This window comes from Coregonus lavaretus (assembly GCF_964263955.1).
Source record: "Coregonus lavaretus genome assembly, chromosome: 19".
Lineage (NCBI taxonomy): Eukaryota > Metazoa > Chordata > Actinopteri > Salmoniformes > Salmonidae > Coregonus > Coregonus lavaretus.
The window spans coordinates 37547594-37691772 of NC_140006.1; the positions used below are offsets into that span (position 1 = coordinate 37547594).

Below are 144179 nucleotides of genomic sequence, written 5' to 3' on the forward strand. Positions count from 1 at the left end.
CACCAATTTTTTACATATGTGTTTTTTTAAATCAGAAATTATTGCTTATGAATACCTTCAAGTGTGTGTAAAATATTACTGTTCTCAGATTTTTAATTCATAGATTTTAGATGTGAATTAAAATGTTGATTTTTTTTTGCTAAATGCTATATATTGTTTAGCTGGAATGGAATGTTCATATCCTGAGTCTGATGTGTGGTAGTCTCACCTAGCTACAGTGGGGGGAAAAAGTATTTAGTCAGCCACCAATTGTGCAAGTTCTCCCACTTAAAAAGATGAGAGATGCCTGTAATTTTCATCATAGGTACACGTCAACTATGACAGACAAATTGAGGAAAAGAAATCCAGAAAATCACATTGTAGGATTTTTAATGAATTTATTTGCAAATTATGGTGGAAAATAAGTATTTGGTCACCTACAAACAAGCAAGATTTCTGGCTCTCACAGACCTGTAACTTCTTCTTTAAGAGGCTCCTCTGTCCTCCACTCGTTACCTGTATTAATGGCACCTGTTTGAACTTGTTATCAGTATAAAAGACACCTGTCCACAACCTCAAACAGTCACACTCCAAACTCCACTATGGCCAAGACCAAAGAGCTGTCAAAGGACACCAGAAACAAAATTGTAGACCTGCACCAGGCTGGGAAGACTGAATCTGCAATAGGTAAGCAGCTTGGTTTGAAGAAATCAACTGTGGGAGCAATTATTAGGAAATGGAAGACATACAAGACCACTGATAATCTCCCTCGATCTGGGGCTCCACGCAAGATCTCACCCCATGGGGTCAAAATGATCACAAGAACGGTGAGCAAAAATCCCAGAACCACACGGGGGGACCTAGTGAATGACCTGCAGAGAGCTGGGACCAAAGTAACAAAGCCTACCATCAGTAACACACTACGCCGCCAGGGACTCAAATCCTGCAGTGCCAGACGTGTCCCCCTGCTTAAGCCAGTACATGTCCAGGCCCATCTGAAGTTTGCTAGAGTGCATTTGGATGATCCAGAAGAGGATTGGGAGAATGTCATATGGTCAGATGAAACCAAAATAGAACTTTTTGGTAAAAACTCAACTCGTCGTGTTTGGAGGACAAAGAATGCTGAGTTGCATCCAAAGAACACCATACCTACTGTGAAGCATGGGGGTGGAAACATCATGCTTTGGGGCTGTTTTTCTGCAAAGGGACCAGGACGACTGATCCGTGTAAAGGAAAGAATGAATGGGGCCATGTATCGTGAGATTTTGAGTGAAAACCTCCTTCCATCAGCAAGGGCATTGAAGATGAAACGTGGCTGGGTCTTTCAGCATGACAATGATCCCAAACACACCGCCCGGGTAACGAAGGAGTGGCTTCGTAAGAAGCATTTCAAGGTCCTGGAGTGGCCTAGCCAGTCTCCAGATCTCAACCCCATAGAAAATCTTTGGAGGGAGTTGAAAGTCTGTGTTGCCCAGCGACAGCCCCAAAACATCACTGCTCTAGAGGAGATCTGCATGGAGGAATGGGCCAAAATACCAGCAACAGTGTGTGAAAACCTTGTGAAGACTTACAGAAAACGTTTGACCTGTGTCATTGCCAACAAAGGGTATATAACAAAGTATTGAGAAACGTTTGTTATTGACCAAATACTTATTTTCCACCATAATTTGCAAATAAATTCATTAAAAATCCTACAATGTGATTTTCTGGAATTTTCTTTCTAATTTTGTCTGTCATAGTTGACGTGTACCTATGTTGAAAATTACAGGCCTCTCTCATCTTTTTAAGTGGGAGAACTTGCACAATTTGTGGCTGACTAAATACTTTTTTTCCCCACTGTATCTTAAGATGAATGCACTAACTGTAAGTCGCTCTGGATAATAATCATCTGCTAAATGACTAAAATGTCAAATGTAAATGTTTTACATACAGATCTTATTCTGTATTCAATTATTTAAAAATATATATATATTGATGTCACAAATGTATGATTTGTACAGTTCTTTATAAAGTTAGTTATTTGTTGCATTTGACTGTGTAAAACCTAGCAGTACTACTTATTTATCTGAGTGTGAGGCCGATATATAGCGTTTTGCAAAAAAACATGATTATTGGTCGCTCTGAAATGTGATAAACAAATACATGTCTGTCATTGAACAATCCCATGCCATGATTAAATAGTGAAAAAACATACCAATCTCTTTCATAAGTTCTTTAAACAATGAATGCTCATTTATCAACATTTCTTAAAATGGATATAGTGTTTTGGAAGTAAACTCTTAAATTGTATGTGTTCCATGATTACACTGTGGGTCTCCTAGCCTGAAGCTGTCCTGTAGCGCATATGCCCTTATAACCCTTTTAGGATGGTTGGTCATCCCACACACTTTACCTCTTCATCTGCCCTGCAGCTCAGTAAAGCTGGTAACTCCTCTGACTGCCTAACACCGGTTCAACTTTTATTAAGATAAGGTAAGAAAAACTTTATTGTCCATTGACATTTGTATAAAAAGGGACATGAATTGACATAGCTAGTAGTCGTCATAGCAGTGGTAGTAGTGACATAGTAGTCTGATAATACTGTGGTATTAGAGTAGGAAGGAAGATGAATGTGAACATTTCCTCTGGCGATGACTCACTTGCTGCAGCCATATGCACAGTCTATGACATCATCGTCTGCAGCTTACTGTTTTACACATCCTGTCTATATGACATTTTAAGGTTAGATTAAATGATGAAAATGTCACTCAGAGAGGGTAAAATGTCTATGTTATATTGCTGTGTATTGTGTACAGATGGATCAGAGGAAAAATGACTCGATATGTCGCCTATTTTCAGTGGAGTAAAGTGGTATTTAGAAGATTATAAACTGGGTGGTTTGAGCCCAGGAATGCTGATGGTCTGAGACTGTGTAGCACGGGTACGCCGAAACATTTATTTTTACTGTTCTAGTTACATTTGTACCAGTTTATAATAGCAATAAGGCACCTCGTGTTCAGTCGTGCCTAAGAACAGCCCTTAGCCGAGGTATATTGGCCATATACCACACCCCCTCAGGTCTTATTACTATAATAACACACGGTAGATGATGAGAGTGAAGGAAAATGTTTATCATAAAGAGCAATATATCAATATTACAAGCAATTAAATATATATATCTATTTTTGAAGGATGCGTTTCGATTTGTTATTCTTCTGAGATGAATGTAATGACACTACTCCTGCTTCAAAATCCCCCTAATGATCTCCCTACAGAACACTTCAACAGATGTGTGTGTACAAGTGCTCTGGTAACCGTGCAGGGACTAATGCATCCATTTTGGTCCTTTTCTCATGTGGAGAGGCTGAGTCAATGTCCTCCAGTGATTGAAAACAGATATTCACTCTAATGGTCCCTTCACAGGATGTGTGTCTCCTCACACTCACTCTGCCAGGTGGCTGGTGCCATATTGAACATTTTCATCATGCTGCACTTGGCCTGAGAAACCAATTAACACACACATGTCTAACACAAACTCATACACACACAGGTTGAACAGATTTACACAAATATGCACATACTGTCTCATGGCGCCACTCACACGACAGGCGAACACACACACACACACACAACAGGCGTGCACACACACACACACAGTCTTGTTTAACTAAATCATCTTTGGTTCCTGCCCGTGCCTAGTAAAGATATGAGGGTGGGGGGGGGGGGGGGGGGGGGGACGTCATGACCTCATGACACCCAGAATATGTTCTTTAAGTTAAGATAGGAGACAGTGCCAAACACATGCCTGAACCAACCCTATGAACTATGCCTATGTAATGTGTCTGTAACGAGTATACAAGGGAACTAACGGGACTGCCCCGTTAGAGCTCCTGATCGACATGTGTACTTGGTGCATTGAGTTGGTTGGAACCTCTCCAGCGCGCTGATAATAAAGAACGATTCATTTAAGATTGACTTTGAGTGTCCCTGTGTAAGAATTTCCACAACACTACCATGAAATAACATTTTACTTTGTGGGGACTAACAGAATGTCCCCAGTTGGTCCATTTTTTGTTTGTTTACTATTCTTGTGGGGAATTCTGGTCCTAGCTAAACACGCACACGCAAACACGCACACAAACACACACACACCACAAACAGATGAACCCAGCAATGCTTCTGAATAAAACATGTCTAGAAGTTTCTCTTCACAGGTTTGGACTAATCACTCTCTAAATGGTTGGTCTGGAGTTTCAGTGTAATGTTTGGAGACTTGTTTGAAAGATGGTGCTGTCAGAAAACGGCGACAGTGAAATGCGGTAGGCGAAGTCATACGCAGGACACGGAGCTACTGGAAACCGTACTTTAAATAAAAGTCACCAGTGAAATACACAGTCTCCAAACAATGGAGAAAATGAACGACCTGTACACTGTCGATGACACAAACAATAACACACAACACACAATGCACGACAGAGGGTTAAATAGGGAATACAATACAACATAATGGGGAACAGGTGTACACAATCAGACACAACAAGTCAAACACCGACACATAGATCGGTGGCAGCTAGTACTCCGGGGACGACGAACGCCGAAGCCTGCCCGAGCAGGGAGGAGGAGCAGCCTCGGCTGAATCCGTGACAGGTGCATGTTATCTGTGGAAGATAATGAGGACTGTTCTATGAAGAGAGCTCCGAAAAAAAGTCAACTCTCTCACCTCACCACATTGGAAAGGTTAGGTGTGTGTGTGTTTGTGTGTGTGTGTGTGTGTGTGTGTGTGTGTGTGTGTGTGTGTGTGTGTGTGTGTGTGTGTGTGTGTGTGTGTGTGTGTGTGTGTGTGTGTGTGTGTGTGTGTGTGTGGCATAGTAGTCTTCAAGTACTCAGCACTCAAACATAAAGTTGTTGACATTAATTGACAAGAAGAACAAGATGTGGGAATGTAAAGGATAATTTTTGTGCCCAATTCAATCTCTACCAAGCATCTTGTGGTATCTTCCAACTATATTATAGCTCCCAAGTCTGCCTGTCTGTATGCATGGACACAGTCAATGTTAATTGAATCAAGGTGTCTGAAAACACATATAATCTTAATGACACTTGGCTCTGTCTGCCACTGTTGAGAACAAATAAAGGAAGCAATCAAATTCTACCGTTCTGTAGGTGTCCATATCATTGAAAAAATAAAGATCATCTTTCTATATTTTGGATGTAAATAAGATTGGCATGTGATTACATCTGCATTATGAAACTAATATTGTGATTATCTGTACATGTCACTGTCAGGTTATTATTACTACTATTAACACCTCCACCACCTCCACACCAGTCTAACCAGAGAGAGAGAGAGAGAGAGAGAGAGAGGGAGAGGGAGAGAGAGAGAGGGAGGGGGGAGAGAGAGCGAGAGCGAGAGAGAGGGTTTGAGTTTTATAAAACCTTTATTTTATACTTAATTATTAAAAAGATAGCCCTATTTGGTAAAAGACCAAGTCCATATTATGGCAAGAACAGCTCAAATAAGAGAGAAACAACAGTCCATCATTACTTTAAGACATGAAGGTCAGTCAATACGGAACATTTCAAGAACTTTGAAAGTTTCTTCAAGTGCAGTCGCAAAAACCATCAAGCGCTATGATGAAACTGGCTCTCATGAGGACCGCCACAGGAATGGAAGACCCAGAGTTACCTCTGCTGCAGAGGATAAGTTCATTAGAGTTACCAGCCTCAGAAATTGCTGCCCAAATAAATGCTTAATTGAGTTCAAGTCACAGACATATCTCAACATCAACTGTTCAGAGGGGACTGTGTGAATCAGGCCTTCATGGTCGAATTGCTGCAAAGAAACCACTACTAAAGGACACCAATAAGAAGAAGAGACCTGCTTGGGCCAAGAAACACGAGCAATGGACGTTAGACCAGTGGAAATGTGTCCTTTGGTCTGGAGTCCAAATTTTAGATTTTTGGTTCCGACTGCTGTGTCTTTGTGAGACGCGGTGTGGGTGAACGGATGATCTCCGCATGTGTAGTTCCCACCGTAAAGCATTGAGGAGGAGGTGTTATGGTGTGGGGGTGCTTTGCTGGTGACACTGTCTGTGATTTATTTAGAATTCAAGGCACACTTAACCAGCATGGCTACCACAGCATTCTGCAGCGATACGCCATCCCATCTAGTTTGGGCTTAGTGGGACTATCATTTGTTTTTCAACAGGACAATGACCCAACACACCTCCAGGCTATGTAAGGGCTATTTTACCAAGAAGGAGAGTGATGGAGTACTGCATCAGATGACCTGGCCTCCACAATCCCCCGACCTCAATCCAATTGAGATGGTTTGGGATGAGTAGGACCGCAGATTGAAGGAAAAGCAGCCAACGAGTGCTCAGCATATGTGGGAACTCCTTCAAGACTGTTGGAAAAGCATTCCAGGTGAAGCTGGTTGAGAGAATGCCAAGTTGTGCAAAGCTGTCATCAAGGCAAAGGGTGGCTATTTGAAGAATCTCAAATATAAAATATATTTTGATTTGTTTAACACTTTTTTGGTTACTACATGATTCCATATGTGTTATTTCATAGTTTTGATGTCTTCACTATTATTCCACAATGTAAAAAATAGTACAAATAAAGAAAAACCCTTGAATGAGTAGGTGTGTCCAAACTTTTGACTGGTACTGTAAATATACACACACTGAAAACACTGAAACCCAATAGAGTGAATCAACGTCAGTCACTCCCACAATCGCTCCTGCTTCCCGACTCACTCCCAGCATGCACTCAGACAAGAGAGAGAGAGAGCAAGGGAGAGAGAGAGAGATCAGATTACACAGACCCACAAAGAATTTGAAAACAAACCCAATTTTGATAAACTCCCATATCTATTGGGTGAAATAGCACAGTGTTCCATCACAGCAGCAAGAGGGCAACCAGTGAAGAACAAACACCATTGTAAATACAACCCATATTTATGTTTATTTAATTTCCCCTTTGTACTTTAACTATTTGCACATAATATGACATTTGAAATGTCTTTATTCTTTTGGAACTTTTGTGAGTGTAATGTTTACTGTTTTTTTTTTTATTGTTGATTTTACTTTTGTTTATTATCTATTTCACTTGCTTTGGCAATGTAAACATATGAGAGAGAGAGAGAGAGAGAGAGAGAGAGAGAGAGAGAGAGAGAGAGAGAGAGAGAGAGAGAGAGAGAGAGAGAGAGAGAGAGAGAGAGAGAGAGAGAGAGAGAGTTATAAAATGACTAATCACTCTCTAAATGGTAGGTCTGGAGTTTCAGTGTAATGTTTGGAGACTTGTTTGAAAGATGGTGCATGTTATCTGTGGAAGATAATGAGGACTGTTCTATGAAGAGAGCTCTGAAAAAAGTGACCTCTCACCTCACCACATTGGAAAAGTTAGGTGTGTGTGTGTGTGTGTGGAGGACAAAGAGCGAGAGCGTGAAATCTGTGGTACCTGAGGCGAGAGCAAGTGTGTATGTGCGCATACGTTCCTGCGTGTGTGTGAGTGAGCGTGAGTGTGTGTGTGTGAGTGAGCGTGAGTGTGTGTGTGTGAGTGAGCGTGAGTGTGTGTGAGTGAGCGTGAGTGTGTGTGTGTGAGTGAGCGTGAGTGTGTGTGTGTGACAGACTGGCCAATACCTTGTCATCTAAAAGGCTTAAAAGAGGAACAGAAATAAATAGTTATAAAAGCACTTCATTTATTTGAAAAACTACAAAGTAAACTTGGCTGGTGTCAAAAACAACTGGCTTTCCTTCACAATATCCTCCCCCTTCTTCAGTCCCACAATGTCCTCCCCCTTCTTCAGTCCCACAATGTCCTCCCCCTTCTCCAGTCCCACAATGTCCTCCCCCTTCTCCAGTCCCACAATGCCCTCCCCCTTCTCCAGTCCCACCATTGCCCTCCCCCTTCTCCAGTCTCACCAATGCCCTCCCCCTTCTCCAGTACCACAATGCCCTCCCCGTTCTCCAGTCTCACCAATGTCCTCCCCCTTCTCCAGTCCCACCAATGCCCTCCCCCTTCTCCAGTCTCACCAATGTCCTCTCCCTCCATCTCACAATGCCCTCCACCTTCTCCAGTCCCACCAAAGCCCTCCCACTTCTCCAGTCCCACAAAGCTTGAGTCAATGAGAAAAATGAGGAGACAGTCCCCCTGTGTAGTTGCCATCGAGCTCACTTGAATTGAATTACTGTTCCACCTTCACCATGCCATGGTCCATTCTGAATGAAAAGTCCCACATGACCACTTCCCCTCCAGATTCTGGAATACTGGCACTGTGGTTAGTGGACCTCTGCTGCTGTCTGCGTCCCCAGGAACGGATCGATCACTGGCTGTTGATTCAGTCCATCCTGGAACCTCAGTCTTGACAAAGGATAGGGGTCATTCCACTTCTGACACCAATTGTAACAGGCTGGCCGATACCTTGTAATCTAAAAGGCTTAAAAGAGGAACTGAGAAATAAATATCTAGAAAAGTACTTATAAAACACACATGGCTGGTGGCTAAAACAAATGTCTCTCCTTCACAGCGTATGTGGTATAGTAGTCTTCAAGTACTCAGAACTCAAACATAAAGTTGTTGACATGAATTGACAAGATGTCACTTTCGTTGTATAAAGGATTGGACCAAGGTGCAGCGTGGTATGCGTACATGTTTAATTTATTAAATAAACACTTGACAAAATAACAAAAGCAACTGAACGTGAAGTTCTAAACGCTAACAGCAACAAGCCTAAACTGAAACAGAAACAAGATCCCACAACATACAGTGGGGAGAACAAGTATTTGATACACTGCCGATTTTGCAGGTTTTCCTACTTACAAAGCATGTAGAGGTCTGTAATATTTATCATACATGCACTTCAACTGTGAGAGACGGAATCTAAAATAAAAATCTAGAAAATCACAATGTATGATTTTTAAGTAATTAATTTGCATTTTATTGCATGACATAAGTATTTGATACATCAGAAAAGCAGAACTTAATATTTGGTACAGAAACCTTTGTTTCCTGTAGGTCTTGACCAGGTTTGCACACACTGCAGCAGGGATTTTGGCCCACTCCTCCATACAGACCTTCTCCAGATCCTTCAGGTTTCTGGGCTGTCGCTGGGCAATACGGACTTTCAGCTCCCTCCAAAGATTTTCTATTGGGTTCAGGTCTGGAGACTGGCTAGGCCACTCCAGGACCTTGAGATGCTTCTTACGGAGCCACTCCTTAGTTGCCCTGGCTGTGTGTTTCGGGTCGTTGTCATGCTGGAAGACCCAGCCACGACCCATCTTCAATGCTCTTACTGAGGGAAGGAGGTTGTTGGCCAAGATCTCGCGATACATGGCCCCATCCATCCTCCCCTCAGTACGGTGCAGTCGTCCTGTCCCCTTTGCAGAAAAGCATCCCCAGAGAATGATGTTTCCACCTCCATGCTTCACGGTTGGGATGGTGTTCTTGGGGTTGTACTCATCCTTCTTCTTCCTCCAAACACGGCGAGTGGAGTTTAGACCAAAAAGCTCTATTTTTGTCTAATTAGACCACATGACCTTCTCCCATTCCTCCTCTGGATCATCCAGATGGTCATTGGCAAACTTCAGACGGACCTGGACATGCGCTGGCTTGAGCAGGGGGACCTTGCGTGCGCTGCAGGATTTTAATCCATGACGGCGTAGTGTGTTACTAATGGTTTTCTTTGAGATTGTGGTCCCAGCTCTCTTCAGGTCATTGACCAGGTCCTGCCGTGTAGTTCTCGGCTGATCCCTCACCTTCCTCATGATCATTGATGCCCCACGAGGTGAGATCTTGCATGGAGCCCCAGACCGAGGGTGATTGACCATCATCTTGAACTTCTTCCGTTTTCTAATAATTGCACCAACAGTTGTTGCCTTCTCACCAAGCTGCTTGCCTATTGTCCTGTAGCCCATCCCAGCCTTGTGCAGGTCTACAATTTTATCCCTGATGTCCTTACACAGCTCTCTGGTCTTGGCCATTGTGGAGAGGTTGGAGTCTGTTTGATTGAGTGTGTGGACAGGTGTCTTTTATACAGGTAACGAGTTCAAACAGGTGCAGTTAATACAGGTAATGAGTGAAGAACAGGAGGGCTTCTTAAAGAAAAACGAACAGGTCTGTGAGAGCCGGAATTCTTACTGGTTGGTAGGTGATCAAATACTTATGTCATGCAATAAAATGAAAATTAATTACTTTAAAATGATACAATGTGATTTTCTGGATTTTTGTTTTAGATTCCGTCTCTCACAGTTGAAGTGTACCTATGATACAAATTACAGACCTCTACATGCTTTGTAAGTAGGAAAACCTGCAAAATCAGCAGTGTATCAAATACTTGTTCTCCCCACTGTAGGTAGGCAAAAAGGCTACCTAAGTATGATCCCCAATCAGAGACAACGATCGACAGCTGCCTCTGATTGGGAACCACACCCGGCCAACATAGAAATAGATAAACTAGAACAACTAGCATTCACACCCTGACCAACGTAACTAGAGACATAACAGGGCTCTCAAGGTCAGGGCGTGACAGTACCCCCCCCCCCCCCAAAGGTGCAGACTCCGGCCGCAAAAACCTGACTCAATAGGGGAGGGTCCGGGTGGGCATCTAGCCTCGGTGGCGGCTCCGGCTTCGGACACAGTACACTCCTCTCCCATCCTGCCTCCCCTTTGCACGCCCGGTCCGGTCTGGACCCCGGTGCGATGCTTCCCCTCTCAGTCCTCCCACGATGCACCAAGTCCTGTCTGGACCCTGGTGTGGGAGCCTTCGACCCTGGAGAGGCGTTGACGTCTTGTTCCGGCTCGGCAGTCCTCCCGCGATGCACCAAGTCCTGTCTGGACCCTGGTGTGGGAGGCCCTGATCCTGGAGAGGGGTTGACGTCTGGTTCCGGCTCGGACCCCGGTGGAGCAGATGGTTCCGGCATGGAGGAAGAGTAGACGACCGGACCCGGATTGGGCACCGATGAAGTGGACTGCCCCAGCTCTGGTAGGGAGCAGACAACCGGAGCTGGACTAGGCACCGGTGGAGCGAACTGCTCTGGCACCGGAGTGGAGCAGAGTACCCTCGCTGGAGGTCTGATGTGTGGCGCTGGAACAGGCCGTACCGGACTGGAGACACGCACCACTGGTCTGGTGCGAGGAGCAGGCACTGGCCGTACCGGACTGGATACACGCACCACTGGTTAAGTGCGAGGAGCAGGCACGGGCCGTACCAGGATGGGGACACGCTCCACTAGTTTGGTGCGAGGAGCAGGCAAGGGCCGTACCAGGCTAGGGACACGCACCACTGGTTAAGTGCGAGGAGCAGGCACGGGCCGTACCAGGATGGGGACACGCTCCACTAGTTTGGTGCGAGGAGCAGGCACGGGCCGTACTAGGCTAGGGACACGCACCACTGGTTTGGTGCGAGGAGCAGGCACAACCCGTCCTGGCTGAACGCTCACTTTAGCCCAGCAAGTGCGGGGCGCGGGCACCAAGCGCACCGGGCTGTGAATGCGCACTGGAGACACAGTGCGTATCACAGCAAAACAGGGTGCCTGTATGGTCCCACGCTCCTTAACACAAGTGTGGGGAGTTGGCTCTACTCTGAAACCTGACTCCGCCAGCCTCTGCTCTAAGGACTGTGTTCTCTTTTGCTGTAGGGTTAACTCTCTCAGCTCCTCCTGTTGCCTAGCCAGCTCCTCTCTCAGTACATCCACTGACTCCTTCTCCCTGTGGGCCTCCTGCAGCGCCTCCCTCTGAAGGGAGCTCTCCTGCTCTCTCTTAGCTAACAGCCCCCTTAAGGTAGTTATCTCCTCTTCAGAGTGCTGAGCTGCAGGTCTTGGAGGGCCTCTATAATAGCGGCCTCCTCTTCCTCTACAGTCAGCCCTTCTACTCCTTCTGCTCCGTGTGTCCCCCCAAAAACATTTATTGGGGCTGCCTCTCGTGCTTCCTTCGCGGTCGGCACCGTCAGCGTCGCCGTTGATCCTCTCCTGCCTGGGCTTCTTCCTTCGCCCAGGGTCCTTTACCGGCTAATATCTCCTCCCATGTCCAGAATGTCTTCCCTACCTGTGTCCAGGGTGTCTGCTCCTCCTGGCCACGCTGCTTGGTCCGTTGGTGGTGGGATCTTCTGTCGCGTAAAGGATTGGACCAAAGTGCAGCGTTTAATTGTTTAAATAAACACTTGACAAAATAACAAAAGCAACTGAACGTGAAGTTCTAAACGCTAACAGCAACTGAACTAAACTGAAACAGAAACAAGATCCCACAACATAGGTAGGCAAAATGGCTACCTAAGTATGATCCCCAATCAGAGACAACGATCGACAGCTGCCTCTGATTGGGAACCACACCCGGCCAACATAGAAGTAGCTAAACTAGAACAACTAGCATTCACACCCTGACCAACCTAACTAGAGACATAACAGGGCTCTCAAGGTCAGGGCGTGACACAAGAAGAACAAGATGCGGGAATGTAAAGGCTCATTAGTGCCCAATTCACTCTACCAAGCCTCTTGTGGTATCTTCCAACTACATTATAGCTCCCAAGTCTGTCTGTCTGTCTGTCTGTCTGTCTGTCTGTCTGTCTGTCTGTCTGTCTGTCTGTCTGCATAGACACAGTTAATGTTAATTGAATCAAGGTGTCTGAAAACATATCATATCATTTTAATGACATTTGGTTCTGTCTGCCACTGGTGAGAACATATAAAGGAGCAATCGATTTAGTCCAAGATTATTGACAAGCTGAGTATTACTGCACCGCTTGATACAAATATATTTATGACAGTGACATGGAGGGCACCGAGCTAAGATTTGATATCACTCCGTAGGTGTTCAAATCAAAAAGTACAGACAGACAGATCATCTTTCTATATTTTGGATGTAAATGAGATTGGCAAGTGATTACATCTGCGTTATGAAAAGAATATTGTGATTAGCTGTACATGTCACCAGTGGCGGCTCCTGAAAAAATTCTCAGGAGGGGCAATTTTTCTGATGATTTAGGTGACCTACACACATTTAAAAAAAGATATGTCCAGCAACAACATGAAGACAGGGGCAGCATATAAGTCAATACCAGAAGCATTTATTGACTGATCTCAAAAGTGTTGGCTTACCAGGGTTGGTGGAGCCCTCAGTTTCATCTTTGCCTCGCAAAGCTAACTCAAACACTCCGCAAAACTTCACACACTGGATTAGCCGGCTGAGGATGTGGCGGTTCTTGCTAATGTCGTAGTAAATATATTTGTTATAGTGAATATGGAATATGATATGTTGAGTAAAATGTTGTGCTAAGATCTATTTAGGTCAGGAGCTGGTTATAAGTTCTGTTCCTATCCAATAACAATGGACAAAAGGGTCCTATCTTGTCAGCCTTGTCAGCAGGTGGCCAAGGACAACACCCACGCCATAGGCCTCTCAGTTCTTCCAACTCACGAGTTCTTGCTCTGAGGACACACACACACACAAACACACACACACACACATCATCACTGTTAAACACACACACACACACACATCATCACTGTTAAACACACACACACACACACACACACAAAAATCCCCTCTCTTAGGCTGAACATTTGAAGACAGAGAACCCGACTCAGAGCCAATGCAACAGTGACAGTAGCCTGGAGGTGACCTCGCCCAACTCATCAGGACCAATCAGAAGATCAGAACTACTAGATTGAACCTACTTCATTTATTGCATAAAATGTCTGCACACAATGTTTCGGGGCTCTCTTCAGATAATAATAATAATAATAATAATAATATGCCATTTAGCAGACGCTTTTATCCAAAGCGACTTACAGTCATGCGTGCATACATTTTTGTGTATGGGTGGTCCCGGGGATCGAACCCACTACCTTGGCGTTACAAGCACCATGCTCTACCAGCTGAGCTACAGAAAGTGGATACTCATGGATGCGCATTGCAATTGTAAAATGTCAACACAATTGGAGACACCACGTCATTTTTGGAGACATGTTATTGACAGTAAACTATTGTAGATGCGACTGCTAACTAAATAAAACATTTTAGCTGGCTAGCTAATCATCTTAGCTAAATGTGGGGCAAACAATTCAGTTATTTACCGTTAATTTGAGGGATTGGGGTGAAAGAAATCGAGTTACATAGTGATACTTTACGATATACTGTATTGACAATATCGCAATATTTTAGCGCTAGTTGGCTGTACCTGCACCAAAACACCATTATTGTTCCTTCATAGCTTGTTCTCAATCTTTTCACATTGGGAGCCAATTTGTTTTCAGCACTTTTATTTCCATGACTGATCAAAACTCGTTCTCATGGCTTTCTGATCCCTCTGCAACAGACATATGGTGCGCAATAAAATCACAGTATCGAATCGCAATACGTATAGAATCATGAGACTCGCAATGCTGATGCATATATCTTATCGTGAGGTTCCTGGCAATTCCCAGCCCAAGTTCATTTGCCACAACAAATCTCTTCTCTAGCAAACGCGATGTCTTCTCCAAAACGGCAATGTGTCTCCAGCAATGTTTACTTTTTTGACGTTCTATGGCATCTCCACTTTCCAAGCATATATGACCACATGTAATATTTTGGTAAGTGATGCAAATAGTGAACTATGTAGGGCCAGGATGTAAAATATATGTAGCTGCAGCAATTTCTCTTATCTGATATGGTAAGTAATGGGGCTTAATTTATAGCTCCCTAAGAGTTTGACGAACGGGTCCGTGAACGCGATTCCAGATATATTTACCTCTGAATAAACTGCCTTTATTACACCATATCCACCCTGTCCAAAGTCTCTACTTGGTCTCAGTTGGTTCTCCAGTAAACTTGTGATTATCAACACTAACCTCATCGTTGTGGCGGCGGACAGCTAGCCTGTATCCCTCGTCATCCAGTTGAGTGAGTGGCAATGTCTTTTTTCGTTCGTACCAATTTTTGGAAAATCCTCGGGTGTAGGACTTTCTGCCTTTAGTAGAAACATGTTGAATTATTAAATTTGGTCTGGGAGGTCCTAATTGTTTCGTTGCCAATTTATCTTCATTTGTTCGCCGACAAAAAGGAACTTCTTTCAAACAATCCACTCTTTTCTCAGTTACGTTCATGGTTATGTAACGTATGACGAAAGCGCGTAAGTGCAAGCCCACAGACACCCATTGAGATTGTATTGAAGGCTCTGAAATTTGAAAAAAATAGATTTTACATGGGAGTCTATGACAGACTTCTGGGCGATTTTCAACCTGACTGAAATCGCCCCAAAAACGGGCGGGGCCATTTGAAGCACGACTTTAGCCTGATTTGACATTTAGTGGCAGTCAGATCAGATTACGACACTGATAACTACTGTTGCCGTGATATAATTGATTAGAAAAAAAATCCCTTCCTTTTCCCGTTTGGCAGTGCGTCGCCCATATCGCCCTATTGAACAGGCCGTCCCTGCATGTCACTGTCAGGTTATTACAGTTTTTCTCGATTGCTAAGACACATTTCTTGAAAGTTGCTCTCCTTTTCTCTTAACTGTGAACACAAAACCCAATTTTCAAGCTACATTCACAAAACCTCAGACTCTTCTTGCAAAACCAAACTTTCACCTCAAAACAGTTCAATCTGTGCTCAAAACTGAACTATGTTGTCAAATCGTGCCCTGAGTCAATCAAAATAAAAAACACTACTGAACAGTCACTAAACACTACGTAGAAAAATAGAAAACACAATGCTCAGGACATGAAGCTGGATAAATAAATGTTTATTGTTCACTGTAGGCTAAATGCATGTTGCAAAACAAAAAAAAACTGTGCATTTAGCACTTGTACAAAAAGACAAAACAGAAATCTTGTGCATTTACATGTAGCACTTGTAAAAACAAACAGAAATCTTATGCGTTTGCCACTTGTGTACAGTAAGCCCATGTAAAAATAAAGTACAAAAATATACAAATAAGTACATTACTCAGCCACAGCATCATGTCTCCATACTGGGTCAGGCCACAGGACTTCATCCACATCACAGGCCACATTTTGTCTGGCCAGGCAACGGGGGAAAAAACCCCTGGCATGCCGTATCCAGGCTTGGCATGCCTCCACACCTATGTCACCACAGGCAAGTCCCATGGCTTGCAGGAGATTTACCCTGGTGTAAGGTTGGCGTTCATATACCTTCCACCGCCATGAGGAGAAGAATTCCTCAATGGGGTTTAGGAAAGGGGAGTACGGTGGAAGGCAAAGATTGATAAAACCTTGGTTCATATTGTACCACTCTCTAACCTGGAGGGCTCTGTGAAAACTCACATTGTCCCAAACAACAACATAGATGGGATGCTCATCCTGCTGCCCTAACAAAGCATCTCGCATGTGATTGAGGAAAATGAGGAGCTGGTGAGTGTTGTAGGGCCCCAGGTTGGCATGATGGTGGACAACCCCATGATTGCTGATGGCAGCACATAATGTGACATTGCCACCACGCTGCCCAGGAACACCAACAATGGCCCGATGGCCAATCACATTACGGCCTCTCCTTCTCCTTTTGGTGAGATTAAACCCAGCTTCATCCATGTAGATGTATTGATGGGGTCTTTCCATTGCATCCAGTTGAAAAACCCTCTGTAGAAATAGATATAGTTTTGTAAGTGATACGGAAAAAGTGATTTAGGCCACTACAGTAAATCACTACTTAGAGTAATCAACATTGAATGTGTCTGGATATATGCCAACCTGTACATACTGGAATCTTTGCTCTTTGACTCTGTCTGAGTTGCGATCAAAGGGCACTCTGTATAGCTGTTTCATGCGCAGTCTGTTGCGCTTGAGGACACGATCAACAGTAGAGAGGCTGACACTGTTGATACCCTCAAAATTTAAATGGTCCTCAATGATCTTCTGCTGAATTTCGCTCAGTTTAATGGCATTGTTCTCACGGACCATATCAACAATTAGGGTCTCTTGGTGTGGGGAGAACATACCTGTCCTCCCACCCCCATGTGGCAGTCTTTCAATTCTACAAAAAGAGAACATGGAGTTACAAAAAATATACATGGAATACTAGGCCTACAAACAGTTAGACCAACCCTCCATTACAATACTACAGTACATTGGTACAGTGATGTACTGAAACATATATTTACTTACAGTATACTGTGGTACAGTATATAGTATGTCATACAGTAATTGCTGTCAACATTTACATACTGTACTATAATGTCAAAAAAAGGTAATTACCTGTTCTCTTCTCTAAATCTTCGGATTATGGTGGACACAGTGAATCTACTGATGTTTGGTTGTACCCTTTGTCCAGCCTCCCTCATGCTCATACCATGGACAAGAACATGGTCAATCACAGTAGCTCTGATTTCATCAGATATTACTGTTCTTTGTCTTCGCTGACCACCTCGACCACCTCGACCTCCTCTCACACAAACTCTTCCTCTCAGATTTCTATCCATTGTAGGGCCTCACAAACCAGTGCTCTCTGAACTGGCTTACTGTATATGTTCCCTCACATCATTAGCCACAAGTGTGATCAATTTTGAGTTGTTGTGTTCAAGTGGTGACACCTGTGCTCTAATTGTGTTTGACTTTTGTCACCTGTGCTCACCATTATGCAGCACGGGTGCATCACAATGAAAATGTGTTGGCAAGTTATGTCTAAACAGGTGAAAAGTGCTTATGGTTTTGCCAAAAGAGTGATTGATTCAATCAGTGGGTTCAGGCAACTGAGCATTTGGTTCAGACAATAGGGTTTAGTGTTTTAGCAATTGAGAAAAACTGTATTACTACTATTAACACCTCCACCACCTCCACACCAGTCTAACCAGAGAGAGAGAGAGAGAGAGAGAGAGAGAGAGAGAGAGAGAGAGAGAGAGAGAGAGAGAGAGAGAGAGAGAGAGAGAGAGAGAGAGAGAGAGAGAGAGAGAGAGAGAGAGAGAGAGAGAGAGAGAGAGAGAGAGAGAGAGAGAGAGAGAGAGAGAGAGAGAGAGAGAGAGAGAGAGAGAGAGAGAGAGAGGAGAGAGAGAGAGAGAAAGAAAGAAAGAAAGAAAGAAAGAAAGAAAGAAAGAAAGAAAGAAAGAAAGAAAGAAAGAAAGAAAGAAAGAAAGAAAGAAAGAAAGAGAGAGAGAGAGAGAGGGGGAGGAAATACGTTAGAAGGGAGATGAGTTCTGCTGTGAAGGAGGAGTGCAATAAAGGGAAGGAGATGAGAGGAAGGCAACCTGCTTTAATCATAGGTAAATATGCTAATCAAACTTTTACCAAATGCTCTCATGGAGTGATTAACAATAATGATAACATCAAACCAAAACAGCACCTGTTACACATCTACAGCAATTGTCTGATTTTACACCATCTCCTATTCCAATTGTCTTAAATGCCAACCGTACTGCCTATTTACAAATCAAATCAAATGCCCATGGCACATCAAATGATTTTTTTCTCCTCCACATGCACAGTGTCAAATTGCTGAATTTTCGCAAGAAGGCTCAAAGCCAATGTATAATGCATACCCTATAGCAAACCAACCAACCACACCAACTAACCAACCAACCAACCACACCAACTAACCAACCAACCAACCAACCACACCAACCAACCACACCAACCAATCAACAAACCACACCAACCAACCAACCACACCAACCACCCAACCAACCAACCAATCAATCAACCAACCAACCAACCAACCAACCACACCACCAACCAACCACACAAGCACACCAACCACACCAACCAACCAAATCAACCAACCACACCAACCAACCAACCAACCAACCACAACAACCACACCAACCAACCAACCAATCAACCAACCACACCAACCACACAAGTACACCAACCACACCAACCACACCAACCAACCAAATCAACCAACCACACCAACCAACCAATCAACCAACCAACCAACCAACCAACCAACCAACCTACCAACCACACCAACCAACCAACCAACCAACCACACCAACCAACCAACAACACCAACCACACCAACCAACCAATCAACCAACCACACCAACCAACCACACCAATCAACCAATCAACAAACCACACCAACCAACCAATCAACCAACCAACCAACCAACCAACCAATCAACCAATCAACAAACCACACCAACCAACCACACCAACCAACCAACCAACCACACCAACCACACCAACCACACCAACCACACCAACCAACCACACCAACCAACCAATCAATCAACCAACCAACCAACCAACCAACCAACCAACCACACCAACCAACCAATCAACCAATCAACCTACCAACCAACCACACCAACCAACCAACCAACAACACCAACCACACCAACCAACCAATCAACCAACCACACCAACCACACCAACCACACCAACCACACCAACCACACCAACCAACCACACCAACCAACCAATCAACCAACCAACCAACCAACCACACCAACCAACCAATCAACCAATCAACCTACCAACCAACCACACCAACCAACCAACCAACAACACCAACCACACCAACCAACCAATCAACCAACCACACCAACCAACCACACCAACCAACCAATCAACCAATCAACAAACCACACCAACCAACCAACCAACCAACCAACCAATCAACCACACCAACCAACCAACCAACCAACCAACCAACCAATCAACCAATCAACCAACCACACCAACCAACCAACCAACCAACCACACCAACCACACCAACCAACCAATCAACCAACCACACCAACCAACCAACCAACCACACCAACCAAACAATCAACCAATCAACCAACCAATCAACCAACCAACCACACCAACCAACCAATCAACCAACCACACCAACCAACCAACCACACCAACCACAGAGAGACCAAATCACAAGAAGGGAAATTACACAGTAGCTCTTGATGACATCTGTTGAGCAGAGAGACACAGTTCAGTCATTACCCAGAGAGAGAGTGAGAGAGATCATTTTATTTGTACTCTCACTGGCAAATTTTCTCACTTGACTCAAATGACTCATTTGATACAGAAAAGGACTGCAGTATGCCAAAAGCTACTGCTCCAAAAGCTCCTGCTAAAGCCAGACATTTGACATCACTGCATGTATAGTTCTTTTTTTAAAGAAACGAAGCATCATCCCTGAACAGGAGAAAGGGGAGATGAGTTGTGCTGTAAAGAAGGAGTGAAATGAAGGGAGAGAGAGAGAGAGAGAGAGAGAGGAAAGCAGATTGCTTGCTTTGTTAATAAGTAAACCCAGCCATTTGAGAAAATGATATTGGCTATGGTAGCAACAATGCTTCTTTCTTCTCAACACTTTATGTACCAGGGACTGCCACCAAGGGTTTTCCTATGAGGATAACCTAAGTCATGAATGGCTCTTGAAATTGCATTAAAGCGATGCCAGCTCAACTGTATTAAAGAGATGCCAGCTCAATTGTATTAAAGAGATGCCAGCTCACTAGTATTAAAGAGATGCCAGCTCACTAGTATTAAAGAGATGCCAGCTCACTAGTACTAAAGAGATGCCAGCACACTAGTATTAAAGAGATGCCAGCTCAATTGTATTAAAGAGATGCCAGCTCAATTGTATTAAAGAGATGCCAGCTCAATTGTATTAAAGAGATGCCAGCTCAATTGTATTAAAGAGATGCCAGCTCAATTGTATTAAAGAGATGCCAGCTCACTAGTATTAAAGAGATGCCAGGTCACTAGTATTAAAGAGATGCTAGCTCACTAGTATTAAAGAAATGCTAGCTCAATTGTATTAAAGAGATGCCAGCTCAATTGTATTAAAGAGATGCCAGCTCAATTGTATTAAAGAGATGCCAGCTCACTAGTATTAAAGAGATGCCAGGTAACTAGTATTAAAGAGATGCTAGCTCACTAGTATTAAAGAGATGCCAGGTAACTAGTATTAAAGATATGCTAGCTCAATTGTATTAAAGAGATGCCAGCTCACTAGTATTAAAGAGATGCCAGCTTACCCGCTGATAAACTGGCTGGCTAGCAGCATCCAACATACTGGGGGTTGAGAAACACTGGTGCATAAATGAATTGATTTATTGTGTCCCTTTTGGGTAATTGTTCTAGAATCTTATGTGAAACAGCACAGCATCACAAACAATATTACAACCCCCAACATCACATGTGGATAAACTATCATTTCAGTTCATGGGATGGTGTATCAATATTTTGCCACAAGTATAACACTTTGTATTAAGGACAAAAAGTGAATTCCTTTGCCATTTTTTTTTTGCAGTATTACTTTAGTGCCTTTTTGCAATATCCTTCTTTTCACTCTGTCATTTAGGTTAGTATTTTGGAGTAACTACAGTGTTGTTGATCCATCCTCAGTTTTCTCCCATCATATAATCACCATTGGCCTCATGGTGAAATCTCTGAGCAGTTTCCTTCCTCTCCGGCAAATGAGTTAGGAAGGATGCCTGTATCTTTGTATTGACTGGGTGTATTGATACACCATCCAAAGTTTATTAATAACTTCACCATGCTCAAAGGAATTGTGTCTGTAGTACTGTGTCTGCTTTTTTTATTTTGGCCCTTCTTTGTGAGGCATTGGGAAACATCCTTGGTCTTTGTTGTTGAATCTGTGCTTGAAATTCACTACTCAACTGAGGGACCTTACAAATAATTGTATGTGTGGGGTACAGAGATAGGGTAGTCATTCAAAATAATTGTAACCACTATTATTGCAGTGGGTCCATGCAACTTATTATGCAACTTATTATGTGATTTGTTAAGCAAATTTCTACTCCTGAACTTATTTAGGCTTGCCCTAACAAAGGGTTGCATACTCAAGACATTTCATTTTTCATTAAATTGTAAAGATTTCTAAAAACAAAAGTCCACTTTGACTTTTCAAACCTCAATTTAATACATGTTATATTCAGGCTGTCACACAACAAAATGTGGAGAAGGTCAAGGGGTGTGAATACTTTCTACCAGGGCCCATAGAGCTCTCTGGTCAAGAGTAGGGGATGGGGTGCCATTTGGGATACAACCGTGGTCTTCTCAGTGGCTGGATAAGGGCCTGGGTGGGAGTCACTGCCTTCTGCTCTCTCCCCTGAACATGACCTCATCAATACCCTTGTGACAGAGCTTTACTGTCTACCAGTAATCCTGCAAAGGGAGCACTATCGCTACCTCCCTCTCCAACCAAGGTGCATGAATTGAGGAGCAAACTGAAGTAGAGAGGCGATTGAGCAACTCTAGCAGGACAACGCAAGTAAATAAAAAAGCTAGTAAAATGGCTTTTGGCCTTTTTCAGGCCTTCCAGTAATCCTCCCACGGAGTACTACTCTGTACCTGACTAGGAGAAGGCACGGGAACATTCATAAAACAGATAGCTAATCCTGTTCTCATTGTTTGGGTTTCTTTGGGAGTCTGGGGAGAAACTCTGTCTAGAAGTCCCTTGGTGTCTTTGGAGGCAGTGAGTGAGGTGAGCTCTCTCTCTCTCTCTCTCTCTCTCTCTCTCTCTCTCTCTCTCTCTCTCTCTCTCTCTCTCTCTCTCTCTCTCTCTCTCTCTCTCTCTCTCTCTCTCTCTCTCTCTCTCTCTCTCTCTCTCTCTCTCTCTCTCTCTCTCTCTCTCTCTCATTCTCCCATTAGATTTAATTGTGAGATGGTATCAGATATTGATGTTTGGTTGTTGTTTGCATTACTTTTTATGGTCTGTGTCTGTGTATCTACTGACTGTCTGGATGACTGAATTGGATACTTGGCTCTGAAATGTGTCATCTTTCTTTCCTGTAACCTGGTTAGGGCTTAGGTGGTATTAGCACTTAAAGTGAGTCATTATTTTAAGAGATATAGTTATATTTATTGTCCGTCATTGTGTTTTTATTCACCTAGAGCACGTCTTGAAATATTTGGCATAATGCCAATATGAATGTGAGAGTTTGTGCCTCTCTGATAGCATTGTTTTCTGAAACGATTATATAATTATATCATTATAATAGGGGGATGAATCAAGTCATATTGTATTGTGCTCTATTGTATTGTCCTGCTTTGTAATCTATTGTTGTTTTTGTAATTCCAGTTTACGTAATACAGTACCTGTATTACTGATTTATTGACTTTCTCTTGTTCCTTTACCAGTAAAGGCTGCTGAGGGGAGGACGGCTCATAATAATGCCTGGAATGGAGTATAATGGCTGGAATGGAGTGAATGGAATGGTATCAAACACATGAACACCATATGTGTTTGATACCATTCCATAGACTCCATTCCAGCCATTATTATGACCTCCCCTCAGCATCCTCCACTGTTCCCTACCGATTCCAGAGCCTTAGACACTTGAAAACCAACCTACCTCCTCCACACCCACAATCCTGTATAACACACCTGCCTTAGTTCTATGGCCCAGGTCATTGTGGTGGGCCCAAGGCCGTGACCCTGACCCTGACATTTCTAGAGTGGATGAGTAAATAACACACACCTACTTTTCTGTAGTACTGTATCACAGCTAATTTACTGTAGTACTGTATCACAGCTACTTTACTGTAGTACTGTATCACAGCTACTTTACTGTAGTACTGTATCACAGCTACTTTACTGTAGTACTGTATCACAGCTACTTTACTGTAGTACTGTATCACAGCTACTTTACTGTAGTACTGTAGCATAATAGTGAAGACATCAAAACTATGAAATAACACATATGGAATCATGTAGTAACCAAAAAAGTGTTAAACAAATCAAAATATATTTTATATTTGAGATTCTTCAAATAGCCACCCTTTGCCTTGATGACAGCTTTGCACACTCTTAGCATTCTCTCAACCAGCTTTACCTGGAAGGCTTTTCCAACAGTCTTGAAGGAGTTCCCACATATGCTGAGCACTTGTTAGCTGCCTTTCCTTCACTCTGCCGTCCGACTCATCCCAAACCATCTCAATTGGTTTGAGGTCGGAGGATTGTGGAGGCCAGGTCATCTGATGCAGAACTCCATCACTCTTCTTCTTGGTAAAATAGCCCTTACACAGCCTGGAGGTGTGTTGGTGTCACGCCCTGATCGAGAGAACACTCGTTGGTTGGGTCAGGGTGTGAGTTTTCTATTGTAGTTCTATGTGATGTATATCTTTGTTTAGGATCTAGATGTGTATTTCTAGGTTTGGCCGGGTGTGATTCCCAATCAGAGGCAGCTGTCGCTCGTTGTCTCTGATTGGGGATCATACTTAGGTAGCCTATTGCCTACTGTGTATTGTGGGATCTTGTTCCTGTTAGGCTGGTGTGTGTATAGCCCTTTGGACTTCACGTTACGTTGTTTCTTGTTTTGTTTTATGTTTATTGAGTTAATAAACATGTACGCTTTTCACGCTGCACCTTGGTCCGACCCGTCTCTCAACGATCGTGAGAGACGGGTCGGACCACTAAGCCCAAACCAGATGCTGTGGTAGCCATGCTGGTTAAGTGTGCCATGAATTCTAAATAAATCACAGACAGTGTCACCAGCAAAGCACCCCCACACCATAACATCTCCTCCTCCATGCTTTAAGGTGAGAAATGCACATGCGGAGATCATCCGTTCACCCATACCGTGTCTCACAAAGCCACGGCAGTTGGAACCAAAAATCTCCAATTTGGACTCCAGACCAAGGACACATTTTCACCGGTCTAATGTCCATTGTTCGTGTTTCTTGGCCAAAGCAAGTCTCTTCTTCTTATTGGTGTCCTTTAGTAGTGGTTTCTTTGCAGCAATTCGACCATGAAGGCCTGATTCACACATTCTCCTCTGAAGTCCCAGAAGTCTGAAGTCCCAGAAGTCAGCCCCTCTCCAGGGTCGGGGCCTCCCACACCAGGGTCCAGACAGGGCTTAGTGCATCGCGGGAGGATTGCCGATCCAGGCCCAGACGTCAGCCCCTCTCCAGGTTCGGGGTTTTTTTGCAGCAATTCGACCATGAAGGCCTGATTCACACATTCTCCTCTGAACAGTTGATGTTGAGATGTGTCTGTTACATTTTACATTTACATTTTAGTCATTTAGCAGACGCTCTTATCCAGAGCGACTTACAGTTAGTGAGTGCATACATTAAAAAAAAAAAAAAAATCATACTGGCCCACCGTGTTACTTGAACTCAGTGAAGCATTTATTTGGGCTACAATTTCTGAGGCTGGTAACTCTAATGAACTTATCCTCTGCAGCAGAGGTAACTCTGGGTCTTCCATTCCTGTGGCAGTCCTCATGAGAGCCAGTTTCATCATAGCGCTTGATGGTTTTTGCGACTGCACTTGAAGAAACTTTCAAAGTTCTTGACCTTCATGTCTTAAAGTAATGATGGACTGTAGTTTGTCTTTGTTTATTTGAGCTGTTCTTGCCATAATATGGACCAGAGGTCAATGGTGGTACTTCCCTATGGCCTGCTCGCTCCGGGTGGAGGTGTGATCTTTGGTCCCTCCTCTGCGCCTCGTCTGTTGGTCTGGGACTGGGACTGGGTCTGGGTCTGGGACTGGGTCTGGGTCTGGGACTGGGACTGGGTCTGGGTCTGGGTCTGGGTCTGGGACTGGGACTGGGTCTGGGACTGGGTCTGGGACTGGGACTGGGACTGGGTCTGGGTCTGGGTCTGGGTCTGGGACTGGGACTGGGTCTGGGTCTGGGTCTGGGTCTGGGTCTGGGTCTGGGACTGGGTCTGGGTCTGGGACTGGGTCTGGGTCTGGGTCTGGGTCTGGGACTGGGACTGGGACTGGGACTGGGTCTGGGTCTGGGTCTGGGTCTGGGACTGGGTCTGGGTCTGGGACTGGGTCTGGGTCTGGGACTGGGACCTGAATAGATAGTTCAGCACTCCTGCTCTTTTCTTTAACCTGTAGGGAACACATTATATGGCCTATACTTGGCATGTAGGTTTCTCACTTATGGGTGGCACAATAGGCAGGGTATATGCAAATTAAATACTGTAGTATTTACTATAGTTAAAAAGCTGTAGTGTTTTTGTGGACATTACTGCAGTATTTACTACAGTGTTTTTTTTGCGGATAATACTGTAGTATTTACTACAGTATTCTACACATTTCTACAGTAAATACTACGCATGATCGAGGGATACTACAGTGTGTAGTATAGTATTCTACAGTAAACAACAGTTTACTACAGAATTCTATAGTAAGTACTTTAGTATTCTATAGTAAGCTAGTATTTTTTCATGTGGGAATGAATGAATAATATTTATTGATTCTTTTTATTATTTTTGCTATTCCTTTTTCTAGCATTCTCTCTCATGTGAAGGTGTGAGGAAATATAATCTTATTCATTCCTGTTTATTCTTCCCTCCTCATTTCTCTCTCTCTCTCTCTCTCTCTCTCTGTCTCTCTCTCTCTCTGTCTCTCTCTCTCTCTCTCTCTCTCTCTCTCTCTCTCTCTCTCTCTCTCTCTCTCTCTCTCTCTCTCTGAACAAATCTGCACAAGCCTGTACAGTGTTTGCAGAAAGCCCCCATCTAGATTGAATAGAGAGTACAGTGAGTGTTTACCCTCGATAGATGTGAGGGCTCTGCAGGGCACATGTCCATAGAGGCTCTCTCTCCTCAAAACAAACATGGATGCCTACAGCTCCTCCTGTATCTAAAGACAATCTGCTGTTTGGAGATGAGGGCTGAATTACATCTTGAAATCCACTTTTTCCATTCATCATTGAGAGGAGAGTGGTTTGTGCTTAAGCAACTGGTGATGGTGAATATAAATGGAAGAAGCTCTGTGAAATATTGAATGCACTCAGAAGGTCCACTACTCTCTCCATTAAATTATAGATTGCATTTAGATTGCAAGGACAATTTCCGGTCACAACCGTCTTCATCAGACATCGTTGAGGAAGCAAACCCATTTGAAAAGATAACCATGCTTTTATATGTACCTAATTTCAACATGCAAATGGTGTACAGAATTCAATATTGTCCAGGCTTCGCTTTGCGCCTATCTTTTCATGCAGGTTGACATTTATTGTCATGAGTCTTGCCCCGGAACTGAGCAGTGTCTACTAGATGGGCCAGCTGCAAAGTCAAAATTGGCTATATATCGTAAAAAGTCATGAAAACAAAATGTTTCTTTTTGGTCTTAATTTAAGATTAGTGTTAGGCATAAGGTTAGCACTGTGGTTAAGGTTAGAATTAAGGTTAGGGTTCGGTTTAAAATCAGATTTGATGACTTTGTGGCTGTTCCGGCTAGTGACTATCCTGCAGAGCTGCCTCCAGAACATGAGTCATGCCAATAAATCTAAACTAATGAAAGGGTTATACACTGCTGCTTAATCACCGGTCAATCACGGCTCATAATGAGCCACAAAATCACTCGAAGAACTCAGATCAAACAATGATTTAATTGATGTCAACCCGCCTGGTCTCTACAGCTTTAAAGGCCCAGTGCAGTCAAAAATGTGATTTTCCTGTGTTTTCTATACACCACATGACCAAAAGTATGTGGACACCTGTTCGTCAAACATCTAATTCCAAAATCATGGTCATTAATATGGAGTTGGTCCCCCTTTTGCTGCTATATCAGCCTCCACTCTTCGGGGAAGGCTTTCCACTAGATATTGGAACATTGCGAGGACTTGCTTCCATTCAGTCACAAGTGCATTAGTGAGGTCGGGCACTGATGTTGGGCGTTTAGGCCTGGCTCGCAGTCTGTATTCGATGGGGTTGAGGTCAGGGCTCTGTGCAGGCCAGTCAATTTCTGATTTTGAGTACAAACAAGTCATATCTGGTATAAATGGAATCAAAATATTTTCTTCTCTCTCTTGCTCCTGTTATCCACTCTGCAGAAAGGTTGTATGAACATGTTTCTCTTGTAGGCTGCTCGGCCTTTGGCATGAGTCAGTCTGTTATGTCCATGCTTTGCTTTGTAACTCTAAGATCTTCATGCTTAGAATAATGCTTTGTAATGCTTGTTAATGCTTTGTAACTGAAGCGTTATGCCTTGTGATTTCACTCATTTTACAACGTTATTAAATATTTGCCTTTGATATAGACAATTCTTATTCCTTTCTTCCCCTTTCTACTACTGGAGCTCAGCTATAGTATTTTGCATATTTGAATCATCTTTATGGAGTCAGATATTCACTTTAATATACTTTAATCATATTAAATACATAGTCTTATTATGGGTTGCATGTGAGATATACTGTATATAATAAATATTACCCCACTACAACCACAACAAAATACCTTTCCCCAGTGGTTACACCATGTAGTCATTATCTGTTCATGTTGGATTTATAAAATGAATAAATGTAAGTGTGTCAGTAGCCTTTCTTTGGACATTTCCTGTAAAATGGAAATTGAGTTTTTGTATGGCAGCCTCAAGACTCACTTTTGCTGTAGTCTGAAAGGGAAGCTAAGCCACCGTAGTAAAAACACTGCTCTTAATGAAACAGCCACTAATGCACATTGCCATTGCAAAAGGAAAGAGCAAATTGGCCATTTAATTGAATGAGGTAAATCACTTTCAACTCATGAGCAAGAAATCCATTAAAGGTCCCTCCGAATAGAGCCACAATCATTAGCCCAGGCTTATTTGTGCAGCTTCTCTTCTCTCTCACATTAAGTAAATGTCCATTATGGCTTCTGGGTTGAGGAACTCCCTGTCCTGAATTCTTGTTTATGTAGATCACATTCTCCCTAGGCAAATAAACCTAGTCCATTCTGTATGGCATAGCATTGTAACTAGTGGGCTGTTGTGTGTGTCGATAACATGGTATCTTGATTCTTGTGACAATGTTTAAGGTTTCAGATGATTAACTATCGATCTGTGACTCTCAAATTGTGTCATGGGTAAATAAATGCGTGCTGGTATTTGGGAGGATATATTCTGAAAAAATACAAAGTACTACCACTGGTTGTATAGGCTATTACATAAAGCTACCTAAATGCTGTGGCGTTTGATGTACATTGTTGTTATGTACATTAACATGACATGCTTAACATTAGTCAGGTCATGATTCTTCCTGTTACGTAATATCATGACATACAGTCTGGGTTGGATGCAGTCTCCAACACATACCTAGTTATTCATGTGACCCAGGCACCAGTGGGAATATACCGTAATGGGCTAATAACTCATGCACTAACAGTACAGAGGTTCTTAGTATTTTCATTATGGGCACCCAGATATATATTTTATTTCAAGTGAAATTGATCAAATGTTCAATAGGGGTCCCTGGGGGAAAAAAGGTTGGGAACCCCTGCATTAACCAATACCATTCTAATTCACTACAGTAATTTTATAGATGTAAAACGTAACAGGTTCCAATTGACAAAAGTGAAATCAATACCGGGACCCTTCTCTCTCCTAACTGTATTCTGTCTTCCACTCTCCCCATCTCTTCTTCCTCCCCCCTCATCACTTCCTGTTTTGCTTTATCCATCTCTTTCACTCCCCTTCCCCTCAGCTTCCCTAAAGACATTCATAATGAGCTGTACAGTAAACAGCTGGGGGTGAGGAGTGGGTGGGAAGTAGGTGTGGGAGGTGGAAGAGAGGGTGATTTCCCAGAATCATCAACCGTCAATACCTAGGCTGTCACAATTCATGGCCCCTGTCCAATGCCCAAGCACTGATAATCACCCATGCCTGGAAATTCACTTGTCAGCCTACGCATAGGCATTGTGGTTTACGGAAAGCACAGATATGCAGAACTGATAAATGGCCTGCTGCCATATGAGCTGAGTGGACATAAATATAATTGTGGGAGGACAGGTGGATGTATCAAACATGGATGCTGAGCAACAAATGAGCAACAAAGTAATCAGGGAAGTTGTGCTTATAACTTATTTGGTTATTTCCTGACAGTATTTTGTGCACCATCAAAGATGTGAAAACAGTGTTGCCTACAGGATTATTGGATGTTATGGTGGATGGGAATGTTAAAAAAGAAAAGACGTTCAGGTGAACGTTAGGCTATTGAATAGCGTATTCATATTGATGTTCTATTTACTGCAGTTTTGCTACTATAGTGTTGTAGGGGGGACATACATAACGGTGGAAGGATAGGGGGTTGTATCAAACATGCAGAGGGCCTAGTAGCCTATGCATCATTAGTGGATGATGATGAGGAACAGAGTAATCAGGGAGGTTATTAGACAGTTTCAATGGAAAACAAAATACATTTCCAAAGAAATTACAAACGTTTAAATTCTCATTTCTCTGTTCCTAAATAAATGGAAATCATTCCTGTTTTGCGTGAAGGAGTTTCTCATCTGCCTTAGCAACTCAGTGAGCCAGAAAAATAAAGACAAAAAAGGATAAAACAGTTGTTCACAACATCACCTTTTTAATATTCTGTGCTGACAGAATGTCTTGCTATAATATTAGAGAACTGTAAAAATACAACAGTGACTAGTAATGCTTACAGGCTCCTTCTCCTTTCCTCTGCCCCCCTCTCAGTGCTCTCCAGAGTCCCTGGAAGCAGCCGGTTCCTCCAGCCTTCTTCCTCCCACCTGTAGCAGTGGAGAGGCTGGTGGAGGACAGTTGGTGTGTGGAGCAGGCTACAGGACTCCGCTAGAAGGAGCATAGTGTTCCTGGTGGTCAGCACCTCATCACTGATCAGTGTGCCATTCTGAGATCAATGGCAGCTCTCTGGGGGAGATGGAGGGAACCCCAGATGTTTTCTCTGTGTTGGAGAGGTTAAGCTCCTCTAAAATCATTTGAATATCTGCCTTATCAAGGACCTGGCCAATGATCTGGTTGGCCAGACAGATGATGGAGTGTTGATGCTGCTTATGGAAGTGAAGCTTCCACTAAGTGATGAGGACAAGAAGGACAGGGAGCTGTGGCTGTTGTATGCAGCATCGGCCTACTCATCACACCTAGGGATGTCCATGGGTTCCTTCTTGTCAAGGTCATCAAGGTTAAAAAAAAAACTCTCAGGAGAGATCCAGTCATTTAAATATAATTCAGATAGCCCTCTCTGTCATACAGAATTAAACTTTTATCCATTTAGTTCGATTACACAGTTTAGTGATATAGGCCTACATTCAAGCAAAATTGGAGAGAAAAAAATCGAAGGGGCACTTCAGAAGAATTACATGCAAAGGTGTAGACTCCTTTACAATAAAAATGCATTAGGCCCACTGATTGATCATTTAATAGCCAAAATTGTGCAAAGTCATTTGATCATAAAATAAAATATATTTAGCAAACCACATTTGTTCTACATTTCTATTGTTCTACCTTTGGAGTGCCAACCAATTGTGGTTGGGCTGGAACAAAAACCTGCATATTATCTCCAGTGTGTAGCTATACTGCCGTTTTGCAGAGGGATTGTCATCTCTCTTGGAGACATAGCATAGGCCTATTGTTTTTTTGTATGTTTGTGAACACATTTTCTCTAGAACAAGGCAAAACAGATGTATGTTATAGAACAAGACTGTAAAGAGATAGAAATATGCAGATTATAAATATGCTGAGCAAGCGGATTATCTGCGTTTGTTGATATTGCTGAAACCCGGTGGTGAAGGAGGAACGTCAAATTCAAATCGAGAAAATAATCTGTACCTGCTCAAATTGAAATAAAGCATCGTTCAGAAACATATACATACATGTTATTCCTTTGAAATTATGATTGGAATTTTCAAAACCAAACGAATGGACCACTGTCTACCCGGTTTTACTCGGTGAGGTATGCCTCCACAATCGCAGCGATTGGTCAGTATGACAAATGTATGGGCGGGGTCATTTGCGTCCAATGGCAATACGAGTCTTTCATTGGTTAATCCTTTAAAGGACCCTTCTCTCATTGGTCAAAATATGTTGCGCTGCCATTGGTTTATATTACACACGCCGACCGTTTTGAAAACTGCATTTTACTTCAGAAAGCACGCAAACGAGATCGCAAGGCAATAGTCTTTGCTCTAGTTACATTTTTCTTCAAAGAGGAAAGTCAAAATAGCAAGATCCTCCAGAGAATTCTGGAACGAGCCTGTGTGTTCATTAATCAGTCATTCATGCATGGTACGTTTAAAGTATATTTTAATGTTTTGTTGCATGCATCGCTAGCCAAGGTAGCCACTATTTGCTTTCAATCGAAACCCAGATAGTTAACGTTAGTAGGTAGCCAAATCTTGATTTACTTGCAGACGTGTGTGTTGATTAAAACATTTACAAAACAGCCGTGGCATTTAGGGTCCAGTTGATTACGTTATCTAGCTGTTGTAAGGTTTGCGATTCTTTTGATCAGTGTTCATTATTTGTTTCATGTGACTTTACCTTCTTTCTAACATTAGAGCCCGCACATTGTTACAATGTTACAAGGGGACGACGGTGCCCAGCTCGAGTGCAGTGTCGTGGTGGAGCGCCTGAACTCCTCTGGCCAGGCCACCAAACGCCAAGTCATCCGGAAGGCAGCTGTTCTTCTCGGTCGCAACGAGTTCCAGGAGATAATCCTGCGCGTGCACGACGGTAAAATACCCCAAAGTTACACGCTCAAAGAGTTCCAGCTCTTTACCCGGTTTGCCAAGGATGGCAAGTGCACCGTCAAACTGCTCCCCGAAAACATCCAGGTGCTCATCTCTGACTGCCCGCCCCACCTATTAAACATTTTCCTGAAGACCTTGAGTATCAAACACCAGGCCTGGCAGACTAGCAAGCCCATGACTGACCGAGAGAAGCTGAAAGCCTGTCTGCCCCGCAGCTTTGAGACCATCAGCCCATTACAGCGGAAGGATGTACAGAAGGCCAATGAGTTGAGGAGCAAAGTGAACACGCCATTGCTCTCTAAAGGCCTGGTAGTGAGGACTGGTAATAAGATGACTGGAGGACCACAGGGACAGCAGGTTAAGAGACCAAGGACGGACTGTGACTCAAGCCCAGTGAGTTGAGTTCATATCCTCTGTGACTTGATCATTTCTCCCCAAGCTGAAATTCAACCTGGTTTGCACTGAACAGCCCTGGTAGTGAAAATGCATTGCATGCCATTTAGCTTAGTCTATGTATTATCACTGACTCGGTTTCATTAGACATAAGATTGGTTTGATGTCCAACATTTTGTTAGCTGTTAGGCTAGTCCTTGATGACGAAGATGTTGTTGAATAAATGTTTTTAATTATGCTCCATTTTCAGGTGAAGGCACTCCACCCAAGCAAAAAGCCCATCCTGTCTCTACCAACGGCACGCAAGTTGAACAAAGAACAAGCCGCTGTCCTCAGCGCTGTGTTGAGTGGGAAGAATGTTTTCTTCACCGGCAGTGCAGGTATCTACCTTCAATTCGAAGCTGAAGTCATTACTTTAATGGTATGAGGTTGACTCATACATTTGACTCATACGTTCAGGACCCTCACATAGTTTTTTTGTTTATTCAAGACTGTGTGTGTGGTCTGTATTTTTGTTCAGGCACAGGGAAGTCCTTCCTGTTGAAGAGGATTGTGGGCTCGCTGCCGCCCAAAAGCACCTACGCCACGGCCAGCACGGGCGTGGCAGCGTGTCACATTGGGGGAATCACGCTACACAATTTTGCTGGTCAGTCACCACACCACCGAATAGGATAGAGAGAGTGTTGGTTTGTGTGAGAGCTGTCTAGGAATGGCAGTCTCGACTCTAAACAGTTGTTTCCCTCACGACGCCAGGACAGCGGAGTCACTCACCACCTTCCGGAGACATTTGAAACCCCACCTCTTTAAGGAATACCTGGGATAGGATAAAGTAATCCTTCTACCCCCCCCCCCCCCAAAAAAAAATTTGTAAAGTGGTTATCCCACTGGCTATAGGGTGAACGCACCAATTTGTGAGTCGCTCTGGATAAGAGCGTCTGCTAAATGACGTAAATGTGCCCTTGAGCAAGGCACTTAACCCTAATTGCTCCTGTAAGTCGCTCTGGATAAGAGCGTCTGCTAAATGACTAAAATGTAAATGTAATGTAAATGTTTCATTTTACACGTTGTGATAGTCCCCATACTTAGCTTCACAAAATGGTCGCCTGCCGGTTACCAGAACTGTACTATGGGCCTTTAGTGAAGGGTTGGCTAAACACCATCTCTCTCTTCTTTCACCCTCCCTATTTCCTTACTTGTCTCCTTCCCACCTTTTCCATATTCTCTTTTAAGCTGTTATTACCCCTTTTGTCTCTCTCTCTGTGTCTCTCAGGTATCGGGTCAGGCTCAGCCCCTCTGGAGCAGTGTATAGAGCTGGCCCAGAGGCCTGGGGTCCTGCAGCACTGGACCAGCTGTCGCCACCTCATCATCGACGAGATCTCCATGGTGGAGGCCCAGTTTTTCGACAAGCTGGAGGCCATAGCCAGGTACTAGAAGCACCACTCTCTCGCACCCTATAGAATTTAGTATTGGATTATATAATTACACGTTTATGGGCTGAATCCTAGCTTCAGAAATGCCACTCCCATTGATTCCCATACACAATTTAAGAATGATGTACACGTATCAACTGACGTGTTGCTATTCCAAGTTCATGTCGTATAATTCTCTTATGATTTCTTCTGTTGACATGTCGTTGCTCCAGGTCTCTGAGGAGGTCCACAGAGCCGTTTGGAGGCATCCACCTGATAGTGTGTGGCGACTTCCTCCAGCTGCCCCCGGTCTCCAAGGGAAAGGACAAGGCCACGTTCTGCTTCCAGGTCAGAAAGCCTGGTGATAATGGTGACATGTCATGATAATGCTCCACTGACTCTCACCTTGAGCATTTTTCATTACAGCATGTGTCAGTCTAGCCATGTTGACATCTGCTACTTGGTGGGTGTATTAGATTAAAGTCCTAACATCTTAACACAGAAGCTTGCTTACAATGTGTGAATAAGTCATGCATTACTAATATCAATGACAGATTTGGGGTAAACCTTTGAGTTACATCTAACTTGTACAGTATTTCGAGTCAGTGTCCGAGATGATATCTTATATTATGATAAATACAATGCTGACCTCTACTCTCCTTGACCTCTAGTCTAGAAGCTGGCGGAAGTGCATCCAGCTGAACATGGAGTTGACTGAGGTGCGCAGACAGACGGACCAGTCCTTCATCTCCCTCCTGCAGGCAGTGAGGGTGGGCAGGTACAGTACGCTGAGCAGTGGACAATAGGCAGCCATTTTGGATGGCTGTTCTGGGCCTATTCAATGGGTGTATCTCAATAGTTTGAAGCAGCTTCCTCTCCTTGTGTTTTCTTTCATGAAATGCAAGATTGGTAGAAGATATGCTTCACCTATCCAGTTCTTTCACAAAATGTGACTAGGAACGAGAGGAGAGAAAGCCACTTTATAGACTGAGAAGCATCCAGTGTGCCACCAACTAACTGATATCCATGGTCTCATGACAAAATGCTAGTTCTACAGTATACCATATAGAGTGAGCCATTTAGTAAAATAAAATGTTCTACGTGTTGGAATGGAATCCTAATCATGCAATATGCTACGTATTAATTAAGTCAATGTCCATCATCCAATCCCACAGAGTCACAGAGGAAGTCACTGCCAAGCTGATGGGGAGCGCCTATCACAAGATCGAGCGGGATGGTATCCTGGCAACCAGGCTTTGCACTCACAAGGATGACGTAGAGCTCACAAACGACAACAAGCTCCAGCAGCTGCCAGGTTTGGTGTTTTTCTTTATTTTTGATCATTATAAGGAATTTTATCCCCCACAGTTCTTCCATTGTTGTGAGACACACCGTTGCCTTGAGGCAAGTGACGATTGGCCAGTATTGTGTCACAGGCTTGAGTCACCTGACAGGGCCGGCCCTAGCCTCTAAGTGACTGAAACGACCGCTTAGGGCCCCGTGACCGCTAGGAGGCCTCCGACCAAAACATTTATAAATAACCCACAGATTTTGTTAGTCACTCTCACTCAGATATATTAACATGGCATAAGTCATGGTAAAACTTGTAGAATTGCAGGAAATATTTATTTATTAAATTAGGGCCCCCAAAAGGCTGCCTTGTGACCATATAGGACCTTGAGGGTCTCGCTTCCAAAGGTGTTTTTTGGGTGCTAACCCAATTAGCAGGCCATTTCAGGAAGTCCTGTTCCAACCTTCCTCACTTCCTTTTGATATTGCCTTTGTTAGGCCCCCATACACAAAGCTTGCAGGAAAAAAATGATTCACTAATGAATTGCAGCCTTGCGCAGACTAGGGGTGTGACGTTTTAACGAATTAGGAATCGTAAACTTTTTTTGTTGACAAATTTTAAATCACAGTGCAGTTATCACAATGTCCCGATCATCATAAAGGCAAAAATATTTTTGGTACAAATACGCAACAATGCTGTAAGGAGATGTGCATCTTTCTAATGATTTGCCAAGGATCTAAAGAGCTCCACAGGTCATTGTCATTAACTGTTGGAGAAATGTCAGAGTGAGACAGGGAAGTGACAGCCACAAAGTCCTGTATGGCAATACTTTAAGAAGTTAAATGAGAAGGTGATGAAATGTGAACTTTGCGAGGTGGAATTGAACTACAGTGGCAATACAGGTGCAATGCTGAAAGAGAGGCACGTGAGACCCAACCCGTTGCTGGCAGCAGTGCGATAAGGGACAGGGTGAGAATCTCAGTGCTGATTACAGAAATGATTGCAGTTGATATGCAGCCATTGTCAATGGTAGAGGATGTCTGCTTCAATACCCTAATGGCATATCTAAAACCGTGACAGCCCTGATGAAAAAATGGTACAATGATTGCTCTGCAAGTACAAAGTACGAGCACTCAAACACCATACATAGCTTTAACAGATTGTTGGACGTCTATGAACACGCTGTCATGCATCACTGCAACGAGCCATCACATTGATTAGAAGTGGGACATGAAGTCCCATGTACTGAGAACATGGAGGTGAGGCACACAACAGAACCTAAAATGACATTAATACCATTGTTGCTGAGTAGGTGGGGGACAGCAGGAAGGTGAGCGCCATCTAGCTGGTAGGTAGCCAGGACTACTGTATATTGAACTGCATTAACCCCCTAGAGGTCATATACAACCATGTCATTTTTTTTTTTGAATTCGCGTCGTTTTCTGAAGAAGAAAAAAAATAGCAGTTTAAACGTTCAGTGACATTTTACATTTGTCACATCCCAAGCCCAGACACCCCATGATTTAAGTCGGCTAGAATCAATGCAAGGACATGGTCTTGTTTTTGATTTGTGAACACAGCCTTATGCTGCCCTTGTTGCTGGGCAACCTGTGGTGAGTGTTTGCCCCCAGCTACCATGGGTTCTCTCTCTGTGTGTCCTGCTGGTTTTAATGGTCATGGAGTCCTACTGAGATGAACATTGAAAGTAGGGTTGTCACTTACATCAGGTGTAAAAACAAATTCTGCCCCAATTGCTCAAAACAAAATCTCCATCCATGTGCTGCTTTTGTTAGGAGACCCAACTGAACATGTCCTCTGTCTTTTTCTTTGAGTCACAAACAGACAATCTTGTTGCTTAGGTTACAGATCTGTGATCTCCTGGGTGTCATATTGTGAAGATGTAGTCATCCCAGATAAGGTTGTGAAGGTGTATCCCAAAAGTAAGCCCTCTTAGCAAGTCTCTCAATGAGCTGTTAAACAGGAAGAGGAGGGCATTCAAAGAGGGTACCCAATACTTAGTTAAATAGGCTGCAAAAAGTGGTGACGTGAAATCAGGAGAGCTAAACGGATGTGCAAGGACAAAATTGGAAAAATAATGTGGTACCAATTTTAGGCTTGGCCTGGGATGGTATGAAAACTGTTGTGGGGTTGCAGGACAAAAGTAAGAAAAGTTGCCATTAGATGGCTTTAATTCTGACTGGCACAGGTGTTGAGTTTTATCTCAGTTTTGATGTACACGATTTTAGTAATAAATTCTAAATTAAACACGACCCCCCCCTTTGATGAATGCAGTGTGGTTAGCACATTTTGACACTGCAAACCCAGAAAAAGCCCTGGATGTCACCTGACATGGACTAACAAAATCAATATATATTTTTTGGGGGGGTTGGGGGCTGTAAGCAGTCACTTAGAAGCTGTCAAGAGATGACTCAAGCCTGTGACATAGCACTGGCCAATCGTCACCTTTTCTTATCTCCTCTGCAGAGCAATTGGGCCGTATCTTTAATTGCATCTTAACAGTCTACTGTCATCCATGTTGCCAAGAACATCTACTCAAAGGTTTTTAATGACTACAGACCAGTCACCAGGGGGTAGACGCTAGCCAATTACAATAATTTTGGCACCATGATTGATAATAAATTGAGCTCAGTGTAACACTGACGTTGTGTAAGAAGGGCCAGCAACAGCTTTTTTTTGTCACAGGAAACTGGGAAAGTTCCAGGTTGACAGGACCTTGACTCTCTTATAAATCGTACAATCGTCAAACATTTTCTTTTGATCTGTTGGTATGGCAACCTTAGTATCAAAGCTAAAAATCCACTAGCTAGAATATTGAAAGTGGGCAGAAATCTCACAGGAGTCTGACCTGTCCAACAGACAAGTGGTGAGGAAGGCAGAATCCATCCTTTCTGTCTGTGCCCACCCTCTACACCCTTCAAACTCAACTCTGGACCTTGAAGCCAGTTCCACTGCATTTTTTTTATTGTTCCCCTCTAATCAGGGACTGATTTAGACTTGGGACACCAGGTGTGTGCAATTAATGATCAGGTAAAACAGAACCAGCAGGCTCCGGACCTTGTAGGGTTAGAGGAGTACCCCTGCTCTACACCATGAGTTCCATCCTGTCTGACTGTGTCCTCCCTCTACACCATGAGTTCCATCCTGTCTGACTGTGTCCTCCCTCTACACCATGAGTTCCATCCTGTCTGACTGTGTCCTCCCTCTACACCATGAGTTCCATCCTGTCTGACTGTGTCCTCCCTCTACACCATGAGTTCCATCCTGTCTGACTGTGTCCTCCCTCTACACCATGAGTTCCATCCTGTCTGACTGTGTCCTCCCTCTACACCATGAGTTCCATCCTGTCTGACTGTGTCCTCCCTCTACACCATGAGTTCCATCCTGTCTGACTGTGTCCTCCCTCTACACCATGAGTTCCATCCTGTCTGACTGTGTCCTCCCTCTACACCATGAGTTCCATCCTGTCTGACTGTGTCCTCCCTCTACACCATGAGTTCCATCCTGTCTGACTGTGTCCTCCCTCTACACCATGAGTTCCATCCTGTCTGACTGTGTCCTCCCTCTACACCATGAGTTCCATCCTGTCTGACTGTGTCCTCCCTCTACACCATGAGTTCCATCCTGTCTGACTGTGTCCTCCCTCTACACCATGAGTTCCATCCTGTCTGACTGTGTCCTCCCTCTACACCATGAGTTCCATCCTGTCTGACTGTGTCCTCCCTCTACACCATGAGTTCCATCCTGTCTGACTGTGTCCTCCCTCTACACCATGAGTTCCATCCTGTCTGACTGTCCTCCCTTTACACCATGAGTTCCATCCTGTCTGACTGTCCTCCCTCTACACCATGAGTTCCATCCTGTCTGACTGTCCTCCCTCTACACCATGAGTTCCATCCTGTCTGACTGTCCTCCCTCTACACCATGAGTTCCATCCTGTCTGACTGTGTCCTCCCTCTACACCATGAGTTCCATCCTGTCTGACTGTGTCCTCCCTCTACACCATGAGTTCCATCCTGTCTGACTGTGTCCTCCCTCTACACCAGGGTGTCTAACTCATTATATGCTGGTTTTTGGTTTTTTATTTCAATTAAGACTTGGACAACCAGGTGAGGGGAGTTCCTTACTAATTAGTGACCTTAATTCATCAATCAAGTACAAGGGTGGAGCGAAAACCCGCAGACACTCGGCCCTCCTCTGACACTGGCCATCCCCTACACCATGAGTTCCAGGTCCTACCCTCTGGCTCCTGGGTTTAGAGTCCCAACTGTCAAGACTAACCGGTACAAGCACTCCTTTACCCTTAGTGTCATTGCCCTTTTCAATACAGGGAAGAGGAGGAGGTAGGCTACTCTGTCCTACTGGTATCATTGTCCTTGGTTGTCATAACATGGGGATGATGGTAATGTGGTGATGATGTTGCTAATGATGCTTTTGGTCAGCATATTCTTGATGTTGACGTGATAATTTGAGAATGTTGTTGGGTTTACTACTACTTTAGTGTTGTGCAGCTGCTAATGTTGATCATTAGTATTGTATACTGTATATCTACATTGATGCTGTCCGCCCATGGCTGATGTAGCAGCCCATTGATGTAGCAGCCCATTGATGTAGCAGCCCATTGTATTGTGATCCGTGTGGATTTAGTTTGTCTCCAAATGCTACCCCTGCTGCAAAGCCGAATGCCCTCTGGGACAAATTTAAGTGGAAACTTGATGATGTTGGAACATAAACTGTGTGCAACATTTTAAAGGGGTCCTCTTGCTTTTGTTTCCAGGGTCAGTGCGGGTATTTGAGGCTGTGGACAGCGACCCTGCGCTGGTGAAGATCATAGACACCCAGAGTCCCGTCAGCAGGCTGCTGCAGCTTAAAGTGGGCGCTCAGGTCAGTGCATGGAGACTACTCCTACAGTGGTCACAACTGAATAGGAGTGAATGCATCTCTAACCTGTTGAGCTAGCTTGACTCAATGATGATCAGAGGCATGGCGTTTTAAAGTAATCTTTATTTTCCATTGTGATATGACCGCTCACTGACTAAGCTGATTTAATTCCTATCCCCAGGTCATGCTAACAAAGAACCTGGACGTCCAACGTGGCCTGGTCAACGGGGCTCGAGGTGTCGTAGTAGATTTTCAGCCGGGGAAACTAGGTAAATTCAATATACAGTACACATCTACATACAATAAACAATAGGATTCAGAGGTTAAAAAAAGTATATGGTTCGGGTCTCGGGTGTGTAGAAAAGTAGGTAACACTTTATTTGCTCTACAGACTGAGTAACATTTAAACTATCTACTAACCCTTGCCTTAACCTTTACCCTAACCCTTATTCTAAACCTAACCGTAACCTTAGCAAGCAGTTGTTTATCAACAGTTTGTTGATAGTATAACCATCTGCAGATAGAAAATCGGGACTATCCAAATAAAGTGACCCAAAAGTATGCTTTAATGCCTAATAACCCTCAAATGTAATTGCAGCTATCTGTTTTAACTATGCATTTATGATGATTGATTCATTCACAAACCAGTGTTCCCTAACTCTGTATAGCACCAGTCCCATCAGTCCTTTCTGACTCCTCAGGGCTCCCACGCGTACGTTTCCTGTGCGGCACCACCGAGGTGCTGAAGCCAGAGCGGTGGATGTTCAAGGCCGGAGGCGGGCTCTACCTGAGCCGCCAGCAGCTGCCACTCAAACTGGCCTGGGCCATCTCCATCCACAAGAGCCAGGTGAGGCGTGGCAATGACCATATAAGGTCACATGGAGTGCTTGGCTAAACTCTAGAACGGAGTAAGGATTCCACATATGAGCAGTATTCAAATACAAAGAAAATGCATCCTTCCCGATCTTCTTGGAGGTGACCTGATACAATTGATTTGGTTAAAGCTATGCAGTGCAACTTCTGCTTTCTCCTGTCCAATAGTGTTGGATCATTGATAACGCCCTCTCTCTCTCTGACGTCAAATGTAATGGACCTACAGCCTATGTTTGATCACATTCCCAAAACGCAATCCTCTCCCTTTGGACGCGATGACGCGCCCCTACCAAACTGCTACTGCACAGATAAATGCGATATCTCATGAACTCCATCTAGACCATGCTAATCACATGATGCTTTTATCTATCCATTAAAGTTCCACAAGGTTAGAGACATTAAGGGGAGAGGAAAGGTGGCATGCGCCTGGATGAAATGGAATCCAGCCAGCCTCCGATGATGGATGACCATTTAGCAATTCTCACTCCCCATATGTCACCCCATGTCTTGACACTAAACCACCAGACAGTGTTGGTCACAAATCAGCTGAGTTTGACCCTGGGTGTTATTACTCAGTGCACCACCATCTCTGCAGATCCATCTCCTGCCCGAGAACTGGATCTCATTACTCTGAAATGTGTCTGTGTGATTGGCTAGGCAGATGAGCCGAGCACTCTGGTTAATTGAGTTCATTGGTCACTGTCGGTGTCATCAATGTTTGGTTTCCCTCCCCTTGACTGAGGCAGCGGTAGAAACCGATGGAGGGAACAGAGTGATGTCACAGGATCATAACCTTGTGATAATTGCAGCTTTTATATTAGCATTGAAGATGTGCAGCTCTAAGCAATATGTCTCGATTCTGTGTTCATATGATTCATCCTCTATGAATCATTGTTTTTCTGCAGCTATCCAAACAAAGCTAGTTTTCACTACACTTCAGGCTGACTGATTCACATCACGTGTATGGAATAGGTCTTCCTGTCTGTATGATCGTCTATTTCCATGCGACTGTATTTGGGGCATGTTTCTTACCCACTGTGTGTGTCAGGGCATGACGCTGGACTGTGTGGAAATCTCCCTGGCGCGGGTGTTCGAAAGCGGGCAGGCCTATGTGGCTCTGTCTCGGGCCAAGAGCCTGGAGGGGCTAAGGGTCATGGACTTTGACCCCCGCGTGGTCCGTGCCAACCCTGACGTGTTGCACTTCTACAGCAAGCTGAGGAAAGAGAGGCTACTGTTGCAGGTGAGTTTCTGGCTGTGTATTGACAGTAGACCCAGTCTGGGTCCTCATAGGGGTTATCTAACAAGGACCCAGAATAGGTCAAAGGGTTTATAGACCTACAGTGACTTATTCCACATTTTGTTACAGCTTGAACTCAAAATGGATTAAATGATTTTCTCACCCATCTAAACACAATACCCCATAATGACAGTGAAAACATGTTTTTAGCCATTTTAGGGGGAAAAAACACAAAACAATGAAATACAGAAATCTCATTTACATAAGTATTCACACCCCTGTGTCAATACTTTGTAGAAGCACCTTTGTGAGCGATTACAGCTGTGAGGCTTTCTGGGTAAGTCGTAAGAGCTTTCCACATCTGGAATGTGCAACATTTGCCCATTATTCTTGTCAAAATTATTCAAGCTCTGTCAAATTGATTGTTGATCATTGCTAGACATCCATTTTCAGGTCTTGCCATAGATTTTCAAGTAGATTTCAGTCAAAACTGTAACTTGAACATTCACTGTCTTGGTATGCAACTCCAGTGTAGATTTGGCCTAGCATTTTAGGTTATTGTCCTGCTGAATGGTGAATTAATCTCCCAGTGTCTGGTGGAAAGCAGACTAAACCATGTTTTCCTTTAGGATTTTGCCTGTGCTTGGCTCCATTCTGTTTATTTTTTTATCCTGAAATTCCCCAGTCCTTAGCGATTACAAGCATACCCATAACATTATACATCCACCACTATGCTTGAAAATATGGAGTGGTACTCAGTAATGTGTTGTATTGGATTTGCTCAAACACTGTATTCAGGACAAAAAGTGAATTGCTTTGCCACATACTTTGCAAACCGGATGCATGTTTTGGAATATTTTTATTCTGTACAAGCTTACTACTTTTCCCTCTGTCAATTAGATTTGTATTGTGGAGTTACTACAATGTTGATCATCATCTGTTTTCTCCTATCACAGCCATTAAATTCTGTAACTGTTTTAAAGTCACCATTGACCTCATGGTGTATTCCTTGAGCAGTTTCCTTCCTCTCCGGAAACTGAGTTAGTAAGGAAGACTATCTTTGTAGTGACTGGGTGTATTGATACACCATCCAAAGTGTAATAATAACTTCACCATGCTCAAAGGATATACTTTTTTTTATTTTTTTTACAATACAAATCATACACATACAAACAACAACATCAAATACATCACACCTGCCCAGAGCCACATGCTCACACCCCCATCTCCAGGGCCCGCATCACTCTCCACCACATGGCCTCAAACAGCACAATGTTTTTTCTCTCTGTTGCCCACACACTTTCAACTTTTAGATATTAATCTTAGGGATATTCAATGTCATGTTTATTTTTTTTACTTCTACCAATGGGTTCCCTTTGCGTGGCATCGGAAACCCTCCCTGGTCTTTGTGGTTGAATATGTTTGAAATTCACTGCTCGACTGATGGACCTTACAGATATTTGTATGTGTGGGGTACAGGGATGAGGTAGTCTTTCAAAAATCATGTTAAACAATTATTGCACACAGTGAATCCATGCAATTTACGTGACTTGTTAAGCACATTTTTACTCCTTAACTTATTTAGGCTTACCATAAAGGGGTTGAATACTTATTGACTCAAGACATTTCTGCTTTCAATTATTATTTAATTAGTAAAAATGTCAAAACATAATTCCACTTTGACATTATGGTGTGTGTAGGCCAGTGACACACAAAAATCTCTATTTAATCAATTTTAAATTCAGGCTGTGACAACAATGTGGAAAATGTCAAGGGGTGTGAACACTTTCTGAAGGCACTGTACATGGTCAAAAAATACTAGTTATTTGGAGCAATGGGAACTGTCTTTTCTCTTGAAGTGTATTTTTGGGGGACTGGTGACCTCAGTAGTTTAGAGTTGCGCTTTAATGTTGTCCTACTGTGTACTGCCACCCAGTGTCAAGAGGTGTAAAGTTTTCCAGAGATTTGACCTCTGACGGTGGGTTAGGTCAGGCAATGATCTGTGTTGGGTGCGGCCTTCCAGTTGTGTGGGTGTGTATGTCCAAAGCAAAGGGCTCGTATAACACTCTCTGTATCTTTGCAGGCCTCGATGGATGAGTTTGTGGGCAAAAGTAACAAGGAGAACCGTTGGTGAGAAAGAACCCCTCAACAACCCAAACTATTTTAATTTAACATTTGATTTGTTTTATTTTTGGTTTTATTTCCATCTTTCAAGTGATCGTCTCAGGCTGTCTACTTTTTTTTTTTAAAGGTATACACATCATGGACATGCACACTGTCAACAACTTTGTTGATCTAGTTTTATTTTTATATACCTGTTATTTATTGTCATGATCTTGACCGTGTGTGAACGTTGTATGATTTTTAAGCAAATAAAGTTTTAGTTGAACTATACTGAACAAAAATATAAGTGTTGGTTTCATGAGCTGAAATAAAAGATCCCAGAAATGTTCCATATACACAAAAAGCTTATGTCGCTCAGATATTGTGCACAAATTTGTTTACATCCCTGTTAGTAAGCATTTCTCCTTTGCCAAGATAATCCATCCACCTGACAGGTGTGGCATATCAAGAAACTGATTAAACAGCGTGATCATTACACAGGTGCACCATGTGCTGGGGACAAAAAAAGGCCCATCTACAATGTGCCTTTTGTCACACAACACAATGCCACAGATGTCTCAAGTTTTGAGGGAGCATGCAATTGGCATGCTGACAGCAGGAATGTCCACCAGAGATGTTGCCAGATAATGTAATGTTAATTTCTCTACTATAAGCTGCCTCTGTCATTTTAGATAATATGGCAGTACGACCAACCGGCCTCACAACCGCAGACCTTGTGTAACCATGCCAGCCCAGGACCTCCACATCCGGCGTCTTCACCTGTGGGATCATCTGAGACCAGCCACTGGACAGCTGATGAAACAGGACTATTTCTGTCTGTAATAAAGTCCTTTTTTGGGGAAAAACTCATTCTAATTGGCTGGGCCTGGCTCCCCAGTGGGTGGGCCTATGCCCACCCATGGCTGCGCCCCTGCCCAGTCATGTGAAATCCATAGATTAGGGCCTAATTTATTTAAATTGACTGATTTCCTTTATATTAACTCAGTAAAATTGTTGCATGTTGCGTTTATATTTCTGTTCAGTATACTTTGTACAGTATCTATGACCATGGTTTAATTTCAAGGTTTTGCCTATTATTTGGCCTATATTGTAAGGTCATAAACCAAAAGGACATTGGACTGAGGTATTAAGAGCATATTCTTAAGTACATCACATTCTTGGGCTTACGTAATCATAGTACCAAGAAACATCTTGTTTGATTTCCAAGACGACTTGGGGCTCGATTGCTTCAATGTGGTTTAGTGTAATAACTAAGGCTATATATTCATACAAGGGTCCCCTGGAGTCAAACCAAGCACTGACTGAATCATTAGCCAAGTTTCCAGTATCATGCAACCTCTGCAAGCCAGCGCTTACTAGAACCAGAGGTGTTTGAAACCAACAGACTCAAATGTGAAAACTTCCAGCAAATACTTTATGGAGGATGCCAGTCTTCGCCACAGGAAGTAATCGCTTGTAGAGTTTTCCAACTAGTTCTGACAAGTCGTCACTCTGGCCCAGAGATGGCGACATAGTGGAAGCCATACTAATCTCTGGTTCAACACAATGTATAAACGTATGGTTTGAACTGTAATGCAAAGGCTTGAATAAGTAGAGGGGACACAGGGGCTGCAGTGCTTTGAATTTTAATGCAGTCTAACTCCTGAGTGGTTAGTCACCTGGCCAGTCTTCATTCACTGGCCACAAAGATCTGAGAAGTTTGCACCCGTCACCAGTATAAGCAGCAGGTTGGCCATATACAGTCTAAAATGTACATATTCTATGCGCAATGATTCAGGTAGCTGGTGTATTCAGAACTATATTTTGTCCAGAAAAAAAAAACAATATTAACAAGATATGTAATTTATTAACATTCATAGATACAACACAGGCTGTGGTCTCAAGCCTTCCCTGACACTGCACATCTGTAGTATTTAAATATATTCCACAGCTGCAATAAACTACTGGAATTGACAAGATAATTGAGAAGAGGTTCATTTGACACTGTGGAAGAGTTTGTGCGCTACCTGTGAGAAAAAATAAGAAAATTAGTTAAATATGCATTGTAACTTACATATTACTACCCAAAAAAATACAGCGATCACATGTAAGCTTTACGTTTTTCTGCATGCAGTAGTGTGGCCGCACAGGGTGCCTCACAAACACACTCACACAGTGGTCCCGTGCATGTAGGAAGTCGAAGAGCTCCTCTGTGCATTCCTCCTCAGTGTGTGATCTTGAGCCCACTCTGGCCGTGCAGGCCTCCAGCCTCTCCCTTGTGTGGGCGCAGTGCTCTGATGCCTCACACTTTGCCCGTATTGTTTCTAAGGGATCCTGGGATGGACAAACACAGCTGCAGATGATGGTAATCGAAAAACAGTACCTCTCAATGTATAGGAAAACAGTCAGGGAATCTTAATTTGTTTGTTTATATTCAAATATTATTCATCAAAGGAAAGTATGGTAAATGTATATTCAACCGTCTTACCACCATGTCTTCTTCCTCCTCCTCCTCCTCCTCCTCCTCTGCCGGTGCCTCTTCCTCCTGGTCGGTGACAACGTTAGTGGGGTGCAACATTGTAGAATTCTTCATTCTACAAGAGTCAATTTTCCATCTGACTGCACTAACTTTCTGAATGAGATCTATAGGAAGTCAATTTGAGTTGATCTATTGTAAAAGCAAACATGTATTAGGTTATGGGTTCAATAGCTACCGTTTTTTTTTTAAATATAATGTTAACTCATCAACTTGATTTACTCAAATAATGTAAAAGCTAGTTTTCATACCATGTTTCATACCTAGGTGCATCATGATAATTTAACTAAAACTAGTTTTTGTTTCTAGATATAAACACCAATCTCAATCTGTCATGTTAATTCAACGAGGGATGTCCTGAGTTAGTTGCCAAGGACCCACGCTTAGCTAGCAATGCATTTAGCAAGTTACTGTAGGCAGCTAACGTTAGCTAGCTAGCTAATGGCTTTCAGGTTGCATAACTTGATACATTGGTAGGATTAGCAGAGAAAACGACATTGCAATAGGAAGGTTTTGATATTGTACATTACCTCATCATCAGGCTCCCCATACATTATCATTTTTTTTTCGAAAACCATGATTTTAGTCCTAAAATTCGCAAGGACAACACCGGCAGAAGACACACGACCTAGCTCACCAGCCTTGATCTGGAGGACGTGTTAGGTCACACGCAGGAAATAGCTAGCTAGAAAGTTCGCCGGAAGAATGTTTCTATTCGTTCACTAGATGGCAGCCCTCCAACCATCTCCATAGGATTGGTATGGGATCCTCCCATCTGATGCGCTGGGGGAATCAATGTTCTGATCTATTCTGCCCGATGGGAAGACGGATTGGATACAGTGTCGCACACCAACATGGCGGCGCTCATGGACACAAGAATATTGCTTAGAAAAATGTTAGATTTGCAGTGCCTGACACCCCGACGGAATCGCGTGAAAGCCAAATGGGTATGTATAACATGTAGACTGGCTAAAGCAAAGAAAGATCCACAAAAAAAGATGCCACCCGTTCACTTTGTGTGAACCTTCAGATTATTTTTATTTAACCCTTATTTAACTAGGCAAGTCAGTTAAGAACAAATTATTATTTACAATGACGGCCTACCCCGGCCAAACCTGGACGACGCTGGGGCAATTGTGCCCAGCCTCGATTGTGATACAGCCTGGAGCACTGAGCAACTGGGTCCCTGTGCAACTGGGCCCTGGACTTCCTGACGGGCCGACCCCAAGTGTTGAAGGTAGGCAACAACACCTCCACCACACTGATCCTCAACACGGGCTCCCCACAGGGGTGCGTGCTCAGCCCCCTCCTGTACTCCCTGTTCACCCACGACTGCGTTGCCACGCATATGTCCAACTCAATCATCAAGTTTGCTGACTACACAAAAGTGGTAGGCCTGATTACTAACAATGACGTGAAGCGACAGTCTACAGGGAGGAGGTGAGAACCCTGGCAGAGTGGTGCCAGGAAAACAACCTCAACGTCAACAAAATGAAGGAGCTGATCATGGACTACAGAAGACAGCAGAGAGAGCACGCCTCCATCCACATCAACGGGGCTGCAATGGAGATGGTCAAAAGCTTCAAGTTACTCGGCGTGCACATCACTGACGACCTGAAATGGTCCCTTCAAACACAGTGTGGTGAAGGCGCAACAGTGCCTCTTCAACCTCAGGCTGAAGAAATTCGGCTTGGCCCCTAAGACCCTCACAAACTTCTACAGATGCACCATTGAGAGCATCTTGTTGGGCTGTATCACCGCCTGATACGGCAACTGTACCGCCTGCAACCGCAGGGCTCTCCAGAGGGTGGTGCGGTCAGCCCAACGCATCATTGGGGGCACACTGCCTGCCCTCCAGGACATCTGCAGCACCCGGTGTCACAGGAAAGACAAGAAGATCATCAAGGAACTCAGCCACCCGAGCCACGGCCTGTTCACCCCTCTACCGTCTAGAACTGGGATGGGCAACTGGTGGCCCGATTACAGGCCCATGGACCAGTTTTCTTTGGGGGGGGTTGGCAGTCTCAACTTACTGTTGAGAGTTAGAATAATATAATTTAAAAAATTGGGCTAATTGACTGCTGATGCGCAATCACATTTTCTAAATTGCACCTTGTGTAGATTGGTAAGTTAGTCTAGTGGCCAGCTTTCTAAGGTAGTAGTAAGCATGGTCGAATTACCGAAGTGGCTTGTGGGTATGCAGAACGATGAGCCACTGCGGCCCCTCATGATGAGTTCTGTTTTTTTGTGGCCCCCACCCCCATCAAAGTTGCCATTCCCTGATCTAGAAGGAGGAGACAGGAGAGGTGCATCAAAGCTGGGACAGAGAGACTAAGAAACAGCTTCTATCTATCTCCAAGCCATCAGACTGTTACCACTAGCCGGCCTCCGCCCAGTACCCTGCCCTGAACCTAAGTCATTAGCCAGCTACCACCCGGTACTCTACCCTGCACCTTAGAGACTGCTGCCCTATATACATAGTCATTGAACACTGGTCAGTTTAATCATGTTTACATACTGTTTTACCCACTTTATATGTATAAACTGTATTGTAGTCAAGGCTCATCCTATATAACTACTGCTGTACACACCTTTCCTATTCATATACTGTCCATACTGTCTATACCATCTTTTATATATATTTATATTCCGTAATCTGACATTTGGTAGTTCTGATATTTCTTAATTGTTATCTTTTGACTGTTTGGATTATGTGCGTATTGGTAGGTATTATTACTGCACTGTTGGAGCTAGAAACACAAGCATTTCGCTGCACCTGCGATAACATCTGCAAATCTATGTATGCCACCACATTTTTACAGACACACAGTTTTGTAGTTCTGTTTAAAACACCATCTGGTAAAGCTGTATTTTACAGTCATATTTCAGTTTGCATTGATATGGTATTTATTTGTAATTGTGTTTTTTTCAGGATTTCTGTGTGTCAGCGATATCTGTGTTTCGTACCTACCGCCTCCGGAGGGTCCTTAAAAAGGTTGTTAGTTCCTTGAATAGTTGTGTTGTCTCATAGGAAATTGTTTAAGTTGAATGAACTACATTAATGGCTTACAAACAATGACTGAGTGAATTGTTATTGTAAAAAATGTATGGGGGAAAAAATGTATGCACTCACTAACTGTAAGTCGCTCTGGATAAGAGCGTCTGCTAAATGACTAAAATGTAAATGTAAAATGTCCTAAACAGCTTTGTTCCCAAAGAGCTGTTGACAGAAGAAAGACTACGCATCACTTCCTTTGACGGCAGGAAATGGGCCGAAGTCGAGAGGGACACCTTTGACAGAGTAAGTACTATGATTATTTGACAAAAAATTAAGCAACATAAGACATTATTGCCATTTAGCTATCAGGGTTGGGCTCAATTCAGAATTTTGGAATTGACTCCCATTCAACTCATAAATTGAAATTCTAATTGAATTGGCCACACCCCACATTACATTTTTTACATTTACGTCATTTAGCAGACGCTCTTATCCAGAGCGACTTACAGTTAGTGAATACATATTTTTTTATACTGGCCCCCACATGATGTAGAATTTGAGTTTGAAGTACAACTTTAATTCAGTGCAATTCATAGAAATTCTACTCAGTCATAGAACATGAGTTTCATTGAATCTGGCAGGTCACACTTCCAGATACTAAAGAATATATCACTTTTCTCTGGTGTCAGAGGAAGGCCCTAAAAATTGCCAAAGACTCCAGCCACCCTAGTCATAGACTGTTCTCTCTTCTACCGCACGGCAAGTGGTACCGATGCACCAAGTTTAGCTCCAAAAGGCTTCTGAACAGCTTCTACCCCCAAGCCATAAGACTGCTGAACAGCTAATCAAATGTCTACCCGGACTATCTGCATTGTCCCCCACCCCACCCCCTCTTTTTATTTTTTTACGCTGCTGCTACTCACTGTTTATTATCTATGCATAGTCACTTTACCCCTACCTACATGTACATATTACCTCAATTACCTCGACTAACCTGTACCCCCTATATATAGCCACGTTATTGTTATTTTATTGTTGCTCTTTTATTTTTTATTTTATTTTATTTATGTAGTTATTTTTCTTAACTGCATTGTTGGTTAAGGGCTTGTAAGTAAGCATTTCACGGTAAAGTTGTATTTGGCGCATGTGACAAATAAAATGTGATTTGATTTGAAATGATGTTCATATACTCTAACCTTAGTGCTTAGAACAGCCGATTTATATTTCCACCAACAATTTCATTTGTTTGGCTTCTCAGAGTCAACTTCAGGGTTAAACTAATGCATCCTGGGAAATGTAGTATTTTCCCCCATATTGAACAAAATGTATGTGATTAATGAAATATATTAACTTAGAATATTCACATACAGGTTTTGTTTTCCTTGATCATTCATTTGAAGTTTGTCCTGAAAATCACTTGTTAAATTTTTTTTTTTTATATTCATGTATATAATGAATCCAGGTGAAAGCTATGATCCCTTATTGATGGCACTTGTTAAATCCACTTCAATCAGTGTAGATGAAGGGGAGAAGGCAGGTTAAAGAAGGATTTTTAATCCTTGAGACAATTGAGACATGGATTGTGTATGTGTGCCATTCGGAGGGTGAATGGGCAAGACAAAATATTTAAGTGCCTTTGAACAGGGTATGGTGGTAGGTGCCAGGTGCACCGGTTTGAGTGTGTCAAGAACTGCAACGCTGCTGGGTTTTTCACACTGAACAGTTTCCCATGTGTATCGAGAATGGTCCACCACCCAAAGGACATCCAGCCAACTTGACACAACTGTGGGAAGCATTGGAGTCAACATGGGCCAGCATCCCTATGGAACACTTTCGACCCCTTATAGAGTCCATGCCCCGATGAATTGAGGATGTTCTGATGGAAAAAGGGGGTGCAATACATATTAGGAAGGTGTTCCTAATGTTTTACATTCGTTGTATATTCAAGCAGGTTTTGAGGATTTAGCTAGTGATTCTCTGATATCCTGGTTCCCTCCAGGTCCTTGTCGATGTTCCCTGCACCACAGACAGACACTGTCATGGAGGATGAAAACAACCTCTTCAAGAGGGCCAGGAGGAAGGGGAGACTGAGGCTGCCTCCGGTGCAGACAGAACTCCTCCTGTAAGTGTTCAGCAGCTTATTTTATTCATGTAATTTTTTAAAATAAATTAAATTTACAATATCTTCTGTGATTTTTCCTAATTTCTAAATATGTTTATGGATCTATGATTGTATTTATGTACCGTGCCTTCAGAAGGTATTCACACCCCTTGACTTTTCCACATTTCATTGTGTTACAGCCTGAATTTAAAATTGATTAAATTGAGATTTGGTGCCACTGATCTATACACAATAAATAGCCCATAATGTCAAAGTGGAATTTTGTTTTTAGAAATGTTACAATTTAATTTTAAAAAATGGAATGCTGAAATGTCGAGTCAATAAGTACTCAACCCCTTTGTTATGGCAAGCCTAAATACGTTCAGGAGTAAAAATGTGCTTAACAAGTCGTATTGTAATTGCAATAATAGTGGTATAGTGAATGATTACCCCATCTCTGTACCCCACACACACACACAAGTATCTGTAAGGTCCCTCAGTCGAGTAGTGCATTTCAAGAACAGATTCAACCACAAAGACCAGGGAAGTTTTCCAATGCCTCGCAAAGAAGGGCACCTATTGGTAGATGGGTAAAAAAAAAAAAAGCAGACACTGAATATCCCTTTGAGCATGGTGAAGTTATTAATTACGCTTTGGATGGTGTATCAAAACGCCCAGTCACAACAAAGTTGTTGGAGAGGAAGGAAACCGCTCAGGGATTTCACCACGAGGCCAATGGTGATTTTAAAACAGTTACATAGTTGAATGGCTGTGATAAAAAACTGAGGATGGATTAACAACATTGTAGTTACTCGACAATACTAATCTAAATGACAGAGAGAAAAGAAGGAAGCATCCGGTTTGCGATAAGGCATTAAAGTAATACTGCAAAAATGGCAAAGAAATTAACTTTATGTCCTGAATACAAAGCGTTATGTTTGGGGCAAATCCAACACAACACAACACTGAGTACCACTTTTATATCGGCAAAAACTTTTTTTAAATAAAAAAGCAACGGAATAGAGCTAAGCACAGGCAAAATCCTAGAGGAAAACCTGGTTCAGTCTGCTTTCCAACAGACACTGGGAGACACATTCACCTTTCAGCAGGACAATAACCTACAACACAAGGCCAAATATACACTGGAGTTGCTTACCAAGACAACATTTAATGTTCCTGGGTGGCCGACTTAAAGTTTTGACTTAAATCTGCTTGAAAATCTATGGCAAGACGTGAAAACGTCTGTCTAGCAATGATCAACAATCAACTTGACAGAGCCATTCAGGACCTCTATACCAGGAGGTGTCCGAGAAAGGCCCTAAAAATTGCCAAAGACTCCAGCCACCCTAATCATGGTCTGTTCGCTCTGCTACCGCACGGCAAGCGGTACCGGAGCGCCAAGTCTAGGTCCAAAAGGCTTCTTAACAGCTTCTACCCCCAAGCCATAAGACTCCTGAACATCTAATCAAATGTCTACCTGGACTATTTGCATTTTTTTTACGCTGCTGCTACTCTCTGTTTATTATCTATGCATAGTCACTTTAACTCTACCCACATGAACATATTACCTCAATTACCTCAACTAACCTGTGCCCCCGCACATTGACTCTGTACCGGTACCCCCTGTATACAGCCTCACTACTGTTATTTTACTGCTGCTCTTTAATTATTTGTTATTTTTCAATTTTTCTTCTTTTTTTATTTTTACTTATCTATTTTTTCTTAAAACTGCATTGTTGGTTAAGGGCTTGTAAGTAAGCATTTCACTGTAAGGCCTACACCTGTTGTATTTGGCACATGTGACAAATAAAACTTGATTTGATATGATTTAATGGGCAAATATTGTACAATCCAGGCATGTAATGCTCTTAGAGACTTACCGAATAAGACTCACAGCTACACTACCGTTCAAGAGTTTGGGGTCACTTAGAAATGTCCTTGTTTTCAAAAGAAAAGCAATTTTTTTGTCCATTAAAAGAACATCAAATTGATCAGACATACAGTGTAGACATTGTTAATGTTGTAAATGGCTATTTTAGCTGGAAACGGCTGATTTTTTAAATGGAATATCTACATAGGCGTACAGAGGCACATTAGCAGCAACCATCAGTCCTGTGTTCCAATGGCACGTTGTGTTTGCTAATCCAAGTTTATCATTTTAAAAGGCTAATTGATCATTAGAAAACCCTTTTGCGATTATGTTAGCATAGCTGAAAACTGTTGTGCTGATTTAAAGAAGCAATAAAACTGGCCTTCTTGAGACTAGTTGAGTATCTGGAGCATCAGCAATTGTGGGTTCGATTACAGGCTCAAAATGGCCAGAAACAAATAACTTTCTTCTGAAACTCGTCAGTCTATTCTTGTTCTGAGAAATGAAGGCTATTCCATGCGAGAAATTGCCAAGAAACTGAAGATCTCATACAACACTGTGTACTACTCCCTTCACAGAACAGCGCAAACTGGCTCTAACCAGAATAGAAAGAGGAGTGGGAGGCCCCGGTGCACAGCTGAGCAAGAGGACAAATACATCAGAGTGTCTAGTTTGAGAAACAGGCGCCTCACAGGTCCTCAACTGGCAGCTTCATTAAATAGTACCCGCAAAACACCAGTCTCAACGTCAACAATGAAGAGGCGACTCCGGGATGCTGACCTAGGCAGAGTTGCAAAGAAAAAGCCATATCCCAGACTTTCCAATAAAAATAAAAGATTAAGATGGGCAGTCTGAGATATGGCTTTTTCTTTGCAACTCTGCCTAAAAGGTCAGCATCCCGGAGTCGCCTCTTCATAAGATGTATGGTAGTTTTGTATCTCAGCGGTCCTATTTTGATCATATGATATCTGATCATTCTTGATCACATATCTCTCTCCTCTCCCTGTTCCTCTTCCACCAGGGCTGGTATGGAGGCAGTTGGTCTGGGGGTAGAAGTCCTCTACTCCACCTGTTACCTGTCTCAGCTGCAGAACGAGTGCGTGGTGGAGCAGGACGTGCACCGGGCCCGGAAGGAACATGGCATCAGCCTGCAGGTAGCCGACCTTCGACCCCTCACACGCCTCTTTAAGGACACCTTCCACTTGGCCCCAGACCTCGACCTGGGATAGCTGGTCCTGCCCCACCTCACCACTAACTTTGGGCCCATCTACATGTGCAAGCTGCAGAGGTTAAACTAGAACTGATGGACATGGATTCAATTCACTTCACTTCAGTACAACCTTATTGATCCCTTCTGGGGTGACCTGATTTAACCGGGCATAATGTCTTATTGACTTTTTGTGTTCATGTGAAACACCACAAAATAAAAACATTGATTACAGGATTATATAAGATGCTACTGTTTTAACATTCATTTTTCAATGGATTTATGCATTTGTATGCAGTGCTACCTTTGGCCTCTAGGTGTCGGTATTAGACAATTATACAAGTCAGAGCTCTATGTATTGAAAACAGGGCTCGAAGTTACTAGACCCATAGATTAGCTTGAAATTATTTTGAGGATAAACTCAACCTACGCTCGAAACATTGCCCTGTCAATTGTTTTAGAATAGGCGATAAACAGAAGGTTTCTTTGGTTATAGATCATTATGCCCTGTCACTGAGGCTGAAATAAACTGATCCCAACTACTAAGGTAGAACAATAAACCAATTCAAGTCTGGTTGATGTGGTCCCATAGTGACAGTCACTATTTTATAATTTTCTGATGTCGTTGGAACTCTTTTTCTTTAAATGTAATACCGTCATGACATTTTTATTCAGATTCTAAACATTTTCATAATGTTCATAAATAATAATTGATGTCACATTTGGCTCTCTGAGAATCTCTAGGCCTGTCGTTACAACAGTTGCATTTTCTCAATGTCCTATTTGATGCCACTTAAAGGCAGCCTGCAATGTCATTTTTTTCACATATCTAACGTGAGTGCAAGGGTATAGTACCTCTCCTCCCATCACACTGCCGATGAACCTCTCTGTTGTTGCACCAACTGGGCAATGTAGCATGAAAGCATGTGTGCGCGCGGCTAAGGAGTGGGTGCCACCGAGTGTCATCGACTTCCTGCTGCCATTAAGCGGCGCCCCTGTTGCCACTAAGGGAGATGAGAGGCTGTTTGCTCGCCGTCTCCCAGATGAAAGAGAGATGCTAAAATGGGACGTCTCACCTCGTTTTCCCCTTTGGTCTTTTTATTCCACAGATGAGTGCAGATCATTTCACTGTGCGGTTGTGAGTGATTACTGTATTAACGTGGTAACAGAGGATGTATCGGCAAATGCAAAGGGAATTAATGACACATAAAAACTATTTCTGTATTGACCGCTTCAGTCGGCGGGCCCAGGACGCCACGGCCGCATCTTGTGATTACCTAAAGGTATTGTAAATATGTGTTTCCTATGGGTTTTTAGATACATTTACATGTTTTAACACTCAGGAGACAAGAGACTATTAGGAATGACTTACTCTTCTCCCCCTTCTCTTTGTATTAGGTCGTTCATTATTGAATTAACCAATGGTATTCCTTTGCTGTAGGCCTATGTGTGGGAGAGGTAAACTATATCAATAGGATGTGTGTGTCTGGTCTGTTTATGGGAGGGAGGGAGTAGGAGAGGAAGATTGAGGGTAAGCCAAGATAAGTGAATGAGTGTAGTGGGAGTTTTGTGTGTCCCCACGAGACGGTACAGTTATGTTGTGGTGTGATATCAGCATACACGTCATACACAAAATAACAGTTTGGGCTGAACTATGGCGGTTTAGATTGGAGCCGAAGCCTTTGAGACATAGGCCTACTGTGTTGGTGACTGCACACACAGCTATGTTTACTCCCTTAGTTAATACAACCATCAGAAGGAACATCAGGGCAAAAGGCACCCCCCTAAAAGGTTATGATAGATATGTGATCCTGCTCCCAAGGCCTATGTTCATATACAAACTTCTGCTGGGTGTTTAGCCCCACAGGCGAGGATCAGACGGCTGGCCCAGTCCGCTGTGAGTGAGAGGATCTTTGTCCCAGACACACTGTGAAGAGTGGGCCCGGCAGGAAACCAACCCGCCACAGGGCTCAAACACTACACAGCATGGCCTCCCATCAGTGCTACACTCTTTTCAGTGGCTTTGAAAAAACGTTATTAGGTATCTACTGACTTGACATAAGCCCTACAGTAAATAGTGTTACATTGCCTAAACTTGGGATGGGTTGGTGAGGCTTCCTAAGGCTACTCTGTACTTCGAAATGTTTTTGAAACATTTTAGTTTCAACTGACCTTACATAAACAAATAGTTACATCCCCAACTTGGGATGGAAAATCATCTCAACATATTATGAAATCTGTGACTGTGATTTGTATCTATTCCTGCCTGGCACAGTGTCTCAACCAGGCCAGGGACAGGTGATGCACTGCTCCCAACTCCCATTGGCGGTTTCTTCTTTTTTTTCCTCTAAGAGGATTATCCTGGATGAGATGGCAGGCTGAGTGTTTAAAATGGCCAAGAATAGAATGGGAGATCAAGTGGAACTAAAGAAGAGTGTCAACCACCTGTTGTCCTCTTCTGGCCATCACTCCTCCCCCTTGTCCTCTGTCTCCTTTTCCATTCTATTTATCCGGAACTATTTTAATTTTTCAGCAAAAAATTGGAAAGACAAAACATTTATTCTGAGTATGGTCTTGCATAAAATTTGAAATAGTACAAGCATTGATAGTCTTCAAACTTTCAATGCTTCAATGTTTAAAAGCCTGTTGAACATCAGAAGTTTGTGTCTGTGTCCCTCTTAGGGTGTCTGTCACTAAGCTCCCGGTGGTTTCCAGGAGCACTTTGATGTGTGTCTGGGCAATGCGCTATTAGAGGGATTTCCCTGGGTTGACAGCTCGTAGAATATATGGCAAAATTACGATGCCAGCGGGCTAAAAGAATGCTGGAAACAGGATTAGGATCATATTCTGGCAGAGCCTGTCACCACCTCAATGGGCCGGGGTTTCTTATGGTGGCACTTTTCATTCTTGGCGGTGTTAAAACCTTTAACCATGGAGGCGGGAGATAAAAAACCTTGATTGAATGGTACATTGTGATTTTTATGCAGGAGGGCTCGCTCCAGAGGCCGTGTGGGTATGTGTGTGTCAGACTAATTAAAGGACCAGGGTGCATTTTTCCTCACAAAGTTTTGGACAAACATCTCTTCAGCAATCTGCAAGTTCAGCTGCATCTACACTACAGTATGCCCACTGTCAGCTATTTGTTACATTGTTCTTGGTCTTTAATTATTTATTTCACTATGTGCCAAAGAAAGCGATATGTAGCTATTTGGTAACTGTAATTACATACAAGGACTGTAAACTAATTGCTAGGGCTGTAAACTAAATACTAGGGCTGTAAACTACTATAAATGTAAACTAAATACTAGGACTGTAAACTAAATACTAGGGCTGTAAACTACTAGAAATGTAAACTAAATACTAAGACTGTAAATACTAGGACTGTAAACTCAATACTAGGGCTGTAAACTACTAGAAATGTAAACAAAATAATAGGACTGTAAATACTAGGACTGTAAACTAAATACTAGGGCTGTAAACTACTAGAAATGTAAACTAAATACTAAGACTGTAAATACTAGGACTGTAAACTAAATACTAGGACAGTAAACTAAACAATATGGCTGTAAAATAAAGCATAACACAGTTACTCACTCCAAACAAGTGGTATGCACTTGTCCTGTTTAAACCAGCACAGTATTATCTTCAGGTTTATCTTTTAGGATTTGACCCTCCTTTAGGGCCACAGATTCAGATCTTTACCTAGTGAAGCAGTATTTGGCTGGATAAGGGTCATGTTCTTACTGATTATCTCAACTCAATGATCCAGTGAGCTATAGAGGCTTATTCCAGCTAGATGGATGTCGAGAGATTTTTTTGGGATTGGGAGGTAGGCTATTTGGCCAATGTGCAGACTTTCCTCTGAATGTTATAGAGAAGAGCACCTTATCCTGCATCAAGGCTGAACACGCTTGACCCTGCGGCATTACAATCTACACTACAGCAATCCCTGTTGGGCCCTCAGGCACTGGTGTGTATCAGTGTGTCCGTACATTTGTGTTTGGGTGTTGGATAAAGACCACTTGATAGTGTTGTCATGTTTGCTGGTTCAAAATCCCAGGGGCAAATTGCTACCCAGAATAACAAGGACATTCAGCTTTACGTATTGAGAGGCATATCTGTGTTATAGCAAGGATGCCCTTTGAATAGGACAACTACAATGTAATAAAACACAGCAAGGGTGAGGTTAGTTATGTTCACATTAACACTATGCTAATCTGTGTTGTTATCCCATGTATCTTTTGAGGAAGTGTTCATCCATAACAGATTGCATTTTTTGTATTTACACCGTTAGGGAGGATATATCTAACGAGGCCAAATCAATTAGCAGTTGAACAATGTCACAGCCAGGCTCTCAACATAGAGTTTAGTAGGCAGAGCAAGGATGCAGTTAACATGGTGTTGGTGGGGATTGCAGCGATCCTAACCTAGAACGCTACCAGAGGGGGGGAGGGGAGGGTGTGGATGTGTGTGAGAGGGGGAAGGGGTAAGGGGGGTCTTGTGCATTTTGACAAACCACGCTGTTTAAGATATAATAGTAGCATAATCACCGCCCCGGGCCGTCATTCTTCAGGATAATAGGCTGCTTATTCATTGGGGATGGCTTATGTCCCCTGTGCTTTTTATTTCTCCTGATTACCTTCTTCTTCTCTCTCTCTCTCTCTCTCTGACCTTATATATATATTGGGTAACACTTTCCTTGACACCCAGAATCATAACACATTATGACACGGTCATAACCATGTCATAATATGTCATAACAGCTGACATAACTTGTCATAACCTGTTATAATATGGTCATAACACTGTCCTGACACATATGTAGACCTGTTGTGACATATATTGCGTTCTTTTATGGCTGGTTATGACACCTACATAAGAGTGTAAAAACCCACAAAACTTACCACACAAGGCAAAACATTCCATTATACCATAGCCTACGTGTAAACAGTATTTTTATGTTCTATATGTAAAAAAATGTATTGACCATATTCAATTATCATTGTAATTGCACACACATTGATGTCAGACATGCACCGACCCCAATGCTCTGTTGCTGATGACTGGGATGAATGCAGGAGCAGATTTCAGGAGCAGGACAAGACACCCTCTTTTTGACTGATATAGGGGCATGTGTATTTTCTACAAGTTTATTTAGTGTATTTTCTACAAGTGTATTTTCTACACGTTTTTTTTTATATGATGAAAAAAACATGACTAAAGAATTCATTACAAAAACAACGGATTTAAGAAACAAACTTTCAAACGAAATGAAACTTCCTGGCAGGGAAAAAAACTACTTTGTTTAGATGTGGGTTTTGACACTCTTATGTAGGTATCATAACCAGCCATAAAATAATGCAATGTATGTCACAGCAAGTGTAAATACAGTGGGGGGAAAAAGTATTTAGTCAGCCACCAATTGTACAAGTTCTCCCACTTAAAAAGATGAGAGAGGCCTGTAATTTTCATCATAGGTACACGTCAACTATGACAGACAAAATGAGAAAAAAAATCCAAAAAATCACATTGTAGGATTTTTTATGAATTTATTTGCAAATTATGGTGGAAAATAAGTATTTGGTCAATAACAAAAGTTTCTCAATACTTTGTTACAGTGGGGAGAACAAGTATTTGATACACTGTCGATTTTGCAGGTTTTCCTACTTACAAAGCATGTAGAGGTCTGTAATTTTGATCATAGGTACACTTCAACTGTGAGAGACAGAATCTAAAACAAAAATCCAGAAAATTACATTGTATGATTTTTATTAATTTGCATTTTATTGCATGACATAAGTACAGTGGGGAAAAAAAGTATTTAGTCAGCCACCAATTGTGCAAGTTCTCCCACTTAAAAAGATGAGAGAGGCCTGTAATTTTCATCATAGGTACACGTCAACTATGACAGACAAAATGAGAAAAAAAATCCAAAAAATCACATTGTAGGATTTTTTATGAATTTATTTGCAAATTATGGTGGAAAATAAGTATTTGGTCAATAACAAAAGTTTCTCAATACTTTGTTACAGTGGGGAGAACAAGTATTTGATACACTGTCGATTTTGCAGGTTTTCCTACTTACAAAGCATGTAGAGGTCTGTAATTTTGATCATAGGTACACTTCAACTGTGAGAGACAGAATCTAAAACAAAAATCCAGAAAATTACATTGTATGATTTTTATTAATTTGCATTTTATTGCATGACATAAGTACAGTGGGGAAAAAAAGTATTTAGTCAGCCACCAATTGTGCAAGTTCTCCCACTTAAAAAGATGAGAGAGGCCTGTAATTTTCATCATAGGTACACGTCAACTATGACAGACAAAATGAGAAAAACAAATCCAGAAAATCACATTGTAGGATTTTTTATGAATTTATTTGCAAATTATGGTGGAAAATAAGTATTTGGTCAATAACAAAAGTTTCTCAATACTTTGTTATATACCCTTTGTTGGCAATGACACAGGTCAAACGTTTCCTGTAAGTCTTCACAAGGTTTTCACACACTGTTGCTGGTATTTTGGCCCATTCCTCCATGCAGATCTCCTCTAGAGCAGTGATGTTTTGGGGCTGTCGCTGGGCAACACGGACTTTCAACTCCCTCCAAAGATTTTCTATGGGGTTGAGATCTGGAGACTGGCTAGGCCACTCCAGGACCTTGAAATGCTTCTTACGAAGCCACTCCTTCGTTGCCCGGGCGGTGTGTTTGGGATCATTGTCATGCTGAAAGACCCAGCCACGTTTCATCTTCAATGCCCTTGCTGATGGAAGGAGGTTTTCACTCAAAATCTCACGATACATGGCCCCATTCATTCTTTCCTTTACACGGATCAGTCGTCCTGGTCCCTTTGCAGAAAAACAGCCCCAAAGCATGATGTTTCCATCCCCATGCTTCACAGTAGGTATGGTGTTCTTTGGATGCAACTCAGCATTCTTTGTCCTCCAAACATGACGAGTTGAGTTTTTACCAAAAAGTTCTATTTTGGTTTCATCTGACCATATGACATTCTCCCAATCCTCTTCTGGATCATCCAAATGCACTCTAGCAAACTTCAGACGGGCCTGGACATGTACTGGTTTAAGCAGGGGGACACGTCTGGCACTGCAGGATTTGAGTCCCTGGCGGCGTAGTGTGTTACTGATGGTAGGCTTTGTTACTTTGGTCCCAGCTCTCTGCAGGTCATTCACTAGGTCCCCCCGTGTGGTTCTGGGATTTTTGCTCACCGTTCTTGTGATCATTTTGACCCCACGGGGTGAGATTTGCGTGGAGCCCCAGATCGAGGGAGATTATCAGTGGTCTTGTATGTCTTCCATTTCCTAATAATTGCTCCCACAGTTGATTTCTTCAAACCAAGCTGCTTACCTATTGCAGATTCAGTCTTCCCAGCCTGGTGCAGGTCTACAATTTTGTTTCTGGTGTCCTTTGACAGCTCTTTGGTCTTGGCCATAGTGGAGTTTGGAGTGTGACTGTTTGAGGTTGTGGACAGGTGTCTTTTATACTGATAACAAGTTCAAACAGGTGCCATTAATACAGGTAACGAGTGGAGGACAGAGGAGCCTCTTAAAGAAGAAGTTACAGGTCTGTGAGAGCCAGAAATCTTGCTTGTTTGTAGGTGACCAAATACTTATTTTCCACCGTAATTTGCAAATAAATTAATTAAAAATCCTACAATTTGATTTTCTGGATTTTGTTTTCTCAATTTGTCTGTCATAGTTGACGTGTACCTATGATGAAAATTACAGGCCTCTCTCATCTTTTTAAGTGGGAGAACTTGCACAATTGGTGGCTGACTAAATACTTTTTTTCCCCACTGTATATGGGTCATGACAGTGTTATGACCATATTATGACAGGTTATGACAAGTTATGTCAGCTGTTATGACATATTATGACGTGGTTATGACCGTTCCTAATGTATTATGACACTGGGTGTCAAGTGAAGTGTTACCGTTTTATTGTCTGTCTTTCCCTCTTGTTATCCTTGTCACCTTTCCTTTCCTCCTCGTTTCCCACATTCGCTCTCTTCCTCTAAATGTTCACTCCCTTCCTCCACACTGCACTCCTTCCTCCCCTGGAAAAAGACTGTGGATAGCTTTGTCATGTGAGAACAAAAAATAGAAAGAAGGAAGCTATGTAAAGACCAAGCATTGCTTTATTTAGGATTTATTTTACAACATCACTTTTCAAACGTACATTGTTAACAGAGAAAAAAATATAATGCCTATGGTTTCCGGATTAGTCTCTCCAACATTTTAAATCTACCACTGGACCAATTAGTATGACAGGCAGGAGAGAAACAGTAGAACTTTTACGATCACAGCCACAGTGGAGCTCATACGTAGACTACCAGACAGTATAGCTTCAGTAACCCAGGGAATAGAAGGTCATGGAATGGTGTGAGCCCATTTAATACTATCTTACAACTGACAACTAGGACAGTTTATGATCAATTTACAACATATGAACACCTTTACATTTGCCTTACCGGTAAACATTAATAGATAGATTTATTTTTCTTCTTAATTTACATATTACAATTATTTACATAATCGGAGTTGAAGGACTTGATGGGATCCCAGCACAGAGAGAATCACAGGTGCATCATTGACAAGAATTGAAAGTTTGTTCACTCCTCAAAGTGCTTAAAGAGTACAACAGGAAGTTCTGGATACTACTTCTCCCCCAGCCCTAAAGGCCCCCTATTCAGTTTGTGGAGGGATGCTGTTACCAAGTTACATCAGAGGGGGTAGATGGCGGAAAGAGGTGTAAACATGAAATATGCAGGTTCATTTCTCCAGGTGTGTATCTCCTTGTGTTGTATTGTATTCTCTTGGTTGTGCAGCTATACACTAATAATTTGCTTGCCTTGGTGGCATTTGTTCTGCTCAGAGCTTTGGATATAAGGGAATCATAATTGGTTTGCATGTTCATAATTACATATGCTCCCCTTCCCTCTGTCCAGGGCAAAATGTAATTAAAAGCCTTGCACATTTAGTCACTGAAATAATTTTCTCATTACCAAGCCAGTCTCTGTACAACATGGTTTAATACTGGGCATTAAACTGGCAAATTAGTCACTTCTAATTAAGAAATCGAGGAGAACATGGCTTGAGTTAATATTTATGAATGTGCTTGCTTTTTTAGAATGTGCTATGTACATACATGGCATAATTGAATTGTTAATGGCCCCATGGTACAAGTAGTCTCTCAATGCCACCAATGCTGTCACGAATGTATTTTCCCCCTTGAAGACACAAATTCCCTTCAAAGTGCCTAAATTCATCCTTTATCTGTAAACATTACGTTGCAAAGTCTTTATCACCAAGTGCAACACTAGACACGTAAATACTTATGAAGTGTATTTGCTCTGCTGTAGAGATCATGTGTATAGCCTGTGCAAGGCCAGAAGTTAGGCAACTGATAAAGCAAGAAGCAGGAGAGAACTCGGTCCAGGGTGAGATGCCATTTTGGTTTTCAAAACTCTGGCTACTAATGGCCCCGAAACCATCTGCTGGAGGGTATGGTGGCTACAGCGCTACGGAGGTTACAGACAAGGCTGGGTGGGATGTAGTGTTGATCTCCCGGCTAGGCCGCACTAAGATCCTGGGGCTTAGTTGGGCAACGTGTCCAGTCCCAGGGAGGCCGCATGCTGCTTGGCCCGCATCCGGAGGTTCTCGATGCTGGTGGTCTTGCTGTTTTGGCTGGGGAGGCCTCCGGAGGCCTGGAGCAGGGGACTGTTCCACACCTGCTGGGCCGCGTGGTGGGACAGGGACTGGTAGTATGACTGGCAGGGCAGGGAGCCCAGCGGGGCCGAAGACATGTTGACATTCATACCCAGGTAGGGCAGAGAGGGGGGGGTGCCCATGTCGAAGGAAGGGTAGTGCACCATGTTGTTGGTGGCAGCCATGTGCTGGCGGAACTGCTCCTGCAGGCAGAAGAGGCTGAGCGGGGAGGAGGAGTAGGTGTGGCTCTGGGAGATCCCACTGCTGACACCACTGGACGAGGGCGTCACAGACCGGGAGACCATGGGGGATTCTGGGTAAGGGAAAAAACAGATAAGAGTCAATAACATTAAACTAAGTTTCACTGGTAGGCAGGGAGGCAGACATACAGTGTTATGAAAAAGTATTTGCCCCCTTTCTAATTTTCTCTACTTTTGCATATTTGTGATACTGAATTATCAGATCTTCAACCAAAACCTAATATTAGATAAAGGAAACATAAGTGAACAAATAACACAACAATTACATATTTATTTCATAAACAAAGTTATGCAACACCCAATTCCCCTGTGTGAAAAAGTAATTGCCCCCTTACACTCAATAACTCGTTGTGCCACCTTTAGCTGCAATGACTCCAACCAAATGCTTCCTGTAGTTGTTGATCAGTCTCTCACGTCACTGTGGAGGAATTTTGGCCCACTCTTCCATGCAGAACTGCTTTAACTCAGTGACGTGTGGGTTTTCAAGCATGAACTGCTCGTTTCAAGTCCTGCCACAACATCTCAATTGGGATTAGGTCTGGACTTTGACTAGGCCATTCCAAAACTTCCAATTTGTTGCTTTTTAGCAATTTTCATGTAGACTTGATTGTGTGTTTTGGATCATTGTCTTGCTGCATGACCCAGCTGCGCTTCAGCTTCAGCTCACAGACGGATGGTCTGACATTCTCCTGTAGAATTCTCTGATACAGAGCAGAATTCATGGTTCCTTCTATTAAGGCAAGTCGTCCAGGTCCTGAGGCAGCAAAGCATCCCCAAACCATCACACCACCACCACCATGCTTGACCTTTGGTATGATGTTCTTACTGTGGAATGCAGAGTTTGGTTTTCGCCAGGCATTACTGGAACCATGTCGTCCAAAAAGTTATACTTTTGAATCATCTGTCCATAGAACGTTCTTCCAAGAGTCTTGATGATCATCCAGGTGCTTTTTGGCAAACTTGAGTCAACTTTTTGGACGAGATGGGTCCCATTATGCCTGGCGAAAACCAAACACTGCATTCCACAGTAAGAACATCATACCAAAGATCAAGCATGGTGGTGGTGGTGTGATGGTTTGGGGATGCTTTGCTGCCTCAGGACCTGGACGACTTGCCTTAATAGAAGGAACCATGAATTCTGCTCTGTATCAGAGAATTCTACAGGAGAATGTCAGACCATCCGTCTGTGAGCTGAAGCTGAAGCTGAAGCGCAGCTGGGTCATGCAGCAAGACAATGATCCAAAACACACAATCGAGTCTACATGAAAATTGCTCAAAAGCAACAAATTGGAAGTTTTGGAATGGCCTAGTCAAAGTCCAGACCTAATCCCAATTGAGATGTTGTGGCAGGACTTGAAAACGAGCAGTTCATGCTTGAAAACCCACACGTCACTGAGTTAAAGCAGTTCTGCATGGAAGAGTGGGCCAAAATTCCTCCACAGCGACATGAGAGACTGATCAACAACTACAGGAAGCATTTGGTTGGAGTAATTGCAGCTAAAGGTGGCACAACCAGTTATTGAGTGTAAGGGGGCAATTACTTTTTCACACATGGGAATTGGGTGTTGCATAACTTTGTTTATGAAATAAATATGTAATTGTTGTGTTATTTGTTCACTTATGTTCCCTTTATCTAATATTAGGTTTTGGTTGAAGATCTGATAACATTCAGTATCACAAATATGCAAAAGTAGAGAAAATTAGAAAGGGGGCAAATACGTTTTCATAGCACTGTATGTAGAACTGACAGAACCGGCCAAGCTGTTGTGCCACCTTTTCATTTGCCTGTATGACTGAAACGAACTGATGTTGGGTGACAACGTGAGCATTTCATATGTTTACTCTTTATTGACATTCCTAAAGGAATGCTCTGATTAACGTTGTCTGTTTACTAATGCCCCCCCCCCCCCCCCCCCCCCCCCACCAATGAAGCTACAGTATATTAGAGATGTACAAGTGCCAGTCATAAGAGCTTGTCCTTACCAGGTTTGGGGCTAAGCCGTTTGCAGGGTGGAGAGACGTTGCCGGGTGTCACCGCCCTTTCACTCTTTAACTCCTCCCTCTGTGGGGTAGACTCCTCCTCCTTATCGGTGTTGTTGTCCTCTGTGGCCGACTCGCTGCCTGACTGCTCTGCTGAGGTCACGTTCAACTCCACGCTAATTTCCGACACCAACAGACGGGGCGGACCCTCAACCTCCAAGGAGGAAGAGGAGGAAGAGGATGGGGGGAGCTGGTTCTCTGGAGTGATGGTGGTAGGAGCCTCCTCCTTGTCACCTCCCTCTTGGTTGGCCTCCTTCTGTTTCTGGAGCTGTTCCTTCTGCAGGCTACGCTGTTTCTTGCGGAACTTGGCCCGGCGGTTCTTGAACCACACCTGTTTGAAAGGTTGCCAGATTGGGAGACAGTCAGAAGCATGCTCAAGGTGCTTGAGATGAAGGCAAGTCGTTGTGGATGTACATGTGTGTTACTTTGGTATAGGCCTGTCTACTGTTTGTCTTTTGAGAACTTCTTCTTTAAGAAAAGCAAAGAAGAATTGCAAATGACTAAAGTCATTTTTTCTGGATTGTTTACCCAGTGTTAAATATATTTCATGAATTATAATTCAGATACAATTAATCAATATTGTTTGTATTTCAATCTATAGGTGCCATGGATTCTGAATGTTAATTCTGTAGTGACTGTGCCTTCCATACCTGCACGCGGGCCTCCGGGAGGTTAGTGCACATGGCCAGGCGCTCGCGCATCACCACGTCGGGGTAGTGGGTCTTCTGGAAGGTCTTCTCCAGTGCCTCGAGCTGCTGTGCGGTGAACGCGGTGCGGCTCCGGCGCTGTTTGCGGTGCTGGGATCCGTAGCGAGCCTCCAGGATGATGTCTTGAAATGTGTAGCCGTTGGAAGAGAAGAGACTCGGCAAGTTTAATTAATTGGACAGGGGAATAGGGGGGATATGGCAGTAAGTGATCATCAAAGGTGATACCTTGTGTGTGTAAAAGTTTGTTTGTTGGACTCAATTACCAGCCAGTCTCTCGGCGAGGGTGAGCGCGTGCACTGAAGGTCGGTAGTCTGGCGCGTGCTGCGCCTGTTGCGCGGCCTGCTGGTGCAGGTTGTACATGGCGCTCAGGGAGTTCATCGCGTGGAGAGAGTAGCCGTTCACTCCATAGTGCTGCATGACGGCCACTACCTGTGGGAACACAAGCATAGATCATGTTAGTATTTGCTTGAATGTTTTCATTTGGCTATCTGTCCGAGCAGTTCGATAGCCTATTGTTGCATGCGTAAACGTGCAATTTTGGATACGCTCGTAATGAACGGTCTAAATTCACTGTTGGCTAAAATGATCTGACAGTTCAGGATATTTTGTATGTTGTGTGTAGACAGTGGTGCACTTGCAGTTTATGCATACTGCATTTCATCACCTCATATAAAGTTGCAATCATGGAGACCTTTGTGTTATTTGTGCAACCAAGGTTGGTTAATCCTTGATGAACCATGGCTTAATTTGTTAATGTTAAAGTTATCAGAGTCGTGTGGTGCTTGTAATAGCCTAAGACGTGGTCATTTGAATCGCATACAGACGCATTTCCTTTTGTCAAGGTAGACTTATGGCTCAGGGGCAATACATTTTAATATCTGGACAAAAACGTTAACCATTCATATCCAATTATTGCTTGGTTCAAGCCATTAATTATACAAAATTATTTTAATTGGGGTATGGCGTAATTATCACTCGTTCACTTAATGAAGCGTAACGGATGCCTTATGAATTAATTTAATTACTTACTTTCCCTGGGATCGCACCAAAAGCGCAAATCCCCTTTGAATGCGCTGCTTTGAGAGATCATTGCGTTGATGAAACGCTTTGGAAATTATATAAGACGATTTGTTCCACGCATGGATGGCAACCTGAAATCACAGAGGTCCCGTGTGGCTCAGTCCGTAGAGCATGACACTTGCAATGCCAGGGTTGTGGGTTCTATTCCCACGGAGGGACCAATACGAACAAATATGAAAATGTATGCATGCACTCACTACTGTAAATCGCTCTGATTTAAGAGCGTCTGCTAAATGACAAAAATGTCTTATGTTGAACAGTTATGATAGGCTTTTAAAATACCTTCTGTGAATACCAATGCTTTAGCTAGGCGTACTGAATTATCTCCTTTGGTTAGCCTATGAATTTTAGCAGCCACTTTAGTTCATTTTAACTAGGCCTACTATTTGTTGAAAAATGTTGGTTTATATTTAGCTACAATAAGCCTAATTTAAAATAAACAAAGTATATCCTTAATTTTATTGGACAGAACAACTTTACAGCAAAGGAATCAAAGCCTTCCCACTGAGCACACTGGTTGAATCAATGCTATTTCCACGTCATTTCAATGAAATCACGTTCAACCAACGTGGAATATACGTTGAATTGACATCTGTGCCCAGTGGGTTATATGTAGGTATCCGAGGCCAACTATCTCATCCCACATTTTTGTAGGTTATTATTTGCCGCTTTAAGATTTTCATAGATAAAATGAAATGCTTTAGGACACGATTAGATATGTATTAGTGTGGAGGTCTTTGACTAGAAGGAATATCTTCGAGGCTCGAGCAGTTATGATTATAACAGAGAGAAATATATAAATATTCCCATGCATGGCAGGTATCTGGAGATTTGGAAGCGGGAGAGTGTTCCTAAAGTCTTAAATTGCCTCACTATAGTATTTTGATATGCTAGGCCTGGGATGTAGCCTATAATGTGTTTTTCTTCACCGGTGTCTGTGCTCCTTTAGGCCTATTTTCATTGGCCATTTCAGGATCTGCGATACAGAATCCTCAGATCCTCAACAAGTTATACAGCTGCACCATCGAGAGCATCCTGACTGGTTGCATCACCGCCTGGTATGGCAACTGCTCGGCATCCGACCGCAAGGCGCTACAGAGGGTAGTGCGTACTGCCCAGTACATCACTGGGGCCAAGCTTCCTGCCATCCAGGACCTCTATACTAGGCGGTGTCAGAGGAAGCCCCCCCCTCCCTTATCAAGATAAGCTTGATATAAGAGCGCATTGGGACTCATTTATTCTAGTCAATTTATACATATTACATTGTACATAAGAATATTATACAACAGAATGAACAGCCTCAAGTCTTGCCCAAGGCTAAAGAGGCTGTGATAATTCAAATTCAGTCACGAATTTCATTTATCCACACACAATTCAATTTAAAAAACAGTGACGCTGCACTTAATGCAGTCTATGATAAGGATCAAATTGATGTATTTAATTGAATATTAACTGTAATTGCTAACATTCTTGACAAGTAAGCCTTTATTTGAAGTTAATTCACTTCATTACCCTTGACACTTCATACAATGTCACTTAATCCCTTAATCATGTTAATTTATGATAAAGTAAGACCTTAAATTATATAGTTGTAACCTACACAACAATTTAATAGGTCTGGTAAACTGTTATTTGCTATTATTATTATTTTATAATGTTAGGCCTATCGATATTATATTATGAATGATGTTGACAATTGTGTTATTGCAACGTTTATTTCAATATTTGATTGCGTTCAAATAGAGATCTCTATTGGGCCATAACACCATTACTAAATAAAGAATGTGTCTGTTTTTTATGATTGTGTTTTTCATGTATTGTTGTGTATATGGATGTGTAGTTTTAAAGTTTATTTTGTTTTTTGTTGTGCATTGTTGTGCTAAACAGGGCTCATTTTACATTTTAGTCATTTAGCAGACGCTCTTATCCAGAGCGACTTACAATAAGTGAGTGCATAATTTTTTTTTTCATACTGGTCCCCAGTGGGAAACGAACCCAAAACCCTGGCGTTGCAAACGCCATGCTCTACCAACTGGTCTCAGCATTGACTCCGTCAAAATGAAGGTTAATAAAATAACAATGTGTTTTACTAACAATTAAATCAAATTAATGAATCAAACACTCCGTCCAAATAAATAGGAATTTGCCTTTTTCCCCCTTGCATTATGAAAGGTTTTTGTAACAACTCATAATTTGAACAATAAACTCAGACCTATAACACCATGAAGCTGATCTCCATGTTATGTGTGTGCATGAGGGAGCTGTGTGTGTGGGTCTGTGAATGACACCCGCAGTGCCTATTCCCAACCTATTACACTGCAATGCCTGATGAATGTGATCACAGGGCAATAGGGAATAGGTTAATTCGCCTGGACAGAAGGGCGGTGCTTCGCTAAACATTTACTTTGCTCCCCCAAGTATTTGAGTTGAATGGGCCCCGCTTTTCTCCCTCCCCTCTCTCGCGGTCTCTTATCCCATCGCCTCGGGGCAACGTTTTGGCTGAGATGTATGGCTTCTCCGTGGGTAAAATATGCATATTGATCCCCATTTGGCTCCCCGTCTAATGGAAGTGCAAATAGGTTTCGACTGCGAGGCTCTCCATTTATCATCAACGCTGACACGGACGGACTTACAGTGCGGTTCAACAGCGTGCCCGCGTGTTTGTGCGTCCGTGCGCACGTGCGTGAGAGAGCGAAAGAGAACGAGGCTACTTACTCATACTAATTCTTATTTTGTACTTTCACGTTATTCATGCATTTTGTTATTGATCATTGTACTGTTATGATAGGCCTACCATATTTACCACACAAGCCTGCTTATTCTGTCTAGCTGCCATTGTTGTCTATTCATATCCCTTCTCCAGGCTATATGTTTTTGAGTGCCCCAGGCAGCACTGTTCAATGCTTCGATTATTAAAATGGCATTATGTAAATTGGCATGTACATTGCAACTCTTTGATCTGACTAAATTAGGAAACATTTTATTGCTAAAAACCCTTCGGCCCGAGGCGACTCGTGTATGGCAAGCGACAATCTGCCCTTTGGGGTGTCGGAGTCATATTTTGTTTTCCAGACTGTACATGGCCGCGAGAAAAGTGTTTGCTTAGCGAATTTCACGTTAGGAGGCGGAGGCAACACGGGATAACAACGTAGCCTAAACCACTAGTCCTGACAAACTATTCGTTAATTTACTATTAGTTTAAACTATTTAATTGCAATTTCATATTGACACAATTGCATGGGTCTGTGCAATTTGTGTTGTTTTGTATTTGACATGTTTTATATTGTATTTGATTTTATAGTTCTATGAAAATGTAATACAGGGCTCCCTTTAAAAAGACACTCCCTGCTAAAAATAAAACATATTTTTTTAGTTTATTCAATCTGAACCTATAGATCTGAGGGTTGAAATGTACTTTATTTTTCTGAATGTTAAGAATTATGAAAGGGAAATGACATGAAATGTAGCTGTTATGCCTATAAAAGTTGCAATACCAGGCCATGAAATCCTCATGCGCTCATTAAGTTCTTGCGTCATAATTCCCAGATGGAAATCACCGAAGTATTTCCACAAAACACTTTATATCTACATATTAATTTGATTTATTTTTTAAGATACCATTTTTTGCAAGATCTCCCATTCATGTTTGCATGACATCACATTCTCATGCGACAGCAGCCTATTGTGATAAAACATAGGCCTATTAAGTATCTTTGGCAATGTTTTGGATAGTTTTACTGCATCACATTTTAATTCTACAAAAATGTACTGGAATCTATACCAATTCAATAGGCTTACTTTATTCCTTATGTCAAGTCTTGCCTTCACATCTGCAGCCAAAATATAATTTCACTGTGCCCGCTATACTGTAAATGCTCGCTCGATATTTGATCGACGACGTCTTGTAAAACATAATATCGTGCAATTACCATTAGGTTTATTATACGCATAAAGTGTGCACCAATAATGAAAATATTTTTGCAACATATGTGTATCAACACTCCGTTGTTTCCAGCATTGACAGGTTACAAGTTTGACCCAGTCCCAGAGATGTCCAAAAAGTTCTTACCTCTTGCTAAGTCAGTCGAGTTGTCTTTGGATGTTGTGCTGCTTGGAAGTGTATCCCGATTCTAAAGTGGTTTTCTAAGGATTCTTATTATAGCTATGGCTCCTTGTTTATAATGTCCACCTTTCTCGTGCTCCTCGTGCGATTTGGAACGAACGATTGCAAGTCCATGCAGTTATGTCTCGTGTGAAACGCGCGCTCTGCTACTTTCAGCGTGTCTGAATCCTGTGCGTCTCGCGCTCAACATAGGAAGCTGCCATCTACGGGGCCATGAGCTGAAGAGGGATTTTAAAGAGTGCTCTGTTAGGTCATGTAAGCTTTCTAGTGGTCCTTGAAGCTGTCAATCAAATAAAGAGGATCTTTCTCCACCATTAGTAGCAGACGTTTGGCCAATGACCCTAGTTATATTCGAAATCATCAACTTTAGAATATAAAAAAATGTCTGCAGATTCCCATATGCAGTCAACATGTATTTGTTTTGCATTTGCTTTTGAATTGATAAACATTCAGTCAATTTATGGATTAAGAACAGTATCAACTCCTTTTAATTGTGGAAAACAAGACGTAAAAACAAGTATACTTATATTTGTCTTGCCTTTGAGGGATATTTGATCAGTGAATAGAGTAGCCCCTAATTGGGAGATGGATGACATTTCCAGAATTAAAACGCTGTTCAATTATCTTTTCTAATATTTTTGATCATTTTATAATAATTAATTGTATTGATCAGTGTAGTAACTTCAATGTTTCCTATGACCAGTGACAGACATTTTTCGTTGCATGGTCTAAAATTATTTTGTATTTTTTCGTAAAACATTTCTGAATGTTTTTTTGTGTGCAATGAAATGTATATTCCTCAGAATACGTTGGCATTAGTGATGTGCATGGATGCAAGTTTTTGGGTTTAGGAAAAGCCCTTATACGTTGGTTTTTATTTGCTTTTCGGCTTTCCTCATGCCATTGGAGTAGAGAGCGCGGTGGAAATACTTTGGAGAGAACGCTAATAGATGCCAGGCTAGTGCCTTTAGAATCTCTCCCGGCCTTGAAGGATTTGGGCTAGGATAGGGAAGACAAGACGCCATCTCAGCCTCCAAAAACCCCTGTCTTCAAATGACTGCGGGTAAGAGGATTAAAACAATAATGCCTTTCTCTTCTTGAAGGGGTTGTAGAGAACATTTCTTCTCTCTTATCTCGGAGCAAAACCGTTTAGGTGGGAATTAAGGGCAGCGCAAAGTAGCCTTTAACGTAAAGCTTGCATATTTTATAAAATATTATTTGGGAAAGAGGGCCAGGGTGAAATTGAATTGCAGACAACATATCCTATGGAATGGAGAATATTGCATTTTCACCCACTATATCACACATGCCCCCCTTTGAAATATGTATGACACTCAAATGCATGAATATGTTCGGACTAGTATAGTATAGCCTGTTCTGCAATTTTCTTTGGGAAACATACTTCTGTCCAAGAGTGTGTGTGTGTGAGAGAGAGAGAGAGAGAGAGAGAGAGAGAGAGAGAGAGAGAGAGAGAGAGAGAGAGAGAGAGAGAGAGAGAGAGAGAGAGAGAGAGAGAGAGAAGAGGTATTTTGCAGGTACCCAAAGACGGGTAGAAATTACACACGAATTACACACTGTAAACAATGTTATGAAGTTATTATTCCAATTCTATTCGAAGGCACTGCTGTCAATATCTGCAGTCTGAAACTAAACCACATGAAATATGATTTTGCATGGGATGAGTCCTAATGATTTTTTGTTTTTGTATGTGAAAGTTGGAGAAACTGGCACCAATAGCACATTTGTGCAGTAAACAGGATTACGATTTTCCAAGAAAATAGTGTTAACTTAGTTTTATGTTTTTACACATTATCTTTAGACAATAGATAATATAAGGGTTACATATTGTCTAAATTCCAATTTGGTGTTATAGGTATACTTTTGCTCCTTATGGTCCAAATACAGAATTCTGATTCTGATGTTGCACGCTTAGAAATTGGTCCTCATCTTTGCTTTAAATTAGGCTATTTTCGGGTTGAATTATGTGCTCGGTTTTGTACAACTGTCAAAGAGAAGCTTTTGACTGTGTTAGTCCTATTCAAAACTATTTACTTCGTTAACTAAATGATGTATAGGCTACTTGGCTAAATGAGCGTGATTGAAATTAATGTCATTCCAACATTATAACATTCAATCACCACAACAATAATAACGTAATTATTATACTTTTTTAACCATTATTATTAATAATAATAATATTTATTATTATTATGCTATGTCTTGAGATTAATTTATTTTATCAAACGTTTGTGCCTTTGCAGATATATACCTTACATGCATAGACTATTCCGTTTATGGTATAGTCATTTCAACTGTAAAAAGTTAAGCTAAACTGTTAACCTGCCCCGCAACCAAACTCGTGTCCCTCTCCGGTTTCTGTCGCCTTCGTCTATCACTCGGTTTCTTCTTGAGGTCTGAGAAAGAAAGGATTAACTTGTGAACCAATGGAAATAAGAACTTAAACGGGAGGTAAATCTGGGCAGTGTCTCTTTGTGAGGACCGTTTCTAAAGCAATTAAAGCGAGAAAGCGTTCTTCTCAGCGCCTCTTCTCCAAAGCTGCTTTGCGCTGAGCTTAGTGCGACTACTGTCCAGCGCATCTGAAAGGTTTAAAGGCCGGAGTGTCACAACAGCTTCCCATTAAGAATACCTCTCGAGCCCTGCCAAGTGTCCTCACCTCTCCGATTTATAACCCCATGGTCCTGGGACTGGAGCTATCCCAAGGTTCATCCCGGGTTTTTGGCGGCCTGTCACTTGTTATTTTATTTTTATTTTTTGGGGCGGCAGGTAGCTTAGTGGGTAAGAGCGTTGTGCCAGTAACCGAAAGGTCGCTGGTTCTAATCCCCGAGCCGACTAGGTGAAAAATCTGTCGATGTGCCCTTAAGCAAGGCACTTAACCCTAATTGCTCATGTAAGTCGCTCTGGATAAGAGCGTCTGCTAAATGACTAAAATGTAATGTAAATGTAGACCCTTGAGTTTATGATTGATCTTACTCTCGCTTTTACATCATGCAAATCATTTTGATGTGAGTTGCCTTTAGGCCTAATCGTCTATACCTGTATCAATTGCCTATGTCCTATTCATTGATCTCCGTATTATGTCCAGTAATGTAAGTGCTTTGCCAATTGAAAACATTGAAGTTATATTATGATGGCAGCCTATAAAAATGTTGATAATGGCGCGTGTATGGGAACTTTATTCGCATATTGGATGATTGCCCTCAATTTTATTTACCTGAAAACTAATGAAATAGTAGGCTACATTTTATTTTTTTTGATTTGGGAGAAAAACAGAAGTGGGAAAAATGTATTACTGCCAGTGAATACTGCTCGCTAATAGCTAATTAATAGCCCTAATGATGTTTCTGCAACTTCATGAATATATTAGGTCTGCAATCCAGCCAGTTTTTGCCTCCGCGGCTCCATTCAAGGGTATTTCAGCATCTGTTCATCCCAGGGCAATTAATCATTTTGATGTGTAGTTTAGAATCGACTACTTCCAGGAGACCTTTTTTGACAAGAATAACAAAGCAATTTGCCAGGAGCTATCTCTTAGACACGTTATTAACAAACCATCTTAAACCCCTTTATTTACTCCCTTATTTCCCAAATTAGATACCTGCGTTAAAGAACACCTCCACTTTTCGATTTATTGTCAAAGCCACGCCTCCGAATCCTGGTGAAATCCTTTTATTGGTGACAAGATCTCAGGATCTCCTCAGCAAATCCCCCCACTAAAAGTTTTCAACCTGGCAGTTCTCTCTAAAAGCTGTATAATTCCCCCTCTTTCTCTCTCCACTCAATCCCTTTCTCTTTCTTCTCACCCTCCCCTCTTTTCGCCCTTGTCTCTCTATTCTTCTGTCTCACCTCTTTCGCTACCCTCTGTTCTTTCTATTTGTACCTTTTACCCAATTTTTTCGCACTATTTTCTCTCTGTCTCTGTCTCTGTCTCTGTCTCTGTCTCTGTCTCTGTCTCTGTCTCTGTCTCTGTCTCTGTCTCTCTCTGGCCCGGATCTCTCAGCACAAGGGGCCCCATTGTATAGTCCTAATCCAGAGGCAACACAGCTTTAGCAACATGGAGGGATAAAAGGCCCATCAAGCCCACAACTTTATGGGGGCAAATCTCTCCCTAATCCCTCGCTTTATCTAAACAAAAGCCCCTCTGCCGTAATCCACCTTCGCTTCGAAAAAGAAAAGGGGCAAAAAAACAGAGGGGTAAAAAATCTCACACTCTCTTGGGTTGAACAGGGAGCTGAGACCCAAACAAGTGAATTTCCTGGAGAAACTAACCATAACTGACAGCTTTTGCCATCAGTTATAAGATTGCCCCCAGGTAACCACAAAAAAAAAAAAGTTATTGCATGCTTATTGTCATTTCCGGTTTGCATTTCTCTTGAGAGATGGTTGCATTTTGTTGTATCAGGTTTTATAGGCACTGAGATGAGTCTGCTCTAAAATGAGAAACTTCACGTAGTCATTCATTACTGTTCGTAGCAACATGCTTCAGCCTGGCTCTCTCATAGGGTCATGAAAGCTGTTTCCAGTATGTACTCACAGCCTGGGTATGTCATTTTGAGTCAACATTATTTCTGACACAATGTGTGTGAGGCGTTACGAGTTTGAATTACATTGGTTCCTATGCACTGTCATGACAAAAAGGGCAAAGTATTCACTTCAGAGTCACCAAAAGTGTTGGAAATGTCAGCAATATCCAGTCAATGTATAAAAATTGCTTATTTTTAGGTCCTTTCAGCTGCTCTAGCCTTTATACTCCCAGTCAGTCCTATAGGATGAGAGGGCTCAATAAGGAGGATGATTGGAGAGCTCAGGTCTCAACCTCATCACTGACTGGGTGATTAGTACTGAATCAGCAGCTTATGATGGGAAGGCCAGCAGGGAGGAGAAGTGGTGGTTGTGGGCTACAGGGTGTGAATACCAGCATCTCCAGACAGGGGACCTATTAATTTGTGGCCTCCATGTAGTGAAATTTAGCAATTTTGAGCACCCAACTGCAGTACTGAGGGATTATGTTATTGGGTTGTATAAAAATGGTACGTTCTGACCAGTGCAGAAAGAGTTGAACCTACAACAGCCTTTTAGATATTTACATATCAGTAAATATAAGATTATGCATATTTATTTAGTACCCATATGGGGGCCTAATTAGATCAGGTTCTGTTACATACCTTTAGCCCAATAACAGACAGTGGATGAATTGACATTATGAGCTCCCTGATCTACCATGAAGTGCCTTGCAAAAGTATTCTTATTGGCAGACTAAATAGCCTTGGTTTCTCAAATGACTGCCTCGCCTGGTTCACCAACTACTTCTCAGATAGAGTTCAATGTGTCAAATCGGAGGGCCTGTTGTCTGGACCTCTGGCAGTCTCTATGGGGGTGCCACAGGGTTCAATTCTCGGGCCGACTCTATTCTCTGTGTATATCAATGATATCGCTCTTGCTGCTGGTGACTCAGATCCACCTCTATGCAGACAACACCATTTTGTATACATCTGGCCCTTCATTGGACACTGTGTTAACAAACCTCCAAACGAGCTTCAATGCCATACAACACTCCTTCAGTGGCCTACAACTGCTCTTAAACGCTAGTAAAACTAAATGCATGCTCTTCAATCGAACGCTGCTTGCACCCGCCCGCCCGACTAGAATCACTACTCTCGACGGGTCTGACTTAGAATATGTGGACAACTACAAATACCTAGGTGTCTGGTTAGACCGTAAACTCTCCTTCCAGACTCACATTAAGCATCTCCAATCCAAAGTTAAATCTAGAATCTGCTTCCTATTTCGCAACAAAGCCTCCTTCACTCATGCTGCTAAACATGCCCTCGTAAAACGGACTATCCTACCGATCCTTGACTTCGGCGATGTCATTTACAAAATAGCTTCCAACACTCTACTCAGCAAATTGGATGTAGTCTATCACAGTGCCATCCGTTTTGTCACCAAAGCCCCATATACTACCCACCATTGTGACCTGTACGCTCTCGTTGGCTGGCCCTCACTATATATTCGTCGCCAAACCCACTGGCTCCAGGTCATCTATAAATCACTTCTAGGCAAATCCCCGCCTTATCTTAGATCATTGGTCACCATAGCAACACCCAGCTGTAGTATGCGTTCCAGCAGGTATATCTCACTGGTCATCCCCAAAGCCAACACCTCCTTTGGCCGCCATTCCTTCCAGTTCTCTGCTACAAATGACTGGAACGAACTGCAAAAATCTCTGAAGCTGGAGACACTTATCTCCCTCATTAACTTTAAGCATCAGTTGTCAGAGCAGCTTACCGATCACTGCACCTGTACACAGCCCATCTGTAATTAGCCCACCCAAATACCTCATCCCCATATTGTTATTTACATTGTTATTTATTTTGCTCATTTGCACCCCAATATCTCTATTTGCACATCATCTTCTGCACATCTATCACTCCAGTGTTAATACTAAATTGTAATTATTTAGCACTATGGCCTATTTATTGCCTTACCTCCATAACTTACTAAATTTGCACACACTGTTTATAGATTTTCTATTGTGTTATTGACTGTACGTTTTGTTTTTGTTGATTCCATATGTAACTCTGTGTTGTTGTTGTTTTTAATCGCACTGCTTTGCTTTACCTTGGCCAGGTTGCAGTTGTAAATGAGAACTTGTTCTAAAAAAATAAAATAAAAATAAAAAAAAGGTCATCCCCCTTGGCGTTTTTTCCTATTTTGTTGCATTACAACCTGTAATTTAAATTGATTTTTATTTGGATTTCATGTAATTGACATACACAAAATAGTCCAAATTGGTGAAGTGAAATGAAAAAAAGAACTTTTTTTAAAAAATGCGAAAAAATTAATAACGGAAAAGTGGTGCGTGCATATGTATTCACCCCCTTTGCTATGAAGCCCCTAAATAAGATCTGGTGCAACCAATTACCTTCAGAAGTCACATAATTAGTTAGATTGCACACAGGTGGACTTTATTTAAGTGTCACATGATCTCAGTATATATACACCTGTTCTGAAAGGCCCCAGAGTCTGCAACACCACTAAGCAAGGGGCACCACCAAGCAAGCGGCACCATGAAGACCAAGGAGCTGTCCAAACAGGTCAGGGACAAGGTTGTGGAGAAGTACAGATCAGGGTTGGGTTTTTAAAAAATATCAGAAACTTTGAACATCCCACGGAGCACCATTAAATCCATTATTTAAAAAATAGAAAGAATATGGCACCACAACAAACCTGCCAAGAGAGGGCCACCCACCAAAACTCACAGACCAGGCAAGGAGGGCATTAATCAGAGAGGCAACAAAGAGACCAAAGATAACCCTGAAGGAGCTGCAAAGCTCCACATCGGAGATTGGAGTATCTGTCCATAGGACCACTTTAAGCTGTACACTCCACAGAGATGGGTTTTACGGAAGAGTGGCCAGAAAAAAGTCATTACTTAAAGAAAAAAATAAGCAAACACGTTTGGTGTTCGCCAAAAGCCATGTGGGAGACTCCCCAAACATATGGAAGAAGGTACTCTGGTCAGATGAGACTAAAATTGAGCTTTTTGGCCATCAAGGAAAACGCTATGTTTAGCGCAAACCCAACACCTCTCATCACCCCGAGATCACCATCCCCACAGTGAAGCATGGTGGTGGCAGCATCATGCTGTGGGGATGTTTTTCATTGGCAGGGACAGGGAAACTGGTCAGAATTGAAGGAATGATGCATGGCGCTAAATACAGGGATATTCTTGAGGGAAACCTGTTTCAGTCTTCCAGAGAGTTGAGACTGGGATGGAGGTTCACCTTCCAGCAGGACAATGATCCTAAGCATACTGCTAAAGCAACACTCGAGTGGTTTAAGGGGAAACATTTAAATGTCTTGGAATGGCCTAGTCAAAGCCCAGACCTCAATCCAATTGAGAATCTGTGGTACGACTTAAAGATTGCTGTACACCAGCGGAACCCATCCAACTTGAAGGAGCTGGAGCAGTTTTGCCTTGAAGAATGGGCAAAAATCCCAGTGGCTAGATGTGCCAAGCTTATAGAGACATACCCCAAGAGACTTGCAGCTGTAATTGCTGCAAAAGGTGGCTCTACATTTTACATTTACATTTTAGTCATTTAGCAGACGCTCTTATCCAGAGCGACTTACAGTTGGTGAGTGCATACATTTTCATACTCTACAAAGTATTGACTTTAGCGGGGTGAATAGTTATGCACGCTCAAGTTTTCTGTTTTTTTGTCTTATTTCTTGTTTGTCTCACAAAAAAATATATTTTGCATCTTCAAAGTGGTAGGCATGTTGTGTAAATCAAATGATACAAACCCCCCAAAAATCTATTTTAATTCCAGGTTGTAAGGCAACAAAATAGCAAAAATGCCAAGGGGGGTGAATACTTTCTCAAGCCACTGTATAATGGTGTGTATAGACAGTATGGACAGTATATGAATAGAAAAGGTGTGTACAGCAGTAGTTATATAGGATTAGCCTTGACTAGAATACAGTATATACAGTTGAAGTCGGAAGTTTACATACACCTTAGCCAAATACATTTACACTCAGTTTTTCACAATTCCTGACATTTAATCCTAGTAAAAATTCCCTGTCTTAGGTCAGTTAGGCAACAAAATAGAAAAATTCCAAGGGGGGTAAATACTTTCGTAAGACGCTGTATTTCCCATTGTCTCACGTCAGATAGCGCGATGGCCGTCTGCACTGCTGGCTCCTGGCAACTGCGTGTCGCGTTAGAATGACACCATCTGACAGAAGACAATGCCATATATCCACCCTATATAGGGAATTAATGCTAGGTCTGCCCTCTTCCCCACTCTGCTAATATGCATAGCCAGATAAGGCTGTGCCCTTAAATCGTCCGAAATTCCTCGCCCATTTCAAGGGTTCAGTATAGGGGCCAATCTGCCTGATGATGACAATTCCCACCAAAGCCCTCTGCTCCCCTGAGACAAAATCCCTCCCTGTCGATCGCCTAAAACATCTGTCTTTACTTTCCCAAATCTCTTTGTATCTGCTCTTCTTTGGAATATCAACCCGTAATCTGGGTTAGAGAATGGAAGCTCGTGTGGGGAGGGGTTTAGTGAGGGCTGTGGAGGATAGGGTGTAGTCTAGATGGTAGTACCTGTTGCACTAGATAGTGAGGCAATTTAGGCAAGGGACTGATAATTCTGCACTGGGAATGTAGGCTATGTTTTAAAAAAAAAACTTTATTTATCCAGGTAGGCTAGATATCTTGAGGTTAAACAAACCTATTTTGCAAAGGAGATCTGGCAAGAAGATCAACATGAAAATATACAAAAGTTGTGGTAGTGCTGAATAGACCATTTCTGTGTATTATACTTCATGCAACTTTCGTATGTAGCAAAGTGGGTTTTGTTTTGACTAGTAGTTTACATAGACAAAACAAACACTTCGATGTTTTGTCTGGGACTCCTGTGTTCATTCTGTTCAGCCCACCTGTTGTTCACACTACGAATCACTCTGGTTATGACCTAAATACAGGTAGTCACAGTGCATCCATTTGGTTAGAACCTCACATGCAGTTGATATGGCTAAACTGTCAGCTTAAAAATTATATTGAGGAATACATCTGCCGAAAGCTTGCAAGGTAAAAATACACTTGACTATGGGACATTTCTGCAGACCTTAGCAGCATTGTACGTTGATAGAAGAGTTACATTTAGATGCTTTCCTTGTGATGCTTTCATTAACACTCAGACAATTACCGTCTCCCTTTGGCTCTCTTCCCACTTAAACAGAGCTAACGCTAACCTAATGAAGCGAGTAGCGAGGACAATTTAGCCATTAGAGCCAATTAAGCCAATCCAATGCAATCCAACTCTTAGGGGGATGTTGAGAAGAGTCACAATGGCATCATCAACCACCCAACCAGACATGTCGTCCCGTGTAGCTCAGTTGGTAGAGCATGGTGGTTGCAACGGCAGGGTTGTGGGTTTGATTCCCATGGGGGACCAGTATGAAAAAAATTATGCACTCACTAACTGTAAGTCGCTCTGGATAAGAGCGTCTGCAAAATGTAAAATGTAAACATAGACTGGTGTATTTAATTACTTTTTCCCCTTGGTGGTAAGTGTTAATACTTCTGCCATTTTGGCTCATCAAGCTACAGCTTCTCTCCACACAGGGATTATACCTGGCCTGGGAGCAAATGTTTCCCAGTGCGGATGCGTGATGCTCTGCATCGCCACAATAAGCATAAATCCTCTTCTTCACAGCGTATTATGGGAATGAACATAAGGGATTGTGTTATTGTTGTCCTATAATCTGGGTTTAAACTCCTTGTTTTACAAATGGCCCTTTTAAAAAGCTTTTTGCCATGTATAGGGTAAAAACCTCATCCTGTGTTAACCTACTGTCACGTTATTTTCTGGATTGTAGCTTTAGTTTCTTGTTTCATTAACTGTGTTTAGACACCATGGCCTAATACGTGAACTCGTAAGAGTGTCATAGCTGTATTACGGGTGTGCTATGACAGTGGTCAGGTCAGATACTGTAAAGGTTAGCTTCAGAGGCTAGCTCTGTAGCTATGCAAGGTTTTGGCACCGTTCCAAAGAACTTGTAGTGGTAGCAGAATAGTGTATAGTATAGAACTTGGCATGCAATCCAAATAGCTCAGTATCCAAGATATTATAATTCTCAAATGCCTTTCCATATGTCCTTGCCCTCAAAGGCTGAGGGTAATATTCTGCTTCAGAAGTAGGCTCTTTGTAAAAGTACAGTATGCACTATATTATAACGCTCTAAACGCTAGGCTACCTGCCGCCCTATTCGCTGAGCAGGTACCTGAAAAAGGCCACCTGGAGCTGGTGAGATTTAGCAAAAGAACCCAAAATAAGGAACTTGGTGGACCAACTCTCAAAGGTACAGGTTAAACGTTTCTCAGATCCTTAATTTACAGTGGGGAAAAAAAGTATTTAGTCAGCCACCAATTGTGCAAGTTCTCCCACTTAAAAAGATGAGAGAGGCCTGTAATTTTCATCATAGGTACACGTCAACTATGACAGACAAAATTAGAAAAAAAAATCCAGTAAATCACATTGTAGGATTTTTAATGAATTTATTTGCAAATTATGGTGGAAAATAAGTATTTGGTCAATAACAAACGTTTCTCAATACTTTGTTATATACCCTTTGTTGGCAATGACACAGGTCAAACGTTTTCTGTAAGTCTTCACAAGGTTTTCACACACTGTTGCTGGTATTTTGGCCCATTCCTCCATGCAGATCTCCTCTAGAGCAGTGATGTTTTGGGGCTGTCGCTGGGCAACACGGACTTTCAACTCCCTCCAAAGATTTTCTATGGGGTTGAGATCTGGAGACTGGCTAGGCCACTCCAGGACCTTGAAATGCTTCTTACGAAGCCACTCCTTCGTTGCCCGGGCGGTGTGTTTGGGATCATTGTCATGCTGAAAGACCCAGCCGCGTTTCATCTTCAATGCCCTTGCTGATGGAAGGAGGTTTTCACTCAAAATCTCACGATACATGGCCCCATTCATTCTTTCCTTTACACGGATCAGTCGTCCTGGTCCCTTTGCAGAAAAACAGCCCCAAAGCATGATGTTTCCACCCCCATGCTTCACAATAGGTATGGTGTTCTTTGGATGCAACTCAACATTCTTTGTCCTCCAAACACGACGAGTTGAGTTTTTACCAAAAAGTTCTATTTTGGTTTCATCTGACCATATGACATTCTCCCAATCCTCTTCTGGATCATCCAAATGCACTCTAGCAAACTAATAATAATAATAATAATAATAATAATAATAATAATAATAATAATAATAAACTTCAGACGGGCCTGGACATGTACTGGCTTAAGCAGGGGGACACATCTTGCACTGCAGGATTTGAGTCCCTGGCGGCGTAGTGTGTTACTGATGGTAGGCTTTGTTACTTTGGTCCCAGCTCTCTGCAGGTCATTCACTAGGTCCCCCCGTGTGGTTCTGGGATTTTTGCTCACCATTCTTGTGATCATTTTGACCCTACGGGGTGAGATCTTGCGTGGAGCCCCAGATCGAGGGAGATTATCAGTGGTCTTGTATGTCTTCCATTTCCTAATAATTGCTCCCACAGTTGATTTCTTCAAACCAAGCTGCTTACCTATTGCAGATTCAGTCTTCCCAGCCTGGTGCAGGTCTACAATTTTGTTTCTGGTGTCCTTTGACAGCTCTTTGGTCTTGGCCATAGTGGAGTTTGGAGTGTGACTGTTTGAGGTTGTGGACAGGTGTCTTTTATACTGATAACAAGTTCAAACAGGTGCCATTAATACAGGTAACAAGTGGAGGACAGAGGAGCCTCTTAAAGAAGAAGTTACAGGTCTGTGAGAGCCAGAAATCTTGCTTGTTTGTAGGTGACCAAATACTTATTTTCCACCATAATTTGCAAATAAATTCATAAAAAATCCTACAATGTGATTTTCTGGATTTTTTTTCCTCATTTTGTCTGTCATAGTTGACGTGTACCTATGATGAAAATTACAGGCCTCTCTCATCTTTTTAAATGGGAGAACTTGCACAATTGGTGGCTGACTAAATACTTTTTTCCCCCACTGTATCTGTTGATTCCAATTGCATCCATTGATTGTTTTTGTTTAGCAGTGGTGCTTTTCCTCCCAGAGCTATTGATGCAGATTTCAGCCATTTTGTGGTAATCAAGATGTTTTGAAACCCTATCAAGCCAAAGAAAGTCTTTATCAGTTTCCCATTAGGGTAAATTATGTTAAGAGATTGACCAGCCCAAGAGTTCTCATAGAACGTTGAAATCTGACTGATAATAGAACTAAGCAACTGTGACTGATAGGAGAAAATATGTTTATTAAACTGCTTATTTCTTAGTTAATTGTGGATTTTAATGGTGTTAATTTCGATATTTTGATTTGCACTAAATGTGCTTCATTTTTTTAAGCTGGTGAGGAGGACTGAAGCTTGATCTGGGGTGGAAATGAAATATTTAAATACAGTGCCTTCAGAAAGTATTCATACCTGTCACGACTTCCTCCGAAGCTGCCTCCTCTCCTTGTTCGGGCAGGCTTCGGCGTTCGTCGTCACCGGCCTTCTAGCCACTGCCACTCCTCATCTCATCATTCCATTTGTTTTGTCTTGTTTATTACACACACCTGGTTCATATCCCCTCATCAGTACCTGTATAAGTGTTCCCTCTGCCCCCTTGTCTTTGTGTGTGATTGTTTATTGTGGAGGTTAGTTTAGCTCAGTGGAGCTCCTTGTATTTTGTATCGCCGGGATATTTCACCTGTGTGCCTTGTTGTTTCCCAGTGCGCCTGAATTACGCACTGGAGTGTTTGATGCGTTGCTGCGTACCGCTGTGTTTTTGGAATAAACCCTTTTATTCTGTGATTTACCCTCCTGCGCCTGACTCCTTCAAAATCAATCACCACAATACCCCTTGATTTATTCCACATTTTGTTGTGTTACAGCCTGAATTCAAAATTGATTAAATATATGTTTTTCTTCACTCATCTACACACAATACCCCATAATGACAAAGTGAAAACATGAATGTAGAAATGTTTTGCACATTTATTGAAAATGAAATACAGAAATATCTAATTTACGTAAGTATTCACACCCCTGAGACAATACTTTGTAGAAGCACCTTTGGCAGCGATTACAGCTGTGAGTCTTTCTGGTTAATTATCTAAGAGCTTTCCACTGCTGGATTGTGCAACATTTCAAATCAAATCAAATCAAATCAAATTTTATTGGTCACATGCGCCGAATACAACAGGTGCAGACATTACAGTGAAATGCTTACTTACAGCCCTTAACCAACAGTGCATTTATTTTAAACAAAAAAAGTAAGAATAAAACAACAACAAAAAAAAGTGTTGAGAAAAAAAAGAGCAGAAGTAAAATAAAGTGACAGTAGGGAGGCTATATATACAGGGGGGTACCGTTGCAGAGTCAATGTGCGGGGGCACCGGCTAGTTGAGGTAGTTGAGGTAATATGTACATGTGGGTAGAGTTAAAGTGACTATGCATAAATACTTAACAGAGTAGCAGCAGCGTAAAAAGGATGGGGTGGGGGGGCAGTGCAAATAGTCCGGGTAGCCATGATTAGCTGTTCAGGAGTCTTATGGCTTGGGGGTAGAAGCTGTTGAGAAGTCTTTTGGACCTAGACTTGGCACTCCGGTACCGCTTGCCGTGCGGTAGCAGAGAGAACAGTCTATGACTAGGGTGGCTGGAGTCTTTGACAATTTTGAGGGCCTTCCTCTGACACCGCCTGGTATAGAGGTCCTGGATGGCAGGAAGCTTTGCCCCAGTGATGTACTGGGCCGTACACACTACCCTCTGTAGTGCCTTGCGGTCGGAGGCCAAGCAGTTGCCATACCAGGCGGTGATGCAACCAGTCAGGATGCTCTCGATGGTGCAGCTGTAGAATTTTTTGAGGATCTGAGGACCCATGCCAAATCTTTTTAGTCTCCTGAGGGGGAATAGGCTTTGTCGTGCCCTCTTCACGACTGTCTTGGTGTGTTTGGACCATGATAGTTCGTTGGTGATGTGGACACCAAGGAACTTGAAGCTCTCAACCTGTTCCACTACAGCCCCGTCGATGAGAATGGGGGCGTGCTCAGTCCTATTTTTTTTCCTGTAGTCCACAATCATCTCCTTTGTCTTGGTCATGTTGAGGGAGAGGTTGTTGTCCTGGCACCACACGGCCAGATCTCTGACCTCCTCCCTATAGGCTGTCTCATCGTTGTCGGTGATCAGGCCTACCACTGTTGTGTCGTCGGCAAACTTAATGATGGTGTTGGAGTCGTGCCTGGCCATGCAGTCATGGGTGAACAGAGAGTACAGGAGGGGACTGAGCACGCACCCCTGAGGGGCCCCCGTGTTGAGGATCAGTGTGGCAGATGTGTTGTTACCTACCCTTACCACCTGGGGGCGGCCCGTCAGGAAGTCCAGGATCCAGTTGCAGAGGGAGGTGTTTAGTCCCAGGATCCTTAGCTTAGTGATGAGCTTAGAGGGCACTATGGTGTTGAATGCTGAGCTGTAGTCAATGAATAGCATTCTCACGTAGGTGTTCCTCTTGTCCAGGTGGGAAAGGGCAGTGTGGAGTGCGATAGAGATTGCATCATCTGTGGATCTGTTGGGGCGGTATGCAAATTGGAGTGGGTCTAGGGTTTCTGGGATAATGCTGTTGATGTGAGCCATGACCAGCCTTTCAAAGCACTTCATGGCTACAGACGTCAGTGCTACGGGTCGGTAGTCATTTAGGCAGGTTATCTTAGAGTCCTTGGGCACGGGGACTATGGTGGTCTGCTTGAAACATGTTGGTATTACAGACTCAGTCAGGGACATGTTGAAAATGTCAGTGAAGACACTTGCCAGTTGGTCAGCACATGCTCGGAGTACACGTCCTGGTAATCCGTCTGGCCCTGCGGCCTTGTGAATGTTGACCTGCTTAAAAGTCTTACTCACATCGGCTACGGAGAGCGTGATCACATAGTCATCCGGAACAGCTGGTGCTCTCATGCATGCTTCAGTGTTGCTTGCCTCGAAGCGAGCATAGAAGTGGTTTAGCTCGTCTGGTAGGCTTGTGTCACTGGGCAGCTCGCGGCTGTGCTTCCCTTTGTAGTCTGTAATAGTTTTCAAGCCCTGCCACATCCGACGAGCGTCAGAGCCAGTGTAGTACGATTCAATCTTAGACCTGTATTGACTCTTTGCCTGTTTGATGGTTCGTCGGGATTTCTTATAAGCGTCCGGGTTAGAGTCCCGTTCCTTGAAAGCGGCAGCTCTACCCTTTAGCTCAGTGCGGATGTTTCCTGTAATCCATGGCTTCTGGTTGGGGTATGTACGTACGGTCACTGTGGGGACGACATCATCGATGCACTTATTGATGAAGCCAGTGACTGATGTGGTGTACTCCTCAATGCTGTCTGAAGAATCCCGGAACATGTTCCAGTCTGTGCTAGCAAAACAGTCCTGTAGCTTAGCATCTGCGTCATCTGACCACTTTTTTATTAACCGAGTCACTGGTGCTTCCTGCTTTAGTTTTTGCTTATAAGCAGGAATCAGGAGGATAGAGTTATGGTCAGATTTGCCAAATGGAGGGCGAGGGAGAGCTTTGTATGCGTCTCTGTGTGTGGAGTAAAGGTGGTCTAGAGTTTTTTTCCCTCTGGTTGCACATTTAACATGCTGGTAGAAATTAGGTAGAACGGATTTAAGTTTCCCTGCATTAAAGTCCCCGGCCACTAGGAGCGCTGCATCTGGATGAGCGTTTTCCTGTTGATTAATGGCCTTGTACAACTCATTCAGTGCAATCTTAATGCCAGCATTGGTTTGTGGTGGTAAATAGACAGCTATGAAAAATATAGATGAAAACTCTCTTGGTAAATAGTGTGGTCTACAGCTTATCATAAGATACTCTACCTCAGGTGAGCAAAACCTCGAGACTTCCTTAGTATTTGATTGTGTGCACCAGCTGTTGTTTACAAATATACACAGACCGCCACCCCTTGTCTTACCGGAGTCGGCCGTTCTGTCCTGCCGATGTAGCGTGTAGCCTGCTAGCTGAATGTTATCATTGTTGTCGTTCAGCCACGACTCCGTGAAACATAAGATATTACAGTTTTTAATGTCCCGTTGGTAGGATAACCGTAATCTTAAATCGTCCATTTTATTTTCAAAAGATTGAACGTTGGCTAATAGGATTGATGGAAGAGGCAGTTTACTCGCTCGCCGTCGGATCCTTACAAGGCACCCCGCTCTTCGTCCGCGATATCTCCGTCTCTTCCTCACGCGAATGACGGGGATTTGGGTCTTGTCGGGTGTCTGTATGATATCCTTCGCGGCCGCCTCGTTGAAGAAAAAATCTTCGTCCAATACGAGGTGAGTAATCGCTGTCCTGATATCCAGAAGCTCTTTTTGGTTATAAGAGACGATGGCAGAAACATTATGTACAAAATAAATTACAAATAACGCGGAAAAACACACATAATAGTACAATTGGTTAGAGGGCTGTAAAACCGCAGCCATCTTCTCCGGCGCTGTTCTTTTGCCCATTATTCTTTTCAAAATTATTCAAGCTCTGTCAAATTGGTTGTTGATCATTGCTAAACAACCATTTTCAGGTCTTGCCATAGATTTTAAAGTAGATTTAAGTCAAAACTGCAACTCGGCCACTCAGGAACAGTCACTGTATTCATGGTAAGCAACTCCAGTGTAGATTTGGCCTTGTGCTTTAGGTTATTGTCCTGCTGAAAGGTGAATTCATCTCCCAGTGTCTGGTGGAAAGCACTCTGAACCAGGTTTTCCTCTAGGATTTTGCCTGTACTTAGCTTCAATTAGTTTATTTTTTATCCTGAACAACTCCCCAGTCCTTAACGATAACAAGCATACCCATAACATGATGCAGCCACCACTATGCTTGAAAATATTGAGAGTGGTACTCAGTCATTTGTTGTATTGGATGTGCCCCAAACATAACACTTTGTATTCAGGATAAAAAGTTAATTGTTTTGCCACATTTTTTGCAGTATTAATTTAGTGCCTTGTTGCAAACAGGATGCATGTTTTGGAATATTTTAATTCTATACAGGCTTCCTTCTTTTCACTCTGTCAATTAGGTTAGTATTGTGGAGTAAATACAAGGTTGTTGATTTATCCTCAGTTTTCTCACAGCCATTAAACTCTGTAACTGTTTTAAAGTCACCATTGGCCTCATGGTGAAATCCCTGAGCGGTTTCCTTCCTCTCCAGCAACTGAGTTAGAAAGGACGCCTGTATCTTTGTAGTGACTGGGTGTATTGATACACCATCCAAAGTAGAATTACCATACTCAAAGGAATATTCAATGTCTGCTTTTTTTTTACCCATCTACCAATAGGTGTCCTTCTTTGCGAGGCATTGGAAAACCTCCCTGGTCTTTGTGGTTGAATCTGTGTTTGAAATTCACTGCTTGACTGAGAGACCTTACAGATAATTGTATGTGTGGGTACATAGATGAGGTAGAAATTCCCAAATCATGTTAAACACTATTATTGCACACAGAGTCCATGGAACTTATTATGTGACTTATTAAGCACATTTTTACTCTTGAACATATTTAGGCTTGCCATAACAAAGGGGTTGAATAGTTATTGACTCAAGACCTTTCAGCTTTTCATTTTTTATACATTTGTAAACATTTCGAAAAACATAATTCCACTTTGACATTATGGGGTATTGTGTGTAGGCCAGTGACAATAGACATTTACATTTACATTTACGTCATTTAGCAGACGCTCTTTTCCAGAGCGACTTACAGTTAGTGAGTGCATACATTTTTTCCCCAGACACCCCCTTTTTAACAAACTGTAAGACATATGTTGTCATGGCAGTTGCCCACAATTACTGAGCATCAAACCCATCTTCCATACCAGTTAACAATGCCCATGGGTTCCCTGGAACTCCAAGACACACACACACACACCTCATCCTCTCCCAGATGCCTATTTTTGGGGGGGCAGATTGGGTGAGACCTGGCAGCAGGTCTGGTTCCACTTGGCTGTGCTCTGGGACCCTCCTCACTTGTTCTGTAGTGTCTCTGAGGCCCCCTCACTCCCTCCTCTGCCATCGCTCTCCAACACCTCTCAAAGGAGTCTTGCTGGGCCCAACTGCCTGTGTAAAGAGGTGGGCAGGTCCGTCTCAGCGGGGAGTGGGGGGAGACTGTGTGTGTGAGTGCATGGACACTTAAACCCGCCACTCTGTTTGTGATCCTCCAGCATTCTTCCCCAGCAGGGAGGGTTAGGGTTAGGGCCAGGGTGGAGATGGAGATGGGGGCAGGGGGAAGAGGTACAGAGCTAATGGACATGTTTGTTTACCTATTTATCCTTGACATGATCAATTGATCAGCAGGCTAATTCACTGCCACCATGGGGTCATTCAATTGCCATTTAAATTGCTAATGACTTCTCCCCAGCCCCACTCCCTTCCATCGTAACTGTAGTGCATGCACCACCTCTGCAGCATGCACACACACCTGCTTCAAACATTTATTCTGAGTTTTCTGAATAAACATAAAAACCATGAAAATAATATATTGGTAAGACCAGTTTTTAGCCTATTAATTAAGAGTATTGGGATGATTAATTTACTATCATGAAGTTTCCCTTCATATTCATAGATGGTGGAATTCTCTCTCAATTTAACTTTGTGTGTGCGTGTTCTTTCATGAGTGAGGTACATGTGTAGGGCTTCCCCACTCCATTATCATGTCATTATGTTAAGAGGGGAGAACCCCTCCTCACCTTATCCCCCCCCCCCTCTCTCTCTCTGTGAGAGTACATCAGTGATAATTACCCGCATCATGAAGATGACAGTCATTTAGCTGTGGCCATTAACACTCACCCTTATCCACACACTCTCCCACAGTCCTCCGAGAGGAACCTGAGCTGATTCCTGGATAGAAAAGCCTGGTGATTAAGCAGGACTGGGGAGATTACAGTGAACGATTACTGATTTGGAATTAAACAGTGGGAAAAGAGCAGCAGCGGGAGATCGCTAAGCACTAATTGACGCAATCTCAGGAGAGCTATCGGCAGAGCTGTGTGGTTGCAGCACTACATAGTCACACTACTACTACAGCGGGAACTGGAGGTTAGTGCATATGAATGGATGGATGGAATGATTATGTATAGATGGATGGATTGATTATGGATGGATGGATTATGGATGGATGATGGATGGATGGATTATGGATGGATGGATTATGGATGGATGGATTATGGATGGTTGGATTGATGGATGGATGGATGGATGGATGGATGGATGGACCAAATAGCTGTTTTGCTCTTTGATAGTATACTTTTTCAGTATACTGAAATCAAGGGCATGTCAAATGGAGGGAAATGATCGGACCATTATAGAGTCTTTACCTGAAACATTTCCCTCATTGGATATAATGTTGCTGATCTGATGACTGCTCACCTTCTACCAGGTGTTCCCCTACCAATCACATACTAACACACACTCTGTAGCTCAATTGGTAGAGCATGGCGCTTGTAACGCCAGGGTAGTGGGTTCGATCCCCGGGACCACCCATACGTAAAAATGTATGCACACATGACTGTAAGTCGCTTTGGATAAAAGCGTCTGCTAAATGGCATATTACATTATTACATTACACTCATTCCTCACCAGATAGCCCCTACAACATACACCCACACACCCTTAGCCTCATCAATGGTCGTAAATGTTATCCCTGACAAGTCTGCCGCTTGGCAGAGAGCCTCGGCCACTCCTTTTCCTTTTTCACACACATATCCCTCCCCCGACCTGGTCGACCACTGACCCAACCCACTTGGCTCTGTTATTGATTTCTCAATCTGGATGAAGAGGGAACCAGGCAGCATTAGCCAGGTATACAGGAAGGACTTTGGGGATGAAGGGCCGATCAATGTGGAGTGATGGTTGAGCTTGCAGCAGCAGAAACAACCATCAGGAGGAAATAAGGGCTTCAGGCCAGGGAGGTGAACGCTAATAGGGCCTGAGTGGAGGATGGAGAGGCCGGTGTCTGGAGAGACCCAATGCCGATGAGGCCATGGTTTGTTATGTGATGAGGGCTGGGTTTACTGAATAGGTCACTAATGATCTCTCTGATCACTCTACGTCGGAGATTAAAGAAAGAACGGAGCCCTCGACCCAGACCTACCAAGAAACTGTGTATTATTGAGACCTTGGTGAGAAATGTAGGAAAGCAAGGCCCAGACCAAGATAATTGATTCCAAATTCCAGGGTGCCAAGGCCCAGACCCAGATCGCATTTATGTGGTCTCAAGATCGTGATCACACCATTGAGTCTGAGTTACCACACCATCGAGACTGAGTTACCACACCATCAAGGCTGCGTTACCAACACCATCGAGGATGAGTTACCAACACCATCGAGGCTGAGTTACCAACACCATCGAGGCTGAGTTACCAACACCATCGAGGCTGAGTTACCACACCATCGAGGCTGAGTTACCAACACCATCGAGGCAGCCAAGGCTCAGTCGGAGGGGATCGGTAGGAAATGCGGCACGAAGGCTGATTAGTGTCATAATCTACTTTCCTAAGGTCCTATTTACTGCCACTACAGGTCACAGCCTGCCGCCTTTAGTTTGGTGTGTGTGTGTGAGAGAGACATAACAGGATGGTGATTGAGTAGGTATGGAGTGGGTGCATGCGTACAGTATGTGTGACAGTGAGAGATGGAGAGACACAGGATATATGTGTGACAGTGAGAGATGGAGAGACACAGGATATATGTGTGACAGTGAGAGATGGAGAGACACAGGATATATGTGTGACAGTGAGAGATGGAGGGACACAGTATATATGTGTGACAGTGAGAGATGGAGAGACACAGGATATATGTGTGACAGTGAGAGATGGAGAGACACAGGATATGTGTGTGACAGTGAGTAAAGTTGGATTCAAAGCGTGACAAGATGCTTTGTTTTTGCCCTGTCTTCTTCCACAGATATGTCACACATAGATAGGTTACACAGATGTTTTGCTATGTGTGAATGTTTTCTTTTCTGGCAGGCAAACCCCTTTAAATAACCCTGGGTCCTTTTAAATGGGGCTTGGAATAATCAATTTCCACCTCTCTCGCCTCGGATCAGGTTAGGGATTTTGCGGTGACACAGTCAGACATAATCTTTATTTTTATTTTTATATCCCAGCATTGCCTGCGCTGATTCTCCTCCTGTCACTTTAGATGCGGCAAAAAACGGATTTGCGTTCAGTAATTTCTCCCCGCATTTTGCCTCAATTTAAAGAAAACCTTGGAATATCGTAAAGACATTATTTAATTCTTAATTGATTGAGTGCCTTCCCTGCCACAGCCAGGGGTACTTCAAAGTGACTGAATTAAAGAGGCGGTAAAAGGACTGGGGTGCTGAATTTGGGCGCGTGGGTGAAAGGTGAAGGTGGGCGACGAAGGGGAGTGGGTTCATGATGCCGGGGTTGAGCAGTTGAGCCTCCTTTGGCTGGCCATCCCGAGAAGGTGTTTAATTGGCTCATGGAAAGCACCTTGGTCAGAGGAGGATCTCTGTGAGCCAATCACATGGTGGGTTTGATTCCTGAAGGTGACTTTTTATTGGATGAGGAGGTTCAGTTAAGAGTACTTGGTTTAAAAAGAGTACTTGGTATAAAAAGAGTACTTGGTATAAAAAGAGCACTTTTAAATCAGGTTCACACAGAGTGATTCTTGGTCTTAAACAAATCTACTTTGAAACAAAAGTATACACCTCACACACATGGTTATGGGCTTAAAAAAAGAAGACACATGTACCATGTCAAATATAAACCCCCACCTAAAACACATCACTGGGGCATGGAGATGGAGTCAGTGAGCCCCGGCTGGCTCCCCATGGCAGCCCTGACCCTGTATCAGCCTGGCCCTCGTCTCTCTGCTCCCTATCAGGGTGATGCAGAGCCGAGGGCTCTGGGACTGAGTGAAAGGGGATAGCCCCCAAACCCTGATTAGCATATCCCAATTATCGCTCCTGCGTCCACAGGCCCTGCTAGTGAGAAGGAGGGATGTGAAGGGAGGAAGGGATATTTTAGCTATCAGCCCGGCTCAATAATCATAATCCACTATTGATCATAATTCTCTACTGCTCTATTACCCAGCAATCTCCATAAACTTTAAATAAAAGGGGGGCCACAATGCCCTCTTTCTTTGTGATGTTTGTATTTCCTTTCCATCATAATGATGAGTATGTCTGTGTCTGGGGAGGTAGTAGAAGGAGGGGTTTAAGAGAGGAGGAGGGCTCAATGCTTTCAAATAACACTAATCCGTACCCGCCCAAATCCTCCAATAAATTGAAAACCAATTAAGGCATTCCCCAGGCGGGGCTAAATTGTGGGATTATCTTCTATTTTGTGTTGTTTCAATCCCTGCTAACCTCCTCAGGTCCATTAGTGCTGGAGGGGATCTGTATCATGTCATATCATGTTGTTATTTGATATACTTTATGGTTACTCAACTGAAAATAGCACTGTATATGAAAGGGGTGTAAAATCGTATACTGAAAATCCAAATTAACACATCTGAAATAACGTATTTTACTGTGTGTCAGTTCTGTATCCATCCCTTCTTTGCTCTATAATTTGTTGAAGTGTGATAGAACAGTTTCATTTCTGTAACAATTTATCATATTTAAATATTATTGCCAACATAAATTATCTGCCATCCTTTTTACCCAACTATCCCCACCCATCCAATCCCCAGTCTCCCTCTCCCCCTTTCTTTTTTCTCTGATTTACTCTCTCTCTCTGGGGACAGATCAACCCCCAATCCCCCAGTTCCTTGTTAATTGATATTATTTAACGGTTTGGAGGCCACTGTGTTCCACACTGTTCCCACAGAGTTTTGTACTCTTCTGTTCTCTCAGTGGAGAACCCTTCCCTCCACTCCTCTCTCACCTCCTCCCCTCTTTTCCCTGCCACCCTTCTCCCTCAAGAGTCTGCAGTGGGACTTTGACTAGGTCATGCGACCAAGGTAGTTCCACTATCTTAGAATGGGATAAAACACACTGGGATTTGTGAAGGCTTCTATGAGTAATGGTTATGGAAAGGCAACAAGCTGGTGTAGTTCCACCACCAGGCTTAACACCTGCATGAGGATATGATTTCTATCTGCAGGGGAAAGGTATGACTCAGCAAACATCCTTCCTGTGTGCAACAAGCCAAGTATCATCATTGCGTTGCTTGTTGTGAATTGGGGGGGGGGATTATAGAATCAAAACCCCTTGGATATGAACAGGTGGAGAGTATAGCTTTAATGGCTTTCTAGTGGCATCATGATGTCGCTCTCTCTAGGCAAACAGTATTTGAAGATTAAGAGCGATAGATTTGGTGTTTACCGGCTAATCGCTGGATTCGTTTGGGAAATGTTGGGAAATCCGGGATTTTAGCCACGATTTAGACTCAAATCCTGTGTGGGATCCAGACTGGACATGCAGGCTATGCATTCACTCACCGACACTGGCAGTAGCATCCTTTGTTAAATAAAAACCACTCATGGCTCTACCACACATCAGACCATCATAAACAACGACCTGGCAACGTCCAACCTGGTCTTTTGGACACACTGCATTGACTATTAGAATGGAAGCATTGATTTACAGTACCAGTCAAAAGTTTGGACACACTCTCATTCAAGGGTTTTTCTTTATTTGTACTGTTATAATAACAGTGAAGACATCAAAACTATGAAATAACACATATGGAATCATGTAGTAACCAATACATTTTCGATTTTCGATTCTTTATGTAGCCACCCTTTGCCTTGATGACAGCGTTGCACACTCTTGGCATTCTCTCAACCAGCTTCACCTGGAATGCTTTTTCCAACAGTCTTGAAGGAGTTCCCACATATGCTGTTAGAATGGGAGCGTTGATCTATCTCTGTGTGGTGATCTGGTCATGGCTTGTTGAGCTTGTCTGCTTTGTTCTAACCCATGCAGACTCTCCAGTACACTTGACCACACACGCGCTCAGGCCCTATGGGCTGTGTGTGTTCGTAACCGTGTGTGTTTTCTCTCGGCGTCAGTGTTCGTGCGGGAGGGGACCCCTTTAAGAGGCTCAGTGGAGTAAAAACATCACTGCACTCAGCAAACTGTCAAAGTCAACAGGACAGCCAAGAGGTCTGGGAGTGAGGGCAAAGGTGCAGACAGAGTGCGAAAGGGAGAGTGGTGGAGAGAGGAAGATACAGAGAGAGGAAGGTGAGGCTTAGAGGGATGTGGGTTACACCTTATTTGAAGGCTTATAAACTGCTTATAAACATTATTACATAGTTTGTTAGGCTAGGTAACATTGTAAGTCTTGTTGCCAGTGGCCTCGTGCACTAACATATTTTTGTGGGGAATAGAAGGCCAAATTATATATGTTTGCACACTATCTTTTGTTTCTTACATAGTACAGGATTGTGTACTGTTTTTAAAAAAAATATTAAGGGAATTCAATATCATAAAGTGTAATTTGTGGTTTTGTTTTTATTTGACACTATTTTACATTCCTCATATACACCATTCAGCCCCTAAACCTGTGTGTTTACTCTATTATCGGGCTGTGTCTAAATGTTGCACTCTGACTACAAATAGGTAGAATGAACTTCCTTTAGCCCCGGCTCTCTCTCTTTCTGCCCTCTCTCTCTCTCTCTCTCTCTCTCTCTCTCTCTCTCTCTCTCTCTCTCTCTCTCTCTCTCTCTCTCTCTCTCTCTCTCGCTCTCTCTCGCTCTCTCTCTCGCTCTCTCTTTCCCTGCCCTCTCTCTCTCTCTCTCTCTCTCTCTCTCTCTCTCTGCCCTCTCTCTCTCTCTTTCTGCCCTCTCTCTCTCTGCCCTCTCTCTCTCTCTCTCTCTCTCTCTCTCTCTCTCTCTCTCTCGCTCACGTTCACAAAGACACACACTCGTGCATACACTCACCCATACCCACCTGCACTGAAACCAGAGTGTAATGTTGAAATCAGTGCCATACTTCTCACATGGATGGAACATTCTGCCTGAAAACATAATAAATAGAGATGCTCTCTGTCTACTCTGAGCTTTAACATGTATTTGTAATACGATCATTCTCAACCGATAGCAGCACCTGATGTGCTTTTATCAGCTACTCCTATCAGTTACTCACATGTTCATACGTCCTTTTCCCTCAGATACAGTTATGCAAGGTGAACATTAAGCTTTTCCCTCAGATACGGTTAGGCAAGGTGAACATTAAGCTTTTCCCTCAGATACGGTTAGGCAAGGTGAACACTAAGCTTTTCCCTCAGATACGGTTAGGCAAGGTGAACACTAAGCTTTTCCCTCAGATACGGTTAGGCAAGGTGAACATTAAGCTTTTCCCTCAGATACGGTTAGGCAAGGTGAACATTAAGCTTTTCCCTCAGATACGGTTAGGCAAGGTGAACACTAAGCTTTTCCCTCAGATACGGTTAGGCAAGGTGAACACTAAGCTTTTCCCTCAGATACGGTTAGGCAAGGTGAACACTAAGCTTTTCCCTCAGATACGGTTAGGCAAGGTGAACACTAAGCTTTTCCCTCAGATACGGTTAGGCAAGGTGAACACTAAGCTTTTCCCTCAGATACGGTTAGGCAAGGTGAACACTAAGCTTTTCCCTCAGATACGGTTAGGCAAGGTGAACATTAAGCTTTTCCCTCAGATACGGTTAGGCAAGGTGAACACTAAGCTTTTCCCTCAGATACGGTTAGGCAAGGTGAACACTAAGCTTTTCCCTCAGATACGGTTAGGCAAGGTGAACACTAAGCTTTTCCCTCAGATACGGTTAGGCAAGGTGAACACTAAGCTTTTCCCTCAGATACGGTTAGGCAAGGTGAACACTAAGCTTTTCCCTCAGATACGGTTAGGCAAGGTGAACACTAAGCTTTTCCCTCAGATACGGTTAGGCAAGGTGAACATTAAGCTTTTCCCTCAGATACGGTTAGGCAAGGTGAACACTAAGCTTTTCCCTCAGATACGGTTAGGCAAGGTGAACATTAAGCTTTTCCCTCAGATACGGTTAGGCAAGGTGAACACTAAGCTTTTCCCTCAGATACGGTTAGGCAAGGTGAACACTAAGCTTTTCCCTCAGATACGGTTAGGCAAGGTGAACACTAAGCTTTTCCCTCAGATACGGTTAGGCAAGGTGAACACTAAGCTTTTCCCTCAGATACGGTTAGGCAAGGTGAACACTAAGCTTTTCCCTCAGATACGGTTAGGCAAGGTGAACACTAAGCTTTTCCCTCAGATACGGTTAGGCAAGGTGAACATTAAGCTTTTCCCTCAGATACGGTTAGGCAAGGTGAACATTAAGCTTTTCCCTCAGATACGGTTAGGCAAGGTGAACACTAAGCTTTTCCCTCAGATACGGTTAGGCAAGGTGAACACTAAGCTTTTCCCTCAGATACGGTTAGGCAAGGTGAACACTAAGCTTTTCCCTCAGATACGGTTAGGCAAGGTGAACACTAAGCTTTTCCCTCAGATACGGTTAGGCAAGGTGAACACTAAGCGTAGGAGATAGCTATAGGAACAAGAACCAGTCAACATTGAAAATACAAAGCATTTTTTGATGTGGTTCATATGATGATGTTGTTATTTGCATTGTGTTATTTGTATTTATTTTATGATGGAATGGTGTTTGTAAGGGGGCGAGAACATGCATGTTGGTTATCATCAGTTGGCGGGGGGTGGGGGGGGGGGGGGCAAGCTGTCAGCTGAAGTGCTGGCTGTATTAGTCTTTGGGAATATTGGGCAGGTGTTGAAGGAGCATGTCATCAGAGGGTTGGAAGTGTTTTGGGATCCGAGTGAGTATGGGGGTGGGGGTGGGGGTGGGGGTGGGCCCGTGGATGTGTGTAGGAAGAGTGGCCTAGCATTTACCTCTTTCCTTATGAAACTGTCTGTGTCCACGCCTCCTCCTCCGTTCCCTCCTCCTCCTCTCGCCCCTGTAAGTCTCTGAGGTATTTCCACAGGAGTGTGTTAGTGTTAATATTGACCGTGCTCTCACAGCTCAACAGGAGAAGGGCTCTCAGAGGGAGAATCTCAATTGCATACTCCTCGCATCCTCTCTCCTCGCTTCCTTCTCTAAACCCGTTGGATGAGAAAGCCATAGGTCCCTCCCCTCTGTTCTTCTCCTTCAATGGGTATTGAGAAGGAGCGAGGAGTATGCAATTGAAATTCTCCCGTACTCTCGTTCACCTAGTCAGCCATGTTGCCAGTCACTAGAAGCGGTGCGTTATGTTCCTGACTCTGAGTAAATAATAAACATTTGTAATTTGACAATTTGTATGAAAAAAAATCTTGAGGATTTTATCTTCTAATCCTTTAACTTTTTTGAGGAATATTTATAATCAGTTAAAGTATGGTCCCATTCCCTTTTTACCCACCTTGAAAGGTTGCTCACCTGAGAAAGGGGAGGTAGCAGCAGACTATAGGGTGGGAGAAGAGGAGGGGCTGCATGGATTAGGAACAGCCAACCAGATCCCTAAAACCCGCAGCGGCCTAACTGCTCAGATATGCTTTTGCATATATATGATAGATATGCAGATGCTTTTTCTTTTTGGCCCAGACTGAAATATGGCGGGGGAGATATTCAGACACACCCCACCCCATTCCATTCACAGGCATGGGGGAGTCCCTGGACCGGCCTTGCTGAAAGATTAAGCTGTATGTGTGTGTGTGTGTGTGTGTGTGTGTGTGTGTGTGTGTGTGTGTGTGTGTGTGTGTGTGTGTGTGTGTGTGTGTGTGTGTGTGTGTGTGTGTGTGTGTGTGTGTGTGTGTGTGTGTGTGTGTGTGTGTGTGTGTGCGTGCGTAGTGGTTTGAAAGCCTGAGTGTGAAGCTGGTGTTTATCTTTTCAGAGTGGTGTCTCCATGGAGTTTAGTTGTCTCGGGCAGTAAAGGATCAAACCAGCAGGTCATAGGTTGTGAACCCCAAGCAAACTCTGGGGTCATCTGCCCCAGCAGGATAACTCCTATTCCTTCACTCTATAGAGTAACATGCAAAAGGCCCAGTTCCAAGTAGGATTTTGCTATATTTAGTCAATAATCTGGAGCAGTAAAAAAACAAACACTATACTACTGTTTTTGTATTTGTTTTGAACCTTGTGTTGGTACTTACGTTAAATGCATATTTTGAGCCTGTGAACTTTATACTTTCTCATCAAGCCTTATTGAATTATGTGTACAACATCAAGTCCAGACTTCAGCCCTCATACAACCCTCGTACAACTCTCATACAACCCTTTTGAGTGGAGAAACTCAAACATTGGCTCTTGACAGTCGATAGAGCAACGACCCTAATTAGACACATTAAACACACTCCATTTTGCATGAGGACAGAAAGAAACGCAGAAAAACACCTAGCACTCTCTTTCTCTGTTGATTGAGAGCAGTGATGACTTTGTTCAACTGAAAATTCAATCCGTCCGTCCCTCAGCCCCCTGAGCAGCGTTGGAAAACACCTTATCCAGTCGATCTGCGAAAAAAAAAGGCTTCTCTCTCCTTCTCAGAGAAAGGATAACAGCCCTCGTTGAGGGAATATCCACGCCTGCCAATTGCCGTAATGGCCTCTAATTCCAAATTAATTCAGTCTGAATGAACTGTCAGAGGAAGATTGATTTGTTGAAGCTGCTGTCTTGATGAGTGCTGTCTTGGGAGGGGGTGATTAGGCGCTGAGGCCTGCGCAGCTCCCTTACAGCCTGGGGCTAGATTTCCTGAGCAGCCCCAGACCTGGGTATAGGTAGCAGCTGGTGCCGGGCTGACAAGCGAGAGGATGTTTGGTCACCTGGGGATGGCGTTAACTGAGTGGGAGAGTGGGGACCAGGTTCTATATTCATGTCTATGGGGATGGGAACAACTCAATGGTTTTGGGGGGGGATTGAACAGTACAGAATTCTAGAGAAGGAAGGAAGGAAGGAAGGAAGGAAGGAAGGAAGGAAGGAAGGAAGGAAGGAAGGAAGGAAGGAAGGAACGAAGGAAGGAAGGAAGGAAGGAAGGAAGGAAGGAAGGAAGGAAGGAAGGAAGGAAGGAAGGAAGGAAGGAAGGAAGGAAGGAAGGAAGGAAGGAAGGAAGGAAGGAAGGAAGGAAGGAAGGAAGGAAGGAAGGAAGGAAGGAAGGAAGGAAGGAAGGAAGGAAGGAAGGAAGGAAGGAAAGGTAGCTTAGTGGTTAAGAGCGTTGTGCCAGTAACCGAAAGGTTGCTGGTTCTAATCCCCGAGCCAACTAGGTGAAAAATCTGTCGATGTGCCCTTGAGCAAGGCACTTAACCCTAATTGCTCCTGTAAGTCGCTCTGGATAAGAGTGTCTGCTAAATGACTAAAATGTAAATGTAAATGAAAGAAGGAAGGAAGGAAGGAAGGAAGGAAGGAAGGAAGGAAGGAAGGAAGGAAGGAAGGAAGGAAGGAAGGAAGGAAGGAAGGAAGGAAGGAAGGAAGGAAGGAAGGAAGGAAGGAAGGAAGGAAGGAAGGAAGGAAGGAAGGAAGGAAGGGGAGAGAGATGACAGGAATATCCAATATCCATAGTGTTACGAAACCCATAACTAACCTATGGATATTGTTGCACTCGCTTTGTCTACGGGTCCTAGGCTCCTTCTAGCTAAGTACATCACTAGTTACGGGGTCTATAATCTGAATGAATGTGTGTGTTTATGTGAGAAACCAGCGTTTGAGGATCGTGTTGGATGCACATGTGGCCAGGAGACAGCAACTTCACCTTGCCCCCATATCATAAAACCTCCCTCAAGAAGAAAATAAAATAAAAAACCTCACATAGTAGTGACTATCTATTTTCCAGAATTTTCCTAACTTTTATTCTTTTTTAATTTATTTTCCATAACACTTCCCTAACTGAAGAGACAAAATATGTCCACTATAAACACCAGAGCTGCAGTTACCCAACCAGACTACAGAAACCCTCAACTCTGAGATAAAGACATTCTGAAAACCGAAAACCAGTCAAAAACCCAAACCATCAAATTCACTGCTCTGCACTCAGGTAATTTTTTCCTGCCGAAAGTATCTGCCTTGAACAAACCACGGGACAACCTGGAACCCCTCTGGTTCTACACTGAGAGACCAACTCCATTCACTAGGCCCATGGTCACAAGCACCAAGCTCCATCTGATATGTAGCCAGCAATAAGAGACAAGTAAACATTGACCACAACTTCAGCCAACTCACTAGGAACACCATCCAAGCTCCCAAATGCCTATTTTCTCCAGCTCTGAGCACTCACCCCACTGGGCACAGACGTCAATTCAACGTCTATTCCATGTCGGTTAAACATAATTTTATTGAAACGACGTGGAAACAACGTTGATTCAACCAGTGCCCATATCCTCCTCACTTCCCTCCACCTTAACCGGAGACACAATAGGCCTACATGCTGGTGGAACAGTGAACCGCCCCTCAACACCAGAAGTGACAAGTCCGGTGGATCTGGTTTTCCAAACTCACTTCTTCAAGCTCCTGATTCTCATCCCAAGACACAGCCGTGTCACAACATGACTGGGAAGACTATCCTCCCTTCCATAGCTCAGTGAGAAAGGTGTCAGCTAAATCAACCCTGCTGAGGAGGAACCACAACCTCCTCTACTTTGGCAAAGAACATGTCAGTTAAAGGAACTGAAGAATCACTGACCACCTCTGAAATTAACAGATCACTTAGGGGAACCTAATTCATTTCAGACCACTAAGAGAACCTACTTGTTCAGTATCACTCAAATCACCAAAGAACGTCTCCCCTAAATTGACACCTGAGTGTGTCGTTTAAACACTGTTGTAGCTTGCTTCTCATTATTACATCAACTCTGTTTTTACTGTGCACTCAAAAATAATATTTAGTTTCTGCAATTCAATAAAAGGCATCTATTGCATTTGCACCAGTCGCTATATGAAGAAACCTTATTAATTGGTTCTTCTCAGACTTAATTAGCTGTAGAAAAGAGGCCAGGGGCGAGCGTTTGGGTCCAGTGAGCTTAATATCCCTGCTGATTTCAGGGCTAGGCTAATTATTTTCCAATAACCTTACTTACTGGGCACTCTCTCTCTTCTGGGCCTTACCCTAACAATCGTCACTCCCCCAGTCCCAGTATAGGCTGTTCTGGTTGGCGCTGAGCCGAGCCACCCAAAGATGATTTCCTTCCTTCAGAGAGGAAGTGAATTCAGAACTTCTAAAACCCACGGCCATGAAGGAAGTGCTCCCTTTAAGGTCCTGTTTGATGTTCAAATCAATCTCCTTCAAATTCGCCATTAACGCTATTACTTAAAGTATTGGACACACTCCTAAGTACCCAAATGGCATTAGGTCTACTGTTATTAATTTGGAGGCCATGCCAGCCCTCCCGCAAATACTGTATCAATATCAAAAGCCAAAATAGTTAACTTTAATACTGTAGCTATTTATTTTGACTTAGTTTATTTATTTTTCCACCAGACCTTAAAGTAGAATTTTCTGCTCTCATATATTGCACATATGAATAAATATGTTCCACATAAATATTCTCAAGGCTGATATTTGCGCTGGAAAGCTCTTTATCATGCAAAGAGGGAACATCACAGGGTAAGATGGGAGGGTTCAAATAGGCAGTGCTATTAAAATGGATATTAGAATATCGGAAATTAAATATAAACAAACCCATTATCCATCGGTATATTCTAAGATGAAAGATGGAGGAACTCATTAAACTTTAAATGTATCCAAATAATTTGGATAAGTACTAATAGTATAAAGTAGCTTTGTTCAAGTATATAGTTTTGTTGAGTTTAGGCATCTGACTATACAAACACTATATGGAAGCATTTTGGAGAGACAATAATATTGATAGTCTTGTCATATTTTATTCTTGTAGTATTCTGTTATTGAAGTTGGACATGTATGATATTATTCTTAAGTTGTTGTGCATATGCCAAGGTCTCCATTTCAGCATTAGACAGTGTTTTTTCTCATGCTGCTTTATAATCCCTTTAAACCCTCCCTCAACAATCCGGACTAAACATCTGAGGCCTTGGACTGGCTACATACATATCACTGGTCAGAGAAACATGTTTTTCTTCTTTATTGACACTGATCATCATCATGATCATAACAGATTTACTCCTAAGTTTCTTCATAATAACAATAAGATGGGTATCTTTCCATTTGTTTTGGTGGACTTGTCATTCAGTCTGCTTCAATCCTGATAATTCCTGATTATGTCCTCAACAACATAATTGTTGTTATTTGATGTGGACCAGAAAAATTTATTGATGTAACATGTTATTTCATTGCTCTTTTTCTAATCTCTATTTGAAATAAATATGTTTATCCCATCAATCCTTATCACAATTCATCTCCACAGAAGGAAGTTATGAACTATGTAAATCACATCACCTTCACTTAGAGATTCCATTGTCATGGCATTCCTATGGAACCTATATGAAAAGGGCTATTTAAGCAATAAGGCCAGAGGGGGTGTGGTATATGGCCAATATACCATGGCTAAGGGCTGTTCTTATGCACGACGCAACGCGGGGTGTCTGGATACAGCCCTTAGCTGTGGTATATTGACCATATACCACAAACCCCTGAGGTGCCTTATTGCTATTATAAACTGGTTACCAATGTAATTAGAGCAGTAAAAATACATTTTTTGTCATACCCGTGGTATACGGTCTGATTATTCCATGGCTGTCAGCCAATCAGCATTCAGGGCTTGAACCACCCAGTTTATAATTCTAGTTATTACATTGTAGATAAGTAGTCATTATACACAAAACACAGAATTGCAGACCAAATGGTACACACAGGATATAGTATTGGCATGTTAGTCTTACCGAGGAGCGATAACAATGTGCAGGCAACTTTTATTCTTCTTAGCTATGCCTCTCCATTTCCCAGCCACCTGTGAGTGGATAAGGATGTGTTTGTGCGTAATCTATCTCCCCAAAGTTTCTGTGTCCTCCCACAATGCACCTCAGGACGTAGGCTACAGAGCCCCGCGTCTAATTCTCCTGATGGACCTCCTCTCCGTGTGATATCACTGTCGATGAGCTCGTTAACAACTTTACACCTTCAGTTGCCTCCTGGCGATGCAGGGAGCCGGGGATGGATGGACAGCACATCCCTTCGTCTAACTCTCGCTCTCTCTGTTCTTTCTCTCTAACCCCTCACCAGTCACTCCCTCTTCCCCTCTCCTCCTGTCTCATCCAACCATTCTTCTGTCTCGTTGTGTGTTTTATTTTCTTTCAGACTCGGAGCTATTCCAGTTTAAGCCTACTATTGGATCAGAAGTGGGGAGCTTTGTGACTGAATACATTACACACCTTGGCAGATTAGTTTATCAATATCATTTAAATACTCTTCGTGGCCCAAGCTCGGGTCTGCATTATTTAGCAGGCCTCTGGTCAATTGCACATTATCGGTATAACATTAGCTGGTAAATGATGTAGCCTTGGTATCTGTATAACATTAGCTGGTAAATGATGTAGCCTTGGTATCTGTATAACATTAGCTGGTAAATGATGTAGCCTTGGTATCTGTATAACATTAGCTGGTAAATGATGTAGCCTTGGTATCGGTATAACATTAGCTGGTAAATGATGTAGCCTTGGTATCTGTATAACATTAGCTGGTAAATGATGTAGCCTTGGTATCTGTATAACATTAGCTGGTAAATGATGTAGCCTTGGTATCGGTATAACATTAGCTGGTAAATGATGTAGCCTTGGTATCTGTATAACATTAGCTGGTAAATGATGTAGCCTTGGTATCTGTATAGCATTAGCTGGTAAATGATATAGCCTTGGTATCTGTATAACATTAGCTGGTAAATTATGTAGCCTTGGTATCTCTATTTGCCAGTCAGTGATGTAGCTTTAGTTGCCTCAGACCTCTTCAGCTCTCTCCCCATGTTCTCTCCCCCTGTTCTCTCCCCCTGTTCTCTCTTCCTGTCTCTCCTCCTGTCTCTCTTCCAGTCTCTCCTCCTATCGCTACCTCTATCTCCCCCTATCTATCCTCCTCTCTCTCTTCTTCTCTCTCTTCCTGTCTCTCTTCCTGTTTCTCTTCCTGTCTCTCTTCCTGTCTCTCTTCCTATCGCTGTTCCTGTCTCTCGTCCTGTACAACCTGATATTTATGAATAACAGTAGAGGAAAAGTGTCATACTAAAAGTTGTGTTATTAACAAGTTAGATAATGTGGGTTGCACTTACAGTCGGTTGTTTAGATAGACTTTAGTCAAAGGTTTGCTATGTTTGGGAACCCATGTTGGCATACAGTTCAAGTAGTTTGTTCTACACTCCTTTTGAGTATGTCAAATTGTCATTCACTTGCAATGTGGACAGCTTTGTTGAATCCAAAACAATAAAGAAATATCATGTCCCTAAGAATGCTGATGTGCCAAACATTGTGACAAAACTACTTGGCTGTAAAGCTGGGTCTCATTTAGCAGGAAAATGGTTTTCCATCTTCCGAGTTGAACGGGAAAATATTCATTATGGAATAAATCAAATCAGCCATGACTGCTACAAGGGCACCATGGAAATTCAATTTGTATTCATAAACAGGGGCTATAATTATGAGTAGTTGGGTTATTGAAGTTGTCGCAATTTCACTTGTTATTTACAAGGCCTAAGTGTGTGCCACAGCCTGATGAAATAATGTATTCTGTCTGAAATCTATTAATGGTGATTATTTCCCAAGCATTATTTCAACTCAGATCTAAACTCAATCACACTAAACAGTAAACAAATACTTGAGTTAATGTTACCGTTAATGGAATGTAATATACACTACATGACCAAGAGTATATGGACACCTGCTCGTCCAACATCTCATTCCAAAATCAAGGGCATTAATGTGGAGTTGGTTCCCCCTTTGCTGCTATAACAGCCTCCATTAATCTGGGAAGGCTTTCCACTAGATGTCGGAACTTTGCTGCGGGGACTTGCTTCCATTCAGCCACAAGAGTATAGTGAGGTCGGCCACTGATGTTGGGCGATTAGGCCTGGCTCTCTTTCGGCGTTCCAATTCATCCCAAAGGTGTTCGATAGGGTTGAGGTCAGGGCTCTGTGCAGGCTAGTCAAGTTCTTCCATACCGATCTCGACAAACCATTTCTGAATGGACCTCGCTTTGTGCATGGGGGCATTGTCATGCTGAGACAGGAAAGGGCCTTCCCCAAACTGTTGCCACAAAGTTGGAAGCACAGAATCGTCTAGAATGTCATTGTATGCTGTAGCATTAAGATTTCCCTTCACTGGAACTAAGGGGCCTAGCCCGAAGCATGAAAAACAGCCCCAGACCATTATTCCTCCTCCACCAAACTTTACAGTTGCCACTATGATTTGGGGCTGTTTTAACGTTCTCCTGGCATCCACCAAACCCAGATTTGTGTCAGACTGCGTGTTTCCACTGCTCCAGAGTCCAATGGCGGTGAGCTTTACACCACTCCAGCCGACGCTTGGCATTGTGCATGGTGATTTTAAGCTTGTGTGCGGCTGCTCGGCCATGGAAACCCATTTCATGAAGCTCCTGACGAACAGTTATTGTGCTGACGTTGCTTCCAGAGGCAGTTTGAAACTCGGTAGTGAGTGTTGCAACCAAGGACAGACAATTTTTACGCGCTGCGCGCTTCATCACTCGGCGGTCCCGTTCTGTGAGCTTTTGGCCATGTAGTGAACATGAAAATTAAACATTTTAATGGATTTCACATATTTTTATGGATTTCTTCAACACTAGCATGGAATGGAAGTCTGTATTCTCTCAATTGAAGTCTCTCTAAACTCTGCTCTTGTTTATTTGTTTAAATTGAGGTATACCATTTCTATCTCCCCAAATCCCTTGTGAGGTGTGAATGTAGGTGTGTGTTTTTGTGTGTGTGTGTGAGAGAGAGAGAGAGAGAGAGAGAGAGAGAGAGAGAGAGAGAGAGAGAGACAGAGACAGAGACAGAGACAGAGAGACAGAGAGACAGAGAGACAGAGAGACAGAGAGAGAGAGAGAGAGACAGAGAGAGAGAGAGAGAGAGACAGAGACAGAGACAGAGACAGAGACAGAGACAGAGACAGAGACAGAGACAGAGAGACACAGAGAGAGAGAGAGAGAGAGAGAGAGAGAGACACAGAGAGAGAGAGAGAGAGAGAGAGAGAGAGAGACAGAGACAGAGACAGAGACAGAGACAGAGAGAGAGAGAGACAGAGACAGAGAGACAGAGAGACAGAGAGACAGAGAGAGAGAGAGAGAGAGAGAGAGAGAGAGAGAGAGAGAGAGAGAAGGAGGAGGAGGACATTAAGAGAAAGAGAGAAAGAGAGGTACAAGGCTAACAAGGGCTAGTGTTTTTGCATGTGCTGAGTTTGTGTATGTGTTGGTGACGGGAGGGGGGCTTTGTTTGTTTGCATGATCCTTTAGAAAAAGAGCTTACGAATTCAGCTGAAGGAAGGCGGGAGCTAAAAGTCAAGATTTAGGCCTTTCTCTGAGGCCTAAGCCCTGGCCCGGTAGAGCCGTTTGGCCAAGGCCTCCCTCCTAACAGTAAGCCTGGATTAATGATTCACTTCCTCTACATCTATTAATCTATTCATCCATCCATCCCTCCATCCATTCCTTCACCCCTCCATCCATTCCTTCACCCCTCCATCCCTATTCATCCATCCATCCCTCCATCCATTCCTCCACCACACCTAGGATTGTTCATGTCTACGCACAAAAACACACACACATGAAGGGATGGAGCATACCCACTGGGCACAGATGTCAATTCAATGTCTATTCCACGTTGGTTCCACGTCATTTCATTGAAATGACGTGGAAACAACGTTCATTCAACCAGTGTGTGCCCAGTGGGTAGCTTGAATATTGTTATCACACTGTGAGGTTAGAAGTGACACATGCAATGTCATTACATTAATTAAAAACACCTGTTCTATCAGATAATTTATTATGCATTGTATATCCTTTTTTTGAAGTGGATTCACTGCCATCTCTTCAATCTAAGCCTACATGAAAGTGTGTGCCCTCAGGCCTGGAGGTAAGCAAAAGTCATTCTGCTACCCAAGAATAGCAAAGCACCCTTTACTGGCTCAAACAGCCGACCAATCAGCCTGTTACCAACCCTTATTAGACTTTTGGAAAAAATGGTTGTGTTTGACCAGATACTATTTCACAGTAAACAAATTAACAACTGACTTTAAGCATGCTTATAGGGAAGTTCATTCAAAACTCTTTTTTCAACCACTCCACACATTTCTTGTTAACAAACTATAGTTTTGGCAAGTCGGCTAGGACATCTACTTTGTGCATGACACAAGTCATTTTTCCAACAATTGTTTACAGACAGATTATTTCACTTATAATTCACTGTATCACAGAAGTTTACATACACTAAGTTGACTGTGACTTTAAACAGCTTGGAAAATTCCAGAAAATTATGTCATGGCTTTAGAAGCTTCTGATAGGCTAATTGACATAATTTGAGTCAATTGGAGGTGTACCTGTGGATGCATTTCAAGGCCTACCTTCAAACTCAGTGCCTCTTTGCTTGACATCATGGGAAAATCAAAAGAAATCAGCCAAGACCTTAGAAAATACATTGTAGACCTCCACAAGTCTGGTTCATCCTTGGGAGCAATTTCCAAAAGCCTGAAGGTACCACGTTCATCTGTACAAACAATAGTACGCAAGTATAAACAAAATGGGACCACGCAGCCGTCATACCGCTCAGGAAGGAGACGCGTTCTGTCTCCTAGAGATTAATGTACTTTGGTGCGAAAAGTGCAAATCAATCCCAGAACAACAGCAAAGGACCTTGTGAAGATGCTGGAGGAAACAGGTACAAAAGTATCTGTATCCACAGTAAAACAAGTCCTATATCGACATAACCTGAAAGGCCGCTCAGCAAGGAAGAAGCCACTGCTCCAAAACCGCCATAATAAAGCCAGACTACGGTTTGCAACTGCACATGGGGACAAAGATCGCCTTTTTGGAGAAATGTCCTCTTGTCTGATGAAACAAAAATAGAACTGTTTGGCCATAATGACCATCATTATGTTTGGAGGAAAAAGGGGGCTGCTTGCAAGCAGAAGAACACCATCCCAACCGTGAAGCACGGGGTGGCAGCATCATGCTGTGGGGGTGCTTTGCTGCAGGAGAGACTGGTGCACTTCACAAAATAGATGGCATCATGAGGAAGGAAAATGATGTGGATATATTGAAGCAACATCTCAAGACATCAGTCAGGAAGTTAAAGCTTGGTCGCAAATGGGTCTTCCAAAAAGGGACAATGACCCCAAGCATACTTCCAAAGTTGTGGTAAAATGGCTTAAGGACAACAAAGTCAAGGTATTGGAGTGGCCATCACAAAGCCCTGACCTCAATCCTATAGAAAGTGTGGGCAGAACTGAAAAAGTGTGTGCGAGCAAGGAGGCCTACAAACCTGACTCAGTTACACCAGCTCTGTCAGGTGGAATGGGCCAAAATTCACCCAACTTATTGTGGGAAGCTTGTGGAAGGCTACCCAAAACGTTTGACCCAAGTTAAACAATTTAAAGGCAATGCTACCAAATACTAATTTAGTGTATGTAAACTTCTGACCCACTGGGAATGTGATGAAAGAAATAAAAGCTTAAATAAATCATTCTCTCTACTATTATTCTGACATTTTACATTCTTAAAATAAAGTGGTGATCCTAACTGACCTAAGACAGGGAATTCTTACTAGGATTAAATGTCAGGAATTGTGAAAAACTGAGTTTAAATGTATTTGGCTAAGATGTATGTAAACTTCCGACTTCAACTGTATGTAGTGGTGTACTAATGTTGTTTTTTTTGTGACGTAAGTGCCTTAATGTGTTTGGACCCCAGGAAGAGTAACTGCTGCCTTGCCAACAGCTAGTGGATCCCTAATAAATACAAATACAAAATACATACAACCTGGACAGAAGTAAATTAGAATTGCAGGCTCACACTGCAGGGCAGTCTTCAGGCAGAGATGTGGCACTTTTTATTGCAATTGTTTTATATACTTCTCCTGAACAACTCCCCCTAAAGCTCTTTCAATCCTCCTAGTCCTAACCCTTCCTTGCCGTGGCTGGTGGAGAAAAAGAATAACAACCATATTTAGAGCAGAGAGAGAGAGAGAAAGAGGATGAGATTTCTGCCGTGCCAAAGAGGCTGTCAAAACCCATTACCTAAGTGTCCTTTAGCTCCCCATATGCTTTTGTTGCCTAATCAGCTTTGTATCTCTCCAAATCCCGGATTGAGATAACAAACAAATGGATCAGCCCGTCGTTCACGGCATCTAAGTACCTCAGCACCGTACTGCTGCAGCACTACCCGGTGGCCAGGGGAGGAAATGCAGCCTGACATTCATTTAAAAGAAGAGGAAAGGGGGGGTGGGGGGGGCTAAGTTGCTAACCCTCCGTCGATTGGATCCCCATCCCTTCCTCTGGCCTACTCATCCCCTGATCCTCTTGGCTTTTTCTTATTTTCTTCTTTACTCTCATTTTAAGGAGGATTGGTGTTTATTGCAGACAATCCACGCCGGTCGGGAAGTATAGTGGAGGGAACATGGACGGACTTCCGAGGGGAAAATCGCCTCATAATAGCACCAGGACTCTTATCAGATTTAAGTGAGGGGTTTGTGGTTTAGAGCCCGAGCCTGAGATCTCTCAGTGGTAAACTTGGAGACAGAGGGGGGATGCAGTGATTATAGAAATGGGTTTGAGCCGGTGGCTGAGAAGGCCTCTAGTCGACTGGATGGCCAAAAGAGGGATATTTCGTTGTGATGCTCATGGCTCAGAATGCCGATTATCGCTTACAGAGGCAGCGGTTAGATACGTACATACTAGATTTGCACATTATTTCGAGGGACGGTACTACAGTAGATGGTTGGTGATGATTCTGGAAGGTGTTATAACCCAGAGAGCACAGGTTTAAGGCAAGTGGCACAAGGAAAGCTCAGTCTGTTTTCCATTCTCATCAATGGCAAACAAATTACCAACAAAGTGACAAACACACACAAAAACACCCCCTGTCTGTGCTTCCCCCTTCATCCACTAATCTATATCAGACAAATTAGGAAAACAGATTGGGGAGAGAAGATATTGACTTTGGGCAGGCTAATTACCTCAGACTCATTAGGAGTCTTTAAGAGGCTGTGATTAGGGATGTTTGTTCATACGCTGTGCTTAATGTCTGGGCTAGATCACCAGCCAGGCTGTCCACAGGGAGAGGGGAGACGAGACACATCAGCCTATTGACAGTCATTAATATTTAGGTCTATGGTGGGGAGTTGGGAGGAGATAGAGGAGTAGATATGCACTCTAGCGGAGGGCCTCAACTTAAAGAAGAGCAGTTGGTCGATGTAAGTGGCAAGGAAGGTTAATGGTTCAAACTCCACTTCCGGAGGTATAAAAACAGATACACGGACTGACTTGTAAAGTGCATGTTAAAGTTCTTCAACTAAAAGTGTAAACTTCAGAAAATACCTAAACCGACGCGTGCGCAACTAGGGGGAAAACAGACTGGGTTGGCTTAGATTGTTGACAACGTGAACTATATTTAGTCTCCAAATGTTTATGGAAAACATAAATACATTTGCACAATGAGCACTTGTCGTCTCTCAAATACATCGTTACAGTTTTTCCTTAGCTAGAGAATTTCAGCCATATTAGCATAGACATGACAACAGTGAAAACACCTCAAAACAAGATATGCTATCAATAACAAGCTGAAACGAGCAACCTGCAATTCCCCACAAGGCAGCTTCTTGTCATTGTTGCTAGCTATCTGACCGTTCAGAATCATAACAACACACGCCTTCTGGCCACATTGATGTGCACGCATCTTTTTCGTGACGTTGTCAGCCAAGCCATCTATACTGTGCTGTTGTCAACCTATACTGTGTTCTCAACTTTTCAACAAACTATCCACGTACAACCACTCTCTCACTACTCAAACATTCCCACACAGTATTACATGGGTGAGGACAGTGTTCCCTGATGATGAGTAGGACAGATAGCCAGACTATCTAGAAGTGTGTCTCTTGTCTTCTCTCCATGTCAACATATAGCTAGCTAGCTGTCCTCTGGGACTAACAGCCTGCATTGCCTCCCCCCAACGCCCCCATACCTATATCCCAACAATGCCCCCCCTCCACCCTCCCCACCCTGGGGCGACACACGCTCCACAATGGAGAACGGAGTTGTTGGGGAAATGGGGGCCATTTATAACTGCCTGTCCCCCCTCCAGTTTGGCGCATTGGTGGCGGGGGGTGAGACGCAAGACAGAGCAAGAGCGCCCATCTCCTGACTAATGTCACACAATTACCTTTTAACCGCTCTGACAGGCGCCGCGCAAACATGCCAAAAGAGTGACATCAAATCAAAACTGTCACAGGTGATCGAGTCGAGCCATCGAGTGAGCCCTCCCGTGCCTGCTCTTCTGTCTATGGTGTTTGTGTGTGTGTGTGGAGGCTGAGGATGTGTGTGTGTGTGGAGGCTGAGGATGTGTGTGTGTGTGTGTGTGTAGAATGAGGGGGTGATTTGAATTGATAACAGAACACAAATATAATATCAACACAGCGAGGTCATCACTCATGCTGCTCAGCCCTCAGTCAGAGAGAGATGGATCACTTCCCCTCTTCTGAAGCCTCTCTGTCTCGCTCCCTCCCTCTCTCACTCACCTCTTTTCTCGCACTCCCTCTTTCTCTCTCTCACACACACACAAGGGATTGGGCAAGAATGGAAAATGGAGTGGACTAATGATATTCCTGAAATGATAGCAACGAAAACTGAAAGAAGTCAACCATATTGACCTTTTTTTTTTCTCAACAAAAATAATTAGATAGATATACAGTATGAAGAAAGTAGGAACTATTCTAATATGGCATCATGCTCTCAGTACAATTTGCCATTGTTTAACTCAAGCAAAGTTTTAAATTATGCTTTTGAAATCTCAGGGAAAGTGAGAATGGAGAATAGAATAGAACTGTCCAGGAAGAAACATTTTCTTTGGCATCACCTTACATTAAAAGGATCACATACACATCCAGTGCCTTCAGAAAGGTCCAAAAACTTGACTCAAGTTTGCCAAAAAGCAGCTTAAAAACGTGGATGATCATCAATACTCTTGGAGGAACGTTCTATGGACAGATGAGTCAATGTATAACTTTTTCAACAACATGGGTCCCATTATGCCTGGTGAAAACCAAACACTGCATTCCACAGTAAGAACCTCATACCAACGGTCAAACATGGTGGCGGTAGTGTGATGGTTTGGGGATGCTTTGCTGCCTCAGGACCAGGACAACTTGCCTTAATAGAAAGAACCATGAATTCTGCTCTGTATCAGAGAATTCTACAGGAGAATGTCAGGCCATCCGTCTGTGAGCTGAAGCTTAAGCGCAGCTGGGTCATGCAGCAAGACAATGATCCAAAACACACAATCAAGTCTACATAAAAATGGCTAAAAAGCAACACATTTAAAGTTTTGGAATGTCCTAGTCAAAGTCCAGACCTAATCCCAATTGAGATGTTGTGGCAGGACTTGAAAAGAGCAGTTCATGCTTGAAAACCCACAAATGTCGCTGAGTTATAGCAGTTCTGCATGGAAGAGTGGGCCAAAATTCCTCCACAGCGACATGCGAGACTGATCAACAACTACAGGAAGCGTTCGGTTGGAGTCATTGGTACAACCAATTATTGAGTGTAAGGGGGCAATTACTTTTTCACACAGGGGCATTGGGTGTTGCATAACTTTGTTAATGAAATAAATGAAATAAGAATGTAATTGTTGTGTTATTTGTGAACTCAGGTTCCCTTTATCTAATATTAGGTTTTTGTTGAAGATCTGATAACATTCAGTATCAAAAATATGCAAAAGTAGAAAAAATTAGAAAGGGGGCAAATACTTTTTCACGGCACTGTATACCGATACAATTTACGTTGCATTTAGTAATCCAACAGCACAAGTAACTAATTAATATTTGAACACGTTCTTCTTGGCCATGGGCATTCTGAAGCACCGGCCAGAAGGAAGCCTCTCGAACTGAGGGTGTAGAGGGTGGGAGGGGTCGCCAACGACAGCCAGTGTCTTCCTCTAGGTTGCCTTGTGAAACAGACTGCTCAACTGTGCCTGTGGTCGACCAATTACTTTGCTGGCTGTGTTTACTATTCTGCTCAGTTTGCTTTTGCTCCTCAGGCTCAGATGACCATACCAGACTGTCATATTGAACGTGAGGATGCTCTCCTCAGGCTCAGATGACCATACCAGACTGTCATATTGAACGTGAGGATGCTCTCCTCAGGCTCAGATTACCATACCAGACTGTCATATTGAACGTGAGGATGCTATCCTCAGGCTCAGATTACCATACCAGACTGTCATATTGAACGTGAGGATGCTCTCCACCAGACTGCTGTACACCCTCTCCAGAACATCCTGGCTGTACCATAACCCCTTCAATTTCCTGATTAGAAATAGGCGCTGGGTTGCTTTATTTTTTTGTATTTTTTTATATACAGTCTGCATTCTCTGGAAAGCTCAGCTTGTCATCAATTTGTGTCCCTAGGTATTTGAAACACTCAACCACCTCCACTGGTTGGTCATTCAGAGAGAGTGGTTGGGACATTGGCAGGTTGTTGCCATTGATGATCAGCTCCTTTGTCTTGTCCACATTGATGTGGGGGGCACTTGACCGGTCTGGGACCATTCTTGAAGGTTGTTGGCCTGTTTAAAATAGGTGTCCCCATCTGACGTAGCATCTTTTAAAAATTGTCCCACCAGAGCCATGTCATCCGCTTACTTAAAAAGGCTCACATTGTTTCCTGGATAAAGAGAGTGAAGAAGTGAAAGAGAGATTCAGTACATTCCAGTTGTCCTTGCATTAACCAGGCAGTCAGGTATCTGATGACCCATGCTGTGCAGCCAGAGGTTGGTCACCCAGCCGTCAGTATGACTGTTCCTCTCTCCTCTCCCAGGCTTAGCTGTCACTGTACTGGATGGGCTGTCACTGTTCTAATTGCCTGGCTGTGACCCCGCCCTCTCCATTCACCTGGCTAATTAGTCTTTCTTTAGGGCTCTCCAATTCAGTTCAGTTTAATACAATTATAGCTTTATTGGCATAAAAACTGAGGGGAATGACATTGTCAAAAGCTAATTATGACTCACTCTCTATTTGTACAGGCGTTTTCCTTCAGTATTTTGGATTAGGGTAGAGGCTGGCAATCAGTTTGCTGAGAGGTCTAGAATGTGTATTAATTGGATTACTGTACTTACTTTGCTCTCAGTTTTTCACAGTTTCTTAGTGTCTGGACTATAATGTGGAGGGAATGACTGCCAAAAATTACCCCTGGCATACCTAACACAACCCCCCCACACACACACACAAGTACATACACACACACACTCATATGAATATGGACAGTAGCATGTCTTCCCTCCTTTCCTTCCAGTGCCAGGGAATAATTTAACCAGACGAGGGAAGTTCTCCTAAAAAAAAGAACAGAAGAGGTGGTGAGAATCAGAGCAGAGATTGAAGGCTTGCAAATGAAATGATAATGATATGCTAATGAGCATGGTGAGGGAGGGGGCAGGCGGGCGGTAAAGTTTGGTTAGGGAGCGAGCTGGCGAAACAGCGGGCCTACGGGCACCACTTGGGTGAGCAGTGAGTACCCACGCTGCCATGCTGAGTGAGGGAACATTTAGCGACGGAGAGAGAGAGAGAAAAATGAAGATCGAAGGAGAGAAAGCGAGAGAAACAGAAGAGAGAAGGCCTAATGGATGCTGACTGATTCCCAAATTACATTTCACAACTACACTCCTGTTCTTTTCTCACCGTTCCCCACGCGCTCTCTCTCGCTCTCTTCCCACCTTTGTTTTGTTGTATTGTTTCTCGTTAACTTGCACTTTGCGGCCTTTATAGATCCTGTAGACTCAAGCTTAATGAGCAGAGTAGAAATAACAGGCTGTAATTCAAATAAAATCTAATCAAGTTTGATTGGTCTCTTACACATATTTTGATGATATTATTGCAGATGCAGCGAAACACAGTATTACCTAACAATACAAAACAATACACACAAATCCCCAAAAATGTAAAGAAAGAAATGAAGAAATATCAGAATGAGCAATGTCAGAGTCCAGAATATATACAGTGCATTCGGAAAGTACTCAGACCCCTTCACCCTTTCCACATTTTGTTACGTTACAGCCTTATTCTAAAATGAATTAAATTGTTTTTTCCCCTCATCAATTTACACACAATACCCCATAATGACAAAGCAAAACAGTTTTTTTAGTAATTTTTGCTAATGTATTAACAATAAAACACAGAAATATCACATTTACATACACTACATGACCAAAAGTATGTGGAAACCTGCTCGTCAAACATCTCATTCGAAAATCATGGGCATTAATATGGAGTTGGTCCCCCCTTTGCTGATATAACAGCCTCCACTCTTCTGGGAAGGCTTTCCACTAGGACTTGCTTCCATTCAGCAACAAGAGCATTAGTGAGGTCAGGCACTGATGTTGGGCAATTAGGCACTATGCATTGGGGCAGGTAGCGTTCTCCTGGCATCTGCCAAACCTAGACGTTTCCACTTCACAATAACGGCACATACAGTTGACCGGGGCAGCTCTAGCAGGGCAGAAATGTGACGACCTGACTTGTTGGAAAGGTGGCATCCTATGACGGTGCCACGTTGAAAGTCACTGAGCTCTTCAGTAAGGCCATTAAACTGCCAATGTTTGTCTATAGAGATTTCATGGTTGTGTGCTCAATTTTATACAGCTTTCAGCAACGGATGTGGCTGAAATAGCCGAATCCACTAATTTGAAGGGTTGTCCACAAACTTTTGTATATACAGTGGGGGAAAAAAGTATTTAGTCAGCCACCAATTGTGCAAGTTCTCCTACTTAAAAAGATGAGAGAGGCCTGTAATTTTCATCATAGGTACACGTCAACTATGACAGACAAAATGAGAAAAAAAAATCCAGAAAATCACATTGTAGGATTTTTAATGAATTTATTTGCAAATTATGGTGGAAAATAAGTATTTGGTCAATAACAAAAGTTTCTCAATACTTTGTTATATACCCTTTGTTGGCAATGACACAGGTCAAACGTTTTCTGTAAGTCTTCACACACTGTTTGTCACGCCCTGGCTCTGGGGACTCTAATATGTTGAGCCAGGGTGTGTAAAGTCTATGTGTGTTGTTCTAGGTTTCACATTCTGGTATTGTGGTTCTATGTTGGCCAGTGTGGTTCTCAATCAGAGGCAACGTGATTCAGCTGTTGCTTGTTGACTCTGATTGAGAACCATACTTTAGCAGCCTGTTTCCCCACAGAGTTTGTGGGATCTTGTTTCTAGTCTGTTTATGTTAGACCGTGAACTGTCACGTATCGTTTGTTGTTTTTGATCGTGTCTCTAATTAAAGAGTATGTTTGCCTGCAACGCTGCGCCTTGGTCCTCATCTCTGTTCGACGAGCGTGACACTGTTGCTGGTATTTTGGCCCATTCCTCCATGCAGATCTCTTCTAGAGCAGTGATGTTTTGGGGCTGTCGCTGGGCAACACAGACTTTCAACTCCCTCCAAAGATTTTCTATGGGGTTGAGATCTGGAGACTGGCTAGGCCACTCCAGGACCTTGAAATGCTTCTTACGAAGCCACTCCTTCGTTGCCCGGGCGGTGTGTTTGGGATCATTGTCACGCTGAAAGACCCAGCCACGTTTCATCTTCAATGCCCTTGCTGATGGAAGGAGGTTTTCACTCAAAATCTCATGATACATGGCCCCATTCATTCTTTCCTTTACACGGATCAGTCGTCCTTGTCCCTTTGCAGAAAAACAGCCCCAAAGCATGATGTTTCCACCCCCATGCTTCACAGTAGGTATGGTGTTCTTTGGATGCAACTCAGCATTCTTTGTCCTCCAAACACGACGAGTTGAGTTTTTACCAAAAAGTTCTATTTTGGTTTCATCTGACCATATGACATTCTCCCAATCCTCTTCTGGATCATCCAAATGCACTCTAGCAAACTTCAGACGGGCCTGGACATGTACTGGCTTAAGCAGGGGGACACGTCTTGCACTGCAGGATTTGAGTCCCTGGCGGCGTAGTGTGTTACTGATGGTAGGCTTTGTTACTTTGGTCCCAGCTCTCTGCAGGTCATTCACTAGGTCCCCCTGTGTGGTTCTGGGATTTTTGCTCACCATTCTTGTGATCATTTTGACCCCACGGGGTGAGATCTTGCGTGGAGCCCCAGATCGAGGGAGATTATCAGTGGTCTTGTATGTCTTCCATTTCCTAATAATTGCTCCCACAGTTGATTTTTTCAAACCAAGCTGCTTACCTATTTTAGATTCAGTCTTCCCAGCCTGGTGCAGGTCTACAATTTTGTTTCTGGTGTCCTTTGACAGCTCTTTGGTCTTGGCCATAGTGGAGTTTGGAGTGTGACTGTTTGAGGTTGTGGACAGGTGTCTTTTATACTGATAACAAGTTCAAACAGGTGCCATTAATACAGGTAACGAGTGGAGGACAGAGGAGCCTCTTAAAGAAGAAGTTACAGGTCTGTGAGAGCCAGAAATCTTGCTTGTTTGTAGGTGACCAAATACTTATTTTCCACCATAATTTGCAAATAAATTCATTAAAAATCCTACAATGTGATTTTCAGGATTTTCTTTTCTCAATTTGTCTGTCATAGTTGATGTGTACCTATGATGAAAATTACAGGCCTCTCTCATCTTTTTAAGTGGGAGAACTTGCACAATTGGTGGCTGACTAAATACTTTTTCCCCCCACTGTATAGTGTAACTATTCAGACCCTTTACACACCTGTATTTGGGGAGTTTCTCCCACTCTTCTCTGCAGAACCTCTCAAGCTCTGTCAGGTTGGATGGGGAGCGTCGCTGCACAGCTATTTTCAGGTCTCTCCAGAGACGGAATGTCATGTGGGATGTCATGTGCCTTTTACTGAGGAGTGGCTTCCGTCTGGCAACTCTACCATAAGGCCTAATTGGTGGAGTGCTGCAGGGATGTCCTTCTAGAAGGTTCTCCCATCTCCACAGAGGAACTCTGGAGCTCTGTCAGAGTGACCATCGGGTCCTTGGTCACCTCCTTGACCAAGGCCTTCTCCCCCAATTGCTCGGTTTGGCCAGGCGGCCAGCTCTAGGAAGAGTCTTGGTGGTTCCAAACTTCTTCCATTCAAGAATTATGGAGGCCACTGTGTTCTTGGGGATCTTCAATGCTGAAGAAATGTTTGGTAACTTTCCCCAGATCTGTGCCTCGACACAATCCTGTCTCGGAGCTCTACGGACAATTCCTTCGGCCTCATGGCTTGGATTTTGCTCTGACATGCACTGTCAACTGTGGGACCTTATATAGACAGGTGTGTGCCTTTCCAAATCATGTCCAATCAATTGAATTTACCACAAGTGGACTCCAATCAAGTTGTAGAAACACCTCAAGGATGATCAATGGAAACAGGATGCACCTGAGCTCAATTTCGAATCTCATAGCAAAGGGTCTGAATACTTATGTAAATAAGGTATTTCTGTTTTTTATATTTTTAATACATTTGCAAACATTTCTAAAAACCTGTTTTCGCTTTGTCATTATGGGGTATTGTGTGTAGATTTATGAGAAAAAATAACAATTGTATCAATTTTAGAATAAGGCTGTAACGTAACAAAATTTGGAAAAAGTCAACGGGTCTGAATACTTTCCGAATGCACTGTATATACAGTGCCTTGCAAAAGTATTCATCCCCCTTGGCATTTTTCCGATTTTGTTGCATTACAACCTGTAATTTAAATGGATTTTTATTTGGATTTCATGTAATGGATATACACAAAATAGTCCAAATTGGTGAAGTGAAATGAAAAAAATAACTTGTTTCAAAAAATTCTAAAAAATGAATAACGGAAAAGTGGTGCGTGCATATGTATTCACCTCCTTTGCTATGAAGCCCCTAAATAAGATCTGGTGCAACCAATTACCTTCAGAAGTCACATAATTAGTTAAATAAAGTCCACCTGTGTGCAATCTAAGTGTCACATGATCTGTCACATGATCTCAGTATATATACACCTGTTCTGAAAGGCCCCAGAGTCTGCAACACCACTAAGCAAGGGGCACCACCAAGCAAGCGGCACCATGAAGACCAAGGAGCTGTCCAAACAGGTCAGGGACAAGGTTGTGGAGAAGTACAGATCAGGGTTGGGTTTTTAAAAAATATCAGAAACTTTGAACATCCCACGGAGCACCATTAAATCCATTATTTAAAAAATAGAAAGAATATGGCACCACAACAAACCTGCCAAGAGAGGGCCACCCACCAAAACTCACAGAGCAGGCAAGGAGGGCATTAATCAGAGAGGCAACAAAGAGACCAAAGATAACCCTGAAGGAGCTGCAAAGCTCCACATCGGAGATTGGAGTATCTGTCCATAGGACCACTTTAAGCTGTACACTCCACAGAGATGGGTTTTACGGAAGAGTGGCCAGAAAAAAGTAATTACTTAAAGAAAAAAATAAGCAATCACGTTTGGTGTTCGCCAAAAGCCATGTGGGAGACTCCCCAAACATATGGAAGAAGGTACTCTGGTCAGATGAGACTAAAATTGAGCTTTTTGGCCATCAAGGAAAACGCTATGTTTGGCGCAAACCCAACACCTCTCATCACCCCGAGATCACCATCCCCACAGTGAAGCATGGTGGTGACAGCATCATGCTGTGGGGATGTTTTTCATTGGCAGGGACAGGGAAACTGGTCAGAATTGAAGGAATGATGCATGGCGCTAAATACAGGGATATTCTTGAGGGAAACCTGTTTCAGTCTTCCAGAGAGTTGAGACTGGGATGGAGGTTCACCTTCCAGCAGGACAATGACCCTAAGCATACTGCTTAAGCAACACTCGAGTGGTTTAAGGGGAAACATTTAAATGTCTTGGAATGGCCTAGTCAAAGCCCAGACCTCAATCCAATTGAGAATCTGTGGTACGACTTAAAGATTGCTGTACACCAGCGGAACCCATCCAACTTGAAGGAGCTGGAGCAGTTTTGCCTTGAAGAATGGGCAAAAATCCCAGTGGCTAGATGTGCCAAGCTTATAGAGACATACCCCAAGAGACTTGCAGCTGTAATTGCTGCAAAAGGTGGCTCTACATTTTACATTTACATTTTAGTCATTTAGCAGACGCTCCTTTCCAGAGCGACTTACAGTTGGTGAGTGCATTCATTTTCATACTCTACAAAGTATTTACTTTTGCGGGGTGAATAGTTATGCACGCTCAAGTTTTCTGTTTTTTTGTCTTATTTCTTGTTTGTTTCACAAAAATATATATTTTGCATCTTCAAAGTGGTAGGCATGTTGTGTAAATCAAATGATACAAACCCCCCAAAAATCAATTTTAATTCCAGGTTGTAAGGCAACAAAATTGCAAAAATGCCAAGGGGGGTGAATACTTTCTCAAGCCACTGTATAATGGTGTGTATAGACAGTATGGACAGTTTATGAATAGAAAAGGTGTGTACAGCAGTAGTTATATAGGATTAGCATTGACTAGAATACAGTATATACAGTTGAAGTCGGAAGTTTACATACACCTTAGCCAAATACATTTAAACTCAGTTTTTCACAATTCCTGACATTTAATCCTAGTAAAAATTCCCTGTCTTAGGTCAGTTAGGATAACCACTTTATTTTAAGAATGTGAAATGTCAGAATAATAGTAGAGAGAATTATTCATTTAAGCTTTTATTACTTTCATCACATTGCCAGTGGGTCAGAAGTTTACATACACTCAATTAGTATTTGGTAGCATTGCCTTTAAATTGTTTAACTTGGGTCAAACGTTTCGGGTAGCCTTCCACAAGCTTCCCACAATAAGTTGGGTGAATTTTGGCCCATTCCTCCTGACAAAGCTGGTGTAAATCGGTTTGAGTGAGTCAGGTTTGTAGGCCTCCTTGCTCGCACACGCTTTTTCAGTTCTGCCCACAAATGTTCTATAGGATTGTGGTCAGGGCTTTGTGATGGCCACTCCAATACCTTGACTTTGTTGTCAATAAGCCATTTTGCCACAACTTTGGAAGTATGCTTGGGGTCATTGTCCATTTGGAAGACCCATTTGCGACCAAGCCTTAACTTCCTGACTGATGTCTTGAGATGTTGCTTCAATATATCCACATAATTTTCCTTCTTCATGATGCCATCTATTTTGTGAAGTGCACCAGTCCCTCCTGCAGCAAAGCACACCCATAGCATGATGCTGCCACCCCCGTGCTTTACTTGTGTCATGCACAAAGTAGATGTCCTAACTGACTTGCCAGAACTATAGTTTGTTAACAAGACATTTGTGGAGTGGTTGGAAAACAAGTTTTATTGACTCCAACCTAAGTGTATGTAAACTTCCGACTTCAACTGTACATATGAAGTGGGTAAAACAGTATGTAAACGTTGTTAAAGTAGCCAGTGTTCAATGACTATGTGCATAGGGCAGCAGTCGCTAAGGTGCAGGGTAGAGTACCGGGTGGTAGCCGGCTAGTAAAAGTGACTAAGTTCAGGGCAGGGTACTGGGCGGAGGCCGGCTAGTAGTAACAGTCTGATGGCTTGGAGATAGAAGCTGTTTTTCAGTCTCTCGGTCCCAGCTTTGATGCACCTGTACTGTCTCCGCCTTCTAGATTGTAGCAGGGTGAACAGGTCGTGGCTCAGGTGGTTGAGGTCCTTGATAATCTTCTTGGTCTTCCTGTGACACCGGGTGCTGTAGATATCCTGGAGGGCAGGCAGTGTGCCCCCAGTTATGCGTTGGGCTGATCGCAGCACCACCCGCTGGAGAGCCCTTTGCCTCAGACTAGAAAACAAGTTTAACCCTGTGACAATATTGGCTTCAGCACCAAAGCAATCAAACTTTTTAATAAAACATTTCCTTCCAAATGAAATCGGAATTGATTTCAAACAGTTCAAATGTTCAGAGTAATTTTAGGAATCAAGAAGTTTAAGACTTGCACACCTAAGTTTAGTTTATTACCTCTTTGGGGAAAATGTGTCTGACAACTCAAGAACCTGGCATCCCATTATGGGAAGTTTCACTGTATATATATTTTTTTTGGGTGATAACTAACTGGCAACCAGTTACCTGTAAATTACTGTAAATAAAGGTACAGTGTGTTACCGTAAATTCCAAATAAACTTTGGTTTAACAGTCCCTTGCTGTGTATGTACTGTTAAAACAAAGTTTATTTGGAATTTACAGTAACATACTGTACTTGTTTTTTTTACAGTAAGTTGTTGCCAGTAAATTACCATAAAAACAACAGGATTTTTTTTTTTTTACAGTTTATGGACACCTGACATCTATGCACTAAACGTGATGAAAATGTGTACTTAGTCCAATAAGGGCAAAGGCTCTCATTCGATGACAATAGCCTAGCAACAAAAAACAACTATTGGCTACCAAGTTTTGGAATCGCAGCCATTCTATCTGCCTATATATGTGGTCTTGGCCTACCTAAACCAAAGAAGAGTATTTGCCATGAAAAACAGTGTCTATAGGAGTTGGGACTTACCATCTCTTCTTTAGTCAGACAGATTGAGCAGGACAGAGTGTGACACTCCTTAGGAATCCTGTCAGCTCATACATTCGATTCTTCCTTCTTTTTTATCAAACGCACAGAAAGTCTGGCTGGGTCTGGCAGAGTGCCAACGACTCCACTCCGTCTTCCCTGCCCTGACAAAATCGGAGAGGCCCATTCAATCGCTGTCTCCATTTGGACTTTACATACATTTTAAGGGACTGAATGGGGAGACCATATTACAATCGGTTTTTTTAGGGGGTTGCGGGCGGGGTGGCAGGTCTTGTTGTTATTGAACAAGACTGCACATATGCGACCACCGCGTGCCACAACGTGTGATGAAACACTTTACCTCGAGATAAGCACAGAAAGGAGAAAAACAACTATATTAAAAATCGGGCCAGCCACGCAATTCAATTTTTTAAAGCAAAATATTAATGATCTTTCATTTGGTTCTCATCAGAAAGGCGGGCGGGGGAAATTGCATTCTATTTGGTGAAAGCCAGGCAAAGCGAGACTGGATAATGGGCAATAGGTGTGTAGCCTAGGAGAGGAAGCGAGAGATGGAGGGAGAAATGACAAATACCCTGATGGGGTGGGGGTAGAGAGCAGGGGAGAGTGGCTAAGGTTGGAGTGGGGGAGAGAGAGAAGAAAAAGGAGAGAGATTGGAAATATAAATTTATGACATTGAAAATGACTATGACAGAGTCGGAGACAGGTCCCTTTACTCTCTCCTCTCTTTGGTAGCATTCAACCTTGCAATGAGGGCAGATCACACAGAAATAGGCTGTTGGGGGTGCTGAGCGCCGCGTACGGGATGAAATGGAAGAGGGATGGATTCTTAGGTAAGGGGGGGGGGGGGGGGGGGTGAGGCGGGTAGCGTGGTAGACAGTCGTGAAGAAGGCCATGAGCGGGTGAGATGATGTTGTCAGTGACCGATGTAAATCGCAGCGCTAACAGACACAGTCCGCTGGCTGCGCGGGGCGGGGCCTGACACCACGACAATGGCACTGACAAATTTAATATTTTCGGAGGATTTAATCAGAGGAAAATGCGGTTTCATCTGCACGCCTCCCCGCCGCCCGCAAAAAAATAAATGATTGACTGTCCCTTTCCCTCTGGTTTTCACCCTCTCGTCCCTCTCTCTTTCTTTCTTTTCTCCCTATGACTCTCTCTCATTGCGCAGAGCTACTGAACCCTGGGAAGGTTACAAAAAGGGAGTATCTGTGGCGTTTTACAAAAGGAGAGGGAAACACACTCACATGCACACACACACTCACACACACACATAGACCTTGACACTGCAGAAATATGTGTTCGATGTTAATGTATTCCTATTGGTTGGTTGAATTTACATATCAATAAGGTGTTATGCCATTGGTCATGCTTGCAGATAAATTCTTACCAGTCTGATATTGACATGCAAGCGGTAGGTCACGTTCTGAAATACTGTATTCTATTTAAGCAATAATACATGAGAGGCAATGTGTTATGACATTTTTATCATGGTTATGACTTGGTCACTGATTTCTGCATGTCTAACGTTAAAGCTAGGCTCAGTTTGCTGGTCCACTTGCTCTTCTTCTTGATTCATTTCTTTCATATCCTCCTCCTCTTCTTGTTGGCACAGTTCTTCAAATGTTAGTGGATAAAACAAATCAAACGTAACTTTAAAATCATCCCTGGCGAGTTACAGGTGCTAAGGCTAGTAATTGTAAAAGTAGTTGTGGTAGTGCGTTATCTCATATATTATGGGCAGGATAGGCTCTAACAATGAGAATTCCAAACCACCAGTTGTATAATTAAGCAATAATGCTCGAGGAGGTGTGGTATATGGCCAATATACTACGGCTAAGGGCTGTTCTTAGGCACGACGCAAAAACAACGCGGAGTACCTGGATACAGCCCTTAGCCGTGGTATATTGGCCATATACTACAAACCCCCGAGGTGCCTTATTGCTATTATAAACTGGTTACCAACAGAATTAGAGCAGTAAAAATAAATGTTTTGTCATACCCGTTGTATACGGTCTGATATACCACGTCTATCAGCCAATCAGCATTCAGGGCTCGAAACCACCCAGTTTATCATTTCATATGCTGTAAGAGTGAGTTAGCTAGCATGCTCTAATTGTAATGGTCACATTAGCACATTAGCTAATTCTGTTATTTCCATGCTAACAGACAAATCACAAATCTACAGCCATCAATATACTGTTGTCCTGCACATCTAATGTGCTTCCTTGTGTCTATCGTCAGGTACTTACATTTATTGTATTTAGCAACATTTTTGTCATTGTTATGTTTGATTACAAGATACCCAGTCTGATATTGACATGCAAATGACGAATCACAAATCAGTGTAACAGTGTTGCTTCCGTCCCTCTCCTCGCCCCTACCTGGGCTTGAACCAGGGACCCTCTGCACACATCGACAACAGTCACCCTCGAAGCACCGTTAACCGTCGCTCCACAAAAGCCGCGGCCCTTGCAGAGCAAGGGAAACAACTACTTCAAGGTCTCAGAGCGAGTGACGTCACCGATTGAAACGCTACTAGCGCGCACCGCTAACTAGCTAGCCATTTCACACCGGTTACATCTGCAGCCATCAACATACTGTTGTCCTGCACATCTAATGTCCTTCCTTGTGTCTATCGTCAGAATAAACACCAATCAACTGGGATCGCTGGCTGGACAGTCTTTTCTTTAAAAACACTACGCAAAGGAGTTACGAAGTACAATCACAGTTGTTACACTGGTGCCGTACAATCACAGTTGTTACACTGGTGCCAAGACCAGTCTTCTTATCTTTGCCGGACATCTGTTACATACACACACACCATCGCTGATGGGCATAGGCCCAATGTTATCACAGACTATACACAAATAGAGAGACTCAAGCCAGACTTTAGTTTAGACCACTGACCAGGGAACCCCTCTCAGGAAAACCAGGGACCCCCATCATACATTAGCAAAAAAAACAAATTTTCACATCTTGTCTTATCATCAGGTGAATGATAGGCTAATGCCAAGGATAAGTAATCAACATTTTAAAATGAATAGATTTGGTAGATTGTTTTTCATTATTTTGACCACCCCACATTATAATTGGAAGAGGAAGTGTAAACTCTAACATAGCCTATTAGCTAGGAAGGTAACAAAAAAATTCATTTTCGGTAAGAGCAGCTGTTTAGCTGATTAAACAAAGGTTAGCCATGTGTTTGCAAAATGAATGTCCAAGTCAAGAAAGCTTACCAGCAGCCAGTGGCACTTGCTGCACTGGTAGCCTATTCACTGGTGCTTTTTCAAAGCCTATGTCAGATACTCCAGTGAGTGTAATTGGCTCCTCGGGCCCGACTCCACGAGGGGACAAAAGGGTGTTTAGCCCCCTTAGTTGAAACTTGTGCCCCCTCAGTTTTAGTTTTATGTCCCTATATAAAAATAGCAAAAAAGTTCAAATGATTGAGTGACAGGTTGGTGTAAAATCTCTATCTCCGCTGCACTGCGTCAGCACAATGGACAGAGTGCGCTGCGTTGTGTGTAGGGGGGCTATGGAAAGCCACTGGGGGGGTTAGGTATGACTCCTTCGGGAAAAAACATTTCTCATCTGTGGTAGGCTAAGTGAATAATGTGATACTCCTGTAATATTTTGATTTTAATTTATACGTTTACAGTTGAAGCTGCTTCTTTCAACGCTGCCTCACGTCCCACATTACAGAGTTTAGTTAGCTTCTTAGCTAGCTGTAAAAAGTGTTCGTTTTATTAGCCCTAGCCTATTTAGCTCAAACCAGCTAATCTGCCACTGCCACAATGGATATTAGAAATTGGCTTCCCCAAAGTACCCAAACAAAGCCAAAAGGAGAAGGAGAGCCAACCACAGAGGCCGCCGCCAAGCCCAGCAGCGATGATGCTGCCGAGCTCCAGCTAACTCTGCATGCAGAGCCTACCCAACCTTCCACAAGCACCGCCAGGATAATGGCTCCACAGCCCACTCCACCTCTTTTCCTGATGATCTTAGAACAGAGGAGCCAGCCCAGGTTAGCCTAGAATCCTAGCCTAGCCGCAGATTTTCTGTCCAAAAAAGTTCATTTAATAGCAACTGGTTCATAGGAAGAGAGTTGGTGGAATACTCGGTTACTGCAGATGCAGCATTTTGTTTCCCATGTCGAAAGTTCTGTGTTGGCTCCAATGCTAACGCAGACAAGGCCTTCACCCAAGCTGGGTATTCTAACAGGAAGCATGCTATTGATAGTACCAAAGGATTCGCTAGGCACGCATCAAGCGAATAGCATTTGAAATACACTTAACTGTGGAAAGAAAAGCAAGTTTGAAGTGCTATGGGAACATCGTTATCAACACTTGCTAATGATGGGCAACTGGCAAAAAATCACATGTATTAGTCAGCGATTGTGGACATCATTGAATTCCTTGTTTCAAACCAGTAACCACTGAGGGGGACATTGGATGAGATAGAGTCAAGAGGGGAGGGGGGCAGTGGACTTTTTCTGTCTATGATGGAATATACTCTCCGGTGTTTAGCCCCAATACAATGCCACATACACGTCACACAATATTCCAAATGAAATCATAGGGCTCATGAGTGGAGCGTCCACAGCTATATGCGAGAACTCATTTTCCACTTTGGCATAAGTGTTCAGTCAGTACAGAAGAAGCATGCTACACCCGAAGAAAGCTCAACAAACCAACTAGCATTTGAGGGGCATTTTACAAGAAGATTTCAGGGAGAATGAAATGATCGATTACTCAGGAAGTTTCACAGAGAATCAAGGAGGCTGCAACTCTTCTTAAAAAGGTAAGAAACAATCTAGCTGGTTGGCTTTTATTAGAATTCAATATATTTCCAATGCAAGAACCCACTGGGTATAGCTACATATCGGTATGTTTCATCATAGAAATACATACTTTCTATTATGGTTTTCTTGGTAGCCTATTGGCTTTCGTGGTTGTAAATGGAACTGTACGTATTGGAAACGTGTTTATGGTAGGCTGGCATTGCTTAATTGATTATGTGGGTTGAATTTGATCCACAGAATTGTATTATGCCATATCACAGCGTGTTGCTGTACTCATGAACAGCATGGTTTTCTATGTTTGAAGAAGGCCTATAGACCTATTTGTTTGGCAAGACTGCTGTGCATGGCTGCATCTTACTGTAGTAGGCTGTTTTGGTTATTTGGATCTCCATTCACCTTTTGTTTACTGCGTTCGTTTACTGTTAATGTAACTAGCCTAAATATAGATTGTGTCATGCCTTTATCGATCTGATATTTTGTTTATAATGGCTAATTTGTACCGCTGTTTTGTTCTGTTCGCATTCGCAGTTGTGTCGGTATTCTAAGCCAAACAGCTATTCAGTATTTTTGTTTGCATTATTTTGGTAAGACAGCTGTGTGTATGGCTGGTTTGTAATAGATGAATTATCCCTTCTATCTTGTAGCCTATATTCATTACCAAAACGGCCTTGCTTTAGTGTGGAGGGCAAAAGGGTGGGGGCAACTCAATATTAGCAAGGTGTTCCTAATGTTTGATAAACTGAGTGTACAGTCTGTGATTTAGGTGACAAGGAGAATTAACTGTACTTTTTTATTTTACTTTATATGTACTTTATATGATGATTTAGGAGTAACCTTATTTGATAGATCCCAGAACTATTCTGGAGTAGCGATGAAGAAAAACATGAATGGCTATTCAGAAAATAAGTGTTCCTGGTTGCAAATTGTATTTCCAAAGCTTGGAACACGCATAAGTTGTATAACTGGAAGGTTTTTGTTTTGTGTTTCAATTGTTTTCATTTCAGTAGGAATGCAAATATCTACGTAAGTATGTAGGTACATACTGTATGTATCTATGTATGAATGAATATACATGTGTGTATATATAAGTATGATAATTTTATTTGGATAACGCAAATACAGTGTCTTATAAGGGGGCTGGGCATCATGAAAATGCAAATACAGTTGAAGTCGGAAGTTTACATACGTCTTAGCCAAATACATTTATACTCAGTTTTTCACAATTCCTGACATTTAATCCTAGTACAAATTCCCTGTCTTAGGTCAGTTAGGATCACCACTTTATTTTAAGAATGTGAAATGTCAGAATAATATGATTTATTTATTTATATAAGAATGATTTATTTCAGCTTTTATTTCTTTCATCACATTCCCAGTGGGTCAGAAGTTTACATACACTAAATTAGTATTTGGTAGCATTGCCTTTAAATTGTTTTACTTGGGTCAAACGTTTCGGGTGGTCATCCACAAGATTTCCACAATAAGTTGGATGAATTTTGGCCCATTCCTCCTGACAGAGCTGGTGTAACTGAGTCAGGTTTGTAGGCCTCCTTGCTCGCACATGCTTTTTCAGTTCTGCCCACAAATGTTCTATAGGATTGAGGTCAGGGCTTTGTGATGGCCACTCCAATACCTTGACTTTGTTGTCCTTAAGCCATTTTGCCACAACTTTGGAAGTATGCTTGGGGTCATTTTCCATTTGGAAGAACCATTTGCGACCAAGCTTTAACTTCCTGACTGATGTCTTGAGATGTTGCTTCAATATATCCACATAATGTTCCTTCCTCATGATGCCATCTATTTTGTGAAGTGCACCAGTCCCTCCTGCAGCAAAGCACCCCCACAGCATGATGCTGCCACCCCCGTGCTTCACAGTTGGGATGGTGTTCTTCGACTTGCAAGCCTTCCCCTTTTTCCTCCAAACATAACGATGGTCATTATGGCCAAACAGTTCTATTTTTGTTTAATCAGACCAGAAGACATTTCTCCAAAAAGTACGATCTTTGTCCCCATGTGCAGTTGCAAACCGTAGTCTGGCTTTTATATGGCGGTTTTGGAGCAGTGGCTTCTTCCTTGCTGAGTGGCCTTTTAGGTTATGTCGATATAGGACTCGTTTTACTGTGGATATAGATACTTTTGTACCTGTTTCCTCCAGCATCTTCACAAGGTCCTTTGCTGTTGTTCTGGGATTGATTTGCACTTTTCGCACCAAAGTAAGTTCATCTCTAGGAGACAGAACGCATCTCCTTCCTGCGTGGTCCCATGGTGTTTATACTTGCGTACTATTGTTTGTACAGATGAACGTGGTACCTTCAGGCGTTTGGAAATTGCTCCCAAGGATGAACCAGACTTGTGGAGGTCTACCATTTTTTTTCTGAGGTCTTGGCTGATTTATTTTGATTTTCCCATGATGTTAAGCAAAGAAGCACTGAGTTTGAAGGTAGGCCTTGAATTACATCCACAGGTACACCTCCAATTGACTCAAATGATGTCAATTAGCCTATCAGAAGCTTATAACTTAGGGTATGTAAGCTTCTGTCCCACTGGAATTGTGATACAGTGAATTATAAGTGAAATAATCTGTCTGTAAACAAGTGTTGGAAAAATTACTTGTGTCATGCACAAAGTAGATGTCCTAACCGACTTGCCAAAACTATAGTTTGTTAACAAGAAATGTGTGGAGTTGTTGAAAAACGAGTTTTAATGACTCCAACCTAAGTGTATGTAAACTTCGACTTCAACTGTAAATAAATCATACAGTATAGCCTATGTATATTTCTGTCACGCCCTGACTCAGGGGACTCGTATATGTTGAGTCAGGGTGTGTATATTCTTTGTTGTGTATATTCTATGTGGTGTATCTAGTATGTATAGATCTATGTTGGCCGGTGTGGTTCCCAATCAGAGGCAGCTGTCGCTCGTTGTCTCTGATTGGGGATCATACTTAGGCAGCCGATTGGCACTGTTTAGTTGTGGGATCTTGTTCCGTGTAAGGTTTGTTGTGTGTTCTACCTTTGGACTTCACGTTTCGTTTCGTTTGTTGTTTTGTCGTGTGTTTATAAGTTAAATAAACATGTACGCATATCACTCTGCGCCTTGGTCTGACCCGTCCTTCAACGAACGTGACAATTTCAGTGAAGTACATATACTTACGTATTGTATTACCAACCTCTCACATAAAAATAAACACACACCGGCTCTCTCCCTGTTGTGCTGGTGTGCTGGGCCCAGGACTCTATGCCGCAGGTGACCAGCGAGTGCTGGATAAACACTAATAAATCTTCCTGCTCACCACAGCAATCAGTCATCTATCAGCACTGCACTGGGAGTGGGGAGTTTGTGTATGTGTGTGTTGGGCGGATATCGGTGTGTGGTGTAATGAATGATATGTGCGGCATAAACGGTTTGGTATGCTGTGTAGTATCTAGAAAATGTATGACTTTGCTGATGTTTGCAAATGGTGTGTTAGAGGAAGTCTGTTATGTGGAGAACAGGGATTGGCCTGTGGGGAAAACACCCATATCAGGTTACATAGGATATATATACTATGGTTGGGACAAAGGACGGGGAGAAACAACAAATTAGAGATTGGGATGGTTGTTCTCCGGATTTTCTGCAGAAATCTGTAAATTGACGCTGAAAGTAAAGATGTAATAAACTATTATAATCGAGGACAGTGTCAGCGGATTTCTTGTCATCACAGCATCTCAGCATCGTTCTCGACAAGGAGACGAGGAATTTGGACGTGTTGCGTCTTTTCTCAGCGTTCCATTCATGGGCGCCGAGCTGACTCCCGCTCAAGAAGCATGCAGATACGGTGAGCATTCTCACAAACTTTGGGCGCTGGTCAGTTCGTGTGCTTGTGTGTGTGTGTGCGTTGGAAGACTGCACCGTCAAAGGACTTATGTGTGCGCTTTGCTGTTATTTGCTGTGTGATGAGGATCCGCTCTAAATTTCTAAATTAGTTTGCGTTGAAAGCAACGCAAACATGGGGGAGTGTCTATAGGAATTGATAATATTTGGCACAGGGATATTTGGACAATGAAGGTATAAGGCCAGGAACTAAGGAAAATGTATACAAATTAGGACGTTGATCTATGGAAAGCCCTCAAACGAGGCGATCAATAGGATGGGCCGAAAATCCTGAAAACTCACTAGATTGATTTTTTAGGTCAGTTCCGGGAACTGGAGATTGTGGTAGATACATTTGGTTGCAAGTTACCCCTCGACTTATAGTTGACGAGGTATATGTTCGATGTAACCTCTCATTCGAATATCTGCAAACTCGAGGTAGCATAAATTTAGGAAGGAACAATTAAAAATAAGGAACGACGGTAGCATGCTTTAGAGGACCGTAGGAACGGATGTATTCCTCTTGAATTGTGTGTGTGTGGGGGAAAAAATAATAATAAATTAAAGACGTCTCTGTTGTGTTTAAGCTGTGTGTCAACTCATGTTAGGATAAGATTTATGTTAGAGATATATACATATATATGTTTTGGTTGAGAACAGGGGTTTTAGTTTTTTGTAAGGAAATATGTTAGTTAAGGTTAAAATCTTATGAGTCGCTATAAAAAGAGAACGTTTAATAACTGTTAAAAGACCAGGAACTTACAGGGAGGATTTTAAGAGTGTATAGAGATGTTTTGTAATGGATAAGAAAATAACTATAAATCTGCAGATTAGGATAAGTGAAGTTAAGAAACTTCAAAGTAGGATTTGTGTTCTATGTTTTGTGTTGGTTTGTGAGTTCTGTTAAGTGTTACTGTTTGTCTGTGGGGGGAAATAACGGAGGGACAGCTGGTCTGTCTACTTTCTGTTGTTTAGCTTGGAGAGAGCTGCTTGGGAGCTCTTCTCACTCTGAAATCGCACTGGTGAATGAACTGCACATGTGTGGGATTTTATGAGTTTAGAGTTACGTAGAGCAAATATGCCACTCCCCTGCCTGCACTGAGCTGCTGGGAGACGCAGACTCAGAGCTGACAGAGAAGGAGGTGGAGACTTACACACGAATAAAGTATTCTGTTTGTTAAATTGGCTGTTGCTTAAAGATGAAACTATTTGATTGAGATCTATTGAATTTATAAATGAGAGATATGTTGACGGATTAAAAAATATAAATAATTAAATAAATAAATAAAATAAAATAAAATGTTATTGAGCTATTTATAATATTCCTGAGTTAAGCTGTTTGCTTATTTCTTAGCGCGAGGGTGAACATAGGTTTGTCTAAAAGGGTATTGTATGGTTGAAATAACCCAGTGAATGCATAAAATACTAAATTATTGTCTGTGTTCTTTGTTCTCCTGTGATATGAGAGACGAGAAGGAGGAGACAGAGAGAGAGAGAAGGTGCTGACGAGTGCGTCACGCGACAGAGTGTGCTGCAACGGATCAAGTCCAATCAAGGCTAGTACTGTTCTGATCACAAAACTTACCTTCCCATAGAGGATATCGTGTGTGCCAAGCTTATTTCATGTTGTGACAATTTGACAGGGACTTGGCAACAGACTGATCAATTGATGTAATTAAGAATAGCACATTGGAGTTTTTTGTGCATAAGTTGGTTTGATTCGAGTTGTGTTGGAAATCCAGCACTGACATTATTCTACATAGTCTAAAATAATAAATTAATTCACAATAAAGGAATATAAAAGAGTTGTTACAATGGGGAAAAAGGACATAAAAACTATGAAAGTAATTACTCCTGTTGATGTATTAGAAAATAGTAATCCTCTAGTTAATGGTATTGCAAGGTTATCTGGAAAATGGAATAAACGTTGGCCTGACATTGAACAACCATGGCCAGTGGAAGGGACTCTTAACCCTGACGTCATCAACATAATGAAAGTGCTTCTGTAAATTTATAAGGCAGATCAAAAGAAGGGGAAAAAAAGGGAACAACGTAAAGAAAAGAGACAAAGAGAGCTGGGTGTTCTTAAGCTGTTTGAAAATGAAGGACAAAAACTGATAAAAGATACCAACGATAAAAGAAACAGAGGTATAGAGAAAATGGCAAAAGAGGTGAAGGTGACAGAAAAACTAATGGCAGAAGTCAATACACCTTTCTCACATACGGATTCAGCAAAAAGACCCCCACCTTACAAGAAAGAAGTAGAGTTTAAGGACGTCTATCCTCAGCTTCCAATCATCATTCAGGAGGGTGATTATTGCATCAGAGATGAAGATGAACGAATAATAGAGAGAGGACAAGCAGAAACGACCATAAAGATGAATCCAAACTCCAAAAGTAAGAAGAAAACGAGATGTCTGGAAACTAAGGGTGGAGTGAGGTTCAAGAGGATGGAACTTGAAGATGATGATGATGATGATCAGAGTGATTAAGAAGAGATCATAGGTGGATATGACCCTGTGATCAGATGGAGGTTGGCCAGAGCGGAAAGAAGGGGTGATGGATGTTTGAAGGAGAAGGATACAAGATATTCGAGTTCTGATGAAAGTAAAGATGAAGACAGCGATAAAGATTTGGAGATTAAAGGTGCTTCATATTCAAGAGGATTTTATCCTACAATGATTAGCACAAAATAAATAGAAAGAGATATAGACCGATGCGTATCATGCCTGGATAAGGCGAATAATTTAGAAGAAGTAAGCGAACTGGAAGAACAACTCAAGAAGCTGAAGATACAGAAGAAAAAACTGCTGAGAAAAGGATCCCAAGAATTGGAGAAGAAGTATACATTGAGGCCAAGGAAAGAGAGCACAAGTAAGAAGATGATGCCAGTGATAATTCGAGGACAGAACCTAGAGTATAAGCCTTTGCAGAATACCGATATGTCAGATATATTTGAGAAGCTGCCTACTCTTCAAGATGGAGCATATCCTTGGATTTCAAAATTGGAAGAAATTACGGTGGGAACACAGTCTGCCATAGGAGACATTAAGAGACTTTTGGCTAATCTCCTTGGGATTCCAGATATGGAAGACATTTTTCAGAGAGCTGGACTTAATAGATATGTGGGGACTGCGGTGAATGACCCTGAATTGTTGGCTGCAAGTAGAAATCAGCTGTGGAGAGCACTGAAAGATACGTTTCCAACAAATGTGCATCCTGACAACATTCTGATTGACCCACTAGGACAACAAGAAAATCCGAGAGCCTATGTGTCAAGAGTTCATCAAGTGTGGAGAAATATTACCGGAAATGATCCAGATGTGAGTCAAATTGAGCAGTCAATTTTGAGAGCTAAACTGCAGATGGGACTGCCCTCACCAGTAAGGAGCAAACTGGCAGAGGTGGTTGGACTTGGAAGCATGATAAAAGGTGTCTATACAGATCATATAGCCCATCAAGTGGATCTGTACAGGAAAAAGGAACACAACCAGAAAGAACAGGACCAAGAAACTCTCAGAAAACTCAATCAAATACAACTGGTGGAGAATAAGAAGGAGAAGAAACAAGCTTTGGTTATGCAGAATCAGTGTGCACCAAATCAACAATCACTGCCACAGCTTCAACCGGACCAGTTCCAACCGCAATTGTACCAGCCACCAATAGCGGTACCAGTTGTTTCATATTCATAGACAGTTTCTGGACAGACACAGAATTGGAGAGGAAGAGGACGAGAAGGCTTAGGAAGAGGAAGAGGAGGAAGATTTAAGCCATACTTCCAGAAATCTTCAGAAGTGTGTTATAATTGTGGACAGGTTGGTGACTTTGCTGTGAGTGTAATGGGCCAGGAGGAAACACCAGAGGGAATTTCAGAGGAAGATACAGGGGCCAGTCAAGATCATCTGGAGGACAGGTGAACCCTTATAGAGGCTAGGAGCAAGGATTCTAGGGGTGCTGAGAAGATCCGAAAGGGGGGTGTCAGCTGGTAGCATCAGGACCGGAAAAAGATCCAACAATTGAGGTGAAAGTAAACAACCGACCATTGGAAGTGATGGTGGATAGCGGAACTGCTTTTATCTGTGTTGGGCCTGAAGATGTTACACATCTCACTATGTCCAATCAACTAATTAGGACAGGGATTTGAGGGAGTGAAACAGCTGATTCCTCTTACGGAACCAATTGAGCTCTGCTATGAAAATTAGAAAATTACAATACCCATACTGGTATCAGAACATACACCTATTGCATTGTTGGGAAGAGATGCATTGTGTAAGTTGAACTGTACAATAAAATGTACACCAGACGGCTGTCTGGTAGAAGTGCCAAAGGAAAGGGGCGGCAGGTAGCTTAGTGGTTAAGAGCGTTGTGCCAGTAACCGAAAGGTTGCTGGTTCTAATCCCCGAGCCAACTAGGTGAAAAATCTGTCGATGTGCCCTTGAGCAAGGCACTTAACCCTAATTGCTCATGTAAGTCGCTCTGGATAAGAGCGTCTGCTAAATGACTAAAATGTAAAATGTAAATGTAAAAGGTTTACCAATTGATGATGATGACAGAGATGGATTATTCTACAGTATTCTGGATTGGAAATCTCAGTGAAGATTTTTTGAAGCAGGCTAAAATATGGGAGACATTTATTGTGGCAAATATGCCAGATGCGAGGCTTCCGGAATATCCATTTAATTGTATGCTCAAGTATTTTAAGAATGCTGCCCAATTGAACTCAGAGGAATGGTTGAGTCATCAACCAAAGAAAGTTCAACTCAGCTTATGTTGCATAATTTTAGGACCACAAGGAGCAGCTATGAAGATAAACACAGACGATTATCTGGATAAAGAATTGGAGATTGAGAAGAGTGTGCCACATGTGACCTTGTTGGTTTCTGAAGGCTATGAGCAGAAGCAAATAGGAGAAATGATGACAGAAGCAGAGAAAGCTGTTTTCGTACTGATGAAAGAGAATTTGGGGGATTTGGAGGAGTGAAGATCAGCGATTTCTCAAAATAATGATTTCGGCTCAAGGACAAGGAGAGCCATAAGCTGTAAGGATGACACATGAATCTATTTGCAGTGTGAAGATGGATTAAGACCCTATGAAAGAGGAGATGTTGCAACAAGTTCAAGAATGTTTGTGGTTTCAAAACAGTACCGATATTGGACTTGTGAAATCAGCCCGATTGAGGTGAAAGTTGAACTTCGACCAGGAGCCAGACCTCCTTGGAAGAATCAGTATCCATTAAAAGATGAAGCAATCCAAGGGATTGAACCAGAAATTGAAGGACTTTCGAAAGCAGGTGTTTTGAAGAAAATAAAAAATCCTTAGAGTAACAATCCTTTGTTGTCTTTGGAGAAACCATGAGGGGTTGATAGTAGCGCCTCTAGACCTATTAGGTCTGATGATTCAGGAAGCACATGGGTTAGCTCATGTTGCAAGGGTGGAGGTTAGGAGAAAGATCACAAAGGAGTATGGTTTTTGGGAACCATATTTGCTTGAACAGGTTGACTATATCATAGGCAGGTGCACAATCTGTCTGAAAAATAATGTTTACAGGGGTGTGACTGTTATTCTTGGTTACATTCCTACACCAAGAGGTGCATAGGATGTCCAACTAAGCTAAAAGATGCTCAGTCGGTTGCAAAGTTTTTGTGTAAAGAAGTCATAAGCAGGTGGGGACTACCCGATCGAAATATCCTCAAATGAGTGGGAAAGGAATTTGTGGATGAATCAGTTAAATGGTTTTTGAAAAAATTGGGGAAAAAGTCAGACTAAAAAAGTTAGGAAAACTAGGGTTGAAGTAACTCTAGGAAAGTCAGCTCAGCTTCAATGTAAGTGCACGAGAGAGAACAGTGGTGAAGGGAAATGTAGAGTTCAGTGGGAAGATAGATATGGCAGGAGTTTAGATCTGTTAGGAGCAGTTGCATTGAGAAAGTATGCGTTGTTGAATGATAAGAGAAGAATGAAGATTGAGGGTGATTGCAGTCTCTATGTGTACAATTCCCAGCAGGAGGATCAAGGTGATTATAAATGTATTTTTTATAATCCACAGTTTGAAAGTGAGGGATTAGAGTTGGGACTGAGAGTTAATGTAGTGAGACTAGTGGTGATAGATGGAAATATAAGTAAAGAGCTCCAAGCTGTAGGGAAAATAGATGAATAAACAACGATGACATCAACACTTCAGCCTAATACAACAACAGTGAGAAGCAATTCAACTCTTTCAACATTGACAGTTATTAAAGCTATAAATGTATCACATTTGATTACAATGGAGCCTCAGACAATCGCTCCAACACCAATTTTAGAAGAAAAGACTGTCATTAGGGTTAGGATGGGTGGTACAGCTCATCTTCCTTGTAGATGTGAGAGAAGGAGTGGGGGTGGTGACATTCCTCCCACGTGGAGAGATAATTATGGAGAAGAAGTGTTGTTATCAGGACCAGAAGTAGAAGCTGTTTCATCTAGTCAAAGGAAGTTTATTTTGTACAACGATATGAAGTGGAAGAGGGTTATGAGTGATTGCTCACTTATTTTGCGTAATGTTACATGGGTAGATCAGGGAGAATATATGTCTATCAAGTACGTGTCAATCTTATGCTTTATCATGGCTGTTGTATCAGCAACAATCATTAACAGATATAATAATGTCGTTGTAGAAGCATTTGTTTAGGCCTAGGTTTAAGTGTTCTTGGTTAAATGAATTACCCTATGTGAATTTGTTAGATTGGAAGGAAAATCAGTTAACAGCGATTCCTGAAACATTGGAGGTGAAACCCGTGAGGGCTAAGAGCTGTTTTTGTTAAAATAAAACATATGATGGAAAGGGTATGTTTATGGGAATATCAGATTGTGATGATTATGTGATGACTTTGGGTAAGCATGAACGTAAGGTTAGTAATGAGAAATATAATGTAACTTTTTATGTTTCATTTAGTAAGAAGAGAAGGACTTTGATGGTGAAAGATCAGCTTTTGCCTGGAAATGTGACTATTGGGAATTTTTTAGATATTTGGTGGGGTTTGTGGTGAGAAAGAATATACACTGCTCAAAAAATAAAGGGAACACTTAAACAACACAATGTAACTCCAAGTCAATCACACTTCTGTGAAATCAAACTGTCCACTTAGGAAGCAACACTGATTGACAATACATGTCACATGCTGTTGTGCAAATGGAATAGACAACAGGTGGAAAGTATAGGCAATTAGCAAGACACCCCCAATAAAGAAGTGGTTCTGCAGGTGGTGACCACAGACCACTTCTCAGTTCCTATGCTTCCTGGCTGATGTTTTGGTCACTTTTGAATGCTGGCGGTGCTTTCACTCTAGTGGTAGCATGAGACGGAGTCTACAACCCACACAAGTGGCTCAGGTAGTGCAGCTCATCCAGGATGGCACATCAATGCGAGCTGTGGCAAGAAGGTTTGCTGTGTCTGTCAGTGTAGTGTCCAGAGCATGGAGGCGCTACCAGGAGACAGGCCAGTACATCAGGAGACGTGTAGGAGGCCGTAGGAGGGCAACAACCCAGCAGCAGGACTGCTACCTCCGCCTTTGTGCAAGGAGGAGCACTGCCAGAGCCCTGCAAAATGACCTCCAGCAGGCCACAAATGTGCATGTGTCTGCTCAAACGGTCAGAAACAGACTCCATGAGGGTGGTATGAGGGCCCGACGTCCACAGGTGGGGGTTGTGCTTACAGCCCAACACCGTGCAGGACGTTTGGCATTTGCCAGAGAACACCAAGATTGGCAAATTCGCCACTGGCGCCCTGTGCTCTTCACAAATGAAAGCAGGTTCACACTGAGCACATGTGACAGACGTGACAGAGTCTGGAGATGCCGTGGAGAACGTTCTGCTGCCTGCAACATCCTCCAGCATGACCGGTTTGGCAGTGGGTCAGTCATGGTGTGGGGTGGCATTTCTTTGGGGGGCCGCACAGCCCTCCATGCGCTCGCCAGAGGTAGCCTGACTGCCATTAGGTACCGAGATGAGATCCTCAGACCCCTTGTGAGACCATATGCTGGTGCGGTTGGCCCTGGGTTCCTCCTAATGCAAGACAATGCTAGACCTCATGTGGCTGGAGTGTGTCAGCAGTTCCTGCAAGAGGAAGGCATTGATGCTATGGACTGGCCCGCCCTTTCCCCAGACCTGAATCCAATTGAGCACATCTGGAACATCATGTCTCGCTCCATCCACCAACGCCACGTTGCACCACAGACTGTCCAGGAGTTGGCGGATGCTTTAGTCCAGTTCTGGGAGGAGATCCCTCAGGAGACCATCCGCCACCTCATCAGGAGCATGCCCAGGCGTTGTAGGGAGGTCATACAGGCACGTGGAGGCCACACACACTACTGAGCCTCATTTTGACTTGTTTTAAGGACATTACATCAAAGTTGGATCAGTCTATAGTGTGGTTTTCCACTTTAATTTTGAGGGTGACTCCAAATCCAGACCTCCATGGGTTGATGAATTTGATTTCCATTGATAATTTTTGTGTGATTTTGTTGTCAGCACATTCAACTATGTAAAGAAAAAAGTATTTAATAAGATTATTTCATTCATTCAGATCTAGGATGTGTTGTTTAAGTGTTCCCTTAATTTTTTTGAGCAGTGTATATTCTTACCCTATGGATGGACAGGATGTTGTTACATGTCGACGTTGAAGCTTCCATATGAGGTTTTTACCATTAAAAGAGGGGAAGCACCGGACAAAGATAAATCTGATTCTAGGTTTGGAAATAGGGTGAAAAGGGACATGGAGAAATGTCATAGTCTGGAAGCCTACCATTGGAGGATAAGTCTAGGAGAGAAGTGGGGACTTGGACTTTTTCCATGGTATGGTGTAACATTTTTTGCAGATCACATTGATAATATTACCTATACTTTGCAGGGTTTTGCAAATGAAACGATAAGAGGGTTTAACCTTCTGTCAAATACTCAAAGAAGTCACAGACTGACGCTGTTGAAGACACCTGTCCACAACCTCAAACAGTCACACTCCAAACTCCACTATGGCCAAGACCAAAGAGCTGTCAAAGGACACCAGAAACAAAATTGTAGACCTGCAACAGGCTGGAAGACTGAATCTGCAATAGGTAAGCAGCTTGGTTTGAAGAAATCAACTGTGGGAGCAATTATTAGGAAATGGAAGACATACAAGACCACTGATAATCTCCCTCGATCTGGGGCTCCACACAAGATCTCACCCCGTGGGGTCAAAATGATCACAAGAACGGTGAGCAAAAATCCCAGAACCACACGGGGGGACCTAGTGAATGACCTGCAGAGAGCTGGGACCAAAGTAACAAAGCCT

At 42.7% G+C, this 144179-nt stretch overlaps 3 protein-coding genes and 1 pseudogene across 4 annotated transcripts; 2 read left to right on the forward strand and 2 right to left on the reverse strand.

The window, feature by feature from the left end:
* The first annotated feature begins 32114 nt into the window (after positions 1-32114).
* Positions 32115-44799, forward strand: pif1 (PIF1 5'-to-3' DNA helicase homolog). Its single transcript, XM_084183189.1, has 12 exons — positions 32115-32693; positions 32944-33073; positions 33214-33339; positions 33964-34117; positions 34336-34450; positions 34774-34880; positions 35278-35417; positions 40189-40295; positions 40474-40561; positions 40994-41139; positions 42214-42405; positions 44486-44799. The coding sequence occupies exons 1-12, from the start codon at positions 32127-32129 to the stop codon at positions 44534-44536; spliced, it is 1923 nt and encodes a 640-aa protein (XP_084039315.1). The 5' UTR covers positions 32115-32126; the 3' UTR covers positions 44537-44799.
* Positions 44800-46135: 1336 nt separating this feature from the next.
* On the reverse strand, positions 46136-47706 carry LOC311146658 (cytochrome b-c1 complex subunit 6, mitochondrial-like). The gene is made up of 4 exons (XM_084183190.1): positions 47572-47706; positions 46994-47050; positions 46678-46839; positions 46136-46532 (listed from the first exon to the last, which is right to left on the reverse strand). The coding sequence occupies exons 1-4, from the start codon at positions 47617-47619 to the stop codon at positions 46500-46502; spliced, it is 300 nt and encodes a 99-aa protein (XP_084039316.1). The 5' UTR covers positions 47620-47706; the 3' UTR covers positions 46136-46499.
* A 189-nt stretch (positions 47707-47895) lies between these two features.
* Positions 47896-55464, forward strand: LOC311146287 (5-cytosine rRNA methyltransferase NSUN4-like; annotated as a pseudogene). Its single transcript, XR_014615617.1, has 5 exons — positions 47896-47988; positions 49974-50063; positions 50241-50342; positions 52039-52161; positions 55032-55464. The product of XR_014615617.1 is annotated as a 5-cytosine rRNA methyltransferase NSUN4-like (transcript).
* Positions 55465-64831: 9367 nt separating this feature from the next.
* Positions 64832-68367, reverse strand: LOC311147038 (diencephalon/mesencephalon homeobox protein 1-A-like; the record flags this gene model as incomplete). The annotated part of the gene is made up of 4 exons (XM_084183645.1): positions 64832-65256; positions 67187-67574; positions 67894-68072; positions 68214-68367. The coding sequence occupies 4 exons, from the start codon at positions 68365-68367 to the stop codon at positions 64832-64834; spliced, it is 1146 nt and encodes a 381-aa protein (XP_084039771.1).
* Between the last annotated feature and the right edge of the window lie 75812 nt (positions 68368-144179).

Bases quoted from the DNA above. Each gene is read 5' to 3' on its own strand.
- pif1 (XM_084183189.1), top strand. From the start codon at position 32,127: ATGTTACAAGGGGACGACGGTGCCCAGCTCGAGTGCAGTGTCGTGGTG. The intron at 33,340-33,963 runs GTCAGTCACCAC...TGTGTCTCTCAG, and splicing joins CACGCTACACAATTTTGCTG to GTATCGGGTCAGGCTCAGCC. The intron at 40,562-40,993 runs GTAAATTCAATA...CTGACTCCTCAG, and splicing joins TTTTCAGCCGGGGAAACTAG to GGCTCCCACGCGTACGTTTC.
- LOC311146658 (XM_084183190.1), bottom strand. From the start codon at position 47,619: ATGGTTTTCGAAAAAAAAATGATAATGTATGGGGAGCCTGATGATGAG. The intron at 46,840-46,993 runs GTAAGACGGTTG...TGTCCATCCCAG, and splicing joins AGGAGGAAGAAGACATGGTG to GATCCCTTAGAAACAATACG. The intron at 46,533-46,677 runs GTGAGTGTGTTT...TTTTTCTCACAG, and splicing joins TACATGCACGGGACCACTGT to GTAGCGCACAAACTCTTCCA.